The sequence below is a fragment of the Podarcis raffonei genome, chromosome 11, assembly GCF_027172205.1.
Source record: "Podarcis raffonei isolate rPodRaf1 chromosome 11, rPodRaf1.pri, whole genome shotgun sequence".
Lineage (NCBI taxonomy): Eukaryota > Metazoa > Chordata > Lepidosauria > Squamata > Lacertidae > Podarcis > Podarcis raffonei.
This window is the reverse complement of record NC_070612.1, coordinates 55,805,543-55,949,721: the sequence shown is the minus strand read 5'-3', so window position 1 is coordinate 55,949,721 and position 144,179 is coordinate 55,805,543. Positions and strand designations below refer to the sequence as shown.

The 144,179-nt window shown below is 44.4% G+C and overlaps 2 protein-coding genes across 3 annotated transcripts in view; one reads left to right on the top strand and one right to left on the bottom strand.

Moving 5' to 3' along the window:
• The window catches only part of LOC128423176 (cryptic protein-like), a 7,371-nt gene extending 7,110 nt beyond the window's left edge, over positions 1–261 (bottom strand). Inside the window, exon 1 of the mRNA XM_053408037.1 lies at positions 1–261. This exon is cut by the window's left edge and continues 23 nt beyond it. The gene's annotated coding sequence lies outside the window, so the exon portion shown is untranslated.
• Positions 262–44,971: 44,710 nt separating this feature from the next.
• Positions 44,972–131,274, top strand: LRRC2 (leucine rich repeat containing 2). 2 transcript variants are annotated; one of them, XM_053408221.1, is made up of 9 exons: positions 44,972–45,080; positions 57,611–57,756; positions 83,683–83,890; positions 86,086–86,242; positions 95,362–95,498; positions 118,890–119,035; positions 121,038–121,193; positions 123,472–123,608; positions 129,529–131,274. In XM_053408221.1, exons 2-9 carry the CDS (start codon positions 57,632–57,634, stop codon positions 129,576–129,578), a joined length of 1,116 nt encoding a protein of 371 aa, XP_053264196.1. In that variant the 5' UTR covers positions 44,972–45,080; positions 57,611–57,631; the 3' UTR covers positions 129,579–131,274. The 2 variants fall into 2 exon arrangements, with proteins under 2 accessions (XP_053264196.1, XP_053264195.1); XM_053408220.1 differs by lacking the exon at positions 44,972–45,080 and adding an exon at positions 45,457–45,587.
• The last annotated feature ends 12,905 nt before the right edge of the window (positions 131,275–144,179 follow it).

The window sequence follows — 144,179 nt, the reverse complement described above, 5'->3', positions numbered from 1 at the left end:
TTTCCTTCCGTTTTTTTAAAGGACCTTTAGTTCCAATGCAGTTTCCAAGGGAGAGCTCTTTAGGCTGTTCTGTGTAGTTGTCTGTACTCCAAACATAGAAGGAGTAACTATAGCAGCAGAAAAAAAGGGCATATATATGTATCTCTAACCTAGAGCATCACAGGACAAAAATACGGCTCCTAGTAGCTCCTCTGCTGGGAAATGCTTTGCAGAGGTACAACCCATCAGTTCTAATCTCTCTGAGCTGACTGGTTCCTACCCCTCCCCTAAGATACATAAACACTTCTGGCTGGAGGGGGAGAAGTCACTCACAAGCACAGCAGGCGGTAAAGTTGATTCTTCACTAGGAATCTGCTTTAGCATTGGTCTTCACCTAGTGGGTGCAATGCTTTGCAACATCATCAACGTGAACATGGTATCTCATCACTTGGGAATTAGATTGAGTCTAGCATATGGATTGCACACTATCTAAAAGAAGACTTTAATGTATTTTTAATCTTTGTTGGAAGCTGCCCAGAATGGCTGGGGAAACCCAGCCAGATGGGCAGGGTACAAATAATAAATTACTATTACTACTTTATGGCTATAACATCCAGCTTCAATCTTTCTTCTTCTTCTTCTTCTTCTTCTTCTTCTTCTTCTTCTTCTTCTTCTTCTTCTCCTGCAACCACTCCTTAACTTGTGTAGCATCTCGCCTGATGTAGAGTTCTGGAGAACTTTAAAGCACACCACATTTCCATGCCTTTTAGGTTGGTCCTGCTTAAAGACATTGCCCAACTCTGTGTTTTTCTTTCTGTTTGCTTAAATATTATTTTTAGGGGACAGGTCAAAAGGCTGGAATACGGTGACCGAACACAAAACTGGAAAGGGGGACTCCAAATCTTTAATAGTGGTATTGAAGGCAGGATTTTGGCAAGCTATAACTTGCCCCTCTTCTACACAAGTGCTAAAGGTACAGAGGTCATATTTTGTCCTTTGCATCTTACCAACATAGAGATGGAGAAAGATGGCCACATATAGGATAGCTTGGCAAGAGGACAGGTCGCTTGTAAGTTGTTACTTAAAGGTAAAGGGACCCCTGACCATTAGGTCCAGTCGTGGACGACTCTGGGGTTGCGGTGCTCATCTCGCTTTACTGGCCGAGGGAGCCGGCGTACATCTTCTGGGTCATGTGGCCAGCATGACTAAGCCGCTTCTGGCGAACCAGAGCAGTGCATGGAAATGCCGTTTACCTTCCCACTGGAGCGGTACCTATTTATCTACTTGCACTTTGAGGTGCTTTTGAACTGCTAGGTGGGCAGGAGCAGGGACCGAGCAACGGGAGCTCACCCCGTCACGGGGATTCGAACCGCCGACTTCTGATCAGCAAGTCCTAGGCTCTGTGGTTTAACCCACAGCGCCAACCGCATCCCAAGTTGTTACTTAGCTTTTCGCTTTTACCTGCATTTTAAAAATTGACTTATTTGCTTCACTTTTTCTTTAGATTCTGCTTTTCCTCACTTCCATTTCCCCCTCACAACAGCCACCTGACGTGGTTAGGCTGAAAAAGAAACAACTGGCTCCAAGTTCCTCAGGGAGCTTCATGGCTGAGTGGAGATTTGGGACTCCCACATCCCAGCCTGACATCCTTACCACTATACAGCACTGCCTGTCATAAAAAGGAGAGCGATTAAGAAGACTCTAGACAGGGAGCTGTTTCTGAAACCCACCCAGTCATGAATCAGCTTGTCAAGGAAACTCCACGAAATGAATGGAACCATTATGCAGGCATTGCTGGATTTATATATAAGCTAAACAAGCTATATCTCCCCAAAAAATTAAAGGAAAAAAACTGGATGCACATTTCCAAAATATAAGATAAAAAACAAACAAAACAAAACCTACCTAGAGCAACAGTGTTTTGTGTTGTGTAGGCTCCTATGATGTAAGTAATGGGCCCCGCCTGCTAGCCTGCTCCCTAAAATATCACTGGTTTGCTAATTTCTTTATACAGTCTTACCTCATGTTACGTTTGCTTTATGATATGTTTTTTCAGGTTGCGTCCCGTGGCGACCCGGAAGTACCGGAAAGGGTTACTTCCGGGTTTTGCCACTCACACATGCACAGATACGCAAAATGACGTCACGGGCATGCGCAGAAGCGGCGAATCATGATCCATGTGTGCGCAGACACGGGTTGTATTCCTTTTAGGTTGCGAATGGGGCTCCGGAATGGATCCATAAATTATCATATAGCATATAGATAAAGGTAAAGGGACCCCTGACCATTAGGTCCAGTCGTGACCGACTCTGGGGTTGCGGTGCTCATCTCACTTTATTGGCTGAGGGAGCCGGCGTACAGTTTCCGGGTCATGTGGCCAGCAAGACTAAGCCACTTCTGGTGAACCAGAGCAGCGCATGGAAACGCCGTTTACCTTCCCGCCGGAGTGGTACCTATTTATCTACTTGCACTTTGACGTGCTTTCGAACTGCTAGGTTGGCAGGAGCTGGGACCGAGCAACGGGAGCGCACCCCATCATGGGGATTCGAACCGCCGACCTTCTGATTGGCAAGTCCTAGGCTTTGTGGTTTAACCCACAGCGCCATATTCAACACAAAAAACAGTGACAATTTGTTGTTGACAAAGGACAGCTGGACATATAAAGGGCCCCATTACCTTCAGTAGCTTAGAGCCTCATCAAACCTAAATCTGGCCCTGGGGTGAGGCGCTGCCTGCTTGCCCCGCCCTTGATGTTGGCATGGCGGCTGCTGTTGGCATGGCTCCAGTGTTGGAGAAATGGCATTCAAAGCCCACCCCCCCACCATGTTGGAGTAATGTGGGTGGGTAGGATCCCTGCTTGATTCAGGAGATAAAATTAGTACAGAGTGCTGCAGTATAGTTTCTGACAGGATTAAGACCCTGCCAGCAAAATAGCACCTCTGCTCAAGAGATCTGCACTCCCTGCTGATTTGCTCCTGGGCCAAGTTCATGGTGTTAGGATTAGCAACAACTTGGGACCAGTTTAATTGTGTGATTGTCTTATTATGGGCACTTCGATCTTCAGAACTGTGACTGTTACAGGGATTACATTATACTCATTTCATGATTACTGGAAATGATAACTGTAAAACTCTCAGCCTATTGGCAATACTCTTTCCTGCTTAAAACATTGTTGAAAAAAGGCTATTCAGGCAAGCAGAATGCTGGCACGTGATTTAATCTTTTTGCTTCCTGTTGATTACCATTATCTTTTGAATGTTTTGAAACACCTGCTTTAAACTTGCTTCTTGATAATTTTACTTTTGTGTGTGTGTGTGTGTGTGTGTGTGTGTGTGTGTAAACCACTTTGAGGTGTTATTGCAACAAAGTCACATATACATTTTGAGTTTTTGACACGTGACTAAACACAGTCATACCTCCGAAGTTGAACGCCTTGCGAGTCAAATGTTTGGCTCCCGAATGCCAGAAACCCAGAAGTGAGTGTTCCAGTTTGCGAATGTTCTTTGGAACCCAAATGTCCAATGCGGCTTCCACGGCTTCTGATTGGCTGCAGGAGCTTCCTGCAGCCAATCGGAAGCCACAACTTGGTTTCCGAACATTTTGGAAGTTGAACTGACTTCCGGAACAGATTCTGTTCGACTTCCAAGGTATGACTGTAGTGGCAATGCTGCCTCTTGGCTCTGTGTGGCTTCCTCTAGTCCTAAGCCTGGTGATGGATTAGCGCTGGGCACAACGCTGGGCACCTTCTCTCAGCCCCCAGGGCCTGGTTGGCCCAAGATAAATCGTGACATGCTGCTGCCACTTCTGCTCTTCCATTTGTTTAGATTCTTCAGTGGGCAAGGAAAATAAGTTTCATATATATACACAGTATATATATTGGGCTCCATGATCACTGCAGATGGTGTCAGCAGTCACGAAATTCAAAGATGCCTGCTTCTTGGGAGAAAAGCGATGACAAACCTAGACAGCATCTTAAAAAGCAGAGACATCACCTTGCCAACAAAGGTCCATATGGTGATGTCTCTGCTTTTTAAGATGCTCACTTCCATACATCGCTACTGGGAAAACCATAGTGAGAGCTGGACCATAAAGGAGGCTGATCGCCAAAGAATTGATGCTTTTGAATTATGGTGCTGGAGGAGACTCTTGAGAGTCCCATGGACTGCAAGAAGATCAAACCTCTCCATTCTGAAGGAAATCAGCCCTGAGTGCTCACTGGAAGGACAGATCCTGAAGCCGAGGCTCCAATACTTTGGCCACCTCATGAGAAGAGAAGACTCCCTGGAAAAGACCCTGATATTGGGAAAGATGGAGGGCACAAGGAGAAGAGGACAACAGAGGATGAGATGGTTGGACAGTGTTTTTGAAGCTACTAACATGAGCCTGACCAAACTGCGGGAGGCAGTGGAAGACAGGAGTGTATGGCGTGCTCTGGTCCATGGGGTCACGAAGAGTCGGACACAACTAAGCGAATATATATATATATATATATATATATATATATATATATATAGCTCCAGACACAATTGTTGAGTCCTAGCTTTCTTATCTACACACACACACACACACACACACACACACACACACATATATATTAGAATATTACTGTACTAATGAATGGAGTTATTTTGTTGGCTCCTCCACTCTTCACTGTGTTTTCAAAGCATTGGCAATTTTCTACTGACAAGCATTACAGACCTATTTGGTCTGGTAAGTTTTGCTTTTGTACTCAGAGGACAGTTTGCCTATTCCTTCAAATACATCTTGGTCTTGTTTTTCAACAGATGTTTTGCCTGATTTTCTCGTATCCCAGAAATGGTTAGCGACTTAGATTGCTTCTTCAGTTTCACTTCCACCGCACGTTCACCTCCACTGCAAACTATATTTGTAGCCTTCCACATTTTAAAACCTCCAATACATTGCACTTATCATTTCAGCCTGTTCAAGTAAGTGAACATGAGAAATAGCATTTACCCGTACTCCTATGCTCATTTCATAATGGAGGGGCTCTGTCGATATTTATTTATTTATCATATTTTATGCTGTCATTTGATATACACGTTGAAAGTGTTGTACAATATAAAACTGCTAAAACCAATTGCCTTTTACTGCACAAGGGGGGAATTGCAGGTATGCAGATATTTTCCCTTGGTGAAACAAAAATCAGCTGATGTTTGCCTTCTACTTTAGTATTTACTCTACAGCAAGGATCGGGAACTTGTGGCTCTCCAGATATTGATGAACATCATCCCAGACAATTGGTCCTATGAGCTGAAGAGTATGGCTTAAAGCCAAAATCATTTGGAAGCAGCTATCTACAGCTCTGTAAAGGTAAAGGTAAAGGGACCCCTGACCATTAGGTCCAGTCACGGATGACTTTGGGGTTGCGGCGCTCATCTCGCTTTATTGGCCGAGGGAGCCGGTGTACAGTTTCCAGGTCATGTGGCCAGCATGACTAAGCCGCTTCTGGCAAACCAGAGCAGTGCATGAAAACACCGTTTACCTTCCTGCCAGAGCGGTACCTATTTATCTACTTGTACTTTGACATGCTTTCGAACTGCTAGGTTGGCAGGAGCAGGGACTGAGTAACGGGAGCTCACCCCATCACAGGGATTCGAACCATCGACCTTCTGATCGGCAAGTCCTAGGCTCTGTGGTTTAACCCACAGCGCCACCCGCGTCCCTCTACAGCTCTGTACAGCACTGTAAATTTTAAAAAAAGTATGGACAAGCTACCCGTGACTGAAGACCAGAATATGCACCTTGCACTACAAGATGCCTCTGCAGCCATTTTCTCCATTAGAAGTATTTCCACCTAAATTTGATTTTTAAAAATAAAAATGACTGGCTCTTCTTTTTCATTTTTGTCCAATGTATATCTATAACAGACACACAGCTGTGTGGGACTGCCACATTTTCCGCCCTCCCTTCCCTACAGGTGGGCGGGGTTTGTGGCACCGAGCGGGGGCTTACCTGGACGGTTGCCTCCCACCAGCCCTTGGCCAGGGAGGACAATGGACGGCCGGCCGGCCGGGGGTGGGGCTAAGGCCAAAGAAAAGAGGCTGACCTTTTCAACCAAGCCTCACTTGGTTTTCTTCCCTCCAGGATTACCCACCCAACCCTCCCTCAAAAATTAATAATTCTTGCTTCCAAAAAATTTCATTCTAGGTCAGCGGCCATCAAGTTAATGGTTTAAATTTTTTACAGACTAATATTTTGTGTTGCAGGTCAGTGGGTACTGCTGCGGTCATAAGTGGGTTGGTGTATTCAGAACCACTTTCATTCACATTTTGCATCTGTATATGTAAACCTTTGATGTTCTTAGGTTTTGACTATCACTTATATATACCAGAGAAATTACTTTATATTGCCTGGATAAACTTAAGAAAGGATATGTTTAAGACTCCTTTTACTTCCTTTGTAAAAAATTTTTTGGTTCCTTTGTAAAATTTTAATAACACAATCAACCTTGTAAAGGAATTTGTGGATGGCACAGCTGTTTAGAAGTAAATCCTATTAGAATCAGGAAGACATGCTTCGGAACAAGCATGCTTGGGATTTTCCAGGCTTCATTATGCTTATGCTCATACCAGAGTTTTCAAAAACCTAATTTTGTTTTGACGACCACCAGAAATCCTTTGGGACAGGTAGTTGGTTCCATAGTCAATATGGTTGTGTCATGTAAGGTGACTGTGAACATTAAGACACTGTACACCATACCATATTCAGATTAATTTCGAATTTTTACAAAACTTTCTGTGGTTGCTTACAGTTTGCACAAAGAGGGTACACAATGAGAGAAAGCTTTTATAGAAAAATTGAGTTTGTTTCTCTAATATTGAACCAATAGAGTGCAATATTCTGTGGTTGGTATCCAGCTAAGCTTTACTCAGAGTAAAACATGAACATGACAATATTAGGCTCATTAATTTCAATAGATCTACTCTAAGTAAAACTTAGTTGAATACCACCCAAGTAGATCCATCTCTTTTGTAGCTCCATCTCTTTTTTTGGGGAAGTGTAAGAGCCAAGAGTATGGAGCACAAATGAAATAAATGAGTTAGGGAATGATTAATCTCAGGTTATTTTCCTCTCAGGACTGTAGTATTATTTAGCCCTAGTTAATGACTGATGATGTGATTGTGTATTAGACATCAACATTGCACTTACAACTAATATATTTATAAGTTGTATAATATTCTATTGTATGAAATATTTTTATATTTCTGTGTTACATTTGTGATGAACTTTCTTAAAAACACACTCTTTGATAAAGGAAGAACCCCTGAAGAAAAACATATAAAAGAACCAGAACTCTCTCTCAGCATCCAAGGCTTAATATTTGCCCTCACAATACTGTAATTGAAGGCAGAACAAACAGGGAAACAACACAGTTATTAGTTTTCAGGAGAGATAATCTTTATTTAAATGCTATTTCTGACCTGGGTATATTCCTAATGCAAAGACTCCAAGTCCTACAAGTATATTAAAAATAGTGTGTGTGTGTGTGTGTGTGTGTGTGTGTGTGTGTGTGTAAAATAGATGAAATTTCACACTTGATGCCATTTGCTAAGATCAGAAGGCTGACTTAACTGAAAGGCAACAGTAAAACAACTGGGAAATGTTTCTCACCATGTAGCCCCGTTCTGTTCCTTTCTTTTCATGGCATGCACCCCAAAATGGTATAGGCATTAAACCAACAGATGTAGAATGCATTCCCTTGACTGGCCTGCAAAAAGTTTGGCACTAAGCTGCTGAATGGCTTCCAATATTTGGTGTCAAGAAAGTCCACCGGAAAGCGATTGCTCGGGCTCTCTCCTCCACCTTTATCAGAAGCAAGATAAGACTGGAGACATTAAGGAACTGGCCCTGGAAATTTCAATCGAGCTTTATTTACAGTGCTGCAAGATTAAACACTGCAAACTGGAAGCGACCCTTCCTCTTTGTTTTTGCAGTGCTTTAGCATAATAGGATTGTCAGAGCAAACCGAGCCAAGCTGGACCTGGCATGCGTGGCTGATTAACCCCGGAACCCACTGGTGTTGCAATGGTCAGCTTATCACAACTGCCTGCAGTTATTACTCAAAGGAAACTTACGGTACCTTAAGGAATGGCATCCATCTCCCATGTGCCCTTTCTGTAATTGCCACCCTGGCAAGATGTGAAGCGGGTGGCAACAAGAAGAAGAGCCTTTGTGGGTGTGTTGCTTTGAATATAGACAGCCTATCCAAGGAGGCTTGCCTGACATCCACATCTTAGACACTAAGCAAAACCTGTATAGTTCAACCCACATCTTTTTCTTAACTTGCTGAAGTCTGTCTTCCTTAGGTAAAGGTAAAGGGACTCCTGACCATTAGGTCCAGTTGTGGCCAACTCTGGGTTTGCGGCGCTCATCTCGCTTTACTGGCCAAGGGAGCTGGCGTACAGCTTCCGGGTCATGTGGCCAGCATGACTAAGCCGATTCTGGCAAACCAGAGCAGCACATGGAAACGCCGTTTACCTTCCCACTGGAGCAGTACCTATTTATCTACTTGCACTTTGATGTGCTTTCGCACTGCTAGGTTGGCAAGAGCAGGTACCGAGCAACGGGAGCTCACCCCGTCACGGGGATTCGAGCCACCGAACTTCTGATCAGCAAGTCCTAGACCCGTTGTCTTCTTTGCCAGTATTTAAATGTGAGATCTCTCTTTTTGGATGGAGGGTGGTACAAACTTGTTTTAAAAACACAAAAAGGAAGGAAGGAATCATTATTCACAACTATGAGAACTGTTCAGACATTTCTGCTGCAGCTGCCCCTACCGCTATGTGAGTAGACAGCCAGTGCAGTATAGTGGTTAGATCAGGGGTCGGCAAAGTGTGGCCCATGGGCTGGATGCGGCCCACGAAGACCATTTTACCAGCCCATGAACCGCCCCCCAACCGAGCCACATGCTCAGCAAGTCCTCCGTGCGCTGTGCTAAACCAGTGCAGTGCAGGGACTCATGCGCAGATACCGGAAATTGCGTCTACGTATGTCCAGATGCCGAAAATCGCTTCTACGCAGGCGTGATTTTCAGCAACTGGACATGCACAGAAGCAATTTCCGGCGCCGCGGACATGTGCAGATGCGATTTCTGGCATCACGCTGTGCCAGTCTGTTTTTTTTTAAATAAATTTTTTATTGATTTTCCAACATAAATTAAGACACATTACAACTCACAATACATAGACAAACAAACATATAAACACGTATAATTTCATAACCTCTTTTTCTTAAACCCAATTTCAACGACTTCCCCATGCCTCCCTTTTCTGCATCCCTATTTTAAACCTTTTCAGCAACCCCTAATCTCAATTACTTGTAATTCACTTTCTTTAATCCTTTTTCTCTTACCCGATCATTTACCGCTGCAAATCTGTTTTACATTACCCATAACATTTTAGCACTCATTAATTTTACAACAGTTCTTAAGATAAAGTTTGAATTTCTTCCAATCTTCTTCCACCGTCTCTTTTCCTTGGTCACGGATTCTGCCCGTCATCTCAGCCACACGCTGTGCCAGTCTGGCCCACAGACAATTTCTGTGGGAGTGATCCAGCCCATGGCCGGTAAACCTTGCTGACCCCTGGGTTAGAGTGTTGGACTAGGACCTGGGACGTGAGGGTTCACTTGGCTGTGCAGCTCACTGTGTGACCTTGGGCCTGTCACTTCCTCTCAGCCAAACCTACCTCACGAGGTTGTGGTGGGGATTAAATGAGGAGGGGAACAACCATGTATGTCACCCTGAACTCCTTGGAGAGAAAAATGCAAACAGCAAATAAAGAAATCAAAGTCTGAAAGCCCTTCTTCCTCTTCTTCTTCTTCTTCTTCTTCTTCTTCTTCTTCTTCTTCTTCTTCTTCTTCTTCTTCTTTTTCTTCTTCTTCTTCTTCTTCTTCTTCTTCTTCTTCTTCTTTATTATTATTAAATGTATATACCACCCTATACCCAGAGGTCTCAGGGCGGTTCACAGAATAAAATCAAAAGATAAAGCCCCAAAATACATAATCAAAATAAAAACGACCCAATACCCCACCCCCAAACCCCACATTTTAAAAGGGCAGAGGATGTAAATCAGATCAACCAAAGGCCTGGTTAAAAAGGAACATTTTTGCCTGGAGCCTAAAGGCACATAATGAAGGGTCCAGGCGAACTTCCCACAGATGGGGAGCCACTGCAGAGAAGGCCCTGTTCTCTTGTTGCCACCCTCTGGATCTCTTGATGAGGAGGCACACAAAGGAAGGCCTCAGAAGATGATCTCAGGGTCCAGGTAGGTTCATAAAAAAGAGGCGGTCCTTGAAGTATTGTGGTCCAGAGCCATTTAAGGCTTCATAGGTCAAAACCAGCACAGCTGTATGCATGTAGGGACTCTCAGTTAGGAAGAGTTTCTACTGCTGTCACCGCCACTACTGCTGCTACTCTGTCATCATCGATTATGCCCTACTTTTCTACAAAAGTACAGAGAATGACCTTATGTGTGCTACTTTACAGAGGACAGTCCTCCACTTGAAGGGCCCTCTGAAAAGTTGAAGGGCTATCTGGTTCAACAGCTGATATACAGGTGAAACTCGGAAAATTAGAATATTGTGGAAAAGTTCATTTATTTCAGTAATTCAACTTAAAAGGTGAAACTAATATATGAGATAGATTCATGACATGCAAAGCGAGATATGTCAAGCCTTTATTTGTTATAATTGTGGTGTTTATGGTGTACAGCATTGACTCTGGACTCAATGAAGCATAGTGGACCAACACCAGCTGATGACATGGCTCCCCAAATCAACACAGACTGTGGAAACTTCACATTGGACCTCAAGCATCTGGCATTGTGTCCCTCCCCATTCTTCCTCCAGACTCTGGGTCCTTGGTTTCCAAATGAGATGCAAAAGCTGCTCTCATCAGAAAAGAGATTTGAGGAGCCATGTCATCAGCTGGTGTTGGTCCACTGTGCTTCATTAAGTCCAGGGTCAACGCAGCCATCTACCAGGAGATTTTGGAGCACTTCATGCTTCCTTCCGCAGACGAGCTTTATGGGGATGCTGATTTCATTTTCCAGCAGGACTTTGTCACCTGCCCACACTGCCAAAAGTACCAAAACCTGGTTCAATGCCCATAGGAGTACTGTGCTTGATTGGCCAGCAAACTCGCCTGACCTGAACCCCATAGAAAATCTATGGGGCATTGCCAAGAGAAAGATGAGAGACTTGAGACCAAGCAATGCAGAAGAGTTGAAGGCTGCTATTGAAGATTCCTGGTCTTCCAGAACACCTCAGCAGTGCCACAGGCTGATAGCATACATGCCACGCCGCATTGAGGCAGTAAATGATGCAAAAGGGGCCCAAACCAAGTACTGAGTACATGTGCATGCTTCTACTTCTCAGAGGTCCAATATTGCTCTATTTGCAGTCCTTGTTTTGCTGGTTTCATTTAATATTCTAATTTTCTGAGATTGTTAATTTGGGGTTTTCATCAGCTGTATGCCATAAACATCACAATTATAACAAATAAAGGCTTGACATATCTCACTTTACATGTCATGAATCTATCTCATATATTAATTTCACCTTTTAAGTTGAATTACTGACATAAATGAACTTTTCCACAATATTCTTATTTTCCGAGTTTCACCTGTATAAAAAGCCATGAGAAGGAAAAGGAGGAGCACTGAAGTTGCCCAAGAACAACTCCATAGCAGATAGTAGATTGATCAGGCAAACAGGTCACGTGATCATGGGCTTCCCCCCTACAGTAAAATGTTTTTGATGTCTATTTACATTATAGCCATTCTTTCTAAATTTGCATCTAACAGGATGTGCAGATTTTCATGCGAAGTTGTGTCAGCTTTTGTCCTCTTTTGTGGTGAGGTATTTGCTGAAGAATTTCCTGTCTCCCTTGTTGAAGGCATCAGATCCAAGTGAAGGAAAAAAAACAAACCTTAAGTCCTTAAGTGAGATTTCTAGTTAGTTTGGTGCCAAAATATTTTTGATTATGCTGGCTGCTTTTGTTCACCCACAGGAATTTATTTATTGTAATATCAGAATGAGGCAATATTCCTGGAAACATTTTGTTTCCATAGCTTTGGCTTGCATACTTGAAAGGTGTGAAACACTGAGGTAAACTTGCTCCAATTGTCACCAATTTTATTTTATTTTAGGACAAGTGTCCTCGTTCTTCTAACTCCTTAAATTTTATGCTTTCTGAATAGCTTCATGCTGCTTTTCTTCCCTCATATTTAACTGAAAAATAAAAGTATTGATAAAACCAGTTAAATAGGTCAATTTAAAATATTTAAAAAATAGACATGTTGATTACAACACATGCCAACTTTCTGCATAACTGGATAGGCTTGTCTAAACCAAAATGTTTTGTAGTGTGAAGGACATTCTGCTATAACTGTGTTGACTTTGTGTAGCCAATTTTTGAATGCCTTTTCCTTGCAACATTCATCATCAGAACCACACAAATACCTTGTCTTCTTCTTCCCACCCCGCTGTGTCACTGTAATGTCCTTCAGCACCATGATCACTTATTTTGTTTAAAGAAGGTGTCTCTGAATGAATGCCCAGCAATTTATCTCCGTTTCCATACTCTCCCACATTTCTCTGATGCAAGTAGGGATGTCCCATTCCATAATAATAATTTTATTATTTATACCCCACCCATCTGACTGGGTTGCCCCAGCCACTCTGGGAGGCTTCCAATTATATAAAAATGTAACAAAACATTAAAAAAGGACTTCAGATGGCTCAGGGGTTGGACAACTCCATATCCTCCAACATTTCTCCAGTGAAAATAGGGACGTCCTAAGGAAAAGTGGGATATTCTGGTATCAAATCAGAAACTGGGACAACTTCTCTAAAACAGGGACTGTCCTTGGAAAATAGGGACATTTGGAGGGTCTGTGTTCTTCCCTGAACAATCTCAGCATCTCTTCTAACTCCTTTTTGCAGCATTTACCCTTGACTGGTTTCCATGGTTCCCCACTGCCTTTACTGACTAAGCCCCCGCCTTGAATCTCCTGCACCTTCCTATTCAGGCTTGATTTTGCAACATCAACTGCTTTTTGTGGTGTGCTTCTCCAGGCCACAGTCCGGTCCCGGGTGCGGGTGGTGCTATGGTCTAAACCACTGAGCCTCTTGGGCTTGCCGATCAGAAAGCTGGCGGTTTGAATCCGCTTGACAGAGTGAGCTCCCGTTGCTCTGTCTCAGCTCCTGTCAACCTAGCAGTTTGAAAGCACACCAGCACAAGTAGATAAATAGGTACCGCTGCGGTGGGAAGGTAAATGGTGTTTCTGTGCGCTCTGGTTTCCATCACGGTGTTCCGTTGCACCAGAAGCGGTTTAGTCCTGCTGGCCACATGACCCGGAAAGCTGTCTGTGGACAAACGCTGGCTTCCTCGGCCTGAAAGCGAGATGAGCTCCGCAACCCCGTAGTTGCCTTTGACTGGACTTAACCGTCCAGGGGTCCTTAACCCTTTTATACCTTTACCATAGCTACTGTTTTTAGAAGACCACAAAGGGTTCATGCTTTGGTCTCATTTGAGCACTGGGTCAGATCTTTATATTAAGAAATGGGTTAGCTGCTGTTTTTGTTCTCCAATCCCTTCTATTTAGCATTAGGATGAGAAGTTCCTGAGCAAAGCTACAGCTACAGTTGCTCCTGTAATAGCTTCTAAAACCTCCCTAGGCATTTTCCTAAAATGTTTCAAGTTGAGATCTTCAAAATCTGCTTCCTTAGTGTTTTGGATTTGATCTTGTGCAAATTAAAGCAGCCAACTTTGTATATCAATTGAATGAAGGGTTTCACAAGTGTTTCAATTGCTGAAATTGAGCCAGAGAACGCCAACTTTCCCTAGTTGTGTCTTGGGGGCAAGCAAGGTAACACAAAGCCAGGATGGCAGAATTTAGCTCTTGTTTATATAGCACTGCAGTTAAATCAGGCCCAAGGCTGCAGAGGAAGAGAGTTGTCTCTCTGTCAGCTTTAAGTCTCTTCAGTATGCCTGAATGTTGTAAACTTGAAAACAAGATTAGCACTGATGTACACAAGAGCAACAAAAGGACTTTACAAGGATCTATACAGATAGAATCAAGTTCTTAGGGAAAGCTATTGAATAACATGTTAAGCTTAACTTGGGAATTATCTCTTGAAATTGCTTTTCCTTTTTCAGGTTGTAGGCGCTGGGAGAAGCTAACACACATTTAAGAGAAAGTGATCAGTATTGTCTTAGGTATTTTGTTTGGGGGTATTTGGCTAAAGTAGCAAGCTTTTAATTGTGTTTACACTTAAATGATGGCAGGGAATGTTTCAAACCCATCAGAGTTCAGATGATTTCCCATCTAGCTTTGAAGAGTTTAGCGTGCTGGAACACAAAGGGCTTTTGTAGCTCGCAAATTAAGAAACACGTTTTCAAACATTTGATTAAGCATCCAGGTTTGAATTTTCAATTTCATGGAAATATATCGTCTTTTCTAAAATAATATCAGCACCACTACCATCAATGAGTTATTTCGCCTAAAGTCCATAATAGCAAAACTAGCCTAAACAGACAGGTTTTGTTTAATTCCTTGGTAGGTTCTTGTATATTTTAACAGAACATGTGTGTGTTATTCTGTATGTGTGTTATTCTAAAAACCAAAAACTAGGTGTTAAAGAGTCCCAGAATTTGACTTAGTGCTGCATGCAAATCAGTTCACTGTTCAGGATTTGTCCTTCATACTCAGCCCCTGAGCTGATTTGCTGCTATATTTACATCTTCTTCTTTCTCAGAGTTTTAAGCCTAACAACAAACCTTTGATGTAGTGTCGGTCCCTGTAAGATCATTTAGAACATCTAGGGAAATTCTGTTCCTAGGTCTGTACCCTACAGAACGTCCGATGGCAGTGACCCCAAAAGGGGTATATTCTGCTGTTGCTTCTGTGCTGTGGGGTGCCCTTCCTTTTAAATAAATCTCTGTTTGCCCAGTCTTTTCTTGACCAATAAGATCAGGCCCTGTCTTTATCTGTATGAATTGCCTAAAAAAAATTCTTTTTAAATGCTTTTATATTTCTGTTTTGGTGGGTTTATGTTATATTTTTGTTTTAATGATGTTGTTTGCTGTTTTATGTTGACTGCTGCCTAGAGTTTTTTTTATTAAAAAAATATTAAGATGTATTATTCTTATTCTTTCATAAAATCATACACAGACTTTCCTAAAAGAAAACTCTACAAGAGAGAAAAACTCCAATACTTACACAGATTAAAATGGCTCAGAAGGTAAGAAAATAACAAACACTAACTTATCCAGCTAATTAACATAAACACTTGCACTAAAGCATTAAAATCAAGATGTGCAAAATATGGAAACAATGAGGAGAGGCAGGATCGAGATTTGGAGATATCCTTCAAGGTCCAGATTATGGGAAGTCCCAAAAAATTAATAATTACAATTTGGATGATAATTTGGTCTTTTTTATTTTAATTGGATTATGATTTGATATATTAATTGGATGTTTTTATTGGAAAATTAATAAAAACGATTTAACAAAAAACAACAACAACATAAACACTTACACTTAAATCTCAGTAGGCTGAGTAACGGAACAAAATGTTGTCAAAAGCCCAAATAGACGCTGACCTCTTATTCTTATTAATTAATTAAATTTATATACCACCCTTCATCAAAAGAGCACAAGGCCGTTCACAGAATAAAATACAAAATAAAACACAAGTAAATAATTAAACCAGAACAACAAAACAATACCCCCCCCCTCCCTACATACACATTTAAAAGGCTGTAATCAGCCAAAGGCCTGGTTGGAGAGGAATGTTTTTGCCCGGTGCCTAAAAATATAAAATGGGAGAGAATGCTTATGAGATGCAGCCTTGTGAAATGGGGGTCAAGGGTAACTGTTGGTTTCTTGTGGTCCTCACCACTAGAATCAGATCAAATCAATGGGTTCTACATGTACACATGTTGCCTCTTTCAGCATGCACTCTGTGTTACGAAAAAGGAGCAATGCAGCAGCGTGCTCCAGGTGGCTGGATAGCCAAACAGGATGTTGATGTTTTGGGACTGTACCGTGGGAACAAAGGACAGTCTATACAGTGTACTGAGCACCGGATGTTAGCTCAGAGTGTCACATGATCTGTACTGGAAGTACATGGGAGGAGTTTTCTCTCTCTGCTGTTAGTGATGAGAGAGAGCAGTCACGTTTCTCTGTACTGCTGGAAAGACAGGAATAAAAGCATGTAAATACATTTCTGTCTGTCTCTCTCCCCTCCCTGGGGATGGTAGGGGAGGAGTGGTGTGTTCTTCTCACGTTGAGAAGGATCGCCGATTGAGATCTCGCCTGATCTTGCCGGGAGTCGCAGACAGGGAGGTCAACAAGGATTCAAGCCGGGCACCTGGAGGGTGGCCAATTCCTCTGACTTTTGGCTTGAAACCGACACTCTGAACTGAGACCACATAAGTTTGATCAGTGCTTTTTTTCTTTAAAAATGTTTAGGGGTACAGTGGTACCTCTGGTTGCAAACAGGATCCATTCCGGAGGGCCGTTCGCAACATGAAAAGAGTGCAAACCACAGAGGCGCGTCTGCACACGCGCCGGTTGAGATTCGCCGCTTCTGCACATGTGCGGCTCGTGGCCACGGAGGGCGATGTGGGGGATGCAGGCACACGGATGACGAGGAGACGAGGCCGCTCGCTCGCTGTTGCTGCTGCTGGGCCCAGATGCAAAAGCCTGGAGGGGGCGGGCGGTGGCTGCTTCTGTTTGCAGGGGACCCCAGGGGAGAAGGGGACGCGCGATCCAGATGTGGTGCGGGCGGCGGCGCAATTGGATCTCACCAGACTATATTTTTTTGGGAAAAAATAAATGAATTCCTATGCCCTACTGAAAGGGTTAATCTCAATACTATCTGCACCTAAGCTAACTTCTGCTTTTGTGGTTAAGCAGCTAACAAAACCGCAATTGCTTTAGCTTTGCAAGCTGGGAGCTACTTCCTCTTTGCAATTGTTTGAGTTCTGCAAACCAGGAGCTACTCTCTGCACATGCTCTCTGCTGCAGTAACGCAAGAGAGGAGCACACGAACAAGGGAAGGAGGTGGGCTTAGCTAGTCAGATAGCCATATGCCATATAAGGAAATAAGCTTAACCTTGCCAGCTGATTGGAGGGAATTGGGGAGATGGACATGCTCTCAGGTATAAAAATGCTTGTTTACTTGTATCGTGGTAGCCAGTCTTTGGAGAGGACTCCACTGGCTGCCTCTGCGCAGATCTCAATAAATCTCTTTTCTCTGACCAAGAAGTCTCTGGAATTGTTTTTCCCCTCTGGCCACGGGGTTGGCGGACCGCTGGACCTCCGGGTACTGCTAATCTAAGGCTTCATTTTGGGGGCTCGTGTCCGGGAAGAGGTCCCCACCCCCAGCCGAGGGGCCAGACTCGACCGGGTGAGCAACCAGGACCAGCGCTCGCAATCTCCAGCGCGCACCCTGCCAGTTCGTAGGGGGAGATCGCCACGCTGTGCCTGAGCCGAGACACCCAGTCGGGGGAGAAAAGAGGACGGCCGAAGGAGGGGTCCGCAGCGGAACAGGTAAGCCCAGGAAAGGGAAAGGGCGTGGTAGGAAGCCTGATCAGCTTCCCCTGGCTGTGAGCAGTAGAGTGCCGCCAGGAAAGGGTCTGGCTGTGAGCAGTAGAGTGCCGCCAGAAAAGGGATAAAGGGTCTGGCTGTGAGCAGTAGAGTGCTGCCAGAAAAGGGATAAAGGGTCTGGCTGTGAGCAGTAGAGTGCCGCCAGAAAAGGAACAAAGGAACTGGCCGTGGCAATAAGGTGCCGCCCCGCCAGACAAGGACGGGAAAAGGGAAAAGGGGAAACAGAGGTGGCAGTAGAGTGCCGCCAGTAAGGTTGGGGAAAGGGGAAACAGAGGGAAAATTATATTGGGGTGTGTTTTGTATGTTGCATGTCAGATACTCCAGTGGCTGAATTGTCAAGTGTGGGCCGGGGCTTAGCGTCCCCTTGGCCGAGCGATTGCAGGGCTGTGCATTTCTTGGCAACGAGAGTTCGCCAAGTCACAGTCTGTAGTGTGTGGTGTGTGAAAGGATCTTAAGCCCGGTTAGGAGCGGAGTATCTGAAAAAAAAAAAATGGGGTCTGGGGCAAGCCAACGTAGTCCTCTGAAATGCTTTTTAACCAACTGGAAAGCAGCTACGAAGCATGATGATTGGGGTTCAAATTGAGAAGAGAGAGGATGAGGACATTATGTGAGGTTGATTGGCCCACCCAAGGAACTAATTGGCCCTTGGAGGGCAGATTTAATTTGCAACTAATCAACCCACTATATCAAAATATCTTGAACGTCCACCCAGACCAGATCCCTTATATTTCTACCTGGAAAATCAATGTAGAAAATAATCCACCGTGGCTGAAAGCCTGCCGAGGCGACGCCCCACAAAATACAATTTGTGCAGTCCAACCGGCAGGGAAGTCAGAAAAGCCCCCGGTGATATCAGAGCCGGAAGGAGAGGAAGGAGAAGAGGGGGAAGTCATTAAACCGCCGCCACCCTATGCTCCACCAACTGCCCCTCTAGCGAATCCCCGAGGCCCAGGGCCCCAGGACCAGGGAGGAGCCGGCCCTCAGCCTGAACCCTCCAAGGTTGATGAATTAGAGAGCGAAGAGGAAGAGGGTGATGAGGAGTTTATGAAGGGACTAATTGAGTTAGCAAAGAAAGGAAAAAGGCGGACTCAGTATCAGACACTGAGGTTGCAACAGTATATACAACCCTATGCGAAAGAAGTGGATGTTAGTTCCCATTTGTTGGCAGCAGCAGGATGTTCCCCAACACAAGGGAAGAAATGGCAGAAGAAATGGATAGAAGCAGCAACCAGGGCGTCCCTCTATAAGTCCCATAAGGCACAGAAAAAGGGTGGGACTGCAATGATGCCTCTACGCAGAGTGTATGACCCACCAGGCCCCCCCCCCCAGGACAGGGTGGGGAAGCACCACCATGCACTTATACAGTCCAACATGTGCCTTTTTCAAGTGCTGATGTGTGCAATTGGAGAAATTAGAACCCTACCTTTGAGGAGAACCCAGATGATATTGCCAACGCCCCATTATAAAGGCTGCCTTTGTAGCTCAGGCAGCGTCCGATATTCGCCAAAAAAAAAGAAAAAATCCAGAAGCCTGAGGGGTGCATCGACCATGGGCTGCAATGGATGTTGGAGTTAGCTCAAACCACTTACAATCAGAGAGATGAGGAAGCCCAGAGAAAAAAGGAGAAGTATCAAACAAGGAAGTTGATGGCATTACAGGCTACCACACCTGCCCCTCAGAAAGAGGAAGTGCCCGGGGAGGAGGGCGAAGCCGTCTCGGACAGAATCAGTGCGCCATCTGCCGACAGGAAGGGCACTGGAAGAGAGAATGCCCTATTCTATTATTAGGAAGAGATTTGTTGGTAAAGTTGCAAGCCCAAATTACTTTTAAGCCATCAGGAAAAGCCACATTGTCCATTATGTCACTTGGGGAACTGGTTGTGGAGGCACCCCTGAGGGAGTACTGGCGCCTCATGATGGTAAAAGAAGAGGAGGGACCCATCCCCGCCAGTATTCTGGAACAAGTAAACCCCCCAGGAATGGCAAAGAATATCCCACCAATAATCGTGAAGCCCAAGCCATTTGTCAATCCTGTTGCAGTAAATAAGTATCCCATCCCACGAAGGGCGACTGAAGGAGTGTGGGTGCATCTAGAGCGACTGCTCCAACATAGGATCTTGAGGCAATGCCAATCACAGTGAAACACCCCTTTGTTACCAGTGAAGAAAGGAAGCAGGCTATTATCCTGATACCAGAACCAAAGAACTCCGTGGCTTTCTGGGGTCTGCAGGATTTTGTAGGATATGGATATTTAGTTACAGCATCATTGCCAAGCCTCTACATGAGTCAACCAGAGGAACTGAGAGAGACCCCTTTGTTTGAGGCACAGAACAACAGCAAGCCTTCGTGGATTTGAAGAGGGCACTGCAGCAAGCCCCAGCGCTTGGCATCCCAAACCCTGAGAAACCCTTTACTCTATTCGTGGATGAGGACCAAGGGACGGGGAAAGGGGTTTTGTGCCAAAAATTGGGAAGCTGGCAACAGCCAGTGGCATACCTATCTGAGCGCCTGACGCCTACAGAATAAGGCTTACCGCCGTGCATGAGAGCAGTTGTGGCAGTAGCCACCCTACTAAACAAAGCACACAAATTCACCTTTGGCCAAGACACCATTTGTGTGACCCCGCATGCAGTCCCAGCTTTGCTTGACATGAAGGGTACCTATTTTCTCTCCCAGGCTAAAATGAGAAAATGTCAAATGTTATTGCTGCACCCGCGTTTGAAGTTTCAGGCCACCACCGCCCTCAACCCAGCTACCCTGTTGCCGGTAGGAGAAGGTGAGGAACAGATGCACGATTGCATTGAAGTAATGAATGAAGAATATTTTAGCAGGCCTGACCTCAAAGATGAAGCAAACCCCCACTGGCCTTCATGGTTTGTGGATGGAAGCAGCTTTGTTAAGGCTGGACAGCGAAAAGCAGGCTATGCAGTGGTAGCCTTGGAAGACCAAGTGATCGAAGTGCAGCCACTCCCGCCTGGAACGTCGGCCCGGCTGGCATAAATAACAGCGCTCACCAGAGCCCTGACCCTAGCAAAGGGACAGAAGATAAACATTTATACTGATTCTAAGTATGCCTTTCTGACTTTACATGCCCATGGAGCCTTCTGGAAGGAAAGAGGTTTGCTTACCTCCAGAGGTAACCAGGTGCCTGTTATAGAAGATCATTCCCCGCTATGGACTACCTAGGTCAATAGGATCTGACAATGGACCAGCCTTTGTCCACTCAGTTTTGCAATAACCCCCCATGCTAGTCAAAATGTGCAGTTTGATAATTATGTGCAGTCATTCTCCCGAGATTTTCTCTCTTTTTTTTTTAACAGGTGGACCCAGGCCCACTGCTGTTAAAGTTGCTGACCTCACCCCTTGGGTCCACCACACTTAAGTGAAGAAGGCTATTTTAGATTGGACAGTTACACCAAATCCTGATGATCCTCTGAAGCTAACCATCTCCAGAAGAGCGCCAGACGACTGGACAAGTGGATGGGAGGGACGCCCGCGGGCAGCGTCCCCAACGTAGAGACTTTTTTCCAGCAAATTCTAAGGCACCGCCAGGACTTTTGATATTGGGGCCAGAACTCTTTAATATAGTCACTCCGTATGTCAGGCCTCTGCAAGGGTGGATATATATTCCTGTGGGTATATGTTAATATATGTAGAGGGAGAAGCCCCTTTCGGATACAGTGTGTTGGGAAGAAATCATGAGAGTATTAAGCATCCACAAGGACAGGTGGGAAAATTGGTTAAGATAATAGGCTCCTCCTCAGAGAGGTGGGACACAACCTCCCAAGAAGCAAGGCAGCTGATAGAGCACGAGTATCAGTGGGCCCTTCAGCAATAAAATAGATATGTCCCAGATAATAATGTCAGCATTTCAGCCACCATTGATCACATGGAAACAATGATAGCCAGGAACCCGCTGAAAACTACAGGAGGTGATCTATGGGGTTTGTTATATTCCTGGCTGCCTCATGGCAGTTGGCTCAGGCATATTGTGGTATTATTAGCAAGGCCGCTATTAATCCTTTTGCTTCTTTGCCTCTGTATACCCTGCTTGGTGCAATGCTTACAAGGTGTGATGCAAAAAAAAAAAAATAATAATAATAATATCATGGCCCTTATTGTTCTCCCCCAGGATTATAAACCCAAGAGACCAGGACGAACCTAGGAGATAGGTTGTCCAAAAGAAGAGGAGGGAATTGAAAGGGTTAATCTCAATACTATCTGCACCTAAGCTAACTTCTGCTTTTGTGGTTAAGCAGCTAACAAAACCGCAATTGCTTTAGCTTTGCAAGCTGGGAGCTACTTCCTCTTTGCAATTGTTTGAGTTCTGCAAACCAGGAGCTACTCTCTGCACATGCTCTCTGCTGCAGTAACGCAAGAGAGGAGCACACGAACAAGGGAAGGAGGTGGGCTTAGCTAGTCAGATAGCCATATGCCATATAAGGAAATAAGCTTAACCTTGCCAGCTGATTGGAGGGAATTGGGGAGATGGACATGCTCTCAGGTATAAAAATGCTTGTTTAGTTGTATCGTGGTAGCCAGTCTTTGGAGAGGACTCCACTGGCTGCCTCTGCGCAGATCTCAATAAATCTCTTTTCTCTGACCAAGAAGTCTCTGGAATTGTTTTTCCCCTCTGGCCACGGGGTTGGCGGACCGCTGGACCTCCGGGTACTGCTAATCTAAGGCTTCACTACAAATAACCCAGAGATGCATTTTAAATAAAAGCACACATTCTACTCATGTAAAAACACCAGGCAGGCCCCACAAATAACCCAGAGATGCATTTTAAATAAAAGGACACATTCTACTCATGTAAAAACACGCTGAATCCCGGACTGTCTGCGGGCCCGATTGAGAAGGCGATTGGGCCAGATCCGGCCCTCAGGCCTTAGTTTGCCTACCCATGAACTAGAACATTAAACTCTACATTTGTTAAACTTAGTCTGTGTATAGATTCTCATTCTTAATGGCCCAGGTTCCTCTGAACTACTAATCCAGATTATATTTCTATATATTTACAGACCACTTAATGCCAAAATAGATGCTGGCAGTGGTGCCAAAACAAAAAGGAATTTGTGAGCTTTATCAAATGCTTGTCTTAATCAAAGTAGACCCATTGAAATTAATGGACGTGAGTAACTTAGGTTCATTAATTCCAACAGGTCTACTGTGAGTAGGACTAGCACAGGATACAACCCAAAATTTCAAACCTGTGGAAAGGATTCTCTTTCTCCCTTCCTTCCACAAGTCCATATGTATATATGTCCAATAAATATACCGAACGTAGGAAATTGCTTTCACCAAGAAGGTGCAACTGTTTAAATTTGGTGTCCGTAATAATTTTGCCCATGCTCTGCCGAGAAAATGATGTTGCACTAAAAAGCGTTTGGGATCTTGCACCTGTCTGCTTTTCCTGCTGAGGTCGTAACACACATGTCTTCCCCCCTTTCTCTTGGTTTTTATAAATGCTATTAACTTTTAACAAGCCCAATACTCTACTGGTGCATATAGAGAGACTACTTAACCCTATATAGCTGTGTGTAAGCCTTTTCCTTCTCCCCCTCCACGATACCAGCTTGAAGCACCTGATGATGACCCATAAGCTTTTAGAACAAGGCCACATTTCTCCACACCATCCAATTACCTCCATAAAGCGAGGAGTTATGTTTCCAGTGTAAATGCTGCGATGGAAGAGGAGCAGAAACAGAAAACAAATAATGCGACTTGGTGAACTGTTCGGGTTCCTTGGGATCTCCTGGCTGAAATGCCATTCTGAAAAATAAAACTGCTTTGAACATGCTTCTGAAGTTAAAAGAAAGACGCAATAAGGACAAAGATCAGAGGTGGAAAGTTGTCATGGGAGACAAGGAAGGGGACGATAATTTTTTTTAGACCTTAACCTATGAAATAGGAATCTAATCTGTTTCCCAGCAGGCTTCTGGGTCTGAAATGTAATTTCTGTTGTTACAGTAAAATTGCTTTTCTTACATGTTTTTTTTTTTAAAAAAAACCTTCATGACCTATAATTAATTTTTTCAGTCACTTCCCCCCCCCCTCACATAAAAATTAAAATGCCCTTCTTTTTTTCTGTGCAGGGTAGGAGACAGAATGACCAATATAAGAGAATCCAGCATGAGTGGTTTCTATGAACTTATGACCGTTGCTACGAACTTATGACACCCTTCTCTACAAAATCTCTCTCGATTTATATTCTTACAGGCCACTTCACAATAAATTGCCTTCCCTGGAGCTCAAGACCACCCCTCCATACATCATACATACATCACAGAAGGCGTGTAACCCAAGACCACCCCCCACAAACATCATACCTACATCACAGAAAAGGCGGTCTACAACAGAAATCTGAGTGTTTTGTTTATCTCCTGTCTGGCAGGTTACCTGTTAATGGTCTCTTGACTGGATACCCTGGGGAGCCTGGCCCATAGCTGTCAACTTTTAGATTTGAAAATAAGGGATCAGCAGCCTCACCTGTCCTGGGGACAGTCTACGGGATATCTAACAATCTGGGATAGCAGCGGGAAGCAGCGAAAAACGGCGCTGGAATAAGGGAATTTCCCGCAAAAAAGGGAAGGTTGACAGCTATGGCCTGGCCAGTCTTTTGTAATGACAAATACTTAGTTCCTCAGCCAGGTCACAGGCTCACCCTATTCATATACAGATAAACCCTTAAGACTGAACAAAAAGACAATGGGGAGGCTTTTCCATTTTCCTTTGACCTTGCAGAGAAATATTTGAGGTCAATTTGGGAGGGACAAAATGGTTGCAGGACTTTTTCTGTGGGGTTTCAGACATGTGGTTTATATATGCAGTTATGAACATTTATCTCACACACACACACACACACACACACACACACACAGTGGTACCTCGGGTTACATACGCTTCAGGTTACATACGCTTCAGGTTACATACGCTTCAGGTTACAGACTCTGCTAACCTAGAAATAGTACCCTGGGTTAAGAACTTTGCTTCAGGATGAGAAGAGAAATCGTGCTCTGGCGGCGCGGCAGCAGCAGCAGGAGGCCCCATTAGCTAAAGTGGTGCTTCAGGTTAAGAACAGTTTCAGGTTAAGAACAGACCTCCAGAACGAATTAAGTACTTAACCTGAGGTACCTGTGTGTGTGTGTGTGTGTGTGTGTGTGTGTGTACACACACACACACACACACACACACACACACATATGACCTTGAATTTTTTTATTTCACTTGCTTTGGAGACTGCTAATGGGCCACATGACAGGCAAAGTAATGCCTCTTCCATTCATCTTCTCTACAGCAGTGTGTAGAACCATTTCATTTTCCTGGCTGTTCCATCACTGACCTTAAACTAGGGACGGGGAACTGTGGCCCTCCAGATGGTGTTGGACTACATCTCTCTTTGGCCCTGAACCATTGACAATGCTGGCGGGAACTGATGGGAGTTTATTTTATTTATTTATGGAATTTATATACCGCCCTATACCTGGAGGTCTCAGGGCGGTTCACAGAAAAGATCACAATCTATAAAATCAAAATAAGAATAACCCAGTAACACCCCCCCCCAAAAAAGAGTCACATTTTTAAAAGGGTAAAGGATGTCAATCAGGCCAACCAAAGGCCTGGTTGAAAAGGAACACTTCTGCTTGGCGCCTAAAGGTATATAATGAAGATGCCAGGTGAACTTTCTTGGGGAGAGCATTCCACAGATGGGGAGCCACTGCAGAGAAGGCCCCGTTTTCATGTTGCCACCCTCCGGACCTCTCAAGGGAAAGGCACATAAAGGAGAGCCTCAGAAGATGATCTCAGGGTCTGGGTAGGTTTGAGTTGAGTCTAATAACATCTGGAGGGCCACAGGTTCTACATGACGGCAAGAGGACCTGATGCTAACAGCTCTCTGCCTACCTGGGATTCCCAGCAATTGGCATTCAGAGACATTTTGCCTCTGATAATGAAGTAACAACATAGCCATAATGACTAATAGCCATTGACAGGCTTATGCCCCATGAATCTGCCTAATCCTTATGTAGACCCATCCAAGTTGGTGGTCATTGCTACAGAACTCTCTGAAGTACAGCAGTACCTCAGTTTGCGTGTTCAGACCCAGAAACCTCCCCCTTAAATAAATTCACATTTGACTGAAATTTTGGTTTTGGTTTTTGGCAGAATTTAGGCCACAACTTTATTAATTACAGAAAGTGAGTGGTTGCATAGGCTCTGGTTCGACTAGCTCTCTGCACTGTTGTAGATAGCGCTGACCCAGGGCACCAGCATAGGTCAGCCAAGGGTGAACACCTGGATAAGCGGAAAGCCGGGAACGGGCTAACTCTGCCACCCAAATGCCCCCCTGGGCTCAGGCACGGGCACAACCCCCTCTCAGGGGTTGACCAAACCATTGAGTCCCTGGATTCCTTTAATGGAATACCCTTCACATAGGGATGGCGAGAGCGTTCTCCCATCCCTATCACCTGAACCAGAGCCTATCTGCAACCTTACAAGTTGTGATGATTTGCTACGTGGCAGGCGAAACTCAAATGGCAACAGCCAATCAGGCAAGTGGGGAAAATTCCTGCCCTGCCCCTGTCCCAATGACAGGCGGCACGATGGCATAGCAAGGTCAAGCGCAAAGCCCTAGAAGTAGGGAGAGGTGGGCCGGTGTTCCAAATGCACGTGCCGAAAGAGGAAGCTCTGGGTCATGTGCATGGGCATAAATAGGTCCCTCAAACTGTTTGGACTGCGTCCCATTGCAGATCCAGATTGCACCCAGCTTCAAGGGACCTGCCAATTGAGTATTGTGGTTGACCAATTGTACCCACCCACAATATAGGGTGTCGGTTTTCCAGGTCTCACCACAATATGTGCCCTCTTTAAGGGAGGACCCAATTTTTGAATGTCTCCGTTGACGAACTCCGCCATAAACCCAGCAGTAAATGATTTGGTTTTCGAACAAGCCTTGGAAGTCGAACATGCCATGTGGCTTCTGCTGAGTGCAGGATCCTGAAGCCCAGCTGTCGGCTATTGAGTTTTCGGTTTTCAAACGTTTCAGAACTCAAACAGTGTTCCGGAACGGATTACGTTCAAAAACCGAGGTACCACTGTACTTTATTTTGTCCTGAATCTTCCAACATTCAGTTCCTTGGATTTTCATGAGTTCCAGCATTATAAAAGGGAGAAAAGCCCAGTGCATAATTTTATACAACTCTGTCACGTCCCCTCTTATTCACCTTTCCTCTAATCTAAGAAGCCCCAAATGTCTTTTTGTTGTTGTGGCTTCTTAACAAAAAGAGAATGGTTGGGGAAACTTTGCGAGTACCTGGAATTAGCAAAATTGACGGATATAATAAGGAGAAAATCCAAAACTATGGTTATGAAGCAATGGGAGTTTTTAAATGATTATTTACAAAACCAGGGCTCGACTACAAAAATCTGGTTGTGTTTAGAATAATCTTGTGCGTAATATAAAAAAATACAAAGTGAGACATTAAGGAAATCCAAAGGGAAAATATGAAGAACAGAGGTTCTGACGAACGGATTATTAAAAAAGCGTGAGGTAAACGGTGGAAGTCTTTTTCCCCCCAAAAAACCAATAATTTATTTAAGGTAGATAAGGACAAGATGAAATTATACAATTGAATATAAATATAGATGGGAAACGGCTATGTAATGTGAGTACTTATCTACTTTAAAATTTTTTCACATATGATATTTTTCTTTTACTTCTTTATCCTTTCTTTGTTCTTTTTTTCTGATATCTTTCATTTCACTGCTTTATTGTGAATAGCATTAAAAAGAAGAAGAAAAGAAGCAGCCCCAAATGTCGCAACCTTTCCTCACGAGATTGCTGCCCCATCTCCTTGATCATTCTGCACTGGGTGCCCAGCAGTCCCCCTCCGCCTCAGAACATTCATGATCTGATGTACGCGTCTTGAGTTTCAGACTTGTGATTTGCCCTCTATCTGGACGGAGCCACGAGCCCCACTGCCTCATGTTCCCAGTTAGTAATAGAAATGTTTCATGCAAAAGCTCCTGCTGAGAAGATCCTGGCCCTGACAGATAATCAATGGCTTCCAAGAGTAGGTCAAATCATTTCACGCCGGCACACAAAAGGCAGTTTAAGGCAGTGAGCGTGGGAGTTCTAAGGAGACAATTTTAACATGCTATTTTCTCAAGACGGAGCAGGGTATATAGACAGAGAGGATGATGAGGGGATGGATGTCTGCTCGGCAGTCAAATTCAAAGGATCAGATGCAGCCATCTAGAAAAGAAATTCTCTCAGTTTGCAGGCTTCGACAGCTGTCTCCCCCTACCCCAATATTGGCACTTCGTCTGTATGGCACGGTGGACTATGTGTTGGAGTAGGTGCCCAGGGTTCAAATCAGCCACAAAACTCACTTGGGTGACCTTGGGCTAGTCGCAGTCTCTTAGAATTTTAGTTTTTCTCGCCATTGGCTATACCAGCCTTCCACCCCTGAACCGCCCTAGGATCTACAGGTGAATGGCGGTATATAAATTAAATCAAGCATAGGCAAACTTGGCCCTCCAGATGTTTTGGGACTACAACTCCCATCATCCCTGACCACTGGTCCTGTTAGCTAGGGATGATGGGAGTTGTAGTCCCAAAACATCTGGAGGGCCGAGTTTGCCTATGCCTGAATTAAATATATATATAACTGGTTCTCTGTAGAAGTTTTGGACTATAACAACATCAATCCCACACGCCAAATGTTGGCCCTCTAGGTCTCTGTATCTGGCCCTTGACACTTTCCAGGGCATGCCCCTTGGGTGTTTTTTCCTTGCTGGAATGTGTCATTGAACTGCGAGAATGGTCCCTTCCACACAATAGATTTAAAACAGTCTCATACCACTTTAAACAGTCAGTTTCTTCCTCAAAGAATGCTGGGAAATGTAGTTTGTTAAGGGTTCTCCTTATGCAGATCTGAAATCTATTTTTTACATCAGGCATAGGCAAACTTGGCCCTACAGATGTTTTGGGACTACAACTCCCATCATCCCTAGCTAACAGGACCAGTGGTCAGGGATGATGGGAATTGTAGTCCCAAAACATCTGGAGGGCCGAGTTTGCCTATGCCTGCTTTATATCTTCACACTGGGGGGGAAATACTCTTAAAAGAGTGGGCTTCTTATATGACAGTGGATAAATTAGAGACGTCTCACAATAAATATCAATAAAAGGAAATTTTATTAGTAAAATGATATTGATTTTGAATTTGTTATCAAACTGTTTTTAATGTGTTTTAAGTTGTTGCAGCCTACCCTGGGACCTTAGGATGAAGGACCTGTAATATTGAGAGAGAAAAGCTGTTGTTTGGTATTTATCAATTAAAAATTGAGTTGCCAATTAAACCTTTGAGCCTATGGCTGAAGAAGATCTCCCCAAGATGTCATTCGCTTACAACAGAAACATGGCGTCCCCCAGGGCAAGGGATTTTGTAAAAAAAAACACACACACCACAAAGCCTAACTTAAACATATGGAAGAAACTTCCCCAGCTTGTCAAACACACTTTTCTTCTTGTAGAGCCTGTAAGTTTGGCACCAGTTCCAGCTGTGCACAACAGGCTCTTCCACTTAGAACTATAGCTGAGGACACAAGAGGATCAGCCCATCTTCTGAGCCATCGAGGGAAAAGTTCAATGACTATTGGAGCAGCTTTGTCAGGAGGCTCTGCTATGATCCGAAAATCACAACATGGGATTTTAGAAATAATGAAACACAACCCCTTAGAATGGGAGCAAGTGTTTCACTTGGGGGGGGTTGACAATTTGCTGACTCACTAACGAAACAGAAGGATGGAGAAGTAAGATTAGCAGAGTAATCTTCCAAAGCTCTGGGCCAATTGTATCTTTTCCTCCCTTTCAAAACCACACACTGTTCTTTTATTCCATTGGCTGCCTGTATTCCTCAACTGCGCATCATAGTTTAAGGGCTTAACAATCTTTGGGGCCTCCTGCTGCTGTCCCCCATCATCCTGATGAGTGGTCCTCACTTTGATGAACCAAAGCGGATGATCTCTTCTTTTCATTATCTGTAACTGCTTTCCTTTTTTCCTGACTGCAATAAAAAAAGTCACTGATGTACCTCCAACAACAGCCTGCTCCCGGTGGGAAGAAAAGCAGTATGTGGGATTTCTGATGATGAGAAATATATTTATTGTGGGCTGTGTCCAATGCTGAGAAGGAACACACAAAACTTAATGGACTTTAGGTTTGTTAATGTCAATGAGTCTACTCTGAGTATAACTAAAACTGACTACAATCCTATTTATTGCCTGTTGTCTTTGGCCTGTTGTCTTTGTCTTGGGCTCCATGATCACTGCAGATGGTGACAGCAGCCACGAAATTAAAAGACGCCTGCTTCTTGGGAGAAGGGCAATGACAGGCCTAGACAGCATCTTGAGTCCACGACTGGACCTAACAGTCAGGGGTCCCATTAAAGGTAAAGGTAAAGGTACCCCTGCCCATACGGGCCAGTCTTGACAGACTCTAGGGTTGTGCGCCCATCTCACTCAAGAGGCCGGGGGCCAGCGCTGTCCGGAGACACTTCCGGGTCACGTGGCCAGCGTGACATCACTGCTCTGGCAAGCCAGAGCCACACACGGAAACGCTGTTTACCTTCCCGCTAGTAAGCGGTCCCTATTTATCTACTTGCATCCGGGGGTGCTTTCGAACTGCTAGGTTGGCAGGCGCTGGGACCGAACAACGGGAGCGCACCCCGCTGTGGGGATTCGAACCGCCGACCTTTCGATCGGCAAGCCCTAGGCGCTGAGGCTTTTACCCACAGCGCCACCCGCGTCCCATTACCTTTACCTTAAACAATTACACAGACACTTGAGAATCATATCCAGACAGACAATAGGAAGTGTTGCAGCTGCTTCTGCATTTCTCCCATCAAAACATTGCAAGGAGTCCTATTCTTGATGGAGCACAACTGCTTCTGCCATTTCATGTCCATTGTACAGGATCCTCTAGGGGACACGGGTGGTGCTGTGGTCTAAACCACTGAGCCTCTTAGGCTTGCTGATCAGAAGGCCAGCAGTTCAAATCCCTGCAACAGACTAATAATAATAATAATAATAATAATAATAATAATAATAATAAATATTATTTATACCCCCGCCCATCTGGCTGGGTTTCCCCAGCCACTCTGGGCGGCTTTCAACAAAAGATTAAAATACAATAGTCTATTAAACATTAAAAATTTCCCTAAAAAGGGCTGCCTTCAGATCTCTTCTAAAAGTCAGATAGTTGTTTATTTCTTTGACATCTGATGTTCCACAGAGCGGGCGCCACTACCAAGAAGGCCCTCTGCCTGGTTCCCTGTAACTTTGCTTCTCGCAATGAGGGAACCTCCAGAAGTCCCTCGGTGCTGGACCTCAATGTTTGTGCAGAACGATGGGGGTGGAAGTGCTCCTTCAGGTATACAGGACCAAGGTCATTGAGGACTTTAAAGGTCAGCACCAACACTTTGAATTGTGCTCAGAAATGTACTGTGAGCCAGTGTAGGTCTTTCAGGACCGGTGTTATGTGGTCTTGGCCCATTGCTCTGTCCCAGCTCCTGCCAACCTAGCAGTTTGAAAGCACGCCAGTGGGAGTGGATAAATCGGTACCGCTGAGGCGGGAAGGTAAATGCCATTTCCGTGTACTCTGGCTTCCGTCACGGTGTTCCATTGCACCAGAACTGGTTTAGTCCTGCTGGCCATGTGACCTGGAAAGCTGTCTGTGGGCAAATGCCTGCTCCCTCGGCCTGAAAACGAGATGACCGCCGTAACCCCATAGTTGCCTTTGACTGGACTTAACCGTCCAGGGGTCATTTACCTTTTAAAAAAATCACAATACCCTCTAACCTTTCAGAAGGAGAATAATTGAATTTTGAACAAATTTCCCAGCAGTGACAAAGATCTGAAGTCATTACTATGGCTGTCTGTGGATGGGAATCTTCCCAGTATTATTTTGTTTTGTGCTTGGATGTGAGCATTATACAAAATTGCTTGCCAGCTAACTCAGTAGAGAGTTTAAAGGAAAGGGACCCCTGACCATTAGGTCCAGTCGTGACCGACTCTGGTGTTGCGGCGCTCATCTTGCTTTATTGACCGAGGGAGCCGGTGTACAGCTTCTGGGTCATGGCGAACCAGAGCAGCACATGGAAATGCCATTTACCTTCCCGCTGGAGCGGTACCTATTTATCTACTTGCACTTTGACGTGCTTTTGAACTGCTAGGTTGGCAGGAGCAGGGACCGAGCAACTGGAGCTCACCCCGTCACGGGGATTCGAACCTCCAACCTTCTGATTGGCAAGTCCTAGGCTCTGTGGTTTAACCCACAGCACCACACGCGTCCCAGTAGAGAGTTTGTTGTTGTTGTTGTTTAGTCATTTAGTCGTGTCCGACTCTTCGTGACCCCATGGACCAGAGCACGCCAGGCACCTCTGTCCTCCACTACCTCCCGCAGTTTGGTCAGACTCATGTTTGTGGCTTCGAGAACACTATCCAACCATCTCATCCTCTGTCGCCCCCTTCTCCTTGTGCCCTCCATCTTTCCCAGCATCAGGGTCTTCTCCAGGGAGTCTTCTCTTCTCATGAGGTGGCCAAAGTACTGGAGCCTCAGCTTCACGATCTGTCCTTCCAGTGAGCACTCAGGGCTGATTTCATTAAGAATGGATGCGTTTGATCTTCTTGCAGTCCATGGGACTCTCAAGAGTCTTCTCCAGCACCATAATTCAAAAGCATCAATTCTTCGGCGATCAGCCTTCTTTATGGTCCAGCTCTCACTTCCATACATCACTACTGGGAAAACCATGGCTTTAACTATACGGACCTTTGTTGGCAAGGTGACGTCTCTACTTCTCAAGATGCTGTCTAGGCCTGTCATTGCCCTTCTCCCAAGAAGCAGGCGTCTTTTAATTTCGTGGCTGCTGTCACCATCTGCAGTGATCATGGAGCCCAAGAAAGTAAAATCTCTCACTGCCTCCATTTCTTCCCCTTCTATTTGCCAGGAGGTGATGGGACCAGTGGCCATGATCTTCGTTTTTTTGATGTTGAGCCTCAGACCATATTTTGCGCTCTCCTCTTTCACCCTCATTAAAAGGTTCTTTAATTCCTCCTCACTTTCTGCCATCAAGGTTGTGTCATCTGCATATCTGAGGTTGTTGATATTTCTTCCGGCAATCTTAATTCCAGCTTGGGATTCATCCAGCCCAGCCTTTCGCATGATGTATTCTGCGTATAAATTAAATAAGCAGGGAGACAAAATACAGCCTTGTCGTACGCCTTTCCCAATTTTGAACCAGTCAGTTGTTCTATATCCAGTTCTAACTGTAGCTTCTTGTCCCACATAGAGATTTCTCAGGAGACAGATGAGGTGATCAGGCACTCCCATTTCTTTAAGAACTTGCCATAGTTTGCTGTGGTCGACACAGTCAAAGGCTTTTGCATAGTCAATGAAGCAGAAGTAGATGTCTTTCTGGAACTCTCTAGCTTTCTCCATAATCCAGCGCATGTTTGCAATTTGGTCTCTGGTTCCTCTGCCTCTTCTAAATCCAGCTTGCACTTCTGGGAGTTCTCGATCCACATACTGTTTGAGCCTTCCTTGTAGAATTTTAAGCATTAAGAATTTTAAGGAAATTTAAGTAGAGAGTTTAGAGAGATACAAACAGTTGCTTGTGCAATCTTTGCTTTGGGCAGAAACATGGATTCTGGGGTGCCTTTTTGTTTCCTTGCCTGTTTCTTTTTGGCCTTATTTCTTTCAGAAAGCAACAAAATCCTCCCCCTCCACCCCCCACCCCAAGATGTAAGCTTCTGTGTGCTGGTTTCCCTTACATCTGCCTCTCTTCTTGGTGTTAACTTGAGCTGGTGGCATTACAGACCATTTGAAAGCAATGCTAAGTGTGAAGCTGTCAGTGAGAAGTCACTGAGGAAGTGGCAATAGCTGTTATTGAGCTCCTTTGCAGAAATATCCTGAGTACTGGAGCTTTGTTAACCCTTCCAAAGTCAATTACAAAGGGATGAAACCCAACTGTGGCAACCTTAAGGTTCAAAGAGATTTTGCATCTGAAAAGCTTCAGTTTCCCCAGGGCCGAAACTTTCATACAAATCCTTCTGTCTTCTACATTCTTTCAAGCCCAAGATATTTGGCAGGAATAACCCAGGGATATATTTGCAGGGATACCACCATTTCCTGAGTTCCTTGCAGCCTTAGCTGTGACATGACTGGCATGAATTCAAAAAATGTCATTTTCACAGCACCTGCATTCTCTTGTTAATATTTTTTTTTTGCCTGTCATTCAAGTGTTAAAGGCACTAGTCCTCTGGAACCAACAGCTAAAAAATTGAAAACGTAGCCCTGCTTAGTCCCGTGTTAAGTTTTCTATTACCCCACTTTGTATTTCTCTCTTCTACAGTCTTACTGTGCTGTGTTTGAGCTGAGTTGACCTGAAATCTGGATTTGACCTGATAAGTGAACAGTCATATTCATGGCACGCTCTGTAGAAACCACTCCAGCAAAGTAAAATTGAAGAGACTCTCCTCCATGTGATTACTTTTTTCCATTGCATATAATATAACGAACATGGCAAAAAAATACATTTTTAAAAAGGAAAATAATGTACCAATAGTGAACTCCATTCTCGGAGTGCCATTCTTATGTTGCCAAAATGCCACCAGCCAATGCCAGAGAGCAGGGTCTCCGTATGCTCAGGGGAACCTTGAAGTCTGCAGAAATACAAAATATTAAAAAAATAATAATTCCAAGGTTTGTGTCTGATGTACTGCTACATGAATGTTCCATTAGTGCAAGGATTTCTGTTAAAAAGCAATGGAACATTCCTCTCTTTTCTTTCCTTGCCCTGTGTAACCCCTAAGTCTGTTTTAGGGGTTTCCCCAACTGCCTGCATATTCCTCAACTGAGCTAGAGGGGAAAATGAAATGGAGTCTTCTGTAAGAGGTTTGGACTGAGGCAGGAAAAAGAGAGACAAATACATTTTAGATTATCCTTTTGACGAAGGTGCACTCTTGGGTTGAGGAGAGCTGTTATGATAATATGTTACCACTCTGAATGCACAAGCCCAGGTAAGAATGATTGGCTTCTGAAGTTCCCCGGGAGCGTATTAATTTTGCAGGGCACCTGTGAATGCCTTAAACTTTTTCCAGTTGTGGTTAGAAGTATTAAAACCTCATTTACAGATCACAGTGATTGATGCCGGCCCTAATGGGAGAACTCACTGCAACAAATTAGGCACTTAGTGCCATGTAAACTGGCCTCTTTTTTTGCCATCATTACCTTCTCTCTTGTTAATTATTTTAAAGTTATTGTTTCATCTCTGTGTAAGCCACGGACAGAAGTCATTAGTTCTTTGTGGAGGGTTTCTCTGTTCTTTCCTGTAATTTGTCATCGCGTATGATGGAGTGCAATGCCTCTACCTGTAATTACCTTTTGTAATTACCATGCACATCTCCCTCCCTCCCTTTCTTTATTGTAATATTTGTGTGACAGACCAAAAAGCAATATATTTAATGGAGGGCTCTCATTTAGATCTTGTTATTGATATGGCAAGCTCTTTAGTGACATGACAACACATATAGCCTTTAGCAAATTGATTCACTTCCTTATTATTATTAATTATTATTATTATTATTATTATTATTATTATTATTATTATTATTATTCCACCCTATACTCGGAGGTCTCAGGGCAGTTTACAGAATAAAATCAAGATATAAAACCACAAAATACATAATCAAAATAAAAACAACCGCCAAATAACCCCCCCAAAACCCACATTTTAAAACTTCTCTTTCACCCCCTATTGACCCACCTCTGTTAAAAAGGCATTTTATTGGAGGTTATGCCGGGTGATACAAACACCGTCCCTCCATGATGTCTGATTTGTGGTAGCTGTTTAACACATGCAAGGAAGCATGTGATTTTGAAATGAGGTGGTGAATATGCTTGTGTGAACTCATCCATAGTTGCACTGCAGGGATTGGCTTGCTTATTGTGAAAGCAGGCTTGATTTCAGAGAGTATAAACCCGTAGCCTAAATACCTTCTTCATATATATTACCTTAGAACAGGGATCGGCAAGGCTTACCGGGCATGGGCCGGATCACTCCCGTGGAGATCTTCTGTGGGACGGACCAGCGCAGCACGATGCTGGAAATCACATCTGCGCATGTCTGCAGCGCTGAAAATGGCTTCTGTGCATGCCCAGATGCCAAAAACCACGCCTGCACAGAAGCGATTTCCAGTGTCTGGGCATGCGCAGAAGTGATTTCTGGAGCCGCGTAAGAGAGTCCCCATGTGCGCTAGTTTAGCACAGCGCGTGGAGACTCGCTGAGCGGGCAGCTTGGTTCAGGGGTGGCTCATTGGCCGGTTAAACGGCCTCCGTGGGCCACAGGTTGGGGACCCTTGCCTAAGAAGAGCCTGCTAGATCAGGCTAAGGACTCATCCAGTCCTGTTCTCACAGGAGCAACCAGATGTACCATGGGAAACTCTCAAGCAGAACCCAAGCACAAGAACACTCATGTGACTTCCAGAAAGTGGTATTCAGCAGCATTAAAGGTAAAGGGACCACTGACCATTAGGTCCAGTCGTGGCCGACTCTGGGGTTGCAGCGCTCATCTCGCTTTATTGGCCGAGGGAGCCAGAGTACAGCTTCCAGGTCATGTGGCCAGCATGACCAAGCCGCTTCTGGCGAACCAGAACAGCACACGGAAACGCCGTTTACCTTCCCGCCAGAGCGGTACCTATTTATCTACTTGCACTTTGACGTGCTTTTGAACTGCTAGGTTGGCAGGAACAGGGACCGAGCAACAGGAGCTCAACCCGTCGCGGGGATTCGAACCGACGACCTTCTGATCGGCAAGTCCTAGGCTCTGTGGTTTAACCCACAGCACCACCTGCGTATAATAACCTTTATTGCGGTCCAACGACCCATAAGATAGATACAGAATAAAATACAGACTCATCTAGACAACCCCCCAGGGAAGGAAGACTGAAGCGTTATTTGTTTAGTCATGGGTATGTTGATCTTTGATTCGTATGACTACGGAAAGAAACTTTGCCACGGCCACTGTGGTATCGCTGGACTTGTCGTCCAGAAGATATTTGATATAGTAGGATTCAGATTGACCCGGCCGATTTGGCAATAGTGGTTTAATCAATAGTTCCCTCGCTTGATCATATTGTCCACAATGCAATTAAATATGCCTCATGCAGTCGACATCCTGAGAGCACACACAGATCCTATTCTGATGAGGGATACCTCTCAGTCTGCTGTTTAACACTTCTGATGGAGATATTTAATCTGGCTTTGGTGAAAAGATGCCAGTATGTTGGTATAGACAAATTTCTAAGATATGCAGGTGTCTGAAACTTGAACCCATAGTGAATTCCTACTGCTAATGGGCCACCGATAACATGAGATTGAGATCGGAGATCACTATGTGATATGTTCCAGAGCCTTTGCCTCAGAGATTCAAGGGCGGTATCATAGCCCAGATGGTACAGGAGGGAAGGTGGCAACCAATCGAAGTGGTTTTTCTAACCATAATTTTCATCCATGAGCTGGTAAACTCCTCGTTGTTTAGGTATGGAAGTAACCCCTTCCCTAGGCCAAAGACTGAGATCTTGAGCCAGTATCTCAGGGCAGCCCACCACGCTTTAGTTGATAAAGGACATTCACCTGTTTCTAAAAATACTATTGCATTTGGAACACAATTTGGAACTTTGCCTGGAAGCCAGCGAACCTGGGGAATGAGCCATTGAACCAGAAGTTTGAGGCGTAGAGGAGTTGAGGAGTTAATGGCTGATGGAAGGAGTTAATGGCTCATGGAACATAATGGCCTCCCCATGTATAAAAGAATCAAAGTATATCCAGTTTGCTTACCTCCGCCTTTTGATAGCTGGTCTGTCAATGATGTTTCCAGGACTTGGAATGATGGAATAGAAGCCCTAGGTACCGGAAGAATATGGTCCAACAGCATTACTGTCTCCAGCCATGGAGAGAGATCACAGCCGTCATGGTTAGTAGTCGTTGATAGACCTCTCCTCTATGAATTTATCTAGTACAGTGGTACCTTGTGTGATGTTAACATATATGAGAGAGTGCTGGAGGGGAAATAGTTAACTAGGTTGCACAGAAAGGACCCGGGGGGTGGAGTCAGTGGGTCTATAAAACTAGTTCTGGGAGGAGTTCGTTGGGAGTTGTTGGTGGGCAGTTGGTTGGTTTTAGTGGGTTGGCTGGTTGGGAAAGGCACTTGAATAATAATAATAATAATAATAATAATAATAATAATTTATTATTTATACCCCGCCCATCTGGCTGAGTTTCCCCAGCCACTCTGGGCGGCTCCCAATCAGTGTTAAAAACAGTACAGCGTTACATATTAAAAACTTCCCTGAACAGGGCTGCCTTAAGATGTCTTCTGAATGTCAGGTAGTTGTTTATCTCTTTGACATCTGATGGGAGGGCGTTCCACGGGGCGGGCGCCACTACCGAGAAGGCCCTCTATCTGGTTCCCTGTAGCCTCACTTCTCACAATGAGGGAACTGCCAGAAGGCCCTCGGTGCTGGATCTCAGTGTCCGGGCTGAACGATGGGGGTGGAGACGCTCCTTCAGGTATACAGGACCGAGGCCGTTTAGGGCTTTAAAGGTCAGCACCAACACTTTGAATCGTGCTCGGAAACGTACTGGGAGCCAATGCAGATCTCTCAGAACCGGTGTTATGTGGTCCCGGCGGCCACTCCCAGTCACCAGTCTAGCTGCCGCATTCTGGATTAATTGCAGTTTCCGGGTCACCTTCAAAGGTAGCCCCACGTAGAGCGCGTTGCAGTAGTCCAAGCGTGAGATAACTTGAAGAAGCAGTTGGGAATAAAGACACAGATAGGGCGGTGGGTTCTTCAGTGTGGGGAGGTAGAAGAGATAGAGAGAGGAAAATAAGACTAAGAAAATAAAGAGCAACAACGTTTGGAATGCTGTAAAAGTTTTGTTTGTGTCTGAAATAAAATACACTCTTCTTTATTAATTGAAAAGTTGACTGAGACTGAAGTGATTTTACCAGGGAGGACCTGGTTGGTGGCAGTGGATTAGTGGTGTACGGGTCAATAGTCCATGAGACGATTGGGGGCTCCATACGAACGCCACACCTTGGTTCTCAAACTTAATCTGTTCCGGAAGTCCGTTCCAAAACCAAAGCCTTCCAAAACCAAGGCGAGCTTTCCCATAGAAAGTAATGCAAAACGGATTAGTCCATTCCAGAGTTTTGAAAAACAACCCCGAAAACAGCAATTTAACATGAATTTTACTATCTAACGAGACCATTGATCCATAAAATGAAAGCAATAATCAATGTATTGTACTATAAAATAAACAAGACAGTATTGTAGATGATAAAATCAAAATTATTATTTTTTCCTTACCTGCACTGATGATAGTCATTATTTGGATGGGGGGCTTTTATCCATTTCCGCAGTCACACCATCAATCAATCAGTAGCTGAACTGGGTTCCACACAGTCACAAAAACAAATTAACCGAAAAAGCCTAAAAAACAAAAACGCAAAATAAATAGCAAAAACAAAAGCGCCAAATACGGTGGTACCTTGGTTCTCAAACTTAATCCATTCCAGAAGTCCGTTTGACTTCCGAAATGTTCGAAAACCAAGACGCGGCTTCTGATTGGTGCAGGTGCCCCAGAAACAATAGCCAACAGCTACATCAGATGTTCGGCTTCCGAAAAACGTTTGAAAACTGGAACACTCACTTCCAAGTTTTCGGAGTTTGAGAACCAAAGTGTTTGAGAACTAAGGCATTTGAAAACCAAGGTACCACTGTGCTCTTTGAAAGCCACCCAAATTGGTGGCCATCACTGCTTCCTTTGGAGCCAGTTCCATAGTTCCTGTGTGAAGAAGCATGTTCTTTTATCCATCACGAAGCTTCACCAGATGTTCATGAATTCTCGTGTTTTGAGTGAAGAAGAAGAAGAAGAAGAGGAAGAGTTTGGATTTGATATCCCGCCTTTCACTCCCTTTAAGGAGTCTCAGAGCAGCTAACAATCTCCTTTCCCTTCCTCCCCCACAACAAACACTCTGTGAGGTGAGTGGGGCTGAGAGACTTCAAAGAGGTGTGACTAGCCCAAGGTCACCCAGCAGCTGCATGTGGAGGAGCGGAGACGCGAACCCGGTTCCCCAGATTACGAGACTACCGCTCTTAACCACTACACCACACTGGCTCCTCCAGTGAGGAGGGAGAAAAACTTTGATACTTCCAATTTCTCCATGCCACAGATAATTTTAAAAACTTCTCTGATATCACTTCTACCTTGAAAGGCACTTGAAAGCCTGTCAGAATGTGTGAAGGCACTCAAGCTAGCAAAATTTATGTATTTATTTATTATAAATTTATTCATTTGTTTTTTTCAAATTAGTATTTTACAATCACCTATCCAACATACAACATAAAAACAAAGAATCTCCTGGACTTTTCTCCTCCCCTTTGTGGGTCTTATTATTAACCATTTCCTCCTGCATCTTTTATAATAATCCAAATCTTTTACATCTCCATTATATCCAAAATTCACCATTAGACTACAGGTGTTATTCCAATCCTACTAACGATTTTAACTGTTTCTAACAATGGTTTTTCAGGTAAATTATAAATTTTCCCCATTCCTTATTAAAGCTTTGGTCTTCCTGATTTCTGATTCTGCTGATCATTTTTGCCAAACTAGCAAAACTTAGTTCCCAGAGTGCTCCGTGGGAATTTAGGCTACAATCCTCTGCACACTTACCTGGGAATAAACCCCATTTTACACACTGGGAATTGTGAGTACATGTGCTGAAAATGCAAAGCCTGTGAGACGCAGAATTCCAATATACAGAGGAAACCATTACTTATTTGGAAGACATACGTCCTGTCATTTCTGCAAGTTGTGGCTATGATCTATAGCAGGTGTGGTGCTGAACTACAGCTGCCATTATAACCTGCCCTTGGCTATAGTGTTCCAGTGTCTCATTTTATGTATGTGACCCATCAAAGCATTAACTATCTTCAGTCAGCAGATGGCACTGTGAGTTTCATTGCTAATCCATCACCTCCTTTTGCAATGCATGCTTCTCCGCCATGGAAAATACCCACAACATGGGTGTAATTATGAATTTTTACCTTTACATTTAATTATAACAGTCTGGTATCTGAAGAAGTGTGCATGCACACAAAAGCTCATACCAATAACAAACTTAGTTGGTCTCTAAGGTGCTACTGGAAGGAATTTTTTTATTTTGTAATACCAAAGGGATCTATGTTGGTCCGTAAGGAAAAAAAAAACAAGTCTGCAATTGGCTAATATCTATACTAAAAGGTAAAGGGACCCCTGACCGTTAGGTCCAGTCACGGATGACTCTGGGGTTGCGGTGCTCATCTCGCTTTATTGGCCGAGGGAGCCGGCGTACAGCTTCCAGGTCGTTAAGATACAACAGCCTCATAGTTATACTTTCATAATTATTTGAGAGGGCAAGATTTTCTCTGGGTTATCCAAAAAAGCAAAAAGAGTATGTTATGGGGGACAATAACCTCTCAACTCAGGGATCAGGGGCTACCATGTTACTCATCTTTTCCTGTTTAATAGACGAAGGTTGCATATCATTAACACCTGCAAACAGGCAGAAAACAAGAAATGAATATAATAATAATAATAATAATAATAATAATAATAATAATAATAATAATAATTTATTATTTATACCCCGCCCATCTGGCTGTGTTTCCCTAGCCACTCTGGGCGGCTTCCAATCAAGTGTTAAAAACAATACAGCATTAAATATTAAAAACTTCCCTAAACAGGGCTGCCTTCAGATGTCTTTTAAAGAGAAGATAGCTGCTTATTTCCTTCACATCTGAAGGGAGGGCGTTCCACAGGGCGGGCGCCACTACCGAGAAGGCCCTCTGTCTGGTTCCCTGTAACCTCACTTCTCGCAATGAGGGAGCCACCAGAAGGCCCTCGGTGCTGGATCTCAGTGTCTGGGCTGAACGATGGGGGGTGGAGATGCTCCTTCAAGTATACAGTATGGGTGTAGCCAAGGAGGGGGGCAGGGAGGGGCAGCTGTCCCCCTAAATCAATAAAAATAAATAAAAAATACATAGCAAACTGAGGTTCTGCCCCCCCCAACAAAAGGCCTGTGCCCCTAACAAAAATCCTGGCTACGCCCATGCTGAAGCCTCTCATTGTTGGAAAAAGCTTCACCTGTTGATATTCTGACTATTTTCATGGGCTTGCCGATCAGAAGGTCAGTGGTTCAAATCCCCGTGACTAGGTGAGCTCCTGTTGCTCTGTCCCAGCTCCTGCCAACCTAGCAGTTTGGAAGCATGCCAGTGCAAGTAGATAAATAGGTACCGCTCCAGCGGGAAGGTAAACGGCGTTTCCATGCGCTGCTCTGGTTCGCCAGAAGCGGCTTAGTCATGCTGGCCACACGACCCGGAAGCTGCACACCGGCTCCCTCGGCCAGTGAAGTGAGATGAGCGCCGCAACCCCAGAGTCATCCACGACTGGACCTAACGGTCAGGGGTCCCTTTACCTTTACCTCAAACATTAGAGATGGAGGTACAAAAGGTGCCAGAAGCTACTGTTAGGTCCATCATGAGACGTCCACCAGCTTCTAATCACAGATACCAGCAGGCTTCAAGCAAGCAAACTTACCTTATTATCGCTCCCTAGCATCCCACTGCCAGAGGATTGCCTCCTTCCATTCACCAGTTTGCCTCCTGCAAGTGAAAGAAACCTGGGCAGGGCTGAATGTCACATCCATTGCCAGGTGTGTCCTGCTGGAAACAGAAAAGGGCTTTCCCCTTGGCCTGCCTTTACATCCACTCAGTTGCCAAGTGCTGTTGTGACATCACAAGAAACCCACAGCCAATGGCAACAGCTGGGGAGGCATCATCTTCATTGCTTTGAGCCTCACAATGGCAGGTGGACCTATCAGTGATTATGTGATTGTTTATTTGGGATGTGGGTGGAGCTGTGGTCTAAACCACTAAGCCTCTTGGGCTTCCCAATCAAAAGATTGGCTGTTTGAATCCCCTTGACGGAGTGAGCTCTCGTTGCATTGTCCCAGCTCCTGCCAACCTAGCAGTTCAAAAGCACACCAGTGCAACTAGATAAAGAGGTACCGCTGCGGCGGGAAGGTAAACGGTGTTTCTGTGTCCTCTGGTTTCCGTCACGGTGTCCCATTGCACCAGAAGCGGTTTAGTCCTGCTGGCCACATGACTTGGAAAGCTGTCTGTGGACAAGCGCCAGCTCCCTCGGCCTGAGAGCAGGATGAGCGCTGCACCCCATAGTCACCTTTGACTGGACTTAACCGTCCAGGGGTCCTTTACCTTTACCTTTATTTTCACAGCAATTAGTGAGGTAATCATAATGATCAGGGACATTCTTTGGAAGCTTGGTCTGTGGATTGCTGACTTTTCAATCAGCTGCAACAGTGATTTTCAATGTAGCTTGACAGTCAGGTGATGACATTTCTCTTTCTGCTGAGAAAGGCTTTCCCTGAGAACTCCTACTTACAGAGCCATTGTGAAAGGCACAGCTAAAAAAGCTGAGTGAAACATTGACCATCCTATTATCTGTGATCTCCCTCCCCTGCCTTTTGACTCAAATTCAAAATTCATTGCTTAAAATGCTGGACTTGGATTTATAGTTAATCACGGTGAAAGCAGAACATAAAACTAGTTTGCCCTGTTATGTTGACAAAAATCAATCTATCAATCCTGTAATTATGGAACTTTATCAGTAGCATAATATAGTTGACAGTGCGATGCTCTCTGTGCAATTTCTGAAGTGGTGCATTATCATTAGTCTCAGTTTACATACAGTCGCCAGAGGAAAGTGCTCACTCTCAAATATACATGAGAAAAGCTCATTTGAGGCAATATGACCTTTGTACATTTCGAGTAATTTGAAAGCTCAGCTTTGAAACCATAATCATAGTTCCTTGGCTGACCCAGACTGTCTGAATGTTCAAAATAATAAATCAACCCTTAGAAATCAAGAAATAAACAAAAATAACGAGATCTGCAAATGAGCCTCTCTCCCCCCCTCGCCACCCTTTGCCTCCTGGGTTACGGAATCCTTCAGATGCACAACCATCAAACTTACCTCTGCAAACATGAAGGCTAGAAACTTGCATCTGAGCCTTCTAAAAAATAAAAACCAGAATGACCTTTTAGCCTTGTGTAGTAAGTGGCTCATATTGATTCATGTTGCTGTGGAAGAGGGGAATGCACAGAAGCCATGATCCAGTGGAAGACATTTCGGCTGATTTACTGAGTTGATTGGGATGAAAGGCTAGAATTTGATGCGACACCAATGGCCTCCTCGTATGTTCGGCTCCTTGTCTAATGAAAGAGGCCAAAGGTTAGCTGGTGGTTGGTGACATTCTCACTACTCTGCTCAGAGTAACTGATTCTATTGCCAATAGCAGACATGGGAGATGGGGAACACAGTGGGGATCGGAGGGTTAAAGCTCCCTGTACCCTTCAGGCTGGGTTCCAAATCCATATTGTGGGGCCTCAAGTTTCCTAATGACTATAAAAACAGGAATTCATACAAGTGCTAATTGCATGCATGGCACTGTGCCTATTTTTGGCTCTTTTACAGCTGAATAAGAAGCTGAAAGGGACGCGGGTGGCACTGTGGGTTAAACCACAGAGCCCAGGGCTTGCCAATCAGAAGGTTGGCAGTTCAAATCCCCACGACAGGGTGAGCTCCCGTTGCTCGGTCCCACCTCCTGCCAACCTAGCAGTTCGAAAGCACGGCAAAGTGCTAGTAGATAAATAGGTACCACTCCGGCGGGAAGGTAAGCGGCCTTTCTATGTGCTGCTCTGGTTTGCCAGAAGCGGCTTAGTCATGCTGGCCACATGACCCAGAAGCTGTACGCCGGCTCCCTCGGCCAATAAAATGAGATGAGCGCCGCAACCCCAGAGTCGTCTGCGACCCTTTAAGAAGCTGAAATCAGCAGCCGCAACTTTCCTCTGCAAAGAAATGCAGTGACGGAGGAGGCAAAAGCCCTTTCTTTTTTGCCTGTTGTGCAGTGGGCAAAAGCACGGCACTTCAGCACACAGCCAACGGTGGCAGCCTTCTGCAACAGCCTTCTGTTACAGCCCCGGCAACCTGTTTACTGAGAGTCCTCGTGTGCTTCTTGGCACAGCTACTTCACATACATTTCAAAGTGGCTGTCTCACAGATGAAGGCCTGCCAGGAAATAAAAGTTGGACCTGTTCCCGAGAGCCCTCTTTGCGACTATATCAGGAAGCAGAGAACCTGCCAAGTTCAGAAGGGCAGTGGCACCTTTTCCTCTAAACAGGGAGCGTGTCTGGCCAGACTGTTTTGTGACTAGGTCCCTCTCCCCAACTCCTGCTCTGCAGCACCACTCAGGTCACCCTGTAGCCATGACAGCTGCAGGTACTTTCAGTTCTCCTTCTCATTTCCGTATTTCATTAAGAGGTCTCCAGACTGAAGGAAATTAGTCTAATTCTAACCGCGTATCGAAAAAACAAAACAAAAAACAACTTGGCTTCTTTCTTCCTGGAATAACACTCTGGCACCTCTGTGTGATTTTAAATAACGCTGGGACTACAGGTCAAAGGAATGTTGTTTTTATCACCTTCGCCGAAGTGCTGTTAAGATGCTTAGCCTATTAAAAGTTCATTTCTTTTATCTGAACGGAGCTTTGCAGAGCTGATATTCTATCATGTCCATGGCTGCTTTCGAACCACAGATCATGTTAGCACATTACAAATATAGAACATTAGCAAATCTGGAAGGCCAGTCACGTTGGCAAGTTTAAACAAATAGAGATACTGGACTGACCAAGGGCTATGTTGTCGCTGTAAACAACCTCAGAGTTTCCAGTTTTCTTGCCACACAGGTACACCGAGGAGCTCAGAACAATAGTGCTCTTAGGTGTAGGTAAGTGGTGGACTGTTTTGCTGGCTCTTGAGATTACAGTGCTTCTGATCTGCTGGGGATCAAACATGCAAAGTCATCAGTGATGATTGATGGTGCTAGTAGTGTTTTAGTGCCTGTCAAAATGTGTGTGTTTGCGTGAGAGAGAGAGACAGAAAAAGAAATTCAGAAAGAAAGAAATATATACCGTAGCTTATATATATAAAGTTTAAGCCTGAAACATTATGGTTTTTGGGTCCACTTGGTTTTTCATATACAATGATGAGCTAACTGAACACATTCATTACACCGACCTGAACTTGCAATGTATATAATGAGAGGTTGTTGGTTTTTAAAAAAAATTAAAGCATACCGGACCGCAGTTACTAGTATTCTCTATGTCTCCACTGTGGAAAACAAAACAACCCCTGCCTTCTAAAAACTGTACTATTCTATCTCAAGGGCATAGGTTGGAGTGAAAATGATTTACTATATTAAAAAAAAGAGTTTTGGGAGATTGGCTATTTATCTTTGTTGCGTGTCAGGATCTTGAGTGACGTTTAAAAGAGTTATAGAACGTCTGCTTCTGAAGGCCACGTGCCAGGTATCTAATGGACGTAGAGCAGATCTGGTAAGCTGAGAGACATTTGTGTGTGAGAGAGAAAGTGTTGCTGTAGATCAAAAGGTTACGTTGCAGATGAACAAGTTATCACCTGGCGCCCATCGCTGTAAGAAGAGCATGCATGTTAGTTGAAAGGCGAAATACCTCCAGGGAGGAAATATTAAGGCTGGAGGCAGATGTGGAAGATAGGGTTATCAGGGGCTCCAGGTTCGGAGGCAACATGCCTCAGTTTCTGGAGAACAGCCGGAGGAGAGGACTATTGCTTTCATGTCCTGCTTATGTGGGTTTCCCATAGGCATCTTGCTCAATATTGTCTATGCTGACTGGTCATGGCTGTCCAGGGTTTTCGACTGGGAATGTTCCCAGACCTACTTGCAGATGGCGGAGATGGAAGCTGGGACCATAGCTGTCAAGCGTCCCTTATTTGGAGGGACAGTCCCTTATCCCAGCACCATGTCCCGCTGCTGTCCCTTATTGATGGATGTCCCTTAAATTGCCCTGATTTCAAAGGAAGCAGCTCCTCTCCCTCCCTCTCTGCCAGCCAGGGAGGAGGGAGGCTCCAACTGTGTTGCTTGGCTGCCCAGTCTGCCCCCCTTCGGCCTCCTCTCACTAGCCTCGGCCCCCGGGAGCCCCTCCCCGCCGGCACTGGTGGGAGCCTCGGGCCCTTCCGCCGCCATCCTCCTCGCGGCCGCCAAACTGAGCGTCTCTGCCTGGGGCCTTCCCTCTGCCTGTCACCGCTGCTCCCGCTAGGCCGTACTGCGGCTGTGCCGCCGAAGGACCCAGATGAGATGGGCAGCCTGGCATGGTCTATGAATTGCTGAGGAGCCTTGAGAGGAGAGCGAGGGCAACCACAGAGAGAGCAGTTCAGAGAGAGGAGGAAGAGGAGGAGGCGGAGGCGCGGGCAGGTGTTCCAAGGGCTACAAGGGAAGGACCGCAAGTGCTTCTCCCATAGATTTGTAGTGGTAGACTAGCATAGATGGTCTGATCTGCGGGTTTATTTTGGGCGCTATTCCCCCCCTCCTCCCGCCCCGCCTGATGGAATTGAGAGCTGCAGATGGAGCATGAGAGAAAAGATACAGAACTGCAGCAGCATCTTCGTAGCTTGGACTTCGTTTTGCGCAAAAAGTGGTTGCTGCTTGTAGTTATTTACCGTATTTTTCGCGCACCCGACCATAACACGAACGTAGTTTTTAGAGGAGGAAAATCCGTAGGCATGCCACCCGTAGGCATTTCCTCCATAACACGAACAGACATTTCCCCTTACTTTCTAGGAGGAAAAAAAGTGACTGTTATGGTGCAAAAAATACGGTAATTGCAGTGTTTCATCAGCTGGTGTCTTAAGCAGCAACCTCTGGAAACGAAGGGCTAAAAACCGGCGCTGCTCTCCAAAATTACCTGGTCCCTTTTAACTGGTTGACTAAAATCCCTTATTTTGGCTGCTGGTCCCTTATTTTCAAGGCTGCTGGTCCCTTATTTTCAAATCTGTAAGTTGACAGCTATGGCTGGGACCTTTTGCATGCAAAACAGATGTTCTACCACTGAGCTATGGTCCTTTTAGGGCTTGAATACAGCGTGGGTTGTGAGAGATGAGGCACAGGATCCAGTTTTGGATCCGAAAAAGTTTTTTTTTTGGGGGGGAGTTTTCCTTTTTTTAAAATTAAATTTTTATTCAGTTTTCCTTTTCATTCATTATATACATCTCATAGCCATAACATTTTCTATTCATTCCTTGTTCCCTCCCCTCCTCGGCTTCTGCCAACTTCCGCTTCTGGTTTGTTTCTCCTTTCGCCCACCTTGCTACCTCCTAAAAGAACAAATACTAATAGTATACTTATACAACAACATCTAACCTAAAAACATAAAAATGAAAATAAGTACACCATATTATTTCCCTGTCGTCTACTACACATTTTCTAATACTAATGATGTGAATGTTTATTTAAATCCTGCCATCAAGTCTACAGACTTTCTTTGTTTCTGCAGATATAATATAAATGGTTCCCATTCTTTTTCAAAGTCACTGTTGTCTTTTTCTCGTAGTCTGACTGTCATTTTTGCCAGCTCTGCATAGTTCATCAACTTCTCTTGCCATTGTTCTTTAATTGGTATTTCTCCAGTCTTCCAGTTTTGTGCAATCAGCATTTTCGCAGCTGTAGTGGCATACTTAAATAGAGTCCTCTTTTCTTTTGGTATATCTTGACCTAAAATGCCTAGTAGAAAGGCTTCTGGTTTTTTTTTGCAAAAGTTATTTTCTACATTTTCTTCAACTCATTATATATCACTTCCCAATAGACTTGTACCTTTTTTCAATCCCACCACATATGATAAAATGTACCTTCCACTTCACACCTCCAACACTCTTTCTTTTCATTTTTTTATACATTTTTGCCAATTTAACCGGAGATATATACCATCTATACATCATTTTCATATAATTCTCTTTCAATAATATGCAATCTGTAAATTTCAAATTGACTTTCCACAGTTTCGGATCCGAAAAAGTTGAATGGTATGGACTCTGGCCTGGCTCCTCACTCCTGTTATTTGAGTGAAGACCAGGCCTAGTGGGGAAGGACTGGAGCTCAGTAGCAGAGTATATGTTTGCCTGCAGACACCCTCTGGTTTTGGTATGGCTGGGAGAGAACCTTGTCTGAAACCTTGGAGAGCTGTTGCCAGTCATTGGAGACTCAATGAATGAGAGAGGCCAATGGGCTGACTCAGCATATGACAGCCTTAGATGTTCCTAAGCTGCTATCAAACCATTCGTTGTAATTATGATAATTATTCACGAAACACTGATATCGTGGCAATAAAATAAAGATGAGTAAGATGAAGTAAAGTCAGCAAGGAAGGACGGAGCTTCAGCCACATGACAGAAGGAGGAATCTGTCTGCGGAATGATTTGGGCGTCTCAGTGAAGAGAAAGGGGAATACGTCTGCAATAAGTCCCTCTCTGCGTGTAGCTACAGTAGCATCCATCAAGTTCGATGGGAAACACATTAGTGCTATGAGAGCAGGGGAAGTACAAAAAGTACTTTCAATTGACTACTAATTAATCCATAATTAAAGACGTAATTAATGAACATCCCAAGAGGAGCTTAGACTTTGTGGGCAAAGAATACAGCAATAAAAGAGAACCTTCTCGATAAGATAATTTCCTTTGATGAGTTATAGAATACAAACCCTACTGGATTTAGGGTGCTGCAGGCGATTCCCTTGCAGAGGGCACCCAGCTGAGGGGGCACAAAATTGAAACTGTCCATAATTGAGAAGATTCATTTGCAGGAACCAAATTTTAGTCTTGCGTACGGCACCTTATTACAAAAGTCTAGCCCAGCCTACTGTGTGTATGAGGAAAATGACAACTTTCCACAGGTGATGTGTTGCTCATCTTTTGGGACCGGTGGGCACATCTGGAATTTTGTGAAAGTGCCCTGGGTGCAAATGAAAGTTTGGCTGCTTTGGCAGCCTGGCATAACACAAAATGGCTGCTATAGCTAAAAAAGCGGGAAAAGAGACAAGCTCACACAATGGTGTGGGCCTCCCTCCATTAGAACCCTGTCAAGTTGCAACCATGACATACAGTGGTACCTCAGGTTAAGTACTTAATTCGTTCCGGAGGTCTGTTCTTAACCTGAAACTGTTCTTAACCTGAAGCACCACTTTAGCTAATGGGGCCTCCTGCTGCTGCTGCGTCGCCGGAGCACGATTTCTGTTCTCATCCTGAAGCAAAGTTCTTAACCTGAAGCACTATTTCTGGGTTAGCGGAGTCTGTAACCTGAAGCGTATGTAACCCAAGGTACCACTGTATATCCCAGAGGATGTCACTACCGTCCTTGCCAGAACCAGTGGTCCCAAATGTAGGGTTGACACCTGTCCTATATAATACAGGATTGTCCTGTATTTCAATGCAAAATGCTACGTCCTGTACAGTGGTGCCTCGCAAGACGAACGCCTCGCAAAATGAAAAACTCGCAAGACAAAAGAGTTTTCCGTTTTTGAGTCGTTCCGCAAGACGAATTTCCCTATGGGCTTGCTTCGCAAGAAGAAAGCCCATAGGGAAATCTCTGGGGACCTCTTTTAAATGCTGGCGGTGGGGAGCAAAGCCTTTCGCCCCCCGCCGGCCTTCAGAAGAGGTCCAGGAAGGCTGGCGGGGGCCGAAAGGCTTTGCTCCCCACCGCCAGCATTTTAAAAGCGGTCCGGGATAGCAGGGCTTTCCCGCTATCCCAGACCGCTTTTAAAATGCTGGCCATCGGGAGCAAAGACTTTCGCCCACCGCCGGCCTTCAGAAGAAGTCTTTGCCCCCCCCGCCTGCCTTCCCGGGACAGCGGAGACTTCTCCGCTGTCCCGGGGCGATCTTAAAATGCTGGTGGGCAGCAGCGAAGCGTTCGTTGCCAACCCCCAGCATTTTAAAAGCCCCGGGACAGCGGAGACGTCTCTGCTGTCCCGGGGCGACCTTAAAATGCTGGCGGGCGGCAGCCCGGGGACAGCGGAGAAGTCTCCGCTGTCCCGGGGCTTTTAAAATGCTGGCGGTCGGGAGGAAAGCCCTCCTGTCCCCGGAGCTTGCGGGGTGGGAGGTGGGGAGAAGGGCTTTTCTTCCCACCGCCAGCCTTCAGAACAGCCTTCTGAAGGCTGGCGGTGGGAAGAAAAGCCCTTGTCCCCCCCCCCCAGCCTTCAGAAGAGGTCGGGGGACAGACTGTCCCCGGACCTGGTCTGAAGGCGGTTTCCATAGGAACGCATTGATTGATTTTCAATGCATTCCTATGGGAAACGGTGCTTCGCAAGACGAAAAACTCGCAAGAAGAAAAAACTTGCGGAACGAATTAATTTCGTCTTGTGAGGCACCACTGTATTGATACAGTTTTGTCCAGTATTTCAGGTCTTCTCTCTCTGCCAAGTTAGGGATCCTGTCCAAATGCATGTGTTTTAAAGGGTGTGTGAAAGGTAATCTATTTAAGGACTGGGTAGCCAAGCAGAGATAGATTTACAAATTCATGTGTTTGTGCGCGCACATGTGTGTGTGTAACAAATTCCCGAGGGGCCATCCTGTTAGGCCGCAATAGATTGTAATGGATTGCTTTTAAGTCACTTCAGCACCAGATGAAGAAGAAAAAAATCGCCCCCAACTGCCTCGCCCTGTATTTTGCCAGAATAAATGTGGCAATCCTACCCAATGGAGATTTGGTGCTGGTTTGTGCAGTGGTACCTTGGTTCTCAAATGCTTTGCTTCCTAAACACCGAAGACATTTCAATCGTTTTTCAGAAGTCAAATGTCTGATGCGGCTGTCGGCTATTATTTCCGGGGAGCCTGCACCAATCAGAAGCCGAGCCTTGGTTTTTGAACATTTCGGAAGTCAAACGGACTTCTGGAACAGATTAAGTTTGAGAACCAAGGTACCACCATATTTGGCGCTTTTGTTTTTGCTATTTATTTTGCATTTTTGTTTTTGAGGCTTTTTCGGTTAATTTGTTTTTGTGACTGTGTGGAACCCAGTTCGGCTACTGATTGATTGATTGTGTGATTGCGGAAACGGATAAAAGCCCCCCATCCAAACAATGACCACCATCAATTTCAGGTAAGAATTTTTTTATTTTTTTATTTTTATCATCTACAATACTGTCTCATTTATTTTATAGTACGGTACATTGATTATTGCTTTCATTTTATGGATCAATGGTCTTGTTAGATAGTAACATTCATGTTAAATTGCTGTTTTTGGGTTATTTTTAAAAGTCTGGAACGTATTAATCCATTTTGCATTACTTTCTATGGGAAAGTGCACCTTGGTTTTGGAATGGACTTCCGGAACAGATTAAGTTTGAGAACCAAGGTACCACTGTAAAGTGTGTAAGTGACACAACCCATGTGCCTACTGCTTGCATACATTGCCACTATGATAGGGAGCCATGATCGCATCACAGCGGCAACCAACAAATCAGATATATTCACATGAGACACAGGTCTGTTACTCTTATGCACCTCATGTCAAACCATCTTGGTGGCATTTGTTGCTGTGCTTCAGGCTGGCACTGAGAGCAGACTTAAACTTTTCTGGGAAGCCACATGCAGGTACGGTTGCCATATTTCAAAAAGACCTTGATATTGGCTATTTTTCAATTGACTTGCCTAAGTGCCACCTTTCGGAAATCCCCCCCCCAGACGTCAATTCCGCCTTTGAAATCTGAGTAATGTTCAGGAAAATCTGGATGTACGGCAGCTCTAGGTGCAGGAAGAAAGGAACACTTCAGAGGAATGTTGTGGAAAAGGCTAAAGCATGATACTTAGAAACCTATCAAATCTATGTTTTCTAAGACACAGAGCGAGTTTTCATGGGAAAAGTGCTGGGATAGGAGGGAAGAGCTCAGACACAGAGCTTTAAAGTGTGGACCTGTGCCTTGAAACACAACACAAAAGGAAGCCTAGATGAGCTTTTAGTTAATGAGTGCTGCGATGATGTACAGTTTGCGAAAACTACATTTCAACAGAAGATTCATCTTGAGAATGTGTTAACTGTGCACATTAGTTTCAGTCGAACCTCAGCACACCTAACATTTCTGGCAGAACTGGGTCCGCAGGCTTCCTTGTAAAAGTAAAATAAATGGAGGGGAAATATGTAAATTGTATTGGTTTCCGCAAAACAAATACATAAACCAAACCAGGAAACCAGGACCGATGAGACGTGCAAATAATAAAAATTCCATTTCTGAAGCCTGAAACTGTGAATAATGTTGGAAATATAAGTAACACTAATGTGGCACGCAGTGACTGTTGAATAATAAAAAAAGCAGCTTCAGATCTAGCCGTTGTGCAGATGGTAGCAGCTGCTTTGAAAATGCTCTGGAAAGCAGAAAGGGATTTTGCAGCAGCCCTGAGTTATGGCTGATGCATTGACTCATTCCTTTTGTAAATCTCAGGTAGCCATTGGAGAGGCACTGGCATGATTCTAGCTCAATCTGTTAAACACAAGCATATTGATTCAGGCCCAGTAAATTCTCCATGTGTAAATAGGTATTGCTAAAGCTAGGATATGGAACAACTGATTGGTTCAAAATTGGGAAAGGAGTACAACACGGCTGTATATTGTCTCCCTGCTTTAACTTATATGCAGAATTCATCATGCGAAAGGCTGGGCTGGATGAATCCCATGCCGGAATTAAGATTGCCGGAAGAAATATCAACAACCTCAGATATGCAGATGATACAACCTTGATGGCAGAAAGCGAGGAGGAATTAAAGAACCTTTTATTGAGGGTGAAAGAGGAGAGCGCAAAATATGGTCTGAAGCTCAACATCAAAAAAACAAAGATCATGGCCACTGGTCCCATCACATCCTGGCAAATAGAAGGGGAAGAAATGGAGGCAGTGAGAGATTTTACTTTCTTGGGCTCCATGATCACTGCAGATGGTGACAGCAGCCACGAAATTAAAAGACGCCTGCTCCTTGGGAGAAAAGCAATGACAAACCTAGACAGCATCTTAAAAAGTAGAGACATCACCTTGCCAACAAAGTTCCATATAGTAAAAGCTATGCTTTTCCCAGTAGTGATGTATGGAAGTGAAAGCTGGACCACAAAGAAGGCTGATCGCCAAAGAATTGATGCTTTTGAATTATGGTGCTGGAGGAGACTCTTGAGAGTCCCATGGACTGCAAGAAGATCAAACCTATCCATTCTTAAGGAAATCAGCCCTGAGTGCTCACTGGAAGGACAGATCCTGAAGCTGAGGCTCCAGTACTTTGGCCACCTCATGAGAAGAGAAGACTCCCTGGAAAAGCCCCTATGTTGGGAAAGATGGAGGGCACAAGGAGAAGGGGACGACAGAGGATGAGATGGTTGGACAGTGTTCTCGAAGCTACCAGCATGAGTCTGACCAAACTGCGGGAGGCAGTGGAAGACAGGAGTGCCTGGCGTACTCTGGTCCAGGGGGTCACGAAGAGTCGGACACGACTAAACGACTAAACAACAACAACAACAAAGCTAGGATTACCTGCTACAGCTACTATAGACTCCAACATGCGGAGCTTGTCACAGGAGATACTATTGTAAATTACTCATCAGCTCCCCTTTCCCCAGTATTGGACTGTTTCTTCTCTGGCCGAGACCCTCTTCTTTTTATAGTGTATTGCCAAAGAGACCAACTTTCATGATCTCTCTGAGTAATAGATCATAAAGCTGAGTGAAACAACAACGATGTATCATCTACGAAAGGTGGCCTGTGACCTCAAAAATAATTCAAAAGAAGGCGGCCTTCAGGAAAGATGGGCTTCGCCAGCAACAGATATAGTATAGAGTCGTGCAGAAACTGCAGCTAAATGCCCTTCCACCCGAATCCTGTGAGCTGTGTGTGGCAAAAGCTCATCGAGAGAGGAGGCGTCATAAATCAGCAGTGTGCTTTCTGACAGTTTCCCCCATAGCGTGAGCAGCTAGGCAGGAAGGATTTATCCAAATATGCCTTATTCACATCTACGTAATGCGAGCTCTTCCTTTGCCAGCACGGAGCTGGGTATTTATGGGAGATGATGCAGGTGATAAATCGTACATGAGTCAGAAGGTGGAAGCACGGGTGGTAGAAAACAAAATGAAAGGCTTGTAACTGGAGGAGGTCGGGGTACACATTCGTGATTTATACCTGCCCTTTCCCATGCAGTGGGAGCGTATCATACAGAAGTGACACGAGAATTAGTCTTCATTATGGGAGTGTCCTTGACTTTCTCGCGAGGATGCCCACTAGCTTCCCCCAATCTTGTGCCCTCTATACTTTTGGACTACAACTCCCATCATTCCTGACCACTGGCCATGCTGCTTGGTGCTGATGGGAGTTGTGATTCTAAACACCCCACCAGGTTGGGGAAAGCTGCTCTAAAATGTCCCTTGCAGGATAGAGTATGGTAGTCATAGCCCATCCTGTGCTAGCTTGCCTTCTATTTATACGTGGGCATGCATGTGGTTAGGGACGCGGGTGGCTCTGTGGGTTAAACCATAGAGCCTAGGACTTGCCGATCAGAAGGTCGGGGGTTCGAATCCCAGCGACGGGGTGCGCTCCCGTTGCTCGGTCCCTGCTCCTGCCAACCTAGCAGTTTGAAAGCACCTCAAAGTGCAAGTAGATAAATAGGTACCGCTCCAGCGGTAAGGTAAACGGCGTTTTCGTGTGCTGCTCTGGTTCGCCAGAAGCGGTTTAGTCTTGCTGGCCACATGACCCGGAAGCTGTATGCCGGCTTCCTCGACCAATAAAGCGAGATGAGCACCGCAACCCCAGAGTCGGTCACAACTGGACCTAATGGTCAGGGGTCCCTTTACCTTTATGCATGTGGTTTTCAGAAGGCTGCCTGCCTAGGCATTGACCATACCCATAAGAATATAGGAAGCTGCCTTATATTGAGGTAGATCATTCGTCTATCCAGCTCAGGACAGTCTACATGGAGTGGCATGAGCTCTTCAGAATTTCAGGCAGTGTTCTCTCCCGGCCCTACCTGAAGATGCTCGGAATCAAACCTGGAATCATCCGGATGCAAATCAGATGCTCTACCACTGAGCTACAGCACCTCCTATTTTCATTATACAGTGGTACCTTGTTTCTCAAACTTAATCCGTTCCGGAAGTCCATTCAAAACCAAAGTGTTCCAAAACCAAAGTGTTCCAAAACCAAGGCGTGCTTTTCCATAGAAAGTAATGCAAAACAGATGAATCCGTTCCAGACTTTTAAAAACAACCCTGAAACAGCAGTTTAACATGAGTTTTACTATCCAACAAGACCACTGATCCATAAAATGAAAGCAATAAACAGTCACACAATCAAGCAGTAGCTGAACTGGGTTCCACACAGTCACAAAAACAAAACAAAGAAGCTGCAAAAACATAAAAAAATAGCAAAAACAGACAGACCTCAGTGTAAGACTCAAAACGGAAGTGTGGCACTCAAATCGGAAGCGTAACACTCAAAATGGAACATGTTCAGCTTCCAAAAAAAAGTTCGCAAACCGGAACGCTTGCTTCCGGGTTTGCAGTGTTTGGGTTCCAAGTTGTTTGAGTCCCAAGGTGTTTGAGAAACAAGGTACCACTGTATACAGTATATATATATATAAGGGGGGGCACTAATATTTTAAATTGTAGCCAGAAAAGTGCTTTACTGCTATCAGTTCCAAAAATTAACAGAGTTATAAAATGGTGCTCAGTGCAAAGAGTGTTAAGCTGTGACAGGCCACTCTCCGTGTCCCTTCAAAGAGATGCAAAAAAAGTTCTAAAGACATAGCTGGATGATGGATTTTAAGAAAGTCTGCTTCAAAAACCCCAGATGAAAGCTGAGTTCCATGGGGAGAGATTCTGGAGCACAAAAGAGTTCAAAAGGGATTTCCTTTACGTTGAAATGAATGCAGGTTATGTAACAAGTTTCATAAATTACGTAACTGTTATGTACTGAGTTGAATAGGATCCAAACTGCAGCAGTCTGATTGGTCCTAGAACAATAGGATTCAGAATGCAGCAGTCTGATTGGTCCTAGAACAATGCAGCAGTATGATTGGTTGGCAGGAACTACCCAATCATGCTCCAGATAGAAGTGAATCCACAACCTGATTGGCTTACAGTAGAATTCCGGAATTAGCCAATCATGTGCAGCCCATTGTGTAAATAATGTATATAAAGCAGATACTTTGAGGGGACTTTCATTCATTCCTCCTCACCACTATGAGCTGAATAAAGAGCATGAAATCACTTTGCGACTCTGAGTATATTTCAGTAACCCATGTTAAATAGTGGACAGAGAGATGAATAACATATTATTTGGTGGAAACCACACTGCGGCAGGATGGAAACAGTACTGAAGGCAGGGCCGTCTTTACCCAGGGGTGCAAGGGGTGCGGTGCACCCAGGCACCGTTTACGGGGGGTGCCAAATGTATTATGAGGGGTGACAAATGTATACCTACCGTATACTGGTCCCTCTTGATCGGTGGCAGTGAAAAGCAATGGAGCCCCTCTCCTCTGTCGCTCTGTTACTCCATAGCATCAAATATTTCCGACAAGTCAGGAAATAAAAGCAGTTATTTCTGTTGCGTCATCGTTACAGGTGAGCGATTTTCCTCCCCACAGAAAGGTCAACAACCTTGAGTTCTCCCCCCCCAAAAAAAAATCTGGGGGCGGCTAAACTAAATTTGGGGGCACTGGGCGTATCTTTGCACCCCGGCAGCACATATGCTAAAGACGGCCCTGACTGAAAGTGATGAATACAGAGAGGAATATGGATTATTAAAACTATTGCAAATACTAACTCTAATAATTTTCTGTTTTGGTTTGATTGTCATGTCCTCATCTGAATGGAGGACTGAAAGGATTGTATGCCTATGCCTAACTATATTATCTTCTTTTCTTTAAGTCATCAGCTTCTTTTTCCTTATAATGATGCCATGTTAATAAAATTGTTATTGCAGGAGAATCTTAATGTCAGCAACATGGGGCATCAGGTGATCATATTAGACTTTGCGGCCATCAGAGGAATGTGGGAGATTCGGGTTAAGAAGCACAAAGAACGGGAAAAAAAGGAGAAGCAACGAATAGCCCAAAGCGCATTAGAAAAGTAAGGAAATGTATCATTCTTTTTAATATTAATCTGATAAATTGCCTGAAAACTGAATTATAAATCAAGCTGTCGATGAATCATTGTCAACAATAGCCTGTCTGCATTATTTTATTAGATAATTTCCCTTTTTCTAGGGGGATGCACGCTAACATCCTGCATTCTTAAACACATTGCAGAAGTTAAATATCTCTTTGCGTTTATGATACCGGAGCCAAGCTATTTCAGACTCTACCCTGAAATTACCTCCTGATTTCAGCACATCGCATTACATTTATTGGGATGGCTATAGCTGCATTAGGACCTGAGCAAAACCGTGCAAACTTAGTATAGCACTGAAAATAAAACAAAACAAACTCCATGCCTGCAGTTATGGAAACTTGGAAAGAGACTTGATGAAACAGGCCAAGGATTCACCTGGTTGAGCATCTTGTTTCCAACAGCGGCGAGCCAGAGAGTTCCCCAAAGACCTTGACTTTTATTTGAACGGTTAACCACCTTGGACTTTTAAATGCAAAGCGGGGTGTATCTGAAACCAACCAACCTCACCAGCCCTTCCCAATTGTTTTCCCTCAACAGCTGCTCTTGAGAGGCATGAGTTCTGTGGGTGCATTTAGGGGAATTTTTGACTCTGGTCTTAATGGTCTTTGGGGAAAATCTGCCTCTTTATGTGAGTTATTTCATTCCCTTTAAAAAAGCTAGTGAGCAATCCGGCTGCATTTGTGGGCCCAGCTGTTCATCTGACTGAGGTGCGGCCAGAGGCGGAGCAAGGTGGGTGTGGTGGGTGTGGTCTGCTCCGGGTGCAATCCCCTGGACGCTGCAGATGGTGTACCCCCTGGGACGTGCGCGGCAACCCTCTGGGATGCTAGCCCCGCCCCCGGGTGCACGCCGCTCTGGGTGCCAGAGCATCTAGCTCTGCCTCTGGGTGGGGTAGAGGTGGAGCTTTGTCCTAAAGTTGAAGCTTGACAGCATTGGTAACAGCCATTTCTAGACATTTCCTCCATGGCATCACATGGCAAGCAACTGTGGCATTCCCAAGCTTGTGGCAAATATGTCAATTGCGTGTTGAGGTCCCCAATCCACCCCCCAAAATAACTCACAACGGACACGTAATTTTTTGTTTAAGATTTTTTGGCATGATTTTGGCCACAACTTTATTAAAATACAAACTGTGAGTGGTTGTTTAGGCATTGGTTAAGACTATCTGTCCCCCCGCCTGGGGACAGAACTGACTTCCGGGCACCACCGAAAGACAGTGCGGGGGAAAGCAAGTCGGGGAAGAATTGGAGCTGAGACACAGACCCTCAACTCTCACCCGCCTGCTCCCTGAAGGCTTGCCGGCCCTAGTCCCATTCCAGGGATTGGACGAAAAGATGGCAAGCCCCAGGATTCCTTTAACGGAATTCCCTTTCCGCAGCAACCATGGAGGGGCAGGCCCAGCCTATCCTAAACCCTCCTCCACCAGATTTATAACCAATGCCTAACCGCCAATCGAGCCCTTTATGCTCGCCGCCAACCACTCACAATCCCAACCCATTCTTCAACCCTTCAATTACCGCATCCAACCAGACATCATTCCCCAGCTCGGAAAGATGTACCCCATCATTGCGGTAAAGGGCCAGAGCCTTGAAGGTAATATCTGGGTGGTAAATCACCAACCCACCCAATTCCGTTACCCTTTTGCTCACTGCGGAATTAATTCGCTTCCTGGCCCTTTCAGCAGCCTTGGGTTGAGAAATGCCCAGCCAATTGCTCCTTTGCAGCAATTGTGACCAAAATATTTTAACGGTAGGTATTAAGGTCACCAACTCCCCCAAGTCTCTTTGAATTGTGGAGCGCAAAGTATAGCAATCAACCTTTGCTATATCATTCTCCCCCAACTGCACCACAATTGCCAAAGGGGGACCATGTGAAAGCACCCTCCGCTTAATTAGTGGGATGAATTCACTCCACCGCATTCCCCGTCTGGATATCCACGACACCTGTACGTGCTGTGGGAAGCCAAGATCCGGTCCCCTTCCAGACTGCCTCGCTCTGATGCCAGCCCAGTGAACGATGCTGTGCCCCACAATCCAGATACGGACTGGAGCGAGACCTACAGGGTGGAGAACAAGCACACATCAATACAATAATTCAGCATCTCTTCCGCACGTAACCCTTGAACGCATCAGACTTCCACCGGCCCAAGTCCTTAATCCTGTGGGCCGACAACCCCCAATGGGCTGCTGTTGTAGCAGCACCAATGCGAAAGGAATGGGGTGCAAAACCATAAGCCGGGACCCCACAAGCAGAAATAACCTTACGCATTACCTTGGAAAACTGATGCCGTGCCAAGGGACGACCATTTTCATGAATGAACAGTGGATCCCCCCCCAGAGGGCCTCACTGCTAAGAATTTCCTCAAATCCTTAACCGGGCTGAATGAGGCGTGTTCAGCGGTAGGCAAGCCGCAGGCTGCAATAACTGGCGCACGACGTGAGCAATTAGATGCCTGTCGAACCGGAACCCATTTCTGTGCACTAAGATCGAGCCAGCCCCCAAGGGAACGAAAAGCCAAATATTTCCGGTATCCAATAACAGGGCAAGGGCCCACCTCACCTGTGACTGGAAGCCTGATGGTGGTAAACCTGCTCACTAGGTCTGACTTAGAGCTCCAGACACTTATGACAAGCTCCAACGCAGATAAGGAAAAGTCCTGAGGCAGAGCCAGTGTGGTGTAGTGGTCAAGAGCAGCAGTCACGCAATCTGGGCAACCGGGTTCGCGTCTCCGCTCCCCCACATGCAGCCGCTGGGTGACCCTGGGCCAGCCACACCTCCCTGAAGTCTCTCAGCCCCACCCACCCCACAGAGCGCCTGCCGTGGGGGAGGAAGGGAAAGGAGAATGCCAGCCGCTTTGAGACTCCTGAAGGGGAGTGAAAGGCGGGATATCAAATCCAATTCAAATCCAATAAGCCTCCAAACTCTCAGCCCCGTGCTGGCTCCAACACAATTTCCCCAACCCTCAGTACACCAAAATTACAATGGAATACTGAAAGAAGTCTCGTCTTGATCTTGAACCAGTCGACAAGTCTTAACTTGTTGCGGATACTGCATAGGTCAAAGATTGACCGGCTTCCTGCCTGCTGTCCTGTGAAGGTTGGAGCCTATTCCAACCTTCCGAGACCCTGCGCACGACACACTTTTAGAAGGGTCTCTGAAAATTAAAGCTTTACTCTAGCAGACATTGCAGCAGACTGAATTCTGATAGTTTTAACAGTGTATCCGATCTGCAGCAGGTGGGCGAATTACTGCAGGTCCTGCTCAGAAGATGGGGGCAGGTTCCTCTGAATGGCCGAGGACTGCCAACTAAATTTTAAGAAATCAGTCCAGGCCTTCTCATAAGGCCTGAAAGCGGATGGGGAAACGTAAGCTACTACTCCTCATAATTATTAATTGTTGCCAAGTGCCACAGGAGCTCCGGAAAAATCCGGCTATAGCTGGGCATCCAGAGCCCAGGATCTGAAGCTCTCCAACTGAAAAAACGGGATAGAGCGACAGCGAAAACATTAGATGATCCCGAAATAAAGCGAGCAGAAACGCAATATTAAACCTTAAGCAGTGCGAAGACTCTGCCAGAGCATGAGGACCGTTTTGCCAGGACTCTCACACTGCTTGGTTATCAGACCAAGACAGACCCGACGGTCCCTAAACTCCTCAGTCCAGATGTGCGCTGACACTACAATGGGGAAAACTCGAGAAAAGTTAGGTCACATGTGATTGCCTTGCCCTGCCAGGCTCAAGGCCACTGTACATGATGATGAAGGGACCCCGGGCCATGAGACCACCTGGCCAAGCGGGAATGGAAGGGGCAGCCTGGAGCAACCACCCTGCATGCAAAATTTTAACTGACCTAGGAACGATAGGATCTGACAAAGCAACACTTGCTTCAGAGGAAGTATTACAAGAATAACGTCCTTCAAGGCAAACAGCTTTTCCACAGGCAAGCAGATGTTTGAGCAATGGTATCCAGCTAGCCCCCAAATACGTTAAAAGGGGCAGTAGGAGCCACTGTCCTCCACTGCCAACAGAACACCCAGCTCCTCAGGGAATAAAGGGGCGTCCAGTTAGCCTAAGCAGTGGCTGGTGTCACATGAACCAGCCAGTAAAATAATCCACATAACGATACCCCCAGTTAAACGAGTCTTGACTCGGAATGTTCAATCCAGAAAGGCGCTAAAGGACTCAAGTGCTGCACAGCCTATTGAGCAACCCACCGGCATCGCCTTATCAATATAAGGACCATCCAATTAAAGCCTAACTACTTAAAATCTTGAAGGTGAACCGGCAGCAGCCTAACAGCCGATTCAATATCGCATAATGCCAACAAGGCACCTCCTCCAATTTGTTGGTAAGCTCAACTGCCTGATCCAAAGATGCATATTTCACGGAACAATTCCGGAGGGATAGCATCATTCACTGAGGTGCCTTTGGGATGCGATAAATATGGATCAGATGGAATTATATGGGGCTTTCTTAGGGACGATCCCCAATGGGGATAAATGAAAATCGGGAATAGAAGGAGAATCAAGGGGATCCCACCATACGTCCCAATGCAAGCTGCTTCCTAACCTTCTTTCAGGCTACCACAGGTAGCTCTCTAACTGGCTTTTGAGTTGCTGTATTCCGAGCCACTGGCTGAAAAGCCACAGGAATCCCAAACATTGGGAAAAATCCTTCCCACAAGCACAAAGCCACTGACCCATCTAGATAACCTTTTAGCCAGGCTTTCAAGGGAGATATTTTTATGGAAATATGGGCAAGAGGTATTGAGTTATTGCTTGCCGGCTCCCGCTTGGGCAAGATGCCCTGCCTCGTGTTGCTACCATGATGTGTAAATTTACAGGGCCAACGCTGGCCAGAAACCCTAAAGTAGTCCCAACAAAGCTGCCACCGGGCCAGCTTCCTGCATACCAGCTTCAGGTTCTATTGCTCAGGGAATTTCCATTTGAAATGTGGAGCTGTGCAAGTGGTCCACATGTCCCCATCCCTGGGATCCTAGTGAGCTGAGGGGATGATGGCAGCCCTGCGTCTAACATTCCCATCATAGTGAATTACCACTTATAGAATAGTGGGGTTGGAAGGGACTCCAAGGATCATCTAGTCCACTCTCCCACAATATAATAATAATAATAATAATAATAATAATAATAATAATAATAATAATAATCTATTTGTACCCCGCCCATTTGGCCGGGCTTCCCCAGCCACTCTGGGCAGCGTCCAAAAAAATATATATATTAAAATACAGTAATGCATCAAACATTAAAAGCTTCCCTAAACAGGGCTGCCTTAGATGTCTTCTAAAAGTCTGGTAGTAGACATCTGGTGGGAGGGTGTACCACATGGCGGGTGCCACTTCCGAGAAGGCTCTCCACCTGGTTCCCTGTAACTTGGCTTCTCACAGTGAGGGAACCACCAGAAAGGCCCTCGGCGCTGGACCTCAGTGTCCGGGTAGAGTGATGAGGGAGCATGCAGCTGTCCCAAACAGGGACCAATCCTGCAACCTAGGCATTACCGGCACCATACGCTGACCAGCTGAGCTATCCAGGATGATCCCTAAAGACCCGGAACAGCCTCACCCTGACCCCTGGAGAGGTCCAAGGTGATGTCTGAAACATCATCAGAGCCCAGGGATGATTTACCTGCAAGGAGATGTAAGCATCATCCCTGCTCCGCTTTTTTTTCTGCCTCTGAAGACGCTTCCTTCTGGAAGAAGGCACCTGGGGCATCAGCAAGTCATCCTCTGCAGGAGAGGCAAGCTCTGGAGGCATCTGCAAAGGCCCTGTCATAGACTCCAAAAAGAAAAAACCTAAACAATGTGAGGAACAGGTGAAACCAATGCTTTGTGCACCATATGGGGACGCTATTCAGGCCAGAAACGCTGCCAGAGGCCATCAAATTATAGGGCCAAGCGGGCCAAGCCCTAGGATCACCTGCTAGGCCAGACATAAATGTTTCCAATGAGATAACAAACTTGAGGCAGCCCGCCGCCTGTCCAGGTACCCCTGCTTGCCCTTTAGAGGGAAGCACCTCCTCAAGAAACCCAAAGTTCTTTTTGGGAGCAATATCACAAATGGGCCAAACTACCCAGCAACAAAATAGTCCAAAAGGAGCAGCTTGTTTTGCTTTGTTATAACAATGGCTAAGTGGGGGATATGAACCCTGTCTCCCAGGTCCTAGTCCTGCACTCTAGCCACTAAGCCACAATGGCTCGTCTCTAAAACGGCAGTCGCCACTATCAGGGCAAAACAAACTTGAAGAAAATAAACTTGTTCAGAAACAGCTAGTTAAAGAGCATACAAAGAGTGCTCATTGGAGGCACAGAGAGCCTCTGGCTCCACTCTGTCTGCCTAAGATATACATTAGCAACAAGTGAGCCTGCAAACAAACAGATAAATTCTTATAGAGAAAGAGAGTCACATGTCACAGTGACTTAACAATTACTGTACTGCTAACTGTAGCAGGCTAGGCTTGAATGATATGTGCAGGCCGAGCAGGCCGTGAAGGCCTCCCTGCTTCTGCTCTCTGCCTTTTATAGTCTCATTGCAATATTAAAGGAACTCAATATAGTGCTCCCGCCCAAGGCTAGATTAAAACTTGGCCAACAGCACTGCACACACCCAAAATAAAGCCAACCTATGGGGATACTATAAATGAAAGTGATTCCAGGTAAGCTGGGAACAGCCCTGACTAGCCCCACAATCAAACAGGCGAAAATGGGGAAAACTTCTTTGCAAAAGAAAGCCCCTAATGGGGGCTCTCTCCCTATTGGGAAAGGCAAGCCCAGAAGGATTATGCACGGGCAGCGCTCACAGTTACAGGGAGAATCTTCCCAAAGGGCAGGGTAAGGGGTGGGGTGGGAAATCAAACAGAAAAAAAGGGGGGGAATTAAATTAATTAAGGGACTAGAGAAGACTAAAAAGAAGGGGGAAATAAAGAAATGTAACCAGACAATCCAAGTGCTCCAGGTGATCCGTTGCATGCAGCAAAAGAGAAAGTAGAAGGCTGCATGCAGAGTATTTAAACCTTTTACCCCTCCCACCAAAATTGCAACATAACTTTTCCCCCAGCAACTCGGCAATCCAATCAATGCCCCCTGGCCATCTTGGAGAACTTACCCAGCAACAAAGGGGGTGGCTCAGTAGACCCCACCGCAACACGTGCTCTCCCTGAAGGAGAACACGCTCTGTGTGAAAAAGTACTCTCTTCTGTCTATCCTAGCTACTGCCAACAAATTTCATCCAGTGGCCCCAGGTTCTGGCATCGGGGTGAATAGTATCACTTTCCTTAAAATGTGCATAATTCTATAAACCTCGAGCATGCCCTCCCTTAGTTGTCCTTTAAAAGAAAAATTAAAAGGTACTTACCCTTTTCTCGCTGAGGTGTTCCAGACCTCATGCAAGTTGTCCTTGTATCTCTGTGTTGTCATTCTTTTAAGACAGAAAGATAAACATAGGAAAATGCCCTCTTAAAATGTGCTGGGAGGGGGGGATTATTGGGTTGTTTTTCTTTTTCTTTTTATTGTGTCTTTTGTGTTTTTATATTGTGATTTTGTGTTGTGAACTGCCCTCAGACCTGCAGTTATAGGGCGGTATACAAATTTAATAAATAATAATATTAAATAGTAATATATCAAGTTGGACTGATTGCCCATCTAGCATATTACCTAAGTTTTAATGTTTTACCTCAGAGTATGCTAAGTGGCCTTGGCTGTCATAACAAGCAAACATTTTCACATTTGACAGGAAATATCTTTAATACCAGAAGTCTACAGAAACACTTTGTTAGCAGCCACAAATCTTCTACAGAACATAGATGTATTCTGATGGCCACTCTTAAATTCTCTCCGAATTACCAGAGAGCTAGTTGCATTCACTTTCATATTACAGCTGCAGAGCTTCATGTTTACTCAAACTGAACAGACTCAGGTTTTCATCAGCTATGTATGAGGACACAGGCTTATATTGACATTTATTTCAATTTGCTGAAGTGTTTATGAGCCACCCAGTGGTATCTAGCATGCAAGAAGTCAAAGAGTTCTTCTGTATAATTCTCCTCTTTACGGGACTTGGATGACACTTGAGCACTTCACTCCTTTAAACCAGGGGTCAGCAAACCTTTTCAGCAGGGGGCCGGTCCACTGTCCCTCAGACCTTGTGGGGGGCCGGACTATATTTTGAAAAAAGAAAAAGAAGAACGAATTCCTATGCCCCACAAATAACCCAGAGATGCATTTTAAATAAAAGGACACATTCTACTCATGTAATAACATGCTGATTCCCCAAAATCCCATGACTGTAATCATGGAGCATGAATTCTAACACAGAACTGTGCACAGTATTTCCCAGCACATTACCATTTACTCTGGCTCCAGTGTGCTCTTGCCACTAGCATTTGAAGCTGTGTACACATGGTGTTAGGGACGCGGGTGGTGCTGTGGGTTAAACTGCAGAGCCTAGGACTTGCCGATCAGAAGGTCGGAGGTTTGAATCCCCGCAACGGGATGAGCTCCCGTTGCTCAGTCCCTGCTCCTGCCAACCTAGCAGTTTGAAAGCATGTCAAAGTGCAAGTAGATAAATAGGTATCGCTCCAGTGGGAAGGTAAACGGCGTTTCCGTGCGCTGCTCTGGTTCGTCAGAAGCGGCTTAGTCATGCTGGCCACATGACCCGGAAGCTGGACCAATAAAGCGAGATGAGCGCCGCAACCCCAGAGTCGGCCACTGGATTTAATAGTCAGGGGTCCTTTACCTTACACATGGTGTTAGTTGCAATCTATATCTACTCCGTCATTTGCGAGAAACACTGCTGATTGATGCGTTTCCCCTCAAACCAGCTTCCGTCCAATTTGAAAAAAATAAGCCACATTCACTTTGCAGAGAAGCTGAGGTGTTGCACACACCCAGATGGCAGCTTCAGGAGTCTGCAGGCACGGGGAAACCAAACTGTTAATGTGCACTGGGGGAAGACAGCTCTGTCCCCTCTCTGATGTGTACAGCAACATGCAAATACAACGTGAGACACAAGGGAGATGAAACAACCTCGCTGCCTTTTGAACCAGTAATGTGTACGTATCCATTGATTGGGAAGCCTGTAGTGTAGTATGGTAAAAATCATTTGACAACGCTGCAATGATGATATGCTTTTAGGCTTGACAAAGGCTGCAATTATGTTTAAAAATGCTCCATTTGAATTGCATGTGGCATATTTCACATCAACCCAAGAGAAAGAAAGAAAATCTTTGATAAATTGAGGGTTTGATGTGTCAGAGGTAACAGTGTATTTTGTCAAGTGAGTTAAACGATGGCTTTTCATTTGATTATATTGGCTAAAAGTGGCATGCAAAATCTTGTTATTGTGAAATTTAAATAGAAGTTGTTGAAGTTACTTTGAGAGAGGCTAAAAGAGTCCAGCAGATATTGTCAATGGAGCAGGGATTTGTTATGTTATAAAGGCTTTCATCAGTGTGTTCTCCAATCACAAAACTGTTTTGAAGGCACGCTGAAGAGGACTCTTCTGTTGACAGTTGGAGTCTCTCTTCTCCAAAGCAGTGCTATTTGGTGTTCAGTTCCCCTCACTCCGTAAGATCTTATGAGATTTTAGCAAGATCTCATGAGATCTTGCTGGAAATCAGTGCCAATGCCTGCGCTGCTTCTCTGCTGGTGACAGAGGTGCCATGGCTGAGCCAGGCCTGGTGAGCATAACCATAACGCCTCCTTGCCTGACCATCCATCACACCTCTGTGGCCAGATCCTCCATACACTGGGGGATGAGTATTTGCAGGGGAAAAGCTGCTGTACTCATGGGAGCTCCCTGTGCAATTTAGAACCCTGGTTATGCTGAGTTCAGGCCTTTGTCTTCCAATGCATGGAGGAAGCGGGGCCAGTGTCAGTAATGTGCCCTTCCGCACACCGGGAGAGTCAGCCTCGAAAATTGAGCTGAGTGAGGAAGAGGCTGACTCTGGAGATGAGAGCTGTCCATCTGATTTTAGAGAGAACAGCCCAGGGCCCCTTTTTTCCAGGGAAGAAGTGGTTAGTTCCCAAGGGGAGGAAGAGTTGGATGTTGGCCAAGGCATTGCCAGGCAACCAGCAGATAAGATGGTGTCGGAGGCTGAGTCTTCTGAGGAATAGGTAGCTCAGCCCTGCAGTCCTAAAACTAGGAGATTAGAGAGGCTCCGAGAGCAACGGACGGGAAGGAGACGAAAGGCGTTCTTCCTTCTGGGGGAGGAATGATGAGTCAAACTGAGCAACTAGATTAATGAGAGCAGGCAGATTGTCATGCTCTGAATGTGTTTTTCTTTTAAATAAACTTGTATTAAACTGATGGAGGGTCTTTGCTGCTTTATCAAATGACATTAACTTACGTAATTTTGCCATAGTGGTCAGTGAAGACCAACTGCAGTGGAATGGAAACAGTGCAGGTGGAATAGAATTTTTTTTTTTTTTGTCTCTTATATCCTTAACTGTGATAGCAAAATTTGCATTTTGATTTTTCAGAGAACAGATTTGTCTGTGAAGTGGTGGCTGTTAAGCTTTATTTGTCTGTCACAGTTTATTGCTGGTTAGGGGCTATTTTCTCCTGGTGGGCAGGTAATGTTGCTTCCCTCTGAGTCCTGCCATTTCAGTCATGATCTGGACTGAACTGTGGTAGTAAAGCATTCAATGCACAAAATGCCAAACATTGGAGATGACATTTAAAGCTTTTATGGCCAATTACTATACACTATTAGAAACTCCTAATAATTTTCTGCGAGGAAAACAGAAATTATGAAAAGCAAGATTACTAAGATATCATTAGCACATGGCCATAAGGTGAAATGTACCACTTAGGTTTCTAAGAGGAAAATGGCAATTGACCCAAACCTGCACTTTCGCCTAGGCCCAACAAGTGTGTGTGTGGAAAGCTTTATGTATGGCATCAGAAATGGGCAGGATACGAAGTGGTTGCTTTATGGATGTAGGCTGTTACAGAGGTTGAACCATAGAAGGACATGGGACTTGCACCATAGCCACCACTGTCCACAGTTGCCATGGTGCATACTCACCATCCCAAGATCATAATAGTTGGTTACATAAAGGCAGCGGAGGAATGTTTTGCACATCAACCAAAGTTAGCAGTTGTGGTTACACATAAGGAGCCCCCTTTAAAGAGCTATAATCCTACCAATCAGCTATTGTCCATACACCCACAGAGAAGACAGACTAGGTAAAAAGTTGTATTTATTAATATAATAAGGAGAGGAACTACAAGCCAATTTAACCAAATTCATAAAGTCTGAGCAGGTGATGATTTTAGTAACTGGCACTCCTGGGTGTGTGAGGAAAAACGAGACCTGTAACCCCATGTGGGGTAATTGGCAAAAGAATCAACTGAACATTCGGGTTCAAAAAATGGGGGGCTTAAGACACTCTCCAGTGGGAGACAGCCCCCAGCAGAGTTTACAACAGCCACAGTTAAGCAGTAGTACAGCGTGGGAATATAGGTTGTTAGAGTCCTTTTCATATCCTGTTTAGTCCACTTAAAGTGCTTGCCCCTCTCTCAACTCATCTGGCAATTAACAACAACAATTTTTTATTTGCATCCCGCCCTCCCCGGCTGAGGCCAGACTCAGAGCGGCTAACATCCTAAAAACAACACAATATGCATACAAACAGACATCAATTAATTAAAATGCATCATAAAATTGATTCAGACAAGTTAAAATCTAGGCAGGTGGCATTAAGGAATGTTGAATGATGCTGGATTGAAATTAAGTGGTTTCTAGCTGTAATGGTATAAAGGAATATGAAAAAATGGTTTTTTATAAGTAAAAATTTAAGGTTATAATAACCTAAGATGTTGGATAGAAAATAAGGTGTTTTTATAAGCTGTAATGCTTTGAGATAAGGATTTGCTGAACAAATAATTTGAATTGGACTACAAGAAGGGGAGGTAAGAGGAGGTCAGAGAAATATGTCATTGAAAATTAAGTATTGTGAACTATATGTGTTTTTAAATTTTTTTTGTTTGTTTTTTGTTTGTATAAAAATTGAAAATTTTAATAAATATCTTTTAAAAAATAATAAAATCTAGGCAGGTGGCAATTATCAAGTTGGACTTGAGGGTGGTTAATACTTGCCAGGACCAACTGTTTCCACTGATCAATGAACAGACCACACCATTAAGTAAGTTTAAACAGACCACAAAAAAAGCTTTACTTACAAAATCCAAATGTCTGATTCATGTGTTATTCCATGCAGCATCTCCTAAGGTAGAATACTCTTCGGTATAATATACAGAAAGACAGTTCCAAACATGCATCTGAGACATGTCCTTCCTTGTTATTTACATGTTGTGAAGAGAGAGTGAGGAAAGGAAGAGAAGCAGCTTCACCATGACCGGAGTCTAGGAACACAACTCTGTGGCCTTAACCCCTTCATGCATTAACTAGCACTCATGCATAGTTACGTTTGACTGCAATTTCTCACAAATCTAATTCATCCAGCAGTGTGGAGTAGGCAACAAAGGAGGGACTCTAAGGCCAATCAAAGAATCTCTGCCCTGAAAAAGTATCCTATTTAGCCCCACCAGACCAGCAACTAGTAGAAAATCAAAGTGCATCAAAGGATGCCCAAACTTGGGTAGGTTTTAAACAAAGCCCAACTTGAAGAAAGCAAAGCACAGTAATAAAGGGTTGAGGACTCAACTGTGAAAATTCTAGTGCTGCTTTTACAAAAAGGTTTAAAAACCTAAATGGCACAAATTCAAAGAAAGGAAGACAAGATAAGCTGTTCTAGATTTTCAACAAACTCAAGAACAGGGCTGAGACGCTCTCATGGTCTAGAAGTTACTGCTGATGTTAAAGACTGATCAAACCTCTTTTGTAAATTCAGTATTAGAAACTGTACATTTGAGTCCTCAATCCTTTATTACTGCGCTTTGCTTTACCTAGGGTGAGCTAGGATTAGAATACTTCAGAATTTTGGGGGGTTCTACCCTTTTTTTTGAATTTTGGTTATTTAAAGTTTATGATTTTTTTATTTCCTTCTGAGGAAACTGAATAGTTCAGTGAAATGAGGTTTGTAGCCGACATCCCGTTAAGGCTTTGTTCTATTTTAGGTTTTTCTAATTTTTTCCTTAAGCTTTTTGATTTTTTTATTATTTAGTTTATTTCCACAAGATAATATTTATAGTCGATTACTTCTCGTTTCAGGGATTTTCACAGTATTTCATTTGTTTTGTGCAATTTCTCAGCTCCGTGACTGTCTTTTTTCTATTGCAAACTTGGGTAGGGGCAGGCTTATAAAGCATATCTGGCACTGTGGTGCAAAGCTCCCTCTGGGCGAGGGCAGCAAACTGATGCTGGGAGGTGCTGCGTCTAGCCTGTGCCTCTTCCCTTGCGCCTTCCGGAACTTGGCGCCCTGGCGCCCCGCGCCACTAGCCTCTATGGGTAAGACGCCCCTGCTCAAAGGTCCTCTCTTGGCCAGTGGCCATCACATGGCCCCCTTCCCCTCCCTCCCTTTGGGAGCAAACTCCTGAGTAATCTTTGCAGAGGAGGAGGAGTGGGGAGAAACACTCCTCTACTGTGCAAGCAGGAGGGATATTGACAGGGAAGAGAGAGAGAGAAAAAAATCCTTTTTCCATCAGCCAAGTAGATGCCTCATGAGGTTTTTTGTTTTTAAAAATAGATTATTGTTTTTTAAATCCAAAGCCCTGGCTGTTGGATTAGGGAGGCGAACTGACTGTGCACACTCTTTCATTTCAAATAGTTAGGGTTAATATATGCAGCAGCCTGATTCCCGCATCCTCCTGGGGTCAGAACAGCCGCATGGTTTCTCTTACCTTCCCGGTAAACCCAGCACTTTCTGTGTTAGCAAAGCATTCACGAAGAGACAGCAGCACTTCCATTTTACAGGCTGACTTAGAGTAGAGCAATGAACTCCGGCTTAGACATAATGAGCTTCTACACATTCGTTTGGTCATACCTATGGCATACAAATTTCTGATCCATCTCTAGAGTTAATCAAACAACATCAAAATTCGTATCACAGTTTTTGGCTTTCCCCGCTTGTCCAAGGTTTAGAAGTACATGTTGAACGAAACGGCCGGCAATTGATTTGGTTGCTACTTTTCCGGGCCAGGAAGGCTACATAGATTCATTGAATCAGTAATGATGCTCAAGTGATTAGAGTTATCTGATCTTGAAGTGCATAACATATTTATTCGGAACAAATTAGCTATCTGCCTTTTTGAACAAACAGAAGCCTCCATATTTTGTCTCTCTTGGCACTGCCTACGATTCCACTACCAGTAATGCAACAGGCTATTCCCCATATCATGCATAAGAAGATAGTCTTGTCCCAGAGGGACAACTATGCTACTGTTTGCACCCCCCTTTAAATACAGGGGTACCTCGGGTTACAGACGCTTCAGGTTACAGACGCTTCAGGTTACAGACTCCGCTAACCCAGAAATAGTGCTTCAGGTTAAGAACTTTGCTTCAGGATGAGAACAGAAATCATGCTCTGGCGGCACGGTGGCAGCAGGAGGCCCCATAAGCTAAAGTGGTGCTTCAGGTTAAGAACAGTTTCAGGTTAAGTACGGACCTCCGGAACGAATTAAGTACTTAACCTGAGGTACCACTGTATGCTACTGTTTGCACCCCCTTTTAAATACAGTGGTACCTTGGGTTACAGACGCTTCAGGTTACAGACTCCGCTAACCCAGAAATAGTACCTAGGGTTAAGAACTTTGCTTCAGGATGAGAACAGAAATCACACGGCGGCAGCGGAAGGCCCCATTAGCTAAAGTGTTACCTCAGGTTAAGAACGGTTTCAGGTTAAGAACGGACCTCCGGAATGAATTAAGTTCTTAACCCGAGGTACCACTATGGAGCTAGATGAGTGCTCAAGCCTCACTGCTCTTTGAGCTTAGGAGCAAAACTAGATGGGCACCTCCCCTTATTTTGGTGGCACAGCATGTCAACACAAAGGCACAAATACCCTTTTTAGAATCAGGGCCGTCTTAAGCATATCCGGCACCGTGGTGCAAAGATCCCTCTGGTGCCCCACCGCCCGTTTCCCAGAGTTGTTGACCTTTTCCCAAGCCTCTGCGGGGATCGCTCTCCTCCAGCGGAGGCTTGGGAAGGAAGCTGCATGCCCGCCAGCCGTATGGTTAACAGGACGCAGCTGGTGGGTGTGCAGGGAAAGGGGAGGCCGCCGGCACTGGAAAAGCCGTTCAGCTCACCCACTCGCTGGGGCGCCATGGGAGGCCAGCGCCCTGGTGCAACGCGCCAGGAAGCCCAATGGGAAAGACGGGTCTGTTTAGAATTCATAAAATGGTTTGTGTGAGGGAGAGAGAGAGTTAGTAGCTGTGTCTCTTACTGCTAGTGATGCCATTACCATATTTTTCGCTCTATAGGACGCACCGGACCATAGGACGCACCGGACCATAGGACGCACCGGACCATAGGAGGGGGAGAACAGGGGAAATTTTTTTTCTTGTTCTCCCCCTCTAAAACAAGGTGCGCAGCCATCACCAAGCTAGAACAGTGAGACGGAGCTCTCCGCAGCGCTCCGTCTCCCTGTTCTGGCTTTGGGCTTAGCCGCGCAGCCTGCATTCACTCTATAGGACGCACACACATTTCCCCTTAATTTTTGGAGGGGGAAAAGTGCATCCTATAGAGCGAAAAATACGGTATATTATTTAACAGATGCAGATGGCAGAAATGGGCAAAAAAAGGGAATATGTTTTTCCCAGTGGCAAAATATTCTAGTCTGAATTCTGGGAAGTTGTGTAAGAAATCAATACAAGCTCTCCTTTCTTACTCATTTTCTTACATTTACTCTGATATTTCTTTTATTATAAATAAATAATCTGGAATTTTGCTTAGCTCACTTCTGTGAGTTATAGTAACTACCAGTGGTGGGCAGTGAACACAAGGTTCACCTGGTATATGTAGCTTTTGGAAGCCGTCTTATCTGTTCCAGCTTAGCTCTGTGCCTTTCCAGTTAGATTAGTTATTCAGAGGAAGTGGTTGTGCATTTAACTTATGGAAAAACAGAGGCAATTCTTCCTGCTGCATGACGGTTTTTAAGTACAGATAGGGCAAACCTACAGAATCAATGGCCAGCTGCAATCAGCCCTTGGGAACTTTCTTTTCTATTAGAGCAGCTAACTTTAAAGGAAAGTGCTGGTGCTGTGATGTTTTTTATTGTAACCATCTATATGTGATCTTTCATATGTAATTAAAAAAGAAAGAAAGGAGGCAACAGAGCTATGTGAAAAATTGTGGAGTGCTTAATCCCTCCGAAACCCCTTTTAACAGAACAATTCAATTTGGCAATGTGAAACACTTCTCAATCACCATGATTATTCAGAGTAGAAGCAAAGCCAATGCTCAGCTGTACCGTTTGACGTCAGTGTAGCTATGCTTATTTAGAGACACTGAATATCAAGTTTTGACAAAAAGCGTTGCTAAGACTGCAAAGAAGAATAGACTGTTTCCGACTCTCTCTCTTCTTTGAGCATGGAGACAGTTTTCACCTGTGTACATTCAAATAGTGGTGTGATAATGTGATGCTACGTGGTGGTATAAGAGGACTGAGAACCATGATATTCATAGAATTAAGTTGGAAGGGATCCCAATGTTAGGTTACCAGATGTCCCCGTTTCCCGGGGACAGTCCCCGAATTTACAAATCAGTCCCCATACAAAATCCATTGAAGTTGAAAAGTGTCCCTGGATTCATTGAACAAAATCTGGTAACCTTATCCCAATGTCCATCTAGTTCAGTCACAGCTAAAGAAATCACAGCTAAAGAATCGCCTGACAGATGGCCACCCAACCAGACCTGGGATCCTTCAGCAATTTGTGTGGATGCCCCATGTGGTTATATGTGATGGCTGCATTAGAGAATTGCTGTGGGTCTGAGCTGGCCTCACTGAGCGAGGCTGGCAAATGGACCCTTCTAGGTAGGAAGAGCTATAAAAAGCTTCTTCTTTGAACAGTGCTCTTCCAGACGTGGTTTGTTCCTAATCTCTAGCAGTTTCCAAGTACTGTAAAGGTGTAACCGCTGCAAAATCAGGGTCACATTGTGTGGAGCACCTATTGCATGACAAGGCCCCGTGCCCCATAGTTCCCTTATATAATGAACACAAAAGGACACAGATAGTTTAGGTCATGGGTAGGCAAACTAAGGCCCGGGGGGCGGATCTGGCCCAATCACCTTCTAAATCTGGCCCGCGGACGGTCCGGGAATCAGCGTGTTTTTACATGAGTAGAATGTGTCCTTTTATTTAAAATGCATCTCTGGGTTATTTGTGGGGCATAGGAATTCGTTCATTATTTTTTCCCCAAAATATAGTCCGGCCCTTCACATGGTCTGAGGGACAGTGGACCGGCCCCCTGCTGAAAAAGTTTGCTGACTCCTGGTTTAGGTTAATGGGCAAAAATAGGCCACAACTTTATTGGTTACAGATGTGAGCTGTTTGGCTTAGGTACTGGGTGAAACCAGACTATATCCTGACTCCTGCCCGTCTGCAGGGAGTCTCCTAAGGGTAAACCACTGGTAGGGGGAGCCCTATGATATACATCAGGCTTCCTCAATCTCAGCCCTCCAGATGTTTTGAGACTCCCATTATCCCTGACCACTGGTCCTGCTAGCTAGGGATAATGGGAGTTGTAGGTCAAAAACATCTGGAGGGCAGAGATTGAGGAAGCCTGATATACATCAAATCACGGCACCCCCAGGGACCCCAGTGGGGTTGTGGCATGGCCCTAGCCCATGACCAGGCTTTGGACAGAATACACACACACACACACACACACACACACACAGATCCCTTTAATGGGATACCCTTGTTGAGGAGGGGCAGGCAGAGGCAACAATCTCCCCTCCCATCACAAAGGCTTAAAGGTAAAGGTAAAGGGACCCCTGACCATTAGGTCCAGTCATGGACGACTCTGGGGTTGCTCATCTCGCTTTACTGGCCGAGGGAGCCGGTGTACAGCTTCCGGGTCATGTGGCCAGCAGGACTACGCCGCTTCTGGCGAACCAGAGCAGCTCACGGAAATGCCGTTTACCTTCCCGCTGGAGCGGTACCTATTTATCTACTTGCACTTTGACGTGCTTTCGAACTGCTAGGTTGGCAGGAGCAGGGACCGAGCAACGGGAGCTCACCCCGTCGCGGGGATTCGAACCGCTGACCTTCTGATCGGGAAGCCCTAGGCTCTGTAGTTTAACCCACAGCGCCACCCTTGTCCCATGTCACAAAGGCTTACCCAATGCCTAACCTTACAAGTCCAGATATTATATCACTTGTGTGAGATTTGCAGTATTCTACATTCTCAGTCAGTTGTAGACAGTAAAGACTTGCACTGAAGACTTCAGCCAACTTCTGAACTGGACGAATGGCCCTGTGCCAGAAAGCACTGCAGCATAAAATTTGCTTACTTTGGTCTTTTCCTTGGATGTTGAGGATGGCAGAGTGAAAATGGTCTGTGATTAAAGAAGGTGCTATTGATGAAGGCCATTTGCAACTTGCTGAATTCTTGCAATAAATTGAATACATAGCTGCACCCACTAAACAAGCTGCCAAAAACAAAAGTAAAGAGAACTGCGGAAAAACAGGTATGAGTAATAGGGAATATAGCATAGGAAAAGCCAGCTACATTATGATAGTGTAGCAGCATTTGCGACTGACAATTGTGTGGACATTGCTGGCTACAATTCAGCTCAATTAACATTGAAGGGGAATTTTCTCTGGCAAAAATAGTAGGTTATACCTGTTTTTAGCATTATTGACATTGGCTTTTCATATACCGTCCTTGAAAATTAGTGAATAAATGCCAGCAAAAATGGCATTCAGCAATAGTTATCTTGACCTACTTCCCTCCAACATGGGCGAATTGCAATTCCACTGATCTGGTAACACAAAGTTCTTCAAAACACTGTGGTCACATGCCTGTAAAAGGTAAATGTAAAGGGACCCCTGACCATTAGGTACAGTCGTGACTGACTCTGGGGTTGCGGCACTCATCTCGCTTTATTGGCCGAGGGAGCCGGCGTACAGCTTCCGGGTCATGTGGCCAGGATGACTAAGCTGCTTCTGGCAAACCAGAGCAACGCACGGAAACGCCATTTACCTTCCCTCCGGAGCGGTACCTATTTATCTACTTGCACTTTGACGTGCTTTCGAACTGCTAGGTTGGCAGGATCACATGCCTGTGTTGTTGTTGTTTAGTCGTTTAGTCGTGTCTGACTCTTCGTGACCCCATGGACCAGAGCATGCCAGGCACTCCTGTCTTCCACTGCCTCCCGCAGTTTGGTCAGACTCATGCTGGTAGCTTCGAGAACACTGTCCAACCATCTCATCCTCTGTCGTCCCCTTCTCCTTGTGCCCTCCATCTTTCCCAACATCAGGATCTTTTCCAGGGAGTCTTCCTATCCACAATTCCAGTGAATAATGCTCTGTGCTGTTTCCCGCACCCCAAGGCTCCAGAACCAGTATGTATGTTGCTGTTGTAAGGCTTTCTAAGACAGTTATAAAGATGCAGTGCTTTTTTTCCCCTAAAAAAAATGTTTAGGGGTACTTTCATTTTCCTACTCACGTTGAAATACTGCCCCTCAATGAGGCCAAACTTAGATTCACAAATGTTTAGGGTTATGCGTACCCCTGCGTCCCCACAGAAAAAAGCACTGTATATATGGATAAAGAAGCTGCAGAGGAACAGGAAAATAGCCTAGCCCTGTGTTTCCATTTCCCAATATAGTAAGATACAACAGGCACTGGGGGAGGAAGAGGGGGGCAGGGGGAGCGCACTGCCGCCGGCAGCGTGGCTCTGCTACTGACAACAGGATGTCTTCTGAGCTTTAGAAACAGGGTACAGTGGTACCTTAGGTTACAGACGCTTCAGGTTACAGACACTGCTAACCCAGAAATAGTACCTAGGGTTAAGAACTTTGCTTCAGGATGAGGACAGAAATTGTGCGGCAGCAGCGGGAGGCCCCATTAGCTAATGTGGTACCTCAGGTTAAGAACAGTTTCAGGTTAAGAACGGACCTCCAGAACGAATTAAGTTCTTAACCCAAGGTACCACTGTATGCGTATTGCATATGATTTAGTTCAGTGGTTTCCTATCTGGACAGAATTCTGAGAAGGCTAAGTGCCCTCAGGGCCTATGGAAATTAATAGGAACAGTTAAGCATGCAGATAAAAACATATCCGTCTAGCGCAGGCTTCCGTTGAGCATGTATTGTTGCCTGCCCAGGGCTTCACCCTCTCGTTTCTGCAGTCTGAGAAAGAAATTTGACATCTTGGGAAGGTGTGCAAAAATGCAGTGCACTCCACATGGTAATTGCAAATTGTGTGGGCATAGTCTAGATTGAATGGCCAACATCAGAAATAAACCAGAACATCTAACTTGCCCACATTGTGTAAACCCTTGACTGAATGATTTGCATGCCTTTCACGACCTTGGGGGATAATCTGGTAACTATTACAAGAGTTGAGTGCTGCCCTTGGATTTCACATCCTTCAACATTTCACACATGGAAATAAGAGCATTTCTGAGTACTGGCAAGACCCTCATTCCATACCATGAGTTGCTCCCTGAGGCTCTCCCTCCCGCCATACACATTGCTGAAAGCTTTTCTCTCCCTGCAGTACATTATATTCATTAGGAGTGAGCGCTGGCCGTACAATTCACCTTATATCTGTAGCATTGCAGCCCAATTTGTCTCGGATCCACTCTGCGTATTTCCGATTTGTCTTGTTATGTGAGTCTCAGTTTGACTTGTTAAATCTGAAGCACTGTTTTGCCTCCGCTGCTTAACTATTACAGGGAATTTGGGGCAAATGCATGTGGCCCGCTGCTCTTAAAATGCTCTGCTCACGGCCAGAAACACAGGCTAGACTTAGCTATATGACCATACAGGATCCCACTGAATTCACTGACTGCAACACCGCCCCCCCTCAAAAAATTAATCATATTGTATCTTGGGAAGATATTTCCCTGCAATTAAAACCTGGATCTTCCCACCAAAATGCCCCACCTCTCCAGCCCTTTTCTCGCTTGTGCTTATAGGATGTTTCTTGCAAAGCGTGTTCTCCTTCATGGAGAGCATGTGTTGCGGTGGGGGCTAGCAAGACACCCCGCTGCTGCTGGGCAGGAAAGAGTTTGGCCACCATTAGCAGAGGGCTGGCTATTGCTGGGGAGAGTTATATGTTGCCATTTTTTGATTGACAGCCCTAGTCTTTAAATGCCCTGCACACAGTGGATCACCCGCCCTCCCTATTTTAGGCTGTTCGCTTGACCTTGCTATGCCTGTCATGGGGTTGTCAGCTTTTGGGGCAGGGGCCAGTAGGAATTTTGTCCATTTGGCTGATTGGCTGGTGCCATTTGCTTTTTGCCTACTGCGTAGCAAATCGTCACAACTTGTAAGGATGCAGTTAGGCATTGGTTTGGGAATTGGTTGGTGGAGGGGTATGGATTTGGCTGTGCCTGCCCCTCCAAAATGCTGCTGCTGCTTCAAGGGTTTTCCGTTAAAGGAACCCAGGGGCTCGCCATGCTTTTGTCTGAAACCTGTCAAGGGGCTAGGGCCATGCAAGAGCCCCTGGGAGCATTTGGGGAGAGGTGAGGCATGGTTCCCAGTCCCGTCTCTCTCCCTGGGTGTCTTACCCTTTTCTGACTTTGCAGGTGTGCAAATGTCAGACTATCCCCATGCGGGGTCAGATAGTCACAACTAATGCCTAAGCAACTACTCACATTGCTTGTAATTTAATAAAGTTGTGGCCAAAATTATGCCAAAAACCTTAAACAAAAATAATGTGTCACTTGTGTTTTATTGGGGGGGGGGTCTTGGGGATCTCGACACGCAACAGCTTGGCTTCATTTCAAAGGAGGGGAAACGCAGTGGTCTTGAATCTTTCTTTTGAGCACCCAAATCCACAGAACCTGTAGGAACTTGCTCAGCAGTTGCAATAATTTTTGGATGCCATTCTCTGCATTCCACCACCAACAGAGATGTGATGGGCAGAAATGAAGGACAGGGCTTTATAGGGACAGCACCTTGACTGTGTCATTTCTTCCCAAAGTTAGCACGACCCATTCTCAGATATCTTTTAGGTGGGCAGTTAAGACATTTTTATTCTGCCAGACTACTTGCGCTGCATTTTAACCTTGTGAGCTATAGATTTGTTTTGCTTGATTTTAATTGTGCTGAAATTTTAGGCCCCTCTAAATGTCATTTTTATTGTACGTTCATGATGATTTGTGCTAATGATGTTATTGGGATGCTCATATACAATCCTGCTTTCAATTCTGATTGAAAAGGTTTTGGGTGGCTGCACTGCTTCATTTCCAGTCAGTGCATATCCTATAACTTCATGGCTGAAATCCTGTAACTTTTTATTGCACAAATGTTCTGGGTTGTTGTTTTTTGTTCTGCTTCTGTTGCACTATAGCCCCTCCAGACAGCAACAATGTGGCAGCACTGGGTAAGCTAAATAAGTTAAATATATAATAAACTAAAATAAACTAAAGCAGAATAAATTCATACCTAATGCACTTTATAATGTCAAGAACATATAGCAGAATACACCTGCAATAACACACCGTTCTGCAGGGGTCATGTGTTGGAAGCTACCTTGGTAAAGGTAAAGGTACCCCTGACCATTAGGTCTAGTCATGGACGACTCTGGGGTTGCGGCGCTCATCTCGCTTTACTGGCCGAGGGAGCTGGCATTTGTCCACAGACAGTTTCCAGGTCACGTGGCCAGCATGACTAAGCCACTTCTGGCAAAACCAGAGCAGTGCACAGAAACACTGTTTACCTTCCCGCCAGAGTGGTACCTATTTATCTACTTGCACTTTGATGTGCTTTTGAACTGCTAGGTGGGCAGGAGCTGGGACCGAACAACGGGAGCTCACCCCATTGCGGGGATTCCAACTGCTGACCTTCCGATCGGCAAGCCCTAGGCTCTGTGGTTTAGACCACAGCACCACCCACATCCTAAGCTGCCTTGGTAGCCTTTTTAAAAAAGAACTGAAAGGTGGTAGAAATATGTTTTAAATAAACAATCCATGCAGTAGATTTTCTGCATTGGCAGGAGGTTGGCTTAGATGACCTTTAAATGCCTTTCAATTCTTTGCTTTACTGTCTGGTGTATGGGAGAAGAGATTGAAGATAAACAGCAAACTGGAATTTGCATCCATGTTTATTTTGCTTTCACAAGACGCATGAAAGCAAACTAATAGCTGCATGCAAATGTGCTGGAAGGTAACACAGTCAAATGCTCTCTTAAGTTCTGTGCTAACATATTTACAAACTTGGAACTTTTACGGAGACCTTTAGATATTTCTCCATTACATTCCCAGATGGACCAATGCCTAGCAGAAGAAAAAACTATTTCTCAAACAGGAGAATGTTCTACTTTAACCACACAAATTCATTAACACTGGTAAAAATGCCTATACACAAATTTAGACAAAAAGTTGATACAGTGCAATTGTTTTCTTCAAGACAAACAAGGAGAACTCCAACCAACATCTCTCTAATTGTAATTTACCTTTGTGTAGATTTGAATTGCAACCCATTTTGGGAGCCACTTTTGACCAAAAAGCACTGTATAAATATAGTGAACAAATCAGTAGATTCCAAACACACTCGGTCTAGCTTCTCTGGATTTAGGGAAGGGGCTTAAACTTCTTCCTCAGATGCTTTTTAAATCCCAAAGGCAAAATACACAACAGAGAAGGTAATTTTCTAGGGACAGGTATTATAAAATGGGAATTCTGGCAGGTAAACAGGGAGTATTGGACTATGTGGAATGCCATGCAAATCTGGCAGAGGGGCCTCATTTAGAAAATCTACTGCATGGATTGTTTATTTAAAACATGTTTCTACCACCTTTCAGTTCTTTGGGACTCTTTCAGGGTTGTGTTTAGGTTTCAACTTCTCTTTCGACTTTTTCTAGATTTCTTATAGAGTTCCTCCCTGCTATATATATATATATATATATATATATATATATATATATATCCATGAACTTCACCTCCCACCCACCTTCTCTCCTCAGTCACATCTCAAAAACCTTTGCAGCTCATTAGCAGCACTGGCTTATTGAAGGCTTGCCAACAACATCCATGCATGACTCTCCAGGGGTCTATTTTTATTCTGTAGCTTTTCCCAGTATTGCCTGCATGACCTCTTCAAATAGCCATTGTCTTGCTTGTGTGAATTCCCAGTTGCACTGGTGATCTGTACTGTTTACATTAGTAACACCACTTGCAAAGTCACTCTTAGCAACCTATTGGATTGGTGACCTTTGGCTCTTGACTGTTTAAAACTTCTGCCATTCTGTAGTATTTCTTTAGTGCCAAACCCTGTGTTAGGAATGGAAAAGGTGTCTGGGTGTTGTGGCACCAACCCAGCCTGATCTTTTACTCTTAACCGCTATGGTAGAAGAATGATTACATTTCACCTACTAGAGTGACATCCTACACAAGGCAAATAGGAAATAAAATAATAAGTGCTGGCTATAAAATGCTCCCGGTCTACTTCTAGGTTGCTGGCCTCATCAAACACTGCAGACCTTCCAAGTGTCCCTATTTTCCAGATTTATAATCCCAGATTTACAGAAGCCGTCCCAGTTTGGAATGTCTTACTTTTCCTCAGGATCTCCCTATTTTCATCAGAGAAATGTTGAGGGCTATGGAGTTAGCCAACCCGTGAGCCAAGGAGATAAGTAACTATGCAACCTTTAGAAGACATATGAAGTCAGCCCTATACAGTGGTACCTCGAGTTAAGAACTTAATTCATTTTGGAGGTCTGTTCTTAACCTGAAACTGTTCTTAACCTGAGTTACCACTTTAGCTAATGGGGCCTCCCGCTGCCGCTGCGTTGCCACCATGCGATTTCTGTTCTCATCCTGAAGCAAAGTTCTTAACCCGAGGTACTATTTCTGGGTTAGCAGAGTCTGTAACCTGAAGCATCTGTAACCCGAGGTACCACTGTATAGGAAAGATTTTAAATGTTTAATATTTTATTATGTTTTTATATATGTTGCAAGCCGCCCAGAGTGGCTGAGGTAACCCAGTCAGATGGGCATCATCATCATCATCATCATCATTAAATAAGGTAAAGGACCCCTGACAATTAAGTCCAGTCTCAGACGATTCTGGGGTTGCTCTATGGGCTGAGGGAGTCGGCGTTTTTCTGGGTCATGTGGCCAGCATGACTAAACTGATTCTGGTGCAACGGAACACCGAAACCAGAGCAGCGCATGGAAACGCCGTTTACCTTCCTGCCGGAGCAGTACCTATTTATCTACTTGCACTGGCATGCTTTCAAACTACTAGGTTGGCAGGAGCTGGGACCGAGCAACGGGAGCTCACCCCGTTGCGGGGATTCGAACCGCCGACCTTCTGATCAGCAAGCCCTAGGCTCAGTGGTTTAGACCACAGTGCCACCTGCGTCCCTGTTATTATTACCGTAAATAGGAAGTCCCTATTTTCATCAGAGAAATGTTGGAGGGTATAAGCTTACTTTGTTACAGAGCATCTCAGAAATGAATGGGAGTCCATTAAGAGTGAGTTTGGCTTCCTTGTGGTGCCTATTAATGTACAACAGAAGACCCAATGGATAGTCTTTTCCTTAGCCAAAGAACATTAGTTCCACATGCAGTCACAAGGTTCGTATTTCTCCCTGTGTTGTGCGCACAATCACACCCACTTCCTGTGCTTTTAAGCTGTTGATGTTCTTTTTTTACAGTGGCAGAAATTATACGATCTCATTGGGATGCTGAATGATCTTGTCTTTTTTGAAACACGATGTTATTACATGGTTTTTTATGGGATGGAGAGGGAATAAGAAAGAAAAGAGAAATGCTTCCATTTGTCCTTTTTCAGGATAAGACAAGAATGGGACATTATCCTAGAGTGCAGAAGAAATGGCATTCCACAAGCTGCATATCTGAATAATGGTGTCGTAGATACTAACAAAATTTTGGACAAGGTTGAAAACAACTCGCCGCTCATTAAGAAGATTGCCTTGTTGAATGAAACACAGAAAGAAAGAAACAAATTCATTTTTCAACTTTCAGGAGAACACTGGACAGTAAGTGGATAGAATATTTGGGTGGTGCGACACTTTGCCACAAATGATATTGATATTAGAGGATTAAATCATTTCCCCCACCTTTTATATAATCACATTGGTCACAATCTATCAGAATTAGGCGTGCCAGCATCTGTTGACTTCATTAGCCTTAAGCATGCCTAAACTTTGCTGAATTAGAGCCTTTGCTTGTAGGCTTGCAACATCTTCTTCTCTAGCCTTAAAAAAATAATGAATTTGCCTTGTGTAAAGCAAAAGTTAGCATGATACTACAGCAACATTCATACTTGAAAAATAAATAAGAAAAGGGATCAAAAGAAAAGCAGAAAAAATGAATGTGAAAATATGTTTAAAGGACACTTGAAAACTTATTATGGCTGGCTTTTCAGAATTGTGCTTCCTGCCATGCATGTGGCTATAGACAGGCTTATATGGCATTTTAGTGCTTGGTTTACAAACCAGCTTATGATAGGAAGTGAAATTTACACAGGCTTCCTTTTGGCTCTGCTCTTCAATTCCCTCATGTTCTTCAGTAATCTTCAGAAGCCAGCAAGAAGCTGATAAATTGTTCCACAAAGACAGCCACTAGAAAAGTCTAGTCTTCATCTTTAATAGGAAAGCAATATGGAAGCCCCCTGCATTTCCAACATAATTTAAAGGCAAGGTAGGCTGGGAAAGATCTCCAGGGTAGCTTTCTACTACTGAAGGTTGCCCAGGAGAGAATGTGGCTCTCAGGCTGAAAAAGTCACAGGGGGAAACCATTTGTGGCACTACTCAAACTTAATTCATCTCCAAAAGATGGCCCTGTTTTACAGCCAGTTCCAGGGCTGAGAATGTCCAACTCGAGGTGGCCTCTGGTGAGGTTGGGCAGGTCTATCTGGCTGTGCTGGCAGCACTTACAAACAAGGAGGGTGTCGGGTGGCCTGGGGAGAACTGTGCAGTCTGAATTCCAAGGCCCGGTGGTCTGAATTTGGGCTGAGATCTGGAGGTTTCCCTTTCCTGTTCTAGAAGATTGTCACTTCATCCCTCTGAGCTGAATTTCTTCCTTAACTCTTGACTTGTTAAAGGGGGAAATGAAACTCAGAGGGATGACAATCTTCTAAAACAGGTGAGAAACCACTGGAACATGGTCCAAATCTTTGCCAGTTTTGGTTTCTTTCGGTTTCTCATGGACAACCTTTTGCCCTGTGCTTTTTGCCTCATGTAAATCACACGCATCTCACCTGGCTGTTCGCCTCATCAAGGAAAACACACATGGGGTTCTGCATTGAGGGGTGAGGGTCAACCTGAATGATGCCCTGAGCACCTTCCAGTTCTTGGCCTCCTATATCCAGTGAGAGTTAGAATCTAGGAGAGGAGGTTGCTGAACCAGTCAGACAAGCTTCTTTTTCATAAGACAATGACCTTAGCTGGCCACTTAAGTGTCCTCATCAGCACCCAAAAGATTGAGGCAGAGAGATATTTCCCCCCCCCCCGGCTCTGTGCTGGACTGCGGGGCTCCACTAGCAACCATATGTGGGAGCAAGATGTGTTAATGCTGTGAACACCTCCATCTTATGCCCAAGTTATATATGTGTGTGTAAACAAAACCATCTATCCTATAGGCATCACAGTCTCTGCTGAACTTTGTTCCAAGGAAACCAAACCCTGGAAATGTTCTGAAACCCCTGGAGACTCTCACTGCCCGGAGATTGGGGTGGCTTGTATGTTTTCTTTAATGGGAGAAACAGCTGGTGGGGAATGATTTATATTGGGAAAATAGTTGGAGGCAAAATTACTAAGACGCCCTCCCTCAGTCACCGCAGTACCTGGGATTTTTTTAAAGAATAAATTTAAAGAGATGTGAGATCTGATCGCACAGTTCCAGCATCTCCTCTAGTTCAGCACTGTGTATTAAAAATACATGTATTATTGGCATTAAGAATGGGGTCAATGTGTGTAAGCTGCTGCTCTTCCTTTTAAAATACATGAAAGGAGACCAGGAGAGAGCTGCCCCCCCTTTGCACGCATCTTAAATTTAGTAGGGGGCACGTGGGATTGTGATTTGACAGAAGCATAGAGTTGGAAGTGCATAGTGTAATGAAACATATGTTCATAGCACATTTAGTAACATCAGCTTGCATCTGAAAATACTGACAAAATTCTGTTTGCGAATATTCCTCAATAAGGACCTTATGTGTATCTCCTTTTCTTAGGAATTTCCAGATTCTCTGAAAGAACAGACACATCTAAAAGAATGGCATATAAGCAATACTATGATCACAACCATTCCAGCCTATATTGCCTTATTTCAGGAGCTGAGAGTACTAGAATTACCAAGCAACCTGATCACAGAGCTTCCGACTGAAATTGGTAGGTCTCCCGCTCCCCAGACATCACCTTTGTTGTTTATCATCACGTTCTGTGCTGAACTGAAAGGGAGCATGCATTTCCTTCACATTTTTCGCCTCCTGTCAAATGCACTCTCTCACTGTTAGGTGACTTTTTCCATTTCTTGTTGGGGGGGGCAAGATTCAGTTCATCACAGTCCTGTCCCCTGTTATTTGGGAAGGAGGCAGGAGGACTCTCAGACCCTGTCAGAGCCCTCATGCCTCCTTCCCAAAGCCCAGCACTTACTAGGTTTTAGGAAGGAGGCGGGAAGGTACAGTACTACCTTGGCCCTGTGTGGAAGAACCGGTCATGATGCCCTAATCCCACCTCTGATGATTGACTGACTGCCTAAACAACACTCCTAAACAACACTCCACATTGGTGGATGGGTGTCAGCTGTATCCAGATGCTCACCAGGTTTTGCAATGGCAGTACAGTCATACCATGGGATAAATACGCTTCAGGATAAGTATTTTCAGGTTGCACTCCATGGCAACACGGAAGTAATGGAGCACGTTACTTCCAGGTTTCGCCGCTCGCACATGTGCAGACAGTAAAAATGATGCGCGAAAGTGGCAAAGTGTGACCCACGCATGCGCAGGCGGACAGTTGTGTCTTACGTTCTGTTCAGGATGTGAATGGGGCTCCGGAACGGATCCTGTTCGCATCCCGAGGTACCAATGTACTTTTTGGTGGTTTCAAATTTGGTGATTTGGGGCTTAATTTGCGAACGAGTCATTGAAATATTGCCACTTGATTGTTGGCAACAAGTCACACTTCCCTTCCCCTCCCAGAAATGGCAATTCTGGATTGTTATTTTCTTGAGTTTGAACCAAGAGAGTTATGTTTTGCTGTTGCCAACTTTTTAAACCCAAGAATCTTGGTTCATTACAGAAGAGGGAAACAGTTCATTCACTTAAAACTAGAAGTAAATAAAATTACAATGGTCTCTTCTTTTTTTCACTTTTTTGGGGGGTGGGGGTTAAATAGTAGATCATAGCGATATTAAATAGTTAACTAAATAGTATCTAATGCCAGGTTAGGTTTTCCCAACTGTTAAATTAACACTAATGCATATGATTTATTTATTTATGTACATTATACTTTATGAATATAATTTCCAGCTGATATTAGGATATATTTTATGGGCAATCTGAAAGCTAAGTGCATTAGAAAACCACCCACAAGGCACAAACATGAAATTTATGGGTATGAAACAAAAAGTCAAAGTCTGGCTGTTTTATTGGTGTTTTGATCTTCGCGATGAAACAAACCAGCAAGCTTAATTGCTTTAAGTATTCCACAAGGTGGCAGTGGAGAATAGAATAAAAATGGAATCCTCCTCCAAATTAGATTCTATCTCAAGGTCTCTTCTTCTTTTAAAAAAGGATTCTTGTTCTTTGAGCTGATAGACGCAACAGGTGTTCTTGGAAATATGATTTGCATATAAAAATGAAGAGCGGGGGGCAGTTAGTTGCATAAAATGCTCTTTGCTCATGTGTTCTTCCCTGTCCTGAAGAAAGTCCTCTTGAAAAATCGTTGGCCTACACACGCTGGCTAACAGAAATTACTATGATGAAGTGCTTGTTCCAAATCAAATGAGTGCATTTGCTGGAGATGTATGAGTTGCATACTTGCAAGTCACCAGCATGGTAGCAGAGGTGTCCTTTTCAAAATGTTCTCATGTCCTGTTAGAATAGTTGATGCTCATATTCCATGCTTTGAGTTGTAGCCGATTAAGTTCTACAGGGACGCTGGTGGCGTTGTGGTCTAAACCACTGAGCCTAGGGCTTGCCAATTGGAAGGTCGGTGGATCAAATGCCCGCAATGGGGTGAGCCCCCGTAGCTCAGTCCCAGATCCTGCCAACCTAGCAGTTCGAAAGCACATCGAAGTGCAAGTGGATAAATAGGTACCACTCTGGCAGGAAGGTAAATGGCATTTCCGTGCACTGCTCTGGTTTTGCCAGAAGTGGCTTAGTCATGCTGGCCACATGACCCGGAAAAACTGTCTGCGGACAAACGTCGGCTCCCTTGACCAGTAAAGTGAGATGAGCGCCGCAACCCCAGAGTCGTTCGTGACTGGGCTTAGCTGTCAGAGGTCCTTTACCTTTAAGTTCTACACAAAGTAGACCCATTGAAACAAATGGCCCATGGTCATGCCCATTAATTTTAATGGGTCCGCTCTGAGTAGGATTTGTGTAGTATCAATAATTGCAGCAGTACAGAATATGTGAAAACTTTAACAGGGACGTGCTGTTTATTCATGTTGGTGGCAGTCCTAGACTGTCATTGTGTAGGGAGAGGAGATGTATATGGACAGCCAAGGGCATTTGGAAAGTTTTTACTGAAGCCAATCATTGGCTGAATATGCAAGTTGTTTTTAAATAGAAAAGTGCTTTTATCCCATTGTCTCAAGTGATCAGCTGCGCACAGATGTTCAAGATACTCCTTGGGCGGCAGCAGGGAAGGAGAGCTCTAAAGTTAATGAAATTTGCAAAGGGAAGGGTTAAAGTAATAGAGTTGATTCCTTGAGAGGAAGGACAGACAATAAGGAAGGAATGAGCTAGTTCAATCTTCTTCTTTGGCGATCACTCGTAGCCAAGTAAGATTGTCTTCCATAAACATGATTTTAACAGTGAGACCTCAAGTGACTGTGGAGGCCAATTCTGGATCCACACATCCTTTCACAGTGGGGACATACATTTCCAGGTGAGAGCTGATCACGATGAGGGTTTGCCAAACATGACTTCCTCTTAGCACGTTTCTCCCTTGCGTCCTGAGTTCGAGTATATTCAAAGTCCATGACACCTTTGGTAAAGGCTGTTCTCCAATTGTTGGTGTTTATACTACATTTTTTTAGATTTGCCTTGTTCAAAGACTGGACTTTGAACCTTTTTGTTGACCACCAGCATTACGCTTTCCATTTTTAAGTTCAGAATAGAGTAGTTGCTTTGGAAGACGATAATCAGGCATCCACTCAACATGACCAGTCCAAGAAAGTTGATGTTGAAGAAACATTGCTTTGACATTGGTGATCTTTGCTTCTTCCAGTACACTGGCATTAGTTCGCCTGTCTACACAGGTCATAACCAGTCAAAAAAGGTTATTGAAAAGCTGAGCAACAGGTCCTCTACCCACCCCTAGGGAAATTGCTCAAGTATTCCATTGTGTGTGTTTTAAAAAGTAGGATATTGTTAACTTGGAAAAAAAGAAAAGGAAGGCGAAGAAGGAAAACATGGAAGGAGGATGTTTTGCTCACAAGATCATGCAAATGTTTTATAGAAAGTGAATGAACAAAATGTGGCTATGTCTCACACCTGGTGTAAAAGCAGGTTAGGAGATCCACACTCTTTAGGATGTTCAGTTTAGGTTTGCGATTCCAGATAATGCTGCACACATTCAGTTGCAGTCCTGTAGGCTTCTTTTCTGGAGATACCATGCTTAATGTGTACATGTTGGGGACCAAGGACAGCAGCCATGGCACTACTTTCCTGTACACTACAGTGTTCCTGTATCCACGGACTCTAATGGTCCTTTGTTCATCAACTCATTTGCTGCTAGGAGCATAATTTTTTCCCTAGAGTAGGTGTAAACTTTCTCCCTTTGCGTATTCCAGCCAGCCTTTCTTCAAATCTCTTGACTAAACTTTATGCCCTCCCTGTTTCTCTTTCCCTCTTAGGCATCCACAAACATCTTTCATCTTTACCCCAGCTGCATGAAAATTGAGATGTGTCATTTGGCTGTGCTGCTCCATGAGTTAGTTGGTTCATGCAAGAATGAAGCACAAAAAAAACATATGCCAGCTCATATTCCTCCCTGAGCTCAGTGGCAGCACCGGAGGGGGGAAACTGGGACATTCCAGGATCAGATCAGAAGCTGGGTAGGCTTCTGTAATTCAGGGAATGTCCTGGGCAAATTGGGACTCTTGAAGGTCTATTGTATATTTCTTTCTGGAGCCATTTTTTTTTTAAAAAATTACTCTCTGAGTTTCTTAGTACTTATTCCTCCAGGCTTATGCCACTGTGCATTGGGTGAGGTAGAATCCACAGAGCACATTTTACTGAGCTGTCCCATTTACAACGATTTAAGACAGTACCTTATAACTCCACACTTACCCCAGCTCAGTTCCTGACAAAGAGGAAAGCAGACAGCATATCTGCTAAATAAGTCTTCTGGGAAAACAACTTTGTCAGTGCCTAAATTCCTTTTCCTGGCACTCAAGTGTCGGAAACGTATAACTGATTGCTTTGATGTGGGTTATCTGTGAGAGGTCTAGTACTGTGGCCCTACCTTATTTATGTACCCCTATGATGTTATAGTTTATTATTATTGTGTAATGCTTTATTTCTGACTATCGGTCGAATAAAGGAAATTGATTGATTGATTGATTGATTCCTCCAGTCTTCCCACCAGGCTCTTCCTGTGTCTAGGATGAGGCCCAGGCCTCTTAGTCAAGCTGGCCTTTTTTCTTTCACAGACAATGCACCATTACCACCACATTTATGCCTTTACATAAAATTCTTCTTCAACAATGATTAGGTGGTGTTGAACCTTCTGTGACATCATAGCAGCTCAGTAAATGGACTGGATGGGTGAGATGCTCATGGTCATCTATTAGCATTCATGGGGAGATCCGTTACCTTTCCAAAGGGCTTTATGTACAAAAATGGCTTTATAATGGTCTCTACTTACAGTTTTCTTAACAGCCACTTAGGAACTCTAATGCAGCTTTGCATTTCCACAATAATAACACCCACTGCCTATTAAAAATTAAAAGTTTTACTTTAATTACTGGTTTTAACGTGTTTAATAATGATTTTTTAAAAAGGAAGAAATAAAAATAAGAATAAATCATGACTCAGGAGTGACTGGGATGGTGCTGCAGCTACTAATTAAAAGTAAAATATTCTCAGGCATGAAATTACCAGGGAAACTGGATTTCATTACTGCTTTAACTACTTCCACTCAGAAGGCACAAAAATACATTGGTTGTTTAATTATTTAATTTAGATCTTCTTCTTTTGTACACCGACACAAACCATTGGATCATATAACGGCAATTGTGGCCCAGCTGCACTGGCTGCCAATTAACTTCTGGCCCAATTCAAAGCGCTGGTGCCCTGGTTACATATCTTTAGGCGCAAGGCAAAAATATTCCTATTTTCTCAGGCCTTTGGCCAGTTGAACAATCTATGGCCTTTAAGCTGTGTGTGTGTGTGTGTGTGTGTGTGTGTGTGTGTGTGTGTGTGAAGGCTATTGTTCTTGTTTGTTATTAAGGCATGTATTTTTGTGTCTTTATATTGTAAACTGCACTGAGATCCTCGGATAAAGAGCGGTATAGAAATTGAATAATGATAGTAATAATTTATGTCAGAATCTTCTATTGAAACCAATATAGTGCCATTGACCTTAATGCAGGCATAGGCAAACTCCGGCCCTCCAGATGTTTGGGACTACAATTCCCATCATCCCTGACCATTGGTCCTGTTAGCTAGGGATCATAGAAATTGTAGTCTATTTATGATGATTCCTTAACACTCATGAATGGCTCTGTGTGAGAGAGGTCTGCAGCTTTCGTTTTCCCTTCCGCCTTCAAAGATGTCAGGACCAGAGTGAGCAGAGGCCTTAGAGCTATTACAAAAGCAGTAATAGCAAGCAGGTGAAAGAGCTGTCCCCTAAGGGTCCAAGGGTACAAGAATGCCTGCCTCTTCACCTGTCGTTGCGGTTGCTTCCTTAGATCCCGGCTTTACGTCGTCTTTTGTCAACATCTGAACTGTTGCTGCTTTGCAAAGAGAAGGCAACTACAAAGCCTTCGTGTGTCCTAGAAGAAGTAGCTTGCAGTATAGTTTCAGGGAGATGCTCTGTTGAAGAATGTTTACAGAGAAGGGTCATAGCTCAGTGACAGAGCATCTACTTTGTATGCAGAAAGCTCAAGGTTCAATTCCTGGCGTCTTCAGGTAGCGCTGGGAATATCCCATCTGTTTTTTAAAAAATAATTTTTATTGGTTTTACAGAATAAATCACATAATTAAATTCTGAAATCAAACAAGATTCACCCAAATCTTAGGACTTCTCCCCTCCGTGGGTCCTTTAAATATCTTAATGAACTGCAAATTATAGTTCATCTGAATTATCGTTCTCCAAAATACCCAAAGTCCTTATAACATCGCAAGAGTTATTCAAAGATTAGGGAAGCTTTTAATGTTTGATGCATTACTGTATTTTAATATTTTGTTAGAAGCCCAGCCAGATGGGTGGGTATAAATAATAAATTATTATTATTATTATTATTATTATTATTATTATTATTATTATTAAAAGCTTGCCAAAGAGTTCAAGTTTTTACAGTGTACTTTTAAATACAATCTATATTTGTCCCATTCTCTGTTGAAGTTTTGATCCTTCTGATTTCTGATTTTCCCAATCAATCTAGCCACCTCTGCATAGTCAGGTAATTTCATCTGCCAATCCAGTTTAGTCGGCATCTTATCCTCTTTCTGTCGCTGGGCAAGCAGCATCCTTGCAGCTGTAGTCGCGTACATGAAGAGTCTTCTCAAATCCTTCGGTATGTCTGCACCTAAAATTCCTAAGAGAAAGGCTTCTGGTCTTTTGACAAAAGTTATTTTAATTTTTTTTAAAAAAAATCATTATATATCATTACCCATAATTCCTTTATCGTTTTACAATTCCACTACATATGATATAAAGGTAAAGGAACTCCTGACTGTTAGGTCCAGTTGTGGCCAACTCTGGAGTTGCGGCGCTCATCTCGCTTTATTGGCCAAGGGAGCCGGCGTACAGCGTACAGCGTACAGTCATGTGGCCAGCATGACTAAGCCGCTTCTGGCGAACCAGAGCAGCGCACGGAAACGCCGTTTACCTTCCCGCCGGAGCGCTACCTATTTATCTACTTGCACTTTGACGTGCTTTCAAACTGCTAGGTTGGCAGGAGCAGGGACCGAGCAACTGGAGCTCAGCCCGTCGCAGGGATTCAAACTGCCAACCTTCTAGGCTCTGCAGTTTAACCCACAGTGCCATCTGCGTCCCACATATAAGGTGGCCTCTTTTTCCTTACATTTCCAACAGACATTTGAGTTAGTCCTATACATTTTCGCTAACTTACTGGGGGGGGGGAATACCCCCTGTCTGAAACTTGGAGAGATTCTGCCAGTGCAGACCATGCTGAACTAGAGAGACCAATGGTCTGACTCACTATAAGGCAGCTTCCTATGTTCTGATGGGGCCGGCTCTGTCATTAGGCAAAGCAGTCCACCTCAGGCGGCATATTTTGGGTGCCGTGAAAAGGCAGCAAATAGCTACCTGCTTAATTTGTTGTTATATTTTCTTCGTCAGTGAAAGAGAGATGTGCATGTGGGATTTCCTGCCTCGGATGCCAAAATAACTTGGCTGGTCTTGGGCATAGCTGTCAACTTTTCCCTTTTCTTGCAAGGAATCCTATTCGGAATAAGAGAATTTCCCTTAAAAAAGAGGAAAGTTGACAACTATTGTCTTGGGTACTATGCACATTGATTTTGGAGGAGGGGGTGCCATTTTACTACTTTGCTTCAGGCAACAAAATATCTTCAGAAGCCACCCCCTGTAATGGGGCAAGAGACTAAAGGGGGATTTTCCACTCTAGAATAGAGTCACTTGTTCAGCCTCATCTCTGCCTTTGGCCCTTTATAGAAGTGGATCTTCATGGAATAGTTCTTGGTCACCGGAGTATGGTGTGCTTCATCACATGGCAGAAAAGAGAGAACACCAGGCTTTTATATTTTCTCTGTTGTGCTAGTCTCTTCTTCTGTAGTTTTGGTAGATGGCTACAGCAGGCTGCAGATGTGAGCTTGGTGGAGCATCAAATGTTGTCTTTGTAAATTAGTATATGCCAAGTAATATGGAGTATAACAGTCAAGAGATGTATGGCTTGTTGGACTATGGCTGGTGAGATCTGAGCAAACCGGATTCAAATCCCCACTCATACCTGAAACTCAGGAGGTGTCCTTGGGCCTGTCACTTTCCCTCTTCTGACCTAATTTAGCTCACCCCTGGATACCGTATTTTTTGCTCTATAAGACGCACCAGACCACAAGACTGGTTTTTTGAGGAGGAAAACAAGAAAAAAATATTCTGAATCTCAGAAGCCAGAACAGCAAGAGGGATCGCTGCGCAGTGAAAGCAGCAATCCCTCTTGCTGTTCTGGCTTCTGGGATAGCTGCGCAGCCTGCATTTGCTCCATAAGACGCACACACATTTCCCCTTACTTTTTAGGAGGGAAAAAGTGAGTCTTATAGAACAAAAAATACAGTATTTGTTTGTATCATCTTGAGCTCCTCAGTGAAAAGGCATTGTGGATGGGCAGACAGACAGACAGATCAATAATTCAAAATTAACATATACTTTTCATATTCTCCAACACTAGAGAGAATTGTGCTATCATGCAGTTGTCTTTTATGAGAAATGATCTTTTTTAAACAAGCAAGCAAGCAAACAAACAAAAACATTCTCAACCCACTAAGAAGGCGCTTCAGGTTAACTGGGCCAGCCAATTTAATTTGGTCAGTTATGGTGATGATTATATATATATATATATATATATATATATATATATATGTCTGATGTCAAGCACCATTTTATAATTAACATATTCATTATCTTAAAAGAGGTATTCCCTTCCATTAGAGAATGGTGAATCCTACATTTAAGATAATGTTTGTGTTTTGTTTAATCTAAAAGTGTAATATAAACACGTGCATCACCCTTTTCTTTAGAACTATTCCCTCACATGGAAATGTGTACATTTAAACTGTTAATTAATTAATGCAACTTATCAGCAATTGCATTAGGCTGCCCTAATTCCTCCCTCTCCTCCTCCATGAAATCATATCAGGTCTGTTTTCCCTGTCTGTATTAAACTGGCTCATCCAGATTTCTAGTTGATCTGTTGCTTTTGTCTTGGAAAACTTGCTCCTTACCACTGAATCGGAAAACCGCTTGGCCCCGTGTTTTCCAGGGGCCTCTTCTTGTTACAGTAGTCTCTCTTGTTGTTTCTGTAGTCATTGGAATTACTGCACAGCTGATCTAAGCTCACTTTATTTTGACAGGTTGCTTAAAAAACCTGCAAGAGCTCAATGTGAGTTTTAATCGCTTGAAGGCTGTCCCTCCAGAACTGGGAGACTGTGAGAACCTGCAAAGACTTGATTTGTCTGGAAATCTAGAACTGGCAGAGCTCCCGTTTGAAGTAAGATTTTTGATCTCACTTTTGGTAATCAATTTGGGTGGTGAGATATTATTATTATTATTATTATTATTATTATTATTATTATTATTATATTTTTAAAACCCATGTGACAAAATTGACTTTCGCAAGTGTAGTTCACGGCACAAAAGTGTTTTAATGGCAGTTTTAGAATCCATAAAACTGAAAAGCCTTGTTGCTGGAAGAGTAGGCCAGAGCAGATGAGTGTCTGTTTTATATATGACTATGTTACGGCTCTCATTGCGCTAGTGAAAAGGAGAGCAAAATCATGCCAGGAGGTACTTTGTACTGGGCTAATAATAGTGTAATGGGTGTCTGCCAAGAAAAACAAAATTATGCAGACAGCTGGATGCATGCAATCTACTACTACTTAGGCGTGGCCTATTAAAAGCGCATGGCCAGGTTCCAAGGCTGCCATCCACAGCAAAACCAAAAATATTTGGCAGAGGTTCAGTTACATACATTTATGTCTGTGGTCCAGCTAAGATCTTTCTACAAATTACGGAGACATCTCACCATGGAACATTCAGCTCTGTGACAAGATTAGGTGTGCACGCTTAATAGAAAGGGAAGGGATTCATCCTTGTCTGGTCATATCCATGGGGGAGTGTAGAATACTCAGGAATAGAAAGGATTTGCATGTAGTGAGGCCTTCAGTGCCAATCAGGAGAGGCAGGACTGAACAACATGGACCCAACAGTCTGATTTTCTGCAAGGAAGATACATGCATCGGAAAGAAGTTAAAGTCCTGAACAGAGAAGAATGGCAGATTAAGCTGATGAATTATGCCGAAATGGCAAAAATGACTGGAAGAATCAGAAATCAGGAAGACCAAAATTTTAATAATAGGGAAAATTTATAATCTATTTTAAAAATCATTGTAAACAGTTAAAAACGTTAGTAGGATTGGAATAACACTTGTAGTTTAATGGTGAATTTTGGGATATAATGGAGATGTAAAAGATTTGGATTATTATAAAAGATGCAGGAGGAAATGATTAATAATAGGACCCACAAAGAGGAGGAGGGAATTCCAGGAGATTCTGTGGAATCTTGTTTTTATGACATATGTTGGATATGTGATTGTAAAATCTTAAAATTGAAAAACCAAATAAATAAATTTGTAGATAGATGCATCCATCTTATGCATGTAGAGCAAAAGTAGATGCGAAATCAGTGATATCAGATTTGCAGATCTCCAACATCTTACTTGGTATATGCTTTATTTGTGTACAATATATGTAATACGTTGGAAATTTGTTTAAAGACTGACACCTTAAATAGCCTTCTTAATACAGTATATTACTAAAATTTGCTGTGGAATAACTGGTATTTTAGACTTACGTTGACATGTAGCTATTTGGGGGTTGGGGAATTCGTTTTGTCAAAAGCTCCTTGATTTAATGCGAACAGTTTTTAGTTGCCAAGCATGTGGCTGCAAGCAAGTAAGATTTTAAGGAATGTGTTTGCAGTCACTGCAATTACCCTTGGAACAGTGCCAGGTGAGTCTAACAAATGTAGAAGGCAGCAGCAGCAGCAACAAAATTGCCATTCTGCTTCCTATTTCCACAGGGAATGCAACACACATTTTCCAAGGGTGCTGAAGCAATGGTCTGTCTAAAACAGAGCCAACATGGCAGAATGCTTTCTTATGAATCAAGATTGTGGGAGTCAGTGCATTAATTCCCAGAAAAACAGCATTTGCCCTGTAAGGGCGGTTCAAAAATTCACCCTAGCATACAATTCTAAGCACACATCAACTAGGTGTAACAACAGGTGTATCTTGGCTCCCTTGAACCCTTGGTAAGGAGATTATTGGTGCCTCTGAAGCTGAGACCATGGACCAGAAACTTAAGAAGTTCATTTCCCGCCTGCGTTTTTTGCTCTACCAGTGACTTCTTCTTCCACAGCCATTGGGGTCACATCTGCCTTGCTCTGTCTTCCTTCCTTCTCCTTTGTCAGTCCATCTGTCTGCCTTCCTTCCTCCCTCCCAGCCACCCAGAGCTAGAGTGTTGTGCTGGTCCCGAGGGTTAACCGTGCGGTGAGGTCCGAGTCCAGTCCGAGGGTGCGGTATGGTGGCTGTCCGTCAAAGCTGAAGCTGGGTCCAAGGCAGGGAGTCGGGTGAGGTCAGGAACTCTGGCAGAAGAGCAGGACAGGGTACAGGCAGGAACAGACTACCAACAATGTTGCTCCCGCAACCTGGGACTGGGGCTGGCTGGCTTTTATCTGCCCTGAGGCATAGGGCGGCCCTGGTCCACAGGTGACTCGCCTCTCCTGGCCTGGAGGCGAGCACTCCTCCTGAGGGAACTTAGTTCCCTCCGCCTCTCTGCCCGGAGCCTCTGCAGCTCAGAGGAGGCTGGAGGGTTACCGGACCCAGAGGCAACCTCAGCTTCCTCTGACAGGGCTGAGAGTGGAGCACCTGCAGGCAATGGGTCCTCCATCACTTGAGGAGCCAGAGCAGACTCAGCTGATGCCTGCACCTGAGGATCCAGCACAGGTGAGGACCCTTCAGGCTCAAGCCCCAGCCCCGGCTCAGCTGATTCTGGAGGTGGGGACTCCTGTGCAGGCTGGGATTCCTCAGGTTCAGCCTCCAAGTTCGAATCCCAGGCCATCACAAGTGTAGAGGCACAATTTTTGTGCCTCCCCCCGGCCTGCATCCTTGCCAGGGGTAACCTCACCAACCCCTAGGTATGCCTCTGTGTGGAACACATTTCTAAGTAAACCTATTGTTCCATGATCAGTCCCTCTGTGTATTTTGTGGTATTTGTAACCTTTTAAATCTGGGATGCAATTATCCTGAATGTTGTTAATAGGCCATTTTAAAGCACTCTGATGAGTGTGGTTCTTGTGTACAGGGAATTCAAATGCTGATTTTAGAGTCACTTGTGAAAATGTACTTCCCAGAATATTATTAATGTTACATAGAATAATAGAATTGTAGACTTGGAAGGCACTACCAAGAGCCATCCAGGGACGCGGGTGGCGCTGGGGTCTAAACCACAGAGCCTAGGGCTTGCTGATCAGAAGGTCGGCGGTTCAAATCCCTGCGACGGGGTGAGCTCCTGTTGCTCAGTCCCTGCTCCTGCCAACCTAGCAGTTCAAAAGCATGTCAAAGTGCAAGTAGATAAATAGGTACCACTCCAGCAGTAAGGTAAACGGCATTTCCGTGCGCTGCTCTGGTTTGCCAGAAGCGGCTTAGTCATGGTGACCACATGACCCGGAAGCTGTACGCCAGCTCCCTTGGCCAGTAAAGTGAGATGAGTGCCACAACCTCAGAGTTGTCCGCGACTGGACCTAATGGTCAGGGGTCCCTTTACCTTTACCAAGGGCCATGTAGTCCAACCCCTTGCAATGCAGAAATCTCAGCTGACGCATCCAAGACAGATGGCCATCCGACCTCTGCTTAAAACGGCTAGGCAACCTAAGGCCCGGGGGCTGGATGTGCCCCAATCGCCTTCTCAATCTGGCCCACGGACAGTCCAGGAATCAGCGTGTTTTTACATGAGTAGAATGTCTCCTTTTATTTAAAATGCATCTCTGGGTTATTTGTGGGGCCTGCCTGGTGTTTTTACATGAGTGGAATGTGCCCTTTTACAGTGGTAACTCAGGTTAAGAACTTAATTCATTCTGGAGGTCCGTTCTTAACCTGCAACTGTTCTTAACCTGAAGCACCACTTTAGCTAATGGGGCCTCCTGCTGCTGCCGTGTCACCGGAGCATGATTTCTGTTCTCATCCTGAAGCAAAGTTCTTAACCCAAGGTACTATTTCTGGGTTAGTGGAGTCTGTAACCTGAAGTGTCTGTAACTCGAGGTACCACTGTATTTAAATTGCATCTCTGGGTTATTTGTGGGGCCTGCATGCTGTTTTTACATGAGCAGAATGTGTCCTTTTATTGAAAATGCATCTCTGGGTTATTTGTGGGGCATAGGAATTTGTTCATTTCCCCCCCTCCAAAATATAGTCTGGCCCCCCACAAGGTCTGAGGTATGGTGGACCAGCCCTTGGCTGAAAAAGGTTGCTGACCCCTGGCTTTAAAATATCCAAGGAAGGAGAGTCTCTAAGCTTCCAAAGGAGATCATTCCACTGCCAAACAGCTCTTACTTGTCAGAAAGTATTTCCTGATGTTTAGTCGGAATCTCCTTTCTTGTTACTTGAAGCCATGGGTTTGGCGGTTGTGGACTCTCCTTCCTAGGAGGATTTTAAGCAGAGGTTGGGTGGTCATCTGCCCTTGATTCTTTAGTTGAGATTCCTGCATTGCAGAGGGTTGGACAGGATGAACCTTGGGGTCCCTGCCAACTCTATGATGCTAGCAGGTGTGAGAGAAAGTCAATCCTGGCATTATGTGTATTTAATTTATCTGGGTTTGCATTTCTGTATTACATTTCCTTTGGAGAGAATGTAGTTCCATCTTTGTTGAACCCGTATTCCCATTGCTTCCACAAAGAGGGAAGGCAGGGTCACGTAAACCATCTGCCAAATATTTTCACTTGCCCCTGCAGTGTTTGCCAAATGTCTGTCAATCTAAGGAAAGCAGCAGCTGTGTTCTTTTTCTGGGGGAAGGGCGTGGTTTTGGGGTGGGGGAGGGGCTGATATTGGCATAGCCTATAATTCCCAATATTAGCAGGAGGGTGCGAAAATGGAAAGGGCAGGTGGTGAGGTGTCAGTTGTCAGAGGAGATTTGTGGAAGTATTAGCACTGCGTGAGCTTCTATAAATGTTTGGGAGATGCTAGGACAGGGGTCGGCAACCTAAGGCCTGAGGGCCGGATGTGGCCCAATTGCCTTTTCAATCCGGCCCATGGATGGTCCAGGAGTCAGCGTGTTTTGACATGAGTAGAATGTGTCCTTTTATTTAAAATGCATCTCTGGGTTATTTGTGGTGTTTTTACATGTATTAAAAAAAGCTTCCTCTTTGAACACTGCTCTTCCAGACGTGGTTTGTTCCTAATCTCTAGCAGTTTCCAAGTACTGTAAAGGTGTAACCGCTGCAAAATCAGGGTCACATTGTGTGGAGCACCTATTGCATGACAAGGCCCCGTGCCCCATAGTTCCCTTATATAATGAACACACAAGGACACAGATAGTTTAGGTCATGGGTAGGCAAACTAAGGCCTGGGGGCCGGATCTGGCCCAATCACCTTCTAAATCTGGCCCGCGGACGGTCCGGGAATCAGCGTGTTTTGACATGAGTAGAATGTGTCCTTTTATTTAAAATGCATCTCTGGGTTATTTGTGGTGTTTTTACATGTATGGCTCTGCTTTCCCTTGGACCACATTAGTGAGGCTTAGAGAGGTGTCTTGGTTTCTGGGTAACCCAGGACCTCCATACTCACTGCCCAGGCTTGCACCCTGGAGAGGTCACTTCAGTGCTGCTAACACGGCAGTTTGACTTCAGCCCCACAATAATAATAATAATAATACCTTTATTGTCAATGTACAACCTGTGTACAATGAAATTAACCGAGCCTCCTTCCCCCCACAAAACACTCAATCTCTTTGCACTCTGTGTGCTTGTCGCACAACACACCAACCCCAAAAGTCAGTTGCAATATATTATTTTCCATTCAGCAGCCTAACAGCCCATGGATAGAAACTGTTCTTTAGCCTGTTGGTACGACCGATTATACTTCTATATCTCCTGCCTGAGGGTAATAATAATATTAATAATAAAAATAAATTTTTATTTATACCCCGCCCTCCCCGGCCAGAGCCAGGCCCAGGGCTGCTAACACCAGTAAAATTACAATAAAAAACATAATGGTGGGGGGGACCAATTTTAAATACAGGTTAAAAATACAATTTAAAATGCAACCTCATTTTAATAGTAGCCCATAGATCAAAACCATAAGGGGATGGAAACATAAGGGTCAGACTGAGTCCAAACCAAAGGCCAGGAGGAACAGCTCTGTCTTGCAGGTCCTGCGGAAAGATGTCAAGTCCCACAGGGCCCTAGTCTCTTGTGACAGAGCGTTCCACCAAGTGGGGAGCCAGTACTGAAAAGGCCCTGGCCCTAGTTGAGACCAATCTAACCACCTTGCGACTTGGGACCGCCAAAGTGTTGTCATTTGTGGACCTTAAGGTTCTCCGTGGGGCATACCAGGAGAGGCAGTCACATAGGTACGTGGGTCCTAGGCCGCATAGGGCTTTAGAAGATTAAAGAGGTGCTGACCGGGGTGTGAATCATCCCTGAGACTTTTTCTTGCTCTCCTAAGACATCGATCCCTTGCGATGTCATCTAGCAGACTATCTAGCAGGCATGTTAGAGTTGAAGTTCCTGACCTGGACCTTGTGCAGAGTAGAAATGAATGCTCTCTGCCATGAAAAAAGAGATCCAAAAGGTTTGATGGCAAAATGGTCTAAAACTAGTTACAGAATAAAACATTGCGAAAATACAAAGTAACACATTGCACTTAAACAAGCCGGCAATACAGTCCAGTCATCTTTAAGTCCTAATACAGTCCATCAACTTTCTTCTCTCTGGTCCCAGAGAGAGATCCAATGCAAGCAACTTGCTTGCTCAGGATAGCTGAGCTGAGCCACAACTGCTGCCGCCTCCCATACCTGCTGAGATTATGGGTTTTCAGGTTTCCCAGGGATGAGTCATCACTTAGCACACACACTGAAATGGAAATACTGATGTAACATACCCTGGCCCCTTGTGGCGAAAGACAAGTAAGAAATGATGATGTTGCTGATGCACTTAAAATAGTTGATAGTGTCTATTAGGAGCAGAGGGAACCATCTTGAACCAGAAATCCAAATCTTAGGCATGAACAATCCGAGACTCACCAGACCAATACTATATATTACTGGCACAAAAATGGAAGCAAGAAGAATTACCGATGAAAGAAGAGTGGCAAATGAAATTAATGGACTATGCAGAATTAGATAAATTAACAGGAAGGATACAAAACCTGCAGGGCCAGAGATTTTTAGAAGACTGGATTAAATATTTTAATTATTTAAAAAGCAACTGTGATAAACAGATTATGCTAGTAGGATTGCAAGAAGTTCTGTAAGGAGGATTATGTGAAATATTGCAAGGAAGATTATGAAGAGAACTATTAGTTAATGATAATGAAAAGTAATAGAGAAATTAAGAAATGCAGAATAAGTGATAAAGAACGGAAAATTTTCAGAGGCTGTTGATGGAAGTCTAAAATATTGTATAAGATAAGAAGTTATGTTAAATGATTGTTGGAAATGATATGTTAAAAAATTAATAAAAATGGAGAGAGAGAGAGAGAGAGAGAGAGAGAGAGAGAGAGAGAGAGAGAGATACTCACCAGACCATACTCCACCTATCTCTGCCCTCTGGGCTTGTCCCCTCTAGCATTTAAAAACCAGTCATGAAGGGCTTTTTCTCACATCCTTCTAATGTCCAAGAGTTGGCCAAATTTCAAGGAGCAGTCAGGAGCACATCTCCAAGTGCTAATTTTCAATATCAACAAAGGCAAATGGAAACGAAAAAGATATTTAGAAAAAGTTTGCTCAGTGCTTGTGAATATTTATTGGATCGATTAACTCCCTTTCTTTCGGGGCTGTCAAGGAACAGCTCTAGTTACGCATATCTATGGGGAAAACTGTGCCACCCGCATAAAAGAATTCTATTCCAGTCAGGAATCTGCTTACTTAACAATGAGATTATTTCTTCTTCTTGCCAATAAATGTCAAACTTTGGCTAGCATCTTTCAGAGGATTTCTTTCAGTCCCAACAACCATACAAGTATAAAAGTTGGATTGAAAGTTCATCATCACGTGTTATATTCAAAAGGCACAATGCTTCTTTATGGCAAACCGGATCTGCTATTAAGGTAAAGGTAAAGGTACCCATGCCCGTACGGGCCAGTCTTGACAGACTCTGGGGTTGTGCGCCCAACTCACTTAAGAGGCCAGGGGCCAGCGCTGTCCGGAGACACTTCCGGGTCACGTGGCCAGCGTGACAAAGCTGCATCTGGCGAGCCAGCACAGCACACGGAAACGCCGTTTACCTTCCCGCCAGTAAGCGGTCCCTATTTATCTACTTGCACTTTGACGTGCTTTCGAACTGCTAGGTTGGCAGGCGCTGGGACCGAGCAACGGGAGCGCACCCCGCCGCGGGGATTCGAACCGCCGACCTTTCGATCGGCAAGCCCTAGGCGCTGAGGCTTTTACCCACAGCGCCACCCGCGTCCCGGATCTGCTATTAGCTGAAGGATAAAAAAAAAAGTAGCTTTCCCAGTTGTGAATATATGATTCAGTAATGCTACATGTAAGCAATTGCCATTCTGCTACACCAGCATCCATCAAACAGGCAGATAACATCTCCAACGTATCAGTCATTGAAATGTTGCTGCTATAATAGCACATTGCCAAAGATCAGTGTCTTTTAGCTATGCCTTAACATTTACCTCCCATCGTTTCCCTTGACATTTATTTAGCATCTGCCATTGCTATCCTATTCCAGGGTTCCATTTTACTGATATTATCTTTGAAAATGTTCTCAATATTTTCCACCCTGAAGTGAACAATCACTGATTTTTCCCCCTCTGAGGGGAGAAAGCAGCTAACTAGTGTTTTATAGTTTGCAACATAACTGTATCTTTTGGGGGTAAGGTGTGTGTGGGGGGGGTTTATATTTCTCAAATATGAATGTTTGCAAATAAAATTACCTCTGTAAGAACTTCTTGCTTTATGTTTCAGAAAGGTTTTCTTTTTTTAATGGCAGTTTATGTCAAACGAACCAATAGCTTACATTGCAGTAGTTCCTACTTACATCAAAATATTGTTCTTCTTCTTGTTGTTTAGCAGTCTGGTTTACTGGGAAAACAATTCTGTATTAGCTGGTTCTGCAGCCTGCAGAAAGGACACTGAAAAAAGCAGCAAATTAAGGGCAGACAAACAAAATTATTGGCAGGCCCTGACATCTAATGCTTCATGGGTGGGCGAAAATCATTCTTGCTTACTTTGTCTGCTACATTTATTTGCATGTTTAGACCTTTAACCTTCCCCTTAAATAAATTCAGACAAGACTCAAATTTTGGTTTGGTTTTTGGCAGAATTTAGGCCACAACTTTACTGATTACAGCAAGTGAGCGGTTGCATAGGCTCTGGTTCGACTAACTCCCTGCACCATTGCAGGTAGTGCTGACCCGGCACCAGCATAGGTCAGCCTAGGGTGAACACCTGGATAGGTGGAAAGCCGGGGTCAGGCTAGTCCATCACCCAGAAGTCCCCCTGGAGTCAGGCACAGGCACAACCCCCTCACAGGGTTGACCAAACCATTGAGTCCCTGGATTCCTTTAATGGAATACCCTTCACGTAGGGATGGCGAGAGTGTTCCCCCATCCCTATCACCTGAACCAGAGCCTTACAAGTTGTGATGATTTGCTATGTGGCAGGTGAAACCCAAATGACAACAGCCAATCAGCCAAGTGGGGAAAATTCCTGCTGTGCCCCTGTCCCAACGACAGACGACACACGACGGCATAGCAAGGTCAAGTGCAAGCCCTAAATATTGGGAGAGGTGGGTGGGTGTTCCGAATGCACGCACCGAAAGAGGAAGCTCAGGGTCACGTGCATGGGCATATATAGGTCCCTCGATCCATTTGGCTAGCGACCCATTGGCCTGATTAAACCCAGCATCAAGGGACCTACCAATAGGGTGTTGTGGCTTACCAATTGTACCCACCCACAACACAGGGTTTGGTTGTCAGGTCGCACCGCAACACGTGCCCTCTTTGAGGGAGGACATGATTTATGTATTACGGTACTTGAGTATCCATGGTCGAACTGTGTCCTTTAAATTTGCAGAGCAAATATGCATACCCAGAAAGGACCACTTAATAGTTAAGGCACAACAAATCTATGTTAAGTGGTTCTTAGTACACACTTTTGCTTAAGAGCATAAGGAGTGCTTTGTTGCATTAGACCAGTGTCCCTTTAATCCAGCATTCTTTGCAGGAAACGGCATTTGCTACATGATCCACAGCTGCCTATCTCCTGCTAATCCCTGATTTAAACCTTGTGTCGGCTGTTTATCAGCGGCTTTCCTCACCGGCTCTGTCTAACAGTGTTGGACACAAGGATAATTCACTCATATAAAAATGTGTCTGTGCCCAACTTGGGGCCAGCTCAGTCATTACAGGCCCAGATGGAAATGGCCAAAAATTGTTACCCTGAGCCAGCACTCCACATAATGGCTTTAAACAGTTCAAAGCCACTTTCCACCTTTTTCTACCTAATTGGGAAGATTCACTTTCAACCAGCACTGCAAAGTCTTGCCAGCTTTTGGTACTGGCATAGAGAATCTCTGTGCAATCATGTCAAGCAATGAGGAAAATGGCTTTCAAATATTTCAGCCTCTGTGTTGAGTGAAGCTTGTTGTTTGCTTGGATTCTAGCTATCATTTAGCCTGAATTGGCTCTTTTTGTTATTTCTGTTTTAATTCTGATTTTATCAAAATATCATTGCCAATCCATTGAAAACATTATTGTCAATCTATTGCATTTCAATATTTTCTGTGTTATCCTCCTGCTTCACACCCCACACCCCAGCACCAGTCTTTCTAGTTTTGACTGACAAAAGGCATTTGTGAGGAACTGAGATTTTACTTAGAAGCTTCTTCCATGCTACCTCTGTCCCTAAATGCTTCCTGCTCTGTGCAGCGTGGCATAAGCGATGAATTGCCCCCTAATTATCAGTAGTCAGTTCCTGCTCTGCACAATCAGAGCTTTTACTGCTGCTTTATTCAACTCCCCCCACATTTTCTTAAAAAAAATATGAAATAGCAATATTTCTCCCCCCCCCCAAAAAAAAAAATTGAGAGAAAATTAGCAATTAACCTTCTCTATGTAGAAAACACGAACCGAGCTGATTCATCATTAACACCATGCCATACCATGTTGATCAGGAAGCAATTAGAACCAGAAACTGCAAGGAAACTGCTTATACAGTAGACCCACAATGTACTCTGGGGCACAGGTGAATTTAGGGGAACATGACTGGTTTGGTTACACTAGGTGCAGAGCCTCAGGGACATCACAACTATTATTTAGAATGGAGCATAAGAGGTGCGGGGGGGGGGGCAAATTCTGGCATTGCACAGGGCGCTGCTGAAATTTGAGACCTTTGTACCCGCCACTGGTGGGGGTTACATATGCCTAAAGACAAAATCACGTCTAGTTAAAACCCATTGGTTTAAGGGCAGGTGGGATTGCAGAAGTTATTTTCCCTGGAACCCCATCCCCTTTCTGCCCCTTAATTTTTATATTTTTGCCACATATGTAAATCTGAATGTGCACAAGCTAAATGCACCTAAGTTGTGGTCTTACTGTAATTTATATTGCTGGGGGACTTTTGTGGAGCTTTAGCATCAGTTGTGACAGGGTGAGCATGTCCAGGATCTGGGGAGCCATCTCATCCCACAAAACCTTGCTAAGAGGAAGGACCATATTGTTACATAGCTCCAATGAAAATCCTCCCCCAAGTTCTATGGTTTAAATACAACAGATAACAGGGTCACTTATTGTTATGTACTAAGCTTGGATCCTAGGACATTAGGCAAGTAGGATCCTAGAATGCAACAACTGATTGGCTTGCAGGAAAAGACCAATCATGCTCCAGGAGGAAGTTAATCAGCCTATTAGGCTGGTAGGATCGTAGAATGCAACAACTGATTGGCCTGCGGGAAAAGACCAATCAGGCTCCAGGAGGGAAGCAGAATCAGCCAATCAGACAGGACTCATTGTGTAAATAATGTATATAAAAGCCTGAGGTTTGGGGGGGCAATTCAATCACTGTTTTACAAGCTGCAATAAAGAGCATGAAATCACTACAGGACTCCGAATATATTTCACTTATATTTCAAAATTAACAATTCCAGTCCAACGTTTCATTAGCTTGACTGAACGTTTTCCGCTCAGCTTTTGTCAAGGGCAGATATTTAAACATCCCCAGAAACATTGCACATGAATGTGCCGGACACGGTAGAACATATTCTTTTTTACTGTGCATTGTACAACTAGCTACTCAGACGTGCACTATCCCCTTTCTTGGGTAGTCCAACATCATGGCACAATGAAAATATCAGATTCTATCTGTCTGACATTAACCTGGAAGTAACCTCAAGGGTGGCTGAGTTTTTGTCAATAGTTTCTCTTAGAGTGGTGATTGGCACCATTTAGCGAACAAAACTCCAATGAAAATCCACATTATTACATATTTTAACATGGCTGTTTATTTGTATATATTTTAAATTTTTATATCTGGATGTTTTATGATGGCCTATACTTGCAATGCCTACTAAAGATTTGGCGAAGTAAGTATTGTTACATAGTGCCTTTCTTCAGATTGACATTACATTAAATATATTACATACAAAACATACATCTCATATCTCACCTTCACCACCCCTTCCACCTACCTACCAACAAAGACACCGACATACTGTGGTTATTGTCTTCCAACCAGTCTCATTGTGTAATTTTTGTCAATCTTTAATCTATGCACTTTTCATATTCCTTATTATGTTTATCCTTTATGATAGTTACTTCCTTTCTCTTGTCTAACTTTTCTTTTCCTCTCAACAACAAATTGTTGCTTTTTTTGTGTTGAACATATGCTATATGATAATTTATGGACCTAATACTGTAGATATCTAAAGCCATTTGCACATAATAAAATATGTATTTTATCAAAGTAATTGTTGAACTAAATACAATTAAGAAGAAGTATATTAATAGTGAAATACAATTAAGAAGTATATTAATAGTGAAATACAATTAAGAAGAAGTATATTAATAGTGAAATAATTATTAAGTTCTAACTTAAAATGATTGGGGGTCTATTACTTACATCACAGGAGCCTATACAACACAAAACTCTGTTGCTGTATGTAGGTTTTATTTCATTTGTTTTTTTATCTAATATTTTGGAAATGTACATTTCCCTTTAAATTTTTTGGGGGCCCACAAGAGAGTGGGGCCCTAAGCTATAGCTTGTTTAGCTTATACGTAAATTCGGCACTGGGCTGGAGGAGGACTGGCCTGGTGATGGCAGCACGCAGCCTTGAGGATGGCAGATGGGTGGCCAGGCGATCTGCTGCCTCTCCTGATCTACTCCTTGAGCCATGATGCTGATCTTGGATCATGGTTTGGCTGGCCCTGTGCAGGTTTCAGCTTGTTGGAATATGGCACATGAGTTGAATTTAATTGACTATATAGCTTTGTTTCGGAGAGGTAGCCAAGAACTAAAATGATCACAGGCCTCTCATTCTGACATGCTACGAAATGGGCAGCTCACACTAAAACTACAAGCAGGTGACCTTATCAGCGGATCCTTTTCAATGACAAAAAATAAATAAAGCAGAACTGAAAACACACCCATTAATCAAACAACTCTTTCCGTTCAGGGACGTGGCGTCCTTTTCTCTCAGCCAAAACTTTCACTGCCAGAGAGTTGGGAAGCAAAGCAACGGGGGTCTTCTGGAATGTTGCACAGGCTATATTTTAAAGCAGAATGATTAAGATAAGCAGAAATATAGGTCGTTTGTCAAATAAAGATGACAATTTTGATTAAAAATGAGGACAGCAGTAATGGCGGCTGGGTAGTTTGACTGTCAAATGTGGTATAAAATGAAGCTTGCACAAAGCTTGCATTATAACTGATTCAGAGTTGGATAACAAAGTGCTTAAAAAGGGGGAAATATAGAGGTGGCAAAATAAACTGCCGAGGTAAAACTGATAAGCTTGGTGCACTTGTTTAAAAATAAAATGTTACCGAAGGTGCAAAAACCCATCATTCTTCTAAAGGAAATAAAATGTACATGACTTCCTTTATTAAATATACTATTCAGCTGCCATAATTTCCTCTGTGTCCTATACCTCAGGGAACTGTTGTTAGCATTTCAGGGAGTTGGGGGGGGGAAATGAAATAAAAACTCGGCTTGGCTTCCATGCCATATAGAAGCCAGACACAGTTTGTTAAATATAGCCCTACATGAAAGAGCCCAGAGGAGCTGTTCTTTACACAGTATAATCAGAACCCCATATAAATTCTGAGGCACAGCTAACCCAAGTTTCTCCTCTCCTGCGTTAGTCCATTTCTTCATATTTCTTTGTCACATTCCATTTCCAAGGGATTATGAAGTAGAAGGGAGGCACTCTTTGTGATATAAAACTAAGAAAATTGGGGAAACCAAACAGCCCACAGTAGGTGTGTATATATGCATCCCCCCCAAGTCAGACCATTGGTCCATCTAGTTCAGTATTATCAATGTTGTTGTTGTTGTTGTTTAGTCGTGTCCAACTCTTTGTGACCCCATGGACCAGAGCATGCCAGGCACTCCTGTCTTCCACTGCCTCCCGCAGTTTGGTCAAACTCATGCTGGTAGCTTCGAGAACATTGTCCAACCATCTTGTCCTCTGCTGTCCCCTTCTCCTTGTGCCCTCCATCTTTCCCAACATCAGGGTCTTTTCCAGGGAGTCTTCTCTTTTCACGAGGCGGCCAAAGTACTGGAGCCTCAGCTTCAGGATCTGTCCTTCCAGTGAGCACTCAGGGCTGATTTCCTTAAGAATGGATAGGTTTGATCTTCTTGCAGTCCATGGGACTCTCATGAGTCTCCTCCAGCACCACAATTATCAATTATTATCAATAGTATTATCAATACAGAGTGTCAAATACTCCAGGATTTCAGATGGGGGGCACATTTCCTGCCTTCCCTGAAGATGCCAGGGTATTGAACCATGGGCCTTCTGTACATCACTCAAGAGTTATATAACTAAAAACGTAAGACTAAAGACGTATATTCAAGTTAGTCTTCTGTGTGTTCATTTGGGTACATTAACATATGGGAATTGGACAAAGATGGTACCAGAAAGAAGCAAATAGCTTTCCCCCCACAGTGCAGAGCTTATCATACAAACTGGATGACCTGTGTTGGTCCCCAAAATCTCATCTGCAATGTTGTTTCCAGGTTTGGCAGTCCCTTGGGCAACGTGCCCTAAGAGCACCTCTCCCTTGGGGTCCAATCCACACAACTGTTGAGAATTCTGTTCCAACTTAAGGAACAGACGTGTGGAATTGTTGCATGTCACATGTCTGTTTACACTGTTTACACTCCAGCACAGTATGCTGGGAACTTCCGTTTGTGTATAGCTTTCGCTGTTCTTTCCGAGACGACATGAGAGAGAGACGACATGTTTCTTTGTTCTGATTTATGTTTAATAAATCTGTAGCTGTAGAATGACTTACGCCTCACGCCTACTTCTGTGTGCGCAGTACACTCTGCTAATTGCGTGCCCTGGCTTTTGAAGTTCGGGTCGCTGATTTACGTCAGAGCACGGGCCGATGAATGGAGACATCTTTTTTTTTTTTAAATAAATGTTTATTGGGATTTTACAAAACATAGAAATCAAACAATCACATAAATCAAAACAGAAAACAGAAAACACACACTTAATAAAGAAAAGAAAAAGAAAAAGAATCCACTTTTAAGTTTCAAGGTTCTATATCCCTCTTTCCTGACCTCCTCACGTCTCCCTTTTTTGTATTCCTCTTTATTCCGTCAAATTCAGCAAATTCTAACCCTCTTTCAAACCTCATTTATAATTATATATTCCCACTTATTATGTCTCTAATTTCCCTTATCTTGGTCCTTTACTCCACCTTATATACTTTGACATAATATTATTCTAGTCATACCCCCCTTCTCTTTTTTAAGATTCTTTTTTCATAGCTCTTTTAACCATATCCCAAATGCCCTGTTACCTTCACATCCCACATCATTTTAACATTCAAACATTTTACAATATTTCTGTAGATAATCCTTGAACTTTTTCCAATCCTCTTTCATCAACTCTTCTCCCAGGTCTCGGATTCTGCCGGTCATTTCTGCCATCTCCATATAGTCAATCACTTGCATCTGCCATTCTTCCACGGTGGGCAAATCTTGTGTCTTCCAATATTTAGCGAGAAGTATTCTTGCTGCTGTTGTTGCGTACATAAAAAATGTTCTGTCTTTCTTTGGCACCAATTGGCCGACTATGCCCAAAAGGAAGGCCTCTGGTTTCTTTGGAAAGGTAAATTTAAATACCTTCTTCAGTTCATTATAGATCATTTCCCAGTAAGCCTTAACCCTTGGGCACGTCCACCAAAGATGAAAGAATGTTCCCTCAGCTTCTTTACATTTCCAACACTTGTTGTCAGGCAGGTGATAAATTTTTGCAAGCTTAACTGGGGTCATGTACCACCTGTAAATCATTTTCATAATATTCTCCTTTAAGGCATTACATGCCGTAAACTTCATACCGGTGGTCCACAACTGCTCCCAGTTGAATGGAGACATCTGAGCTGGGCTTGCCAGCTGGCCTCCCGGCCCCTCTGCAAGTCAACAATAACCACTTGGAGATCCCAAGGAAGGATTCTAGTTTGTCACTGCTGGTATGCTTGGAGGGGACAGGTGAACTTGCAACAGCAAAGATGTTGAGGAGCAGGGACAGAGGCTCTGGAGACTGGATTGGACCCAGAGAGGGTGTACACAATGAATCCTGGCCTTGCTCATATGCCCTATGAGTAAAAAGTTAGGGGGTGACATCTGACTCCAAGTAAGTTAGCAAAAATATATAATACAGGTACAAATATCTATTGGAGATTTAAAGAAAAGGAAGTCACCTTTTATCATATGTGGTGGTCCTGTAAGGTAATAAAAACATTCTGGGAAATGATATATCATGAGATAAAAAAAATGTTTAAATTAACTTTTGCAAAAAAACACAAAAAAACCAAAGGCTTTTGTATTAGGAATTATAGGTTCAGATATTCCAAGGGAGCAGAAAAGACCTTTTATATATGCGACAACAGCTGCCTGGATGTTATTAGCCCAGAGATGGAAAGAAGATAAAGTCCCTACCAGAGAAGAATGACAAATTAAATTGTTGGACTATGCTGAAATGGTGGAACTGACCAGAAAGCTCAGAGACCAAGAAGACCTAAACTTTAACAAAGAATGGGGGGAAATGATAATTTACCTTAGAGACCACTATAAGCAGGATTGCAATAACACTTTTAATGTAGCAAGTACTATGGAGATAATGGAATTATATAAAGTATGGATAACTGAAAAAGATGCAGTAGAAAAGGTTAATAATTGGACCCATGGAGGGGAAGGTGAGAAGTCCAGAGATTCAAAGGAATCTTTAAATGTGGATGTATATGGTTGTTTTGTTATAATTCTATACCTGTAAAATCAAATAAAAATTATTATTTTTTTTAAAAAAATAGGGTGTAGCAAAAGTCCAGCATCATCTAAAACCATCGAACTGCTTTGGTGACAGAGGAAGCTCAGAGGGATAATATATGGACCTTAAGGCTATCCCTCCTTCAGAACTACAAAGGAAAAACATAATATAAGAATGCTACTGGTTTTGGAACAAAGTACAGTGGTACCTCGGGTTAAGTACTTAATTTGTTCCGGAGGTCCATTCTTAACCTGAAACTGTTCTTAACCTGAAGCACCACTTTAGCTAATGGGGCCTCCCGCTGCTGCCGGAGCATGATTTCTGTTCTCATCCTGAAGCAAAGTTCTTAACTCGAGGTACTATTTCTGGGTTAGCGGAGTCTGTAACCTGAAGCGTATGTAACCCGAGGTACCACTGTATGCCCCACTTTGGGCAAAAGATTCCAGCAATGCAAGAGTTTGGAGGAGAAGATCCTTGTGGTCCCTTCCAACTCTCCAATTCTATGCCACTCCAACAATCTCCCCCTTCTTCTCATACCTATTTGTATTTCATTTCCCAGCACTAACTGACAAGCTGTTGTAGTGCATTCCATGTTGCTAATCCAGAAAACCTGAGACTTGAGGTGAAGTTGCTTATAGAAATGCTGTCTTTGGCACCCAAATAACTGCATGCTCTGCAACAGAGATTACTTAAAAGCGGTAGAAGATCAGCATCAAAATAAATTGTGAAGCAAGAAAAGATTTTGAGTACCAGAGAGAAAGAAACAGGAACAAGCACCCGTACAGTGGATGCTCGGGTTGTGAACGTGATCCGTGTGGGATGCACGTTTGCAACCCGCAGCATTTGCAACTCGCAGTGCCGTGCCTGCGCATGCACGGGTCACAATTTAGCGCTTATGCGCAAAGTGCAATTTAGCACTTCTGCGCATGCACAAAGCACCGAAACCCGGAAGTAACCTGTTCCGGTACTTCCGGTTTCGCCGTGGTGCACAACCCGAAAATGCGCAACCTGAAGCGTCTGTAACCTGAGGTATGACTGCACTTACAGATCCCCTTTATTGCGGTGGCACTGTGTTCCAGTGATTCTGCTCCCACTTCTGGGACAATTCCAGAAAACAGCTATTGTGGGAGAGGGACACTAGCATCAGACTAGCACCACCAGGGTTTCAATTTCAAATCCATAAATCTCAGCCATAAAGCTTACAAAGCTTATTACTCTCTTCCAGGCTAACCTGCCTCATGGGGTTGTGATGACAAAAAAGCGGGAGGAGAGCCCTGAGTAATCATTCAGACCAATCAGTCAATTATCCATTATATTTCCCATGTACACCCTGTCTATTTAGTGAGTGTCTTATTAGTCGTGAAATATTATTCACGTTGTTACACCTTCATATTCACATTACATAATTTTTTTGCAGTCTAGCAGTTGGCCTAGGATGCTGAAATACTTGGCAGCTTCTGAAGGACATCATGACTGACCAGGTCTTTTTGAGATAGGAAAACAGGGATCTTTTTACAGGGGAGGAGGTGACAACTTGTTCACTGACATCTGCTTGACCTTTATATACCCTTGCTGCTAATAAAGTTTGGCATTCAACTTGAATTATCTCTGTGGCCATCTTGCTACCAGAAGTCTCTTACTGCTTACTTGCTTTTCCAGTTCGATATTCAGAGTTCATGACATGGCTTCAAGCACCCAGCAATTATGGGAGATTTTATTTCGTTTCTTGTTAAAATCAATGCTGTACCTATCGTTGGTAATTTGGACAAAGACAAGACTTAATGCAGGATAATCAAAATGGCATAAGCAAGCTCTTCATTCTCAGTCTTACCCCAGTATTTTCAAGGGTTGATTTATATACCATCATCTTTGGTTTTTTTCCCTTTCTGTGTAAGAACTGCTCCCAGTAATCTGAATGCATGGAGCGAGTAGCATGTGATCCACTGGCACACAGGTACACTTTGAAATATTGCTGTGGTTCCAGAAATGGTTGCAAATGTTACTTGTGTGCTATTGGTCCATAGAACACTTTCTGTATGGAACCTGTGGTCTCCATTTCCCATCACCTTCAACCAATATGGCCAATGGCCAGAGATGATGGGAACTGCTAAACTCCAACAACACTTGAAAGAAGAGTTTGGATTTGATATCCCACTTTATCACTACCCGAAGGAGTCTCAAAGCGGCTAACATTCTCCTTTCCCTTCCTCCCCCACAACAAACACTCTGTGAGGTGAGTGGGGCTGAGAGACTTCAGAGAAGTGTGACTGGCCCAAGGTCACCCAGCAGCTGCATGTGGAGGAGCGGAGACGCGAACCCGGTTCCCCAGATTACGAATCTACTGCTCTTAACCACTACACCACACTGGCCACAGGTTCCCATCCATGCTGTGTACTGTAATGGTTGGGTCTCTCTCACAGAAGCGAGACAACAATTAACTCTGGTTTATTCCTCAAAACACACAAATCACTCTGAAGCTCAGTCACTCAGCATCTACTTCCAATTTAGCTGTTGCCGAGTCTGAGTTCCGCCCTTCCTCTTCCCACTTTTAAAGCCCCACTTACACTTCCTTTCCTGTTCACGCCTCTCATTAATTCTTGCGAGCCTATGCGACTTGGGATAGGCTATTTCCAGTAGCCCTCCCTCTGAGTCCAAGCTTAAACTGTGTCTTCTCCCTGGAACTCCCCCTTCCTTCTCCTTGTTCTCGGAGCTCAGGCTTCTACTGCAACTTGGCTGCTCCTCCCTTGTTCCTGCCTAATTACCTCCTCCTGTCTCTCCAAGCTCTCCCCCTCTGTCAGCAATGGGATGCAGCTGACATGTACCATGTGATATAAGTTTGATGACCAGCTTTGAGGACAGGGGCCACCAATTAACTTGGTTCACAAGGTGGTAAAGTCCAGAAGTTCCTGAGGCCCCGAAACCAACAGCTCTGAACAATCTTCAAATAGCAATAGCACATATCTTAGCCTTAAATTAGGCTTGTTGTTTTTTCTTTGTTAAGGAAACATATGTAAGGGGGGAAAAAAGCAATAGACATCGAGAATAACACTATGTTGGCATGCAGCTTGGTTTGCTTGCCTGAGGTGCCTGGGAAGAGGAAAGAGGGCCTTCTCGGTAGTGGCACCTGCCCTGTGGAACGCCCTCCCACCAGATGTCAAAGAGAAAAACAACTACCAGACTTTTAGAAGACATCTGAAGGCAGCCCTGTTTAGAGAAGCTTTTAATGTTTGACTGACTATTGTATTTTAATATTTTGTTGGAAGCCACCCAGAGTGGCTGGGGAAACCCAGCCAGGTGGGCAGGGTATAAATAATTATTATTATTATTATTATTATTATTATTATTATTATTATTACTACTACTACTCAGTTTGTACATCCCACACTTTCCATTCAGGTTAAAATGATACCTTGCTGGTCTCTCACCCACAGCCCTTCAAAATCATTTCAGTGCTCATGAGAGTTAGTGACTGAGAGAAAAAATTATACAGTCATACCTTGGTTTTCAAACGGCTTCGTTCTCAAACGTTTTGGCTTCCAAACGCCACAAACCTGGAAGTGAGTGTTCTGGTTTGCAAACTATTTTTGGAAGCCGAACGTCTGACTTCTGTGGCTTCGGATTGGCTGCAGGAGCTTCCTGCAGCCAATCAGAAGCCACACTTTGGTTTCCTAACATTTTGGAAGTCAAATGGAGTTCTGGAATGGATTCCGTTCGACCTCCCTGCCCCTCCCTGGCTATGCCCATGGTGGGAAGGATCACCCTACTGCCAATCACCTGATCTTGTGAACCACCCCAAGATCTTTTGATGAAGGATGGTATATAAATCTAATAAATAAAATAATGATGACATGAAGTCACCCACATGGTTTGAAATCGAACTGGTGATCAACTGATGGGTGGCTTGCAAAGCCCAGTGCCCTTTCAGGAGCTGCCATGATTATCTGCGCTTGCAAGGGCACAGTGCAAATTTATATGCACACATTCAAATTGAGAAACAATTACTGTAATTTAAAAAGAAATGCAGTGCTCTCAAACTCCAGCAAATCTGCTTTTAAATAGTACCCTGTTTCCTGTAGGTGAGCAAGGCTGACCTCTGCAATCTAATTATTTAGCAGTATTATCTGGTGATCTGGGAGGGTAAGAAGACATCCCAGGGTGCACAACTTGGGCTGGAAGAAGCACATCACTGCATAAAGGAAGCTCTGATTTCAGCACCACCTATGCTTGGAAAGGACACAGGTGGCTCTAGGGCTTGCTGATCAGAAGGTCAGCGGTTTGAATCCCCACGACGGGGTGAGCTCCCGTTTTTCAGTCCCAGCTCCTGCCCACCTAGCAGTTCGAAAGCACATCAAAGTGCAAGTAGACAAATAGGTACTGCTCCGGCAGGAAGGTAAACGGCGTTTCCATGCACTGCTCTGGTTCGCCAGAAATGGCTTAGTCATGCTGGCCACATGACCCGGAAGCTGTCTGCGGACAAACGCTCCCTCGGCTGACAGAGCGAGATGAGTGCGCAACCCCCGAGTCATCCACGTCTGGACCCAACGGTCAGGGGTCCTTTTACCTTTATCTTTGCTTGGAAAACAGGCTAAAATTTAGCAAGAATTGCTACTGGCAACTTCTGTTTATCTCAAAGGTTTTCTTTGGATTAAATATATTGGAGTCATACAGGTGTTATGCAAGGCCGAATAAAGCAATGTCACACAACATTGCTATCATATTTCTTCCACAAGGGCTCGTGGATTGTACCCCATAAGCAAAAGAAGATGTTGTTTAAATTCTTTCCCATATTTCCCCTGCTTGTTTACTTTTATTGTGCCTTTTCTAGGAAACAGGATTAATTTGATTTCTTGGCTTTCAGGTGTCTTTTGCTCTCCAGGAAAACTGTTAGATTAAAGCAAAGCATCATCCTTTGCCAGTCTCCTAAAGAACTGGGGACATTAAAATTCTGATCCTTAATCCATTTCTTGAAAGCAAGCCTAACTGATTTTAATATAATGTGTGTGATCTAGGCAAAGTTAGGCTCTTTTATGTCCCACTGATTTCCATGAAAGAGAAAGCGAAGCACATTTAATTAATATATGCAAGTGAGCAATTATCATTTTTTACCCTCTGGGGCATGTGAAGCTTAAATGTGTGTGCCTGTATCTGAGTCTTCCTAATTGTACTTTCAAATATTTGCAGTGGAAGCCCAAGCCAGATTACTGGTGATGGCAGCCTTGTGTGAAGCATCTCTCCTCTAGCTGCTGCCATTGATTGGAGAAGATTGGAGGATCTTGATTGGAGGAAGGAGGTTTCTCATCTTCTTCAGTGTTCCCCGAGTGGTGAACGTCTAGTGAATGTGTGCAGAACTGTAGACCCAGGCTACAATCTTTCCCCACCTACTGGGGAGTTAATTCCATTGAAAATGGGTCTTACTAATGAGTATTAATTATAGGATTGCACCCTTAGAGCAGTAGCCTGAGCAATATTTTAAGTTTCTAGCATTGCTTGAAGTGAGAGCTGGACCATAAAGAAGGCTGATCGCCAAAGAATTGATGCTTTTGAATTATGGTGCTGGAGGAGACTCTTGAGAGTCCCATGGACTGCAAGAAGATCAAACCTATCCATTCTGAAGGAAATCAGCCCTGAGTGCTCACTGGTAGGACAGATCCTGAAGCTGAGACCCCAGTACTTTGGCCACCTCATGAGAAGAGAAGACTCCCTGGAAAAGACCCTGATGTTGGGAAAGATGGAGGGCACAAGAAGAAGGGGACGACAGAGGACGAGATCGTTGGACAGTGTTCTCGAAGCTACAAACATGAGTCTGACCAAGCTGCGGGAGGCAGTGGAAGACAGAAGTGCCTGACGTGCTCTGGTCCATGGGGTCACGAAAAGTCGGACACGACTAAACAACAACAACAACAAGCAAAGTCAGGAAGAATGCATAGGGTGGTATTAAGTTTTACCCACAGCACACCTATTGGAATTAGTGGATCTAACGTTTTCATGTTCATTCATTTCAGTGGGTCTGAGTAAAGCTTAGTTTTATAAAACCAATACAATTTTAATTCTTAGATACCTCTTTGTGCTTATATTGGGGGAGATGAAAACCCCAAGCTCCGTAATGAAATGCATTCTTTCCTCACTGAATTCTTCATAATTGTTGGTTTGTTTTACAGCTAAGTAACTTGAAAAAAGTGACCTTTGTCGATGTGTCAGCAAACAGTTTCCCCTCAATTCCAATATGTGTGCTGCGGATGTCAAGTTTGCAGTGGTTGGATATGAGCAGCAACAACCTCAAAGATCTCCCACAAGACATAGACAGGTAGTCCTTTATATTGCCTTTGAAATTAAGTTTGGTTGTAACAAACGAAGCATTGACTGACTATACTGTCTAAATTTGGAGGTGGTGTGGATTGGAAGGTTGTCTAACTCAGTGTTGGCTGGTACCCATTAGCAAAAGGGAGGTAGACCACCAGTAAGAAGAGAAGAAAAAGAGTTTGGACTTGATATCCCACCTTTCACTCCCCTTAAGGAGTCTCAAAGCAGCTAACAATCTCCTCTCCCTTCCTCCCCCACAACAAACACTCTGTGAGGTGAGTGAGGCTGAGAGACTTCAAAGAAGTGTGACTAGCCCAAGGTCACCCAGAAGCTGCATGTGGAGGAGCGGGGAATCGAACCCGGTTCACCAGATTACGAGTCCATCGCTCTTAACCACTACACCATGCTGGCTCTCTAAGTGGAGCCACAGCCAATGAGAGGTGGAGACAACAGATTCTCGTTCTTTCCCCATTCTCCCCACTACTGAATTCTGCAAGTGGAACACTGAGACTAAGGACTTAGCCACACCTTCATTTGCTCCACTGCTTTCCACTGGAGAAACCTGATTTTTAGCACTGAATTGGCTTTTCTGTGGATTGCCATTTGTTCTGATTTAGCACTAAAGAGCCAGTTTTCTGGGGGAAAGTGGCAGGGCAAAGGGAAAACTGCTCAGACCCATGCCTGAAAAGTGTCAGACAAGAAGGAAGCCTCTCAGATGCATGTTTTCTATGCATGGGATATAGTGTGGATGAGCCCTAAGAAGGAGGATGCTGCAGGCAGTGCCACTCCATGAACTGGTAGCAAGTAAGAAGGCAGGTGCCTTGGGGCTGGCTGAGGGTGGATAGAGGCTGGTGTGGCAGTGCTTCATTTGCCCTTGTAGACCAGCCCCCACTGATCTAACTATCATTTGCAGTGGAAGCTATGAAACCTTGGATGTGCACAAATATTCTGGTCTATGAGCTGGAAGGTTGGTGGCAGCTAAGCCACATGTCTGCTGTCCTGCTTTGAAAGTAATTATGGTTAAGACTCTATAGCCATCTTCAGGTGGTAAAAAGAATGTGTGAAGGCTCAGCTTGGGTCAGAGGCATGGCTTCACCAGCCCTGCCCACAATTTCCCCTCCTCACCCAACATTTACATCTTCAGCATGAAGTTCAACAGAGAGGTTCTAAAGGCATTCAGAATCTTCCCAGTTTCAGTCCTTGTGTTCTTTTGCATGCCTGAAGGAAGTTTATATCAGGGGTGGGGAACCTGTGACCCTCCAAATGTGGTTTGACTCCAGCTTCCATCAGGCCCAGCTAGCATACATGATGGTTCGGGATGGTGGGAGTTGAGTCTACCGACATCCTTGGTTTATAGTGTATTTAGCTTAAGGCTGTGCCTGACATTTATACACACTCTCACACAAACACCATTCTCCATCAGTTAATGAGAAAAGAAATTGCATTCCAAAATTATCAAATGGGAAAGAGGACGAGTTTGGATTTGATACCCCTCTTTATCACTACCCAAAGGAGCCCCAAAGCGGCTAACATTCTCCTTTCCCTTCCTCCCCCACAACAAACACTCTGTGAGGTGAGTGGGGCTGAGAGACGTCAGAGAAGTGTGACTAGCCCAAGGTCACCCAGCAGCTGCATGTGGAGGAGCAGGGAAGTGAACCCGGTTCACCAGATTACAAGTCTACCGCTCTTAACCACTACACCACACTGGCTCTGAAAGAAAATTTCAGTGACATTCTCATGGAAGGAGGGTGGGAATTTTGCTACAACTGCCTTGCTCTTTGGCAGGTGTTTTCTGAGTGCCTTTACTTTCATCCTGCAAATCATCTTCCCAGTGGCCTGCATTTTCAGCTCTCCTGAGTGCATGCATTTCCTGGAAACCTTCTCATTTCCTCATGGCCTGGCAAATACAGATTATCATATCAATAGGACGTTTGCTAGTATATAAGCAAACATATCAGCTATGGTATTAATGCATTTAACTATGGAACTCTTTTTGATCTCCCAAGGCTGGAAGAATTACAAACTCTTCTCCTGCAGAAAAACGAGCTTACTTATCTTCCACAAGCTTTGGTCAACATGTCGAAGCTCACTTTACTGGCAGTGAGTGGTGATAAGTTGGTTAAGATGCCCACAGCTATATGTGAGTCAACCACAGGTTTAAAGTAAGTAATCAATAACAACTTCAAAAAATGTTCTTCCTTTTCTCTTTCCTGGATCTATTCCCCTAGATTCTACAATGGATGGAATCTAATCCTGCATTTTCTTCACATAATCTAACTCCCAACACACACACACACAATATTACGTCCAGGTTACAAGGTGTCACAAACAGGTAGCAGAAGAAGCATCTTGACAGCTATGCTTGTAAAACAAGGGGTGAGGGGATAAGGAAAACTCTTTTAGGTACCCAAGAAACTATGTTCATGGCTTGCTGTTGGGGAATAGGGGCAATGAAGGTCACATCCACACTAAGCAATTTCCCCAACAATCCTGGCAACTGTAGTTTGCTAAAGGTGCTGGGAATTGTAGCATGGTAAGGATGGGGAGTATGGTGAGTAGCGGCACCTGTTTTTCTAGGAAAAAAGCACTGATCATAACCATATTTGCAGATAAGATAAAGCCTCCTTTAGCCCAATTAATTCTGTAATAATCCTGCCATATTAAACAAATTCAGGACAACCAACACAATCAGTGTGTGGGTGCAACCATTATTGTGTGATCTCCACAATTAGAACATATCTAACTTCCTATGGTAAGCATAAGATTGTCAGGGTTGGTCATGTGCTATGCCATGCTGCCTGTGGCAGCCGTTTTGCATTATGCCACCCCCAGCAGCTATTTTCTGGTGAGTACCCTCAGTACATTCTCAAAATTCAAAATCTGCTGTCTCCTTCTAAAAGGTTGCTGACCCCTGGTTTAAGGCCTTTGCTCTCAGAACCAGTAATTCTGATCATGGTCTCATGGGGGCTAGTAGGGATCTGAATATTGAGCCATGGAAGTGTGCCAGGAGGAGCAGAGCTCACATATTGTGGGAATGTTAAGGATAGTAAAGGTAAGGTCCAGTCGTGGCCGACTCTGGGGTTGCGGTGCTCATCTCACTTTACTGGCCAAGGGAGCCGGCGTACAGCTTCCGGGTCATGTGGTCAGCATGGCGAACCAGAGCAGCACACGGAAACGCCGTTTACCTTCCCGCTGGAGGGGTACCTATTTATCTACTTGCACTTGGTGTGCTTTCGAACTGCTAGGTTGGCAGGAGCAGGGACCGAGCAACGGGAGCTCACCCCGTCATGGGGATTCGAACCAGTGACCTTCTGATTGGCAAGTCCTAGGCTCTGTGGTTTAACCCACAGTGCCACCCGCGTCCCATTAAGGATAGTAGGAAAGGATATATTGAATAAGTATCCTTCCTTCACTCTAGTGAGTGATGTAGCAGAGCCGATCCCCCTCAATATACCAGGAAGCTAGTTTGCAGATTCATTTGAATCTCTTTAGTTAAGTGATCCAATTTGGCTTGCCCAGATGGATTATTCCTGGTGTCCCCTTTTATCCCTCTTAAAAGAATAAAGAGACAAGAGTCTTTCCTTAAAAGTAACAAGAAATTTACTCACATTCAGTTCACAATTAGACCCCTGAAAGGCAGGTTTTCCTTAGTAGTTACATAACAATCTGTCAGTTTATCTCACATGGAGAGTGAGCGTACGTGCTGCTGGCTGAGAGCCAGCAGACAGCAAAAATTATATTAAGAGAACAAAATGGCAGCAAGAGAGCAGCAAGCAAGAGAGGAGAGCAAGAGAGAGAAAATGGTTGCGTGACTTGACTTTTATGGAGTCAGCCAGGGCCACGCCCATCTCCCAGGTCACATGCAGGGGGAGGATTCTCCAGACCAATGGAACACGAAGTTACACTGACTGGATGTCCCCCTTGCCTGTGCCCACTCTAGGAAAATAAGGAATGTTGCATTTGACTGTTCCAATGGATTACATCCCACACATATGAATCTGGTGTTTCCCCCCTTCATAATTCTAGCTAACTCCCTTGAGTTAAAAATATTTTTCATGGTTTCCCCTGCTTCAGATTGCTGTGCAAAATTGAACTGAGAGGGTGGAGTCATATTTTTATGCTCCTCAGGAGGTAGAAAATATGTCTTTCAATTCAATAATTAAGCATGTGCTCTCAGTCTTGCGCGTGTCTGCCTCCACAAGGCTACTTCTGAATTAACGTTTATTCCAGCTAATTAGCATGAAAAGTGTGTGGCTTCTATGCCCACGAAAAGAGTAGCAAACTTTTGCCCATAGATAAATTGACTTTGCTCAGTAGCCAAGTAGGAAGAACGGAAAATTTATAGGGCAATAAATCATTTGGCATATAGCAAGTTACAGTCTGCTCATGATAAGGAACATTATATAACCCTCTTCATGCTAATATTTCATTTTTTTGCAGATTTATAAGCCTCAAGGATAACCCTCTTGAAACAACCTCATTTCAAGAGATTGACGAAATAACAGAAAGTGACCGTGATCGTGAGCTGTTTGAAAAAGAATTTATGAAAGCCTACATTACAGACCTCAGAGAAAGAGGTACGGACATATATCAGTGAGATTGGAGCCTAATTTCCTTTTCATTCCAGTGTATTGAGATGCTAATTTCAAACTGATTTCTTCATCACATTAGGGAGGAAAGTTAGTCAATTATACACTGCGATCCATGTGAGGTGTTTCATAGAGGATCTGGAATCTGGCACAGAGTCAAAATCCTTGAGAATAGCCATTTAAAACAGAAAGCGAGTTTCTCGATCATCTTATGGAGGTGTGCTTGAAATCTGCAAGGGGTGCATATAAAAAGGAGAAGGCTGGGAATTAAAGATTTTCTTTTTCACCCTGTAAGGCTGCTTTCCTCTCACTTTTCCTTTGTCACTGTCATGTCATCTGGTACATAGCTGCGTACATCACCTTGAGAGGTGTGTAGAAGAAGAGAAGTTAATGAATATAAGAGTCCCTAAAGCAGCTCTGCTCCATTATTAAAAAAACTCTTAAGGTAAAGGTAAAGGGACCCCTGACCATTAGGTCCAGTCGTGGCCGACTCTGGGGTTGTGGCGCTCATCTCGCTTTATTGGCCGAGGGAGCCGGCATACAGCTTCCTGGTCATGTGGCCAGCGTGACTAAGCCACTTCTGGCAAACCGGAGCAGTGCACGGAAACGCCGTTTACCTTCCCGCCGGAGCGGTACCTATTTATCTACTTGCACTTTGACGTGCTTTCGAACTGTTAGGTTGGCAGGAGCTGGGACCGAGCAACGGGAGCTCACCCCGTCGCGGGGATTCGAACCGCCGACCTTCTGATCGGCAAGTCCTAGGCTCTGTGGTTTACCCACAGCGCCACTCTTAGCCAACCATATAACCATTCTTATCTGAACTTAAGAAAATCCTGCTGGATAAGACCAATGGCCCACATCCTGTTCTTACCCAGATGCCTTCTGGGAAACCGGCAAGCAGTACCTGAGAACAGGACCTGTGTACGGTTTCCAGAAACTGGCATTTAGAAATCTGGTTACCATATTTTTTTCAATGAATCCGGGGACACTTTTTATTCTTCTTTGAAGCTGAGCAGAAACAGGGAGTCAGTAGTGGGGATGGTGAGGCAAAAGACCTGGGCCCAAGCACACATGCATATTGTATAAAGCTGCAAATCCCTTGTTTCACACCCTGTGAAACATAAATGCGCAGAGTTTTTAAAAAACTGGGCAATGGCGCGCCGAGTGCCTGTGACTCCCGAGCCTCCCCCAATCTTCTGCCCCCTTCCCCCTTTGTTTTGACAGATCAGGGAGGCTCGGGAGTATTGGGCGGCTGGCCATTGCCCAGTTTTTTAAAAACTCTGCCCATTTATGTTTCACAGGGTGCGAAAGAAGGGCTTTGCACCTTGCCTGGCAGAGAAACCGTGCGCCTTGCACCCCTCCTGGGCAATGGCCGCCTGCCCACAACTCCTGAGCCTCCCCCAATCTGTCAAAACAAAGGGGGGAGAGGGCAGGAAATCTGTACCGCTGGACGTCCCTGGTTCCTCCTCTGCAGTGGTGGCGGCAGCAAGCAGTGAGCAGCTCCTGAAGCCAGCCAGAGCCAAGTGCACTACCAGACTGGCTCTGGGCTGCTGAGGCTGCCGCTGCCACGTTTCCCAGGGACAGATTTGCAAATCTGGGGGCATTCCAGGGATAGAATTTCTCTGGGGACAGATTTGCAAATCCAGGGACTGTCCCCGGGAACTGGGGATGTCTGGGAACCCAAATTTAGAAGCATCTCTGCCTCCAACCATAGACGCAGAGAATAGTCATCATGGCTAGTACCCTCTGATATCCTTGCCTTCCACGAATTTGTCCAATCCTCTTTTAAAGCGATCCAAGTTTAAGAATGTGCCAACAACTACAAAATTATAGATCATTAAACTCATCTGCCCCTGGCTCCACAAGGCCCCAATTATTTCCAAGAAAGCCAATTTCGTGCTAAACCACGTATAGAGCCTTGGCACAAGCATATTCGTCTTGCCAGTAGAATTATTTCTCATATTATGTCCTGGAGCCAAAGAGTTTCTACTCAAGCAGTGGTACTTCTGAAGCTGCTTTCCCTAGCCCAGCACATGAAAAATGATGTTATTGATACAGTGGTACCTTGGTAGTCGAACAGCTTGGCTCCCGAACAACTCGGCTCCTGAATGCCCTGGTTTGCGAACATTTTTCAGAAGCCCAACGTCCAACGTGGCTTCCATGACCTCCGATTGAGTGCAGGAAGCTCCTGCAGCCAATCGGAAGCCACTCCTTGGTTTTTGAATGTTTTCGGGAGTCAAACGGACTCCCGGAATGGATTAAGTTTGAGAACCAAGGTACCACTGTGCTGCCATAATGGGCCAGCCCTCAGGTTTACTTATATTCAGGAATGCTGCCTGTCAGAGTGACCTTGGGCCTGCTGGATCTGTCCCTCACTTTCTCAAGAGTCCTCTGGATTAGGCTACTTAACTATGCCAGCCTGGAACATTATGGTTTCAACAGGAAGGAGGAATTTAAAAACTACCAATGAGAAAACAAATGGTGAAAAATGATCCCATCTCCTGCTTTGGCCAGTTGTCAGAGCTTTGGATGCGATGGAATGTGAACTCTCCCTCCAATTTAGGCTTCTTCCAACAAAGCCCACTGAATATTTGACCAAAACTAGCCCTCTTTTTTAAGGGACGCGGGTGGTGCTGTGGGGTAAACCACAGAGCCTAGGACTTGCTGATCAGAAGGTCACCAGTTTGAATCCCCGCGACAGGGTGAGCTCCCGTTGTTCGGCCCCTGCTCCTGCCAACCTAGCAGTTCGAAAGCACATCAATGTGCAAGTAGATAAATAGGTACCGCTCCGGCGGGAAGGTAAATGGTGTTTCCGTGCACTGCTCTGGTTCACCAGAAGCGGCTTAGTCATGCTGGCCACATGACCCGGAAGCTGTCTGCGGACAAACGCCAGCTCCCTCGGCCAGTAAAGCGAGATGAGCGCCGCAACCCCAGAGTCGGTCACAACTGGACCTAATGGTCAGGGGTCCCTTTACCTTTACCTAGCCCTCTTTTACTTCCATTCCATATAAACAAAATTCACAAGTCATGCATTTCAAACTAAGACTGTGAATAGATGGTAACTTTTCATCCCAAGTGCTGTTCTTAGTATCATTTGTGAAAACACCCCAAGCTGGATCAGTTTGCAAGAATCCAGTTGGGAGACATCCCTGTAATTCACAGAAGGTAGGTATTCAGTAATGATCATGTTGGAGGCATCACACTTATCAAACTTAGTGGATTTATAGACAGATAACTCTGTGCTTGCTTATCTGTTTTGGAAGTTCCGTGTGGACTCAAACTGCTGGATATTGGTTTTTATTGTCAAGTGGCCAAACACTGCCATAATCTTTGCCATTTTTTAGGGCAAGCAGCCCATTCATGCTTCTTGAAAGTAAATAATTACTCCAACTGGGAGCCATTGAGGGATTGGGTTAACAGCTGGATTGCAGGAAGACAGTCTGAGGCAGTCGCTTTAGGGGGAAAGATTAGGAAGGTTGTGTGTATAATTGTGTTAGGTCAGGAGTAACTATACATGGTGCTCTAACAGACTTTATGACTTGTCCAAGCACATAAAAACAGAGGCCTACGAGAGTCTGACTTGAGACGAGTCATGAAGTTTGTTAGAGTGTCATGTACAGTTACTGTCTTAAACAGTACATTGTTGGTTAATAATGAAATATTAGGAGAACAAGCAAGACCTTGATTTTTTTTTGGAATTAGACTATGTGGAAACTGAAACCTCATATATGCAGGTGAGACTAGTTCCTGACCCAGAGACAACATCAGTTGCTTTAACACAGGAAATGGGCACCTGTGGCCTTCCAGATGTTGCTGGAGAACGAAAAGCCATGTGGTGTAGTGGTTAGAGCAGGCTTCCTCAACCTTGGCCCTCCAGATGTTTTTGGCCTACAACTCCCATGATCCCTAGCTAGCAGGACCAGTGGTCAGGGATGATGTGAATTGTAGTCTCAAAATATCCAGAGGGCTGAGGTTGAGGAAGCCTGGGTTAGAGTGTTGGACTAGGACCTGGGACATGAGGGTTTAAATCCCCACTTGACCATCATGAAGCTCATTGGGTGACTTTCGGCCAGTCACTGCCTCTCAGCCTAACCCACCTCACAGGCTTGTTGTGCGGATTAAATGAGGAGGAGAGAACTATGGATGCCACCTTGATAAAAAGGTGGGATATAAATGAAGAAGAAGAAGAAGAAGAGTTTGGATTTGAAGGAGCCCCAAAGCGGCTAACATTCTCCTTTCCCTTCCTCCCCCACAACAAACACTCTGTGAGGTGAGTGAGGCTGAGAGACTTCAGAGAAGGGTGACTGGCCCAAGGTCACCCAGCAGCTGCATGTGGAGGAGCGAAGACGCGAACCCTGTTCCCCAGATTACGAGTCTACCACACTTAACCACTACACCACACTGGCTCTCAGTGCAATGAATTAGAATAATAATATATGGTAACTCCCGTCGTCCCTGACCATTGGCCATGCTGACCGGGGCTGATGGAAGTAGAAGCCCAACAACATCTGGAGGACCACCATCTCTGTTCAGCTCCTGGATGGTGAGGCATTGTTCAAAAGAGTGTTTCCCCTGATGCTATCATGGTCCAGCCTCCTCCTCTGTCAGCAGAACATGATTCTTGGTTGCTGCAGCTCAGGGGATGGGGAGGGTAAGAGAATGGCCTCTGCTTCACCATGGAAAGAGTCACTGTTCCTGAATTATGCCTTATTGCCCTGGAACTATTCAAGCGACAAGCTTTGTCTCTAGTTCAAGGACAAACAAGTCAAGGAGATCACAATAGTCATATGGCTGACATAGGGAGGGGAAGCATTGATTGGGCCACCAGAATGTTACAAGGGGCCCAATGAGTTGGGAAAGCCACTTTCTTCGGGGGAGTAGAGCTTTGGTGTAAAGCAAGGATGGGAAACCTGCAATCCGGAAGAAGCCACTGGCTCCTGGCTCTCACCAGCACGGCCAACATGAGGGGTCAGCAAGGTTTACCTCGCCTGGGCCGGTTCACTCCAGCGGAGATCCCTCTGTGGGCTGCATTGCGCGCGTGGCCACGATTTCCGGCATCTGCACAGACGTGGTTTGACACGATTTCTGGCATCTGCATCTGCGCAGACACAATTTTCGGCGTCGGAGCATTGCGCAGGTTTAGCGCAGTGTGCAGGGACTCACCGAGTGGGCGGCTCAGTTTGGGGGCGGCTTGTGGGCCGGTTAAACGACCCCCGTGGGCCCCTTGTGGCCCATGGGCCTTAGGTTGCCTACCCCTGGCCAACATTATGGGCTGATTGGAGTTGGAATCCAACAAACTTTGGGGAGCTACAGGTTCCCCACTCCTGATTTTAAGCTTTTTTCATTATCTTTCCTCCCCTAACTTCTTGTAACTTAAGATCATTTTTTCTTTTCTCTCTGAATAGCATGATCAGTTGTTTTCTTTCAGAATTTTTTTAAAATATGGATACTACATCTTTCCCACATCCTTAAACATATTATTTTCTCATATGGGATGTCTTCTAGGGCCATTATAACCCTCCCCAATTTTATTATTATACTTACAATATATCTGAAATGGAGGTCCTCAGAACTGAACCTAGTGATCAGATAGATTGTAGAAAACTGTGCAGAGCACCCTTTGTGTGTCTGACATCTTGTGTGGAGCTTATCATGTGTATTTATTCATTTCATAAAATTTATATACCATTTGATTGTAGTGATTTACAACACCTCAAAGTGGAGACGGTATATCCATGTGTAGGGAACGCTCCTTGCAACAAAAGTTATTAATTTAAAACGTTTGGAGGATCTGGGTGGAGGGTGTAGCTTATTCCTGCAATTGTTTCAAGACCTGCCTAACCAAGTAAGCTACGAGCATTCAGAGATTGACAACTAACATAGTATACTTCTATTTTTCTCTTTGCAGAGACTGTTCCTTGCTACACTACAAAAGTATCACTTAGTGTCCAAATATGAGGTCTGGGATTCATACATCATCAGAGAACCCAAAGGTTTAATTTTGCCACAACAAATGGGAAAAACATCTTTAGTGTTAAGTGCCAATATAAGCTAAGAAGAAGAAGAAGAAGAAGAAGAAGAAGAAGAAGAAGAAGAAGAAGAAGAAGAAGAAGAAGAAGAAGAAATCAGTGTATATGGGATTTTTGTTGCATTAGCTTCAAATGACCAGGCTATGATGTGATAGTTGTATTCACCATGTGACTCTGTCTACCATTACAAAATGTTTCTTATGTGAAAATAGTTGATTCTTTAAAATGTGTGAGACACTGTAATTTTTTTTAGACCAAAAACAGGCATCTGAATTAAGATCTTCCCTTCTGTACTGACCATTTCTGTGTATGTGTCCGGTCTACTACAGCACTGTAAGAATCAATGCCTAATTAAAGCTGTTTTCCAGGCAGAGGGTTTTCTCTGCAAATGCCAGGTGTCCAGGACTAGTGTATCTGACACTTACAGCTCACAAGAGGACTATGCCAATCCCCCAGCTGGGGGGGTTCAGCACACCATCACTATCAAATCAGTGACTGTGGTGCTCAGTTGATACCATTTCCTAGAAGTACCTTCTCCCACTTCCTATTTAGTGGGACAGTCACCAGGGAAAGCTTCTGTCTGAACAGAGCCTTGGCTAATGGCAATTTCCCTGTAATTGTATCCTCAGAGAAAAGGTGATTGCTTGCAGTTAACGTGTTTACTCTGCTGTTCAGAACTGTCTTTTCCCGATGCTGCTTCACAGCTGAAATTACTGTCAGAAATATAAAGACTGCAGTGCAGAATTCTGCACGGATATGCCAGATGTGTGCACAGTTCTGGGGTGTCGTCCCCCCCCGAGTCTTCTCACAGCAGCTTCAAACCTTTCTGAATGCAGGAGGGTTTAAGAAAGCAATTTGCAGTTGAGCATGGCTCTGGCAAAAGTAAATTAGAACAGAGTAAACAAAGAAACAGGGCCTTTTTGCTGTGATTGTTGGAGCAAGAGTTTGCCTCATCCAGTGCAGCTTCCTAAACATCCCTGGGTGGCTTGGGATATAGAGCACAAACAGGAACTGCCATTTGGGAATGTGTTTGATTGTATTTTCAAAATCTTGATTAAGAGCAATAGCTAAGTATGCCAACTGAGTAGGAAAAACTAGCCTGGCCTGTTCTTGTGTATTTCACAGCAACTTGATATGCAGAATTCAGCTGGTAATGATTTTTTTCTTGCTGCAAACAGCTTCAGCACTTGCCAATAACAGGTGTATATTAAGCTACTGTTGAAGACATAGTTATAGCTGCCAATTGAAAAGTTGGCAACCCAAATTATGACACAGCGGCAGTTCGTCTGACAAGTAGCTTATTACAGTTTGAGAGATTTGTTAGAACTATAAGAGAAGAAAGAGCTCAGGAAACACGTTCCAGCTTTTAAAAAGCTAGAGTAATGTTTTAAAACTAGGCACTTTTCATTAGTATTGTTAATTCTGAAATGGCAGTATTTTTCTGTTATAAAAATATTTTTATTTTGTTTCAGTGTCACAGCCGTAAGTTCACTTTCTCTTATGACGGTTTAGTTGTTTTGTAGTCTGTCGTAACTTTTTTTGTATGTGTACAGTAGACTTTCAAAATGATTTTGTTTTGCATAGTTATTTTTTTCATTCGTTCAATAAACCATACTGATAACCTGCGCAGCTGTGAAGTTGTTTCATTTGTATGACACTCAGCAGATGTAGGCAGGTAAAAGGTTGAACAGACAGCTTATACTACCACATAAACATAGCAAATACCCATGTCATGTACAATGTAGGCTGCAATGCTATACACACAGGCCTGGTGTTGCCCCATCATCCTCAAGCAGCAATATCCCCCTATGGGATTCTGATGCCTCCCCTCAGATCATCGCACTGAGCTATAAGTAAACATCATTTTAAATTCCTACAATTTCCAGAGTCAAGCTATTCAGGACAACCCAGAGCACTGTGGGGAGTTTTAAATGGTGGCTTATCATACCAACCAGCCATGGCCAATAGGAAAGTCCAGAACATAGAGGTTTTTTTTGGCAAGGACCCCTTCAACTCTGGAGCCAGCTGGTAATCGCCTTCTAAATCTGGCCCGCGGACGGTCTGGGAATCAGCGTGTTTTTACATGAATAGAATGTGTCCGTTTATTTAAAATGCATCTCTGGGTTATTTTGGGGGCATAGGAATTCATTCTCCCCCCCAAAAAAAAATATAGTCCGGCCCCCCACAAGGTCTGAGGGACAGTGGACCGGCCCCCTGCTGAAAAAGTTTGCTGACCCCTGCCCTAGAACTTAATAAATGGTAGGATGTTGATTATTTGGGATGTGAAGGGAGAGAAATACAAGCTGCAGTTGAATTCCTGAGCTAGTCTATGCAAAAAGACCGACCTGGCCAAGCTAGGGCCATTAAGAAACAATAGAGGGCCATTGAGAGCCATTGGCAATGCAAGAGAATTGTCCTCCCCACTTGCCCTGAGGTGTGAACAGAGACAGGGGATTTGGTAGGTTGCCAGGGCAACTGAGGGTGAGGTGACAGGAAAAGAGAATCTTGAGCAAGGTGTTCTGGGAAGGAGGAGAAGAAAGGAAAACTGGGATCCATCTTGGGCAGACTGGCTGGAGACTGGGGGGGAGAGATGCCTTGGACTCCATGGCTGCACTGCTGTGGGAGACAATTGAAATTGAAATACTTTATCGTCACTTGTACAACTTGTATACAGTGAGATCACACGAGCACCCCCCACTCAGCTCTTTTAGCCTTAATTCCCCTCATTTACTGACTCACACCCACCAAACCCGAAAGTCAGTTGCCCTGTTGTTATCTTTTCATTCAGCAGCCTAACAGCCCATGGATAGAAGCTGTTCTTTACCCTGTTGGTGCAACTAATCATGCTTCTATATCTTCTGCCTGATATAGAAAGTGCCAGCCAGGGTGTGAATCATCCCTGAGAATTTTCCTCACTCTCCTGAGGCAACATTCTTCTGCTTTTTCATCCAGCAGATTCACAGGACAGTCCATAATATCTTGTACTGTATTCACCACCCTCTGTAGGCACTTCCTATCAGATGATGTCAAACCAGCATACCACACCATGACGCAGTATGAAAGGACACTTTCTATTGTGGACCAGTAAAAGGAGATCATCAAATGTTGATTGACATTGTTCTTCCACAATACTCTGAGGAGATAGAGTCTCTGTTGGGCTTTCTTAACCACCCGGGTTGTATTTATTTTCCAAGTAAGGTCTTCACTGAGATAAACTCCTAGGAATTTAAAGGAAGAGACTCTCTCCACACAGCCCTCCCAGATGTACAGTGGGGCTAGTTCTCCTCTCTTCCTCCGAAAGTCCAACACCATCTCCTTTGTCTTGAAATTTCAAGCCCCTCTTGAAATGGCGGTGACTAAAATTAGTGGTACTTAAAAGAGCTTAATTTTGCCTGGATTGTGTCTTCAGGATTTGCAAGCAAGCAAGAATGTAGTCACCAATAAATCAGCCTTTTTGAGGGGTAAATAACAAAGTTAGTAAGTCTTGGTTAGTCACATACCAAGAATACTGAAAAAGAAAATACAATTATCTTTCCTTTCCTCTTGACCAGTGACATTTAAACGCCATCTGGAACTTGAGAACTTTTCACTTCAGGAAAAAAGAAAAGCGTCCATTTATCATATGTGCTGACAGCATTTCATATAACGTGATTTGCTATGAACAGCCCTCTGGTACAGGTTGCATGCACCAAGAGGCCACGAAAAGATGAAATCAGTTTCAGTTGCAAGAATTTAATTGTTACTACAAAGCACCCAAGAGGAATTAGAGTACGGCGAGGGAATAATTTTACTTCCAGCACCTGAAACAGTAGAACTTTGACTGGCATATGTTCCATAAACTCCAGCTGTTTTTTTCTTCCACCTTCATTTATATATTTATACTTATTGAATTTACATCCCAACATTCAAGTTTCCTGGGGGCCACTGGGTTGTTCACACACACACACACACACACACACACGAGCAATCACCCTTAATTAAAAACTTTCCACAACTTAATCATATTAAACAGAGGTAGGCAATGCAGTGGACCACAACTTGATCAGTCCCAGTGGAACAAGGAGAAAGATTGTATTGGAGCTGAGAGGCAGAAGTGATTCATGCAGGATGTGGAGGAAATGGGTGGATTGGAAGAAGAGGTGCAGAGAGTTGTACTGCTGGGATGAGCAAAAGATCTAAGCCCCGTTCAGGCATTCTGCTTGCACCTAAACCCTCCACACAGTCACCATCCCATATCTGGTGAAGCAATATAGCCATGGAAATTGCTTTGGAAATTAAGGGCAGTTTTGTGTTATGGCAAAAGGGTAGTCACCAGGCATGCAAAGGGAAAAAAAGTTATTGGATTGGTAGTGACTATGGTGCCTTCCAAGGACGCGGGTGGTGCTGTGGGTAAAAGCCTCAGTGCCTAGGGCTTGCCGATCGAAAGGTCGGCGGTTCGAATCCCCGCGGCGGGGTGCGCTCCCATTGCTCGGTCCCAGCGCCTGCCAACCTAGCAGTTCGAAAGCACCCCCGGGTGCAAGTAGATAAATAGGGACCGCTTACCAGCGGGAAGGTAAACGGCCTTCCGTGTGCTGCGCTGGCTCGCCAGATGCAGCTTGTCACGCTGGCCACGTGACCCGGAAGTGTCTCCGGACAGCGCTGGCCCCCGGCCTCTTGAGTGAGATGGGCGCACAACCCCAGAGTCTGTCAAGACTGGCCCGTACGGGCAGGGGTACCTTTACCTTTTTACCTATGGTGCCTTCCATATGATTTAGGACAGGGGTGCCCAAACTTTTTCCAAAGCGGGCCAGATTTGATGAAGTGAACATGTGTGAGGGCCGACCAAAGTTGTTGAGCTTCTTTTAGGATTGAAGTTGCAAGCTTTTTAAAGGGTTTTGCCCCAGGACATATACTGCCATGGGGGCCGGATTAAATTGACTCCCCAAAATGGACTTTGGACATGCCTGATTTAGGACTACAACTCTCATCCCTGGTCAAGGGACATTCTGCCTGGGGCTGAAGGGAATTGTGGTCCACCAGCATCTTGTGCAGGGGTAGGCAACCTAAGGCCCGTGGGCCGGGCACAGCCCAATCGCCTTCTTAATCCGGCCCACGGACGGTCCGGGAATCGGCGTGTTTTTACATGAGTAGAATGTGTCCTTTTATTTAAAATGCATCTCTGGGTTATTTGTGGAGCCTGCCTGGTGTTTTTACATGAGGTGAATATGTGCTTTTATTTAAAATGCATCTCTGGGTTATTTGTGTGGTATAGGAATTCGTTCATTTCCCCCCTTCAAAATATAGTCTGACCCCCCACATGGTCTGAGGAATGGTGGACTGGCCCACGGCTGAAAAAGGTTGCTGACCCCTGATCTTGTGTGTACTACCTTGGCTACCCCTGTCCAAGCTGTTAACTCCATTCATTATCCCTTTAGAAAACAGAGCTCATTACCTTAGTAAGTGAAGTTCATTATCTATTGCTCTCCTCTTGCCTTGGGTTTTACATTGAGCTTGTTTCGCTGGGTAAGATTAAGTGCTCATTGAAGGTTTTTTTTTTTGGCTGACCTGGCCACTCAGAGGTCACATTACATCTAGACTGTGCTGCGTCTGGATGTATAAAAGCCTTCCTATTATTTAGTGCTGGCTTTATTTCTTACATTTTATGGATTATCCTGAGACATTTAAAAATGGGTACATGGGTCAGACAGATCATTTATAATTTAATTGCTGTAGTTACAGCTGACTACGCTTGGAGGAAGTAACAATCTTTATCATGCTTTGTTTAGAAAGAAAATCTGTATAATTGAGTTCCGGAACTACCTTTTGACTTCCTTGTTTTTGGTGTCTGTAGTAATTAATTTCTTTCTTGAAGCACTAATTGCCTTGGGGCAATTATCATACATCTATGTTCCTTACACTCCTTGGCGTACTGTTATTGTCGAAGAATGTTAATACATTTCTGCTCCTATTCTGACAGGACCTTGTTGTGCGAGTTACAGATGATGCGGACCCATTATTCTTGCATTCTCTTACAGTTTCCAGTCAGATGAAAGTCATGTCAGGCTCTTTCCTTTGTGTTCCAATAAATAAATAAATAAGCCACTTGGCAATTCTAACCTGGCTCCCCCCTAGATGACCTATTTATCAAGCATTCCTTCTGATTTGCTGGCACAAAGCTTACATGTCGGTAAGATGATATCTGGCCTTTATTTAGGATTCATTCTGATTTGCGGGTGGCGCTGTTGTCTAAACCACTGAGCCTCTTGTGCTTGCCGATCAGAAGGTCGGCAGTTCGAATCCCCGCGACGGGGTGAGCTCCCGTTGCTTGGTCCCAGCTCCTGCCAACCTAGCAGTTTGAAAGCATGTCAAAGTGCAAGTAGATAAATAGGTACAGCTCCGGCGGGAAGGTAAACGGCGTTTCCGTGCGCTGCTCTGGTTCGCCAGAAGCGGCTTAGTCATGCTGGCCACATGACCTGGAAGCTGTCTGCGGATAAACGCTGTCTCCTCGGCCTATAAAGTGAGATGAGCGCCGCAACCCCAGAGTCGTCCGCGACTGGACCTAACTGTCAGGGGTCCCTTTACTGATTTGCTTATGGGGTGGTTACATTGACAATGAGCATTCTCCCTGCATCAGTTCTGATTTGTTTGCTTGCCTGTCTTCCCATTAATAACTTGTGCCTCCCACACTTTTGAGAGCGTTTTCCCAACACTTTCCGAACTGCAAAAAGTCTCTTTGTTGAGCTAGGGCAACAGAGCCCTTTATAGGTAAACAGAGCCCTTTAATCAACTTTCAATGCTCGAGCCTCAAGTTCTGGTATGTACAGTCTAACAATCTAAAGGTGCCCCTGGAAGCATTCTTTCAAAGTAGAGTAACACTGTAATCCAGGCACATCTACCCAAAGGTAAGTCCCAGTGAATTTCCACTAAGTATGCAAAGTTAGCCAACATGGTACCCTCAAGATGTTGTGGACTATGAACCCCATTCTTGTTGACAGTTGCCTCACCCCCAGAGGAGTTGCTTGCTTGCAAGTGTGAACCAGAAACTGTGGCAGATCCTGCAACATTAAACAGTTCAGAACCCCCAAAGATCTTGGAAGTTCCTGTAGCTGAGACCATTAACTTCCTTGCTTACAATCTTGGCTGCTCCCATGCTGGAATGACTTCCAGAAGTGAAAACAACACCATTGATATTCTGCATGAATTCACTCCAGGGATGCAATCCATCAAGCATTTCTATTGTACAGCTTCCTTTCATCTCTGTGGGCTATTCACAAGGGTCACATTCAAAAAGTTATGTCCTGCCACAGCAATGTTCCTGCATGATACTTTTCTTTTGATGTCTGAAGAGTCAGCAAGGATCACTTGCAGAATTTTTAGCTTGAAAATCTAGATTAATAATTTTTTAGAAATAATTTTTAGCTTTCCCCCTTGAAATCTGTTCACTTTTGTTTTAGCCTTTTCATCTGAAATCCACTGACTTTTTAGAGAAGCATCTCTTAGGAAAAAAAGAAAACAAGTTGTTGGCAATGTCTTTTTAAATCATTTCGGCAGAGATAAGATCGGGAAGTACCGATAAAATTTCAAACAAGTCAGTTATTGAGTTTCAAGCTCATTTATTTAATAATAATAATAAAAATATTTTTTTATTTATACCCCGTCCTTCCTGGTTTAAAAACAGGGCAGCTAACAGCAAATCTAAAACATAGATTAAAATGCAACTTAAAAGCAGCATAAACAGCATAAAATACAACATAAAATGCAGCATCAATATCAATAAAATTCAAAAATTCAGGGGTCATGGGGGGGGGGAAACCCCAGTCAGTAGACATCAAATGATCACCAGGGCTAAGTGGCCAAGTTGGTCCTACTAGGGCCAACAAGGAAACCAGGGAAGAATTTAAATGTGGGGTCCCAGAAAGGGTTTCTTCATAGAAGAGGAAAGGGAAAAGGGAATAGAGGATCAAGCTAATTCAAATTGAAGGCCAGGTGGAATAGTTCTGTCTTACAGGCCCTGTGGAAGGAGATCAAGTCCTGCAGGGCCCTAGTCTTGTGGGACAGAGCATTCCATCAGGTCAGAGCCATCACTGAAAAAGCCCTGGCCCTGGTGGAGGACAGTCTGGCTTCCTTAGGGCCCGGGACCTTTTAGCTATTATTAATCATGGACCTTATGGTCCTCTGTGGGATATACCGGGAGAAGTGGTCCCTTAAGTACAAGGGTCCTAGGCCGCATAGGGCTTTAAAGGTCAAAACCAGCACCTTAAACCTGACCCGATACTTCACCGGGAGCCAGTGCAGCTGGAAAAGCACTGGGTGGATATGTTCCCATGGCAAGGACCCCATGAAGAGCATCGCTGCAGCATTCTGCACCCGCTGGGGTTTCTGGGACAGTTTCAAGGGCAGCCCCGCGTAGAGCGAGTTACAGTAGTCAAGCCTGGAGGTGACCATCTCATGGATCACTGTGGCCAGGTCAGGGCGGGAAAGGTAAGGGACCAACTGCTTGATGCGGCGAAGGTGGGAAAATATCGCCATACTCATAAATTGCCAGCCGGATGTTCCAGTTTTGGACCAGCCTGATGCAATTTTGACACCTATGGCTTGATTTTGATATAAAGAAAGGCTGTACAGTGGTACCTCGGGTTACATACGCTTCAGGTTACAGACTCCGCTAACCCAGAAATATTACCTCGGGTTAAGAACGTTGCTTCAGGATGAGAACAGAAATCGTGTTCCTGCGGCGCAGCGGCAGCAGGAGGCCCCATTAGCTAAAGTGGTGCTGCAGGTTAAGAACAGTTTCAGGTTAAGTACGGACCTCCAGAACGAATTAAGTTCTTAACCCGAGATACCAGTGTACGTTTCAAAGATAAAGACACTTGATTGGAAAGACCTTGCCCCTCTACAGTAGCTGCAGTTCCAAGCAAAGTGCCGAATGCCATAGCTTGTCATGTGTTGTGCAATCTCCTGCCATTCATGCAGTCTGATGATGTGGACAGGTGCTTTCTATTATGTGAGCTTAAGACTGTAACCATAGTAATTGCGGGGATGGGACCAAGTCTTTTGTTATTACTTTGTGAAAGGAACAGGAATATGTCTTTGCAAATATAAATTGGAAGCTGAAAAGGCTTTGGTCTCCTGTGAAATTAGCTTCTTTCTCCCTAAAAGTATTGTTTGCCTTTCTCTACAAAAAAATCTCTCTGTAACCTGAGACTTAGAAAATTATGATTAAAAAAAAGCCATTTACAGAGGGCGGGGAAAAGTATAAGGGAGAGCAAGCTGAGGAGATATGCCCAAAAGAGAGAAAGGGAGAAATCAATTGGGGTCAACCTGGCAGAAGAAATGTATTCTCAGTAATTTCAAGATGGAATACAAATTCTTCCCGCTTTGGGGATTAGAGGTGTCGAAGAAAGCTTTCTAAGCTTCCTTTGCCATTTGTAAAGCAAATCTGAAAATTTACCATAATTGAAACCTGTTTGATTGCTTACTTCGTTTTTATTGTAGCCGGACAGGAGTCTGTTGAAGGAGAAGCTGCGTGGATCAGAGAAGATGCTTTCAAAGAGGCTAATTGTATCAAAGGGAGGTAAGAATCGGATTATCTTTGATATGAAACCTCAAAGATTTCTTAGACATGCTTTGCTTTGACCAAGAGATGGAGAACAGCTATATTATGGATGGATTGTAGTTTGTAAAATGCTCTCCCCAGAGAGGCCTACCAAGTTTCCGTGGCAAGCAAAGACAGCTTTGTTCTCCTGTGCAGTTTGGCAGCACCAAAGGTTTTAATCTGCTTTTGTATTTTTGTATTTTTCTATTTTTGACTTGATGTTAAATCACTTTGGGACCTTTTGCTCGGAAGTGCTGAAGACATTTAATAAGCCTACTTCCTGGTTTCAGCTGCTTCTGATTATGCTGTCCCTGGACTCAGCTGTACGGCTGCAAATAAAATGTTTAAAGTGTGTTGCAAAGTGCAATATACAAATGTCACACTAGATGGCGATGGTAAGCTATGGAAAATTCAATATATTTTTCAAAACGTTTAAGGTTTAAGCGCTCCTCCCCGGGTTGCCTCACTGCATTTCCTGCAGGGCGCATGTCTGAGTCTGGCGTGCAGCAGGTACTACAACTTCTCTGCCCAGGCACACTTTGAAGCATGATGTGGCGCTCTCAGTGGTCCCACAGGGAGGTTCAGTGGGTCACTATGGCTGCCTGCTGGGGCAAGGCTACCCTGGGCTAGTGAAGCAGTGGGCAAGAACGGCCCATCAACCCCAGCTCAGTGGGCTGTTATAAGTAAAAAACAACCTGTTCCTTTTTCCTTATGTGGTACCCAAGAGCCCATATAGAGTCCTTTTGTAGGTTCTCAATCAGTAGGAGAAAATAACAGAGACCAACCAGAGAATATTGAGAAGCAAAGCAGCTAGTAAGCCTGATCTTTATTAACTGTTGCAACAGGGTGCTCCCCCACACACAGGAGATTGGAGGAGGACCCAGAACAAAGATGTGTCCACCCTTATATAGACATTTTAAATTGCCCGCCCTGGAGTCCAAGACCACCCCCAGAAACATCATACATACATTACAGAACGGGTGTAGCCCAAGACCACCCCCTAGATACATCATACCTACATCACAGAAAAGGCGGTCTACAACAGAAATCTGAGTGTGTTGTTTATCTCCAGTCAGGCAAGTTACCTGATTGCATTATCTGGGTTTTGGCCACTCTTTTGTTATTATAACTACTTAATTCCTGAATCTAGGTCACAGGTCACAGGCTCACACCCTGTTCATATCCTGAATGTGCCCTTAAGACAGGATTTGTGAGGACAGGATTTGTGAGACAATGGGGAGGTTTCCCACTTTGACCTTGCAGAGAAAAATTGGAGGTCAATTTGTTCAGGACCTAATCTGTGGAGTTTCAGACATGTGGTTTATATATACAGTTATGAATATATATATATAACTGTCAGAGGCTCAGGAGCAGAAGAGCAGGGGAGAGAGCAAATAGAGAGCGGAGGAGAGGAATCAGAGGGGAGCGTAGGGGAATATGACAGTGACCCGAGAGATTCCATGAGCTTCTCCAGCGAATCAGAAGATTCCCAGAAGGGGGCGCCTATGGTAAGGGCAAGGGGGGTCCCAGGGGGGACGCTCCATAAACAAGGGCCCAGAGGGGACTCCCAAGGGAGCAGCAGAGGATCAGGACCAGTTCCCCCACCAGAGCACAGTGGGGGGGAAGAGTCACATGAGTCAGGACCAGCCTCTCCTCCAGCGGGGAGAGAAGATGAGTCAGGGGTAACCACGCCCCCATCGGGAAGTGGGGAAATGGAGGGAAGGCCAGGTCCAGCTAGCCTCCCCGAAAGAGGGAGCAGTGACACAAGTGTAACGGTCAGAAGGAAAGTGGGAGGCTGTGCGCGCGCGCCAAGTTCAAATGTGGAGGAGCGCGGGACAGCAGAAAACCCGGATTGGGAGCCAGGTCCAAAAGCCCGAAGGAGGGAGGGGGAAGAGTCAGGGGACTCAGCGTCAGAGGAGTCTAGGAGGGCTGAGACTCCGACTAGCAGGCGGACCCAGAGAAGGAAGGAACAGAGGAAGAGGTGGAGTAAGGCTAGAATCTTAAACTGGTGTCAGGGGGGAGGAGATTCAGATGGAGCTTCGACGGTCTAAGGTATAGACGTAGCGTTGCGCGCTGCGCGTCTGGAAGTGAAACTGAACTTCAATAAAGACTTTTATACTAGAGAAAGAAGCAGCGTTGGTCTTGTGTGAGCTGGGACTTTGGGCAGCGCTGACAATAACCTTAATATTCTTATAACAGGGTAAAGTAGAGCATGGCGCTGCAGCCCTGTCCACCTCTAGTGCTCGGCAATGGCAAGAGAAGGGCCGGGAAGGAGGTGTGGGTCCCCTCGCTGAGTTGCTCCACCTGCCCCGATGGAAGTGGAGGGCGCCTGCCCAGTCAGGCTCTAGTTATTTAGTAACAATAATAATAAAAACAATAATTTATTTATTTATACCCCACCCATCTGGCTGGGTTTCCCCAGACACTCTGGGTGGCTCCCAACAGAATAATAATAATAATAATAATAATAATAATAATAATAATGTGATAAAATATCAAACATTAAAACTTCACTAGACAGGGCTGCCTTCAGATGTGTTCTGAAAGTCAGATAGTTGTTTATTTCCTCGACATCTGAGGGGAGGGCGTTCCACAGGGCGGGCGCCACTACCGAGAAGGCCCTCTGCCTGGTTCCCTGTAACGTCGCTTCTTGCAGTGAGGGAACCGCCAGAAGGCCCTCGGAGCTGGACCTCAGTGTCTGGGCAGAACGATGGAGGTGGAGACGCTCCTTCAGGTATACTGGGCCGAGCCCCCCCACAAATCCTATTCACTTAGGCATTTTCTTCCTTTTCTGGCTTCCTGTTGCTGCTGTATCTGTGACTGAAGCTGTTGGGGAGGCTGCACTGGGTTGCCATACGTCTGGGATTTCCTGGACATTTTACTGCTTACTGGAAATCCACCCCCCCCCCCGGATGCAATTACAGAGGGCCCAGTCCCGGATATATCCAGGAAAACCCAGACATACGGTGGCCCAAGGTAATCCCAAAGTAGACATCCAAACACTATGTTTCTGTTGCAATATACAGTGGTACCTTGGGTTACATACGCTTCAGGTTACATACGCTTCAGGTTCAGATTCCGCTAACCCAGAAATAGTGCTTCAGGTTAAGAACTTTGCTTTAGAATGAGAACAGAAATCGTGCTCCGGCAGTGCAGCAGCCGTGGGAGTCCCCATTATCTAAAGTGCTGCTTCAGGTTAAGAACAGTTTCAGGTTAAGTACGGACCTCGGAACGAATTAAGTACTTAAACTGAGGTACCACTGTAGCCAACATGCAATTGTTTCCAGGCTTGTAGGTTTGCAAGAAGTTCTGTGAGGAGTATTATGGGAAGTATTGTTAAAAATTTGCAGATGACACCAAACTGGGAGGGGTGGCTAACACCCCAGAGGACAGGATCAGACTTCAAAACGACCTTGACAGATTAGAGAACTGGGCCAAAACAAACAAGATGAATTTTAACAGGGAGAAATGTAAAGTATTGCACTTGGGCAAAAAAAAATGAGAGGCACAAATACAAGAGGGGTGACACCTGGCTTGAGAGCACTACACGTGAAAAGGATCTAGGAGTCTTGGTTGACCACAAACTAGACATGAGCCAACAGTGTGACGTGGCAGCTAAAAAAGCCAATGCAATTCTGGGCTGCATCAATAGGAGTATAGCATCTAGATCAAGGGAAGTAATAGTGCCACTGTATTCTGCTCTGGTCAGACCTCACCTGGAGTACTGTGTCCAGTTCTGGGCGCCACAGTTCAAGAAGGACACTGACAAACTGGAACGTGTCCAGAGGAGGGCAACCAAAATGGTCAAAGGCCTGGAAACGATGCCTTATGAGGAACGGCTAAGGGAGCTGGCCATGTTTAGCCTGGAGAAGAGGAGGTTAAGGGGTCATATGATAGCCATGTTCAAATATATAAAAGGATGTCACATAGAGGAGGGAGAAAGGTTGTTTTCTGCTGCTCCAGAGAAGCGGAGCAATGGATCCAAACTACAAGAAAGAAGATTCCACCTAAACATTAGGAAGAACTTCCTGACAGTAAGAGCTGTTCGACAGTGGAATTTGCTGCCAAGGAGTGTGGTGGAGTCTCCTTCTTTGGAGGTCTTTAAGCAGAGGCTTGACAGCCATATGTCAGGAGTGCTCTGATGGTGTTTCCTGCTTGGCAGGGGGTTGGACTCGATGGCCCTTGTGGTCTCTTCCAACTCTATGATTCTATGATTCTATGAAAAAGATGAAGGGGAGAGGATAGGTTATGAAAGGGAAAGACAATACAAAATTAAGTCATGCATAAGAAGGGTTTAAGACGGAAGATCATCAGAGGTGCTGATGGAAGTCCAATAAGATTGTATTTGTAATAATTTGTGTGATATGTTCTATAATTTGTATGTTAAATTCAATAAAAATGTATTTTTTTTAAAAAAAGCAATTGTTTCCAGGCTTTAAACTTCACAGTGAGGGCCCCACAGACCTCACTACAAAATCACAAGTGAAAAGGTGCCTGTATCAGGCAGCTACAAGCTAAACTTGCTGGAACTGAAGAGGTATTTCAAAATAAGAGAGAGAGAGAGAGAGAGAGAGAGAACACACTGTTGCAGTGAAAACAATTAAAAATTGGAGACTTTGGAGAGTCACTTTGGAAGTTACAAAATTACGAATGCAATGACCAAAACTTAGAATAATCATTCTTGCAACACATTCAGGGTAAAAAAATATATGCAAAACAAAGCTAAGGAATTAATTAAGATCTTTAGGAGCTATTTCCACTGGGCTTGCCCATTTTGAATAAAGTCTCACCATCGTGCACTAGATCCCCACGTCCTGTTTCAATCCACATTTTGAAAAAGTTGAAGGTGTGTTAAGTTTCCATTTGAACTTTGGGGGTGGAACCATTCTCAAAACTGGAGGCCGTTCTGCGGTTCTAATGAGGAGAAATATTGATGTGTAAAATATACCCATAAAA

Bases quoted from the DNA above. Each gene is read 5' to 3' on its own strand.
- LRRC2 (XM_053408221.1), top strand. From the start codon at position 57,632: ATGGGGCATCAGGTGATCATATTAGACTTTGCGGCCATCAGAGGAATG. The intron at 86,243-95,361 runs GTAGGTCTCCCG...TTATTTTGACAG, and splicing joins AGAGCTTCCGACTGAAATTG to GTTGCTTAAAAAACCTGCAA. The intron at 95,499-118,889 runs GTAAGATTTTTG...TTTGTTTTACAG, and splicing joins TGGCAGAGCTCCCGTTTGAA to CTAAGTAACTTGAAAAAAGT.